The 119,870-nt window shown below is 42.6% G+C and overlaps 2 protein-coding genes across 6 annotated transcripts; one reads left to right on the forward strand and one right to left on the reverse strand.

The window, feature by feature from the left end:
* Nucleotides 1-779: 779 nt before the first annotated feature.
* VSIG10L2 (V-set and immunoglobulin domain containing 10 like 2) lies at nucleotides 780-10,898 on the forward strand. Its single transcript, XM_045482451.1, is given in 13 exon segments — nucleotides 780-861; nucleotides 2,525-2,620; nucleotides 2,623-2,874; nucleotides 3,143-3,418; nucleotides 4,151-4,426; nucleotides 5,000-5,248; nucleotides 5,941-6,201; nucleotides 7,590-7,880; nucleotides 8,805-9,101; nucleotides 9,750-9,872; nucleotides 10,176-10,200; nucleotides 10,341-10,393; nucleotides 10,539-10,898. Coding segments are annotated over 13 exon segments (2,379 nt in total). The 3' UTR covers nucleotides 10,637-10,898.
* A 796-nt stretch (nucleotides 10,899-11,694) lies between these two features.
* On the reverse strand, nucleotides 11,695-118,548 carry CDON (cell adhesion associated, oncogene regulated). Of its 5 annotated transcripts, none has more exons than XM_045483396.1 (20): nucleotides 118,525-118,548; nucleotides 82,291-82,418; nucleotides 79,662-79,934; nucleotides 78,288-78,434; nucleotides 77,296-77,439; nucleotides 76,040-76,327; nucleotides 74,503-74,772; nucleotides 68,721-69,071; nucleotides 62,816-63,105; nucleotides 61,064-61,238; nucleotides 58,499-58,627; nucleotides 54,021-54,224; nucleotides 52,273-52,454; nucleotides 51,495-51,600; nucleotides 46,221-46,343; nucleotides 41,275-41,496; nucleotides 38,284-38,564; nucleotides 35,027-35,106; nucleotides 17,308-17,582; nucleotides 11,695-15,531 (listed from the first exon to the last, which is right to left on the reverse strand). In XM_045483396.1, exons 2-20 carry the CDS (start codon nucleotides 82,367-82,369, stop codon nucleotides 15,368-15,370), a joined length of 3,783 nt encoding a protein of 1,260 aa, XP_045339352.1. In that variant the 5' UTR covers nucleotides 82,370-82,418; nucleotides 118,525-118,548; the 3' UTR covers nucleotides 11,695-15,367. The 5 variants fall into 5 exon arrangements, with proteins under 5 accessions (XP_045339352.1, XP_045339350.1, XP_045339348.1 ...); XM_045483394.1 differs by lacking the exon at nucleotides 118,525-118,548 and adding an exon at nucleotides 118,032-118,139; XM_045483392.1 differs by lacking the exon at nucleotides 118,525-118,548 and adding an exon at nucleotides 114,668-114,891.
* Between the last annotated feature and the right edge of the window lie 1,322 nt (nucleotides 118,549-119,870).

Genomic DNA, 119,870 nt, shown 5'->3' on the forward strand with positions numbered 1-119,870 from the left:
GGCGCCTGACCCAAGTATTTGCGTGCCTGTGTACGTGGATAGTTTGATGAACTGTAACCCCCACCCAAGTCAAGAAATAGGACTTTACTAGCACCCGAGAAGTCCCTCCGTATGTGAATATAAGGTTTTTATCTGATATTCACAATAGCCTTAGAAAAAATGTGTTATTATCCCACTTTATCTGTGAAGAAACTAAAGCTCAGAGAGGTTCAGAAATTTCCAGAAGTGTCATAGCTCGACAGTCAAACCCAAACTTTGGCGTTGTGTTGGACTCCTGAGCTCCTTCCAGCCCTCTACCAGCTTCTCCCAACAAAACAGGAGGAAAACACTAGGGGGGACGAAAGGCATTCAATGACGTGTTTTGATGTCCTTGTCCCTGAGGTCCGGAGGGCTGCATACGGGGGGCTTGTGCCGGGCAGGTGCTTGCACTTGATGTGGTTGGGCTGTTCTCAAATTTATGCTCAGCGACTCTCTAACGTTATACTCTCATTGAAATGGAAATGCCAGGGGAGCTCAGGGCTGTCCCCGAGGTGTGTGCCCCAGCTAGGTCTCGCCCTCCCATCTCTGCATTATGGATGGAGTGAATCATCTGGTAAATAATTCACTTGTCATTGGGACAGTGAGGGTAACAGGAGAGCGGGATGGTGGTGTCGGAAGGCTGAGGTTGGCCACCCGAGCCAGACCCCCAATCCTTCCAGGGCTGGGCTTTGCTCTGGAGAGAGAGCTCCCGAGAGTCAGGCAGGAGCCCCACATGGACAGCCACCCAGGGAGATGAGACCATGGTGCGTCAGAGGGCTCTGCACAAACCGCTCAGTCTCCTGCTGCTGACACCCCTCTGCCTTCTGCATCGAGGGGCCTCGGGTGAGTGATACTCGGACCTGATACTCCCATCCTGTTACTTCTTCCCTTTCTTCTTTGGGATCCCCCCTTTTACACTTTTGTGGCCATTCTGCCAAGTCCATCCACTTTGTTCATCTGCTAGGCCTTAACCAGCTCTCCCTGAGCGACCGCTATGTGCCAGGAGTGGGGGAGGCAGGGCCGGAACACCTTCAGAAGCCTGGGGTTATCCTGAGGGCCACTGGCGGGTTGTAAGCATGGAGTGACATGGTCCGATCTGGGCTTCCAAACGTTCCCCCCGCCCCCCGCTCTATTTTTTAATTTTTTAAATGTTTGTTTATTTTTGAGAGAGACAGACCATGAGCTGGGAGGGGCAGAGAGAGGGGGAGTCACAGAATCCAAAGCAGGCTCCAGGCTCTGAGCTGTCAGCAGAGAGCCGGATGCGAGTCTCGAACTCACAGACCACGAGACCGTGACCTGAGCCAGACGCTTAACTAACTGAGCCACCCAGGCACACCCCCCTCCCCAAACATTCCCTTCAAGACAGATGGTTTCCTGGGAGCTGAGAGCATCTGGAGATAGGCTAGGTGAGAGATGCTGGTGGCTGGGGCCACAGCAGTGTCCCCAGGGTTGGGAAGAACCAGTTTCTGGGTTGTTTTTGCTTCTTGCTCGAGGGAAGAGCAGAATTTGGCCCTTGATCCCTTCCCTCCAGCTCCGTGCCTGTCTTCTCTTCTGCCTGGAGAAGTTGGCAGCTGTGGAAAGAGTCTGAGATTGGGAGCCAGGCTCCAATCCCAGCTCCACCACCTGCCATGTGGTTTTAGACCGTGATTTCGTGCTTCAGAGTCTCAGCGGATGCTATTATCGTTACAGGCAAGGTCAGCAGATATTCTGTGCCTTGCTTGTCTTCTGAGGTGCTGTCATCATCCACACGTGCCAAAGCCCAGCACAGTATCATTATTTGGCCATAGGAGACAGGAGAACATGGTCCTCAGGCAGATGCTGGGGCTCCATACTAGGTCCTGATCAGAAAAAAAAACACCCGTTGACAGCCTTACTCTGTGATGGCTGTTTAATGTCAGACTCCCTGATAGACTGAAAAGATCCATGAGAACCGGGTTGGGGCAGCTCATCTGTCCTTGTAACCCTGGTGCCTGGTACAGAGCAGGTACTCTGTAGTTAGCAGTTGATGCATACGTGCTGGATGGGCTGATGGCAGGCTGGGGTCATCTTCCCTTTGCCGTAGTGGGTCTGGAATCTCCCTGGAATCTTTACACAGAGACCCCCACAGCCTCGATTACCAGTGGCCGTGTAGATCTCCCATCTCGGGCTGATCATCAGACTGACTTCTAGATGCTTGTTAAAAATACAGATTCCTGGGCCCTGATGCCTGGGGATTCTGAGTCGGTGTTCTGAGATGAGGCCCAGGAATATGTATTTTTATCAGTCTTCCACAGTGGTCTGCCGGCACCTGGGGATGGGAACCTCAGCTCCAGTCTGTTCCCTGATCTCAGGCAAGGACTCCCCCAGGCTGCCTGCTCTGGCACGGCCCGACAGGAAACTCCAAAGCTCCCTCAGACACTGTCGCTTCCCCACTAACTCCAAGGAGGAGAAGGAGGAAGGGCCAGAGGAGGGGAGGGAGGAGAGCCCAACACAGCCCAGATGTCCTGAATTCCCACTCTGTCTGTAGGGCAGCCCCACTTGACACGCAGAGCCCCTGACGAGGAGGCCACAGCCATTCAAGGAGTGCGGGGCGGCTCTGTGGAGCTGGCCTGTGGCTCTGGGCCCGCCCCCTGGTGGTCTTCTGGAGCTTCACTCCCCTGGGCTCGCTGATTCCCCGACCTGTGGCTGTCACCAATGGAGCAGAGTCCAAGGTGGAGGCCGGGGCCTCCACGCTGGGGGCCGTGAGTCTTTGGAACAGCAGCCTGGTGCTTCAGGAGCTGCGAGAGGGCGCCCGTGGCCACTTCCTGTGCCAGGCCCTGCACGCGGCCGGTGGCCAGCTCCACACCACCTACTCCTACCTCACTCTGGCCGTGCTGGGTGAGGAGTCTAGCTGGGACGGGTGACCTGGGTTGCTCTGCATGCCGTTTAGCCTCTATTTGCATCTGCTTCTCATTGCATTGGGGCGGGCCCCGGTTCCACCGGTCCTTGCCTCCCGGGGGGGCGAGAAAACCTGGGGTCCTAGGAAAGGGATGGTCAGGGCCCCATGGGCAGGCCAACCCCCAGCCAGCAAGGGCTGAGCCATGAGACACAGCCGGGCATGGCCTGGGTCTGCGATAAACACAAGGCCTCTCCTTCCCCTGGCCAGTGCCCGTATCAAAGCCTCAGGTGAGACTGAGTGACCCATCCCCAGTGGAGGGGACCTCCGTGGTGGCCACATGTGCGGTACGGGAGGGCACAGAGCCTGTGACTTTTGCCTGGAGACATCAGGCACCTCGAGGCCCTGAGGAGGACCTGGTAGAGGTCACAGGGCAACTGCTTCAGCTGGACCCAGTCAACAGGACGCACCTGGGCTGGTACGCGTGCAGCGCCCGCAACGCCGTCAACCGGCTGAGCAGTGATGGAAACTTCCTTGATGTCGTCTGTGAGTCAGATTGGTGGGGGGGGGGGGGGGGGGGGGGGCACGTGGTCTTAACTCTGCCTCCTGCCACACCTCAGGGCCCCCAGGAGGGCCACGGCCCTCTGAGAGGCTCCGGAAGGCAAGAACATCAGGGCACTGGGCCCGCTGGTACAAAATACAGGTCTAGGACAGGGGTTTTAACCTTTTCAAGCTCGTGGGCCCCTCTTCCCAGGAAAATGGGCATACGTTCAGAGTCACAATTTTACGCATATTTACGGTAAAGGGGATGGCCCACAGAGCCTGCCTTTGGGCTGAACCTGAAGGTCTCTCGGGACCAACTGAACCCTGAGGAAACAGGGAGGAGGGACACAATAGGGAGAGAGGGCAGCAAGTTGGTCCAAGTTGGTCCAAGTTGGACCAAGTCAAAGGCCAACAGTCCCAGTCCCAAGAAGCCCCTCCATCTTGGGCAAACTGGGAAGGTTGGCACCCCCTCCTGCCTAGCCAACTCTTGTCATACCCCAAACTCAGTCCCTCAGGGAAGCCTCCCACAGCCTAGGGTGATTGCCTCCATGGACCCTGAACACCTACACTGGACGGTGCCTATGGCCCGCAGACTCTGAGCTCCTCGGGGGCCTAGCCCAGTGGTTGACATAGAAGGTCCATAGTACAAGCTTTTTGGTGAGTTCGGTGACGATTACATGAGTGAGTCAGGGAATGAAGACTGGAGAGATGTGACGAGTCTTCCTTGCCCCCCAGATGGTCCAGACAATCCTGTGATCACGGTGGAGCCACTGGGCTTGACCGAGGAGGGTTTCTGGGCCGGTGAGGGGGAAGAGGTGACCCTGAGCTGCCGGGCTGCATCCAACCCCCCTTGTCACTACGTGTGGCTCCGCGACCACACTCAGGTCCAAGTGGGGCCCGCCTACACCATCGCCAGCGCCAGCCGTGCCCACACAGGCCTGTACACCTGCCTGGCCCACAACAGCCGCCTGGACACCCACAGCCAGACCACCGTCAGGCTCACCATCTACTGTGAGTGTGGGGGAAGGGGCCGCTCAAAGCCAGGACCACCACAGCCCTGTGTTCTGGCAGACTCCAGGCGCCCTGTGGAAAGCGGTGTAGACGTTGTAGGAGAGGGAGGTGTGGAGAGCAGGGGGACAGGCTGAGAAAGCTATGGGAAGGGACAGGGAGAGAGGAAGCCCCTGACCCTGTGTCGACCTCATCCTCAAGTGATTCTTCCCACGGCCTTGGGGACTGAACTGAGGCACAGAGAAGGGTAGAGAAATGACCGTGAGGCAAAGCACCCAGTGGCAAAGAAGAGGCAAGGGGGAAACTTGCCCCCTCTGGGGGCTTCCACGGGCCTCTGGGATTCCTCAGGGGCTCTGAACGCCCGCTCACCCCGTCAGCTCCTGCCCCTGACCTGAGAGCTCAGCTCTTTGCTCTCCAGCTCCTCAGAGAAATCGAGTCGTTTCCCTCCCACCCACTTCTCGCTCCTTCTCCTACCCTTGACCCTGTGGCCTCCGGGCCTCTAAGCTGGGCCCGGGGGCCACGGTGCCCTGGCAGCGGAGTCTGTCCAGCCCTATCCTCACCCACTTCTCTGCCCAGATCCCCCTGAGGGGCAGCCCTCCTGTTCTGCGCTCCCCACCCCTGGGGCTGTGACCTTGGTCTGCGCCTGGCAGGGGGGGCTTCCAGCTGCCCGGCTGCGGTGGGAAGGGCCCCGGGGAACTGGCCCTGCTGCTCTCAGCAATGTCACCTGGAGTCGTGGCACCACCCAGCTCCCTAACGGCGGCGTTTTCACCTGTGCCGGCGAGCACCCAGCCCTGGCGCTGCCCGCCCTCTGCAGGATCACACTGTGTGAGTGGACACAGGAAACAGCAGGGCTCGGATGTTCCAGGCAGAGGCGTGGGTGGGAGCCCGGGGAGAGCCTTAGAGGAGCCCTGGGACCTGAGATGCGGCTCCGGATCGCAAACACCAAGACTTGCCATGTAGCAAGGAGGTGGGCAGCACTCAGCTCTGACTCTTCCTTCCAACCTCCTCTCCACTCCAGCCGGGCGTCCAGCCACACTGCCCTGTCCTCCACAGTTTGGGCTTGGAGCCCTGTGACGCCTTCCTGTCTCCCAGCCTCTGGGGTCAGCAGGCTGTCATTGACCTTACACTATACTTCTACTGCCCTATTGCATGTTGGTCTTGAAATGTGCCTTCAGCTTTCTCTCTGCTTTGGAGATTTTTACCCACCCCCCAAGACCAAGTTCAGATGCCATCCTATCTTCAAAGTGCTTCTCCCTAAAGCCCCACATAGTTTGTCTTTCTACCTGTACTCTAGCATTCATCAAATTATATTGTCATTGTTTGCTTGGTGTCTGTTCTCACTATTTCTCTGGTACATGGCTAGCTCTCAATAATGATGAATGAATGAACGAGTTACTGAGTCAATGGAGGAATGAGTGAGTGAGCAATAAATGAAGGAAGGAGGGGTGGGGTGGGGTAAGCCTACCAAGCCCTTCCTCCTCCTGTAGGGCCAGGCTGAGCCATTATTCCCTATCCAGGGGAACCCCTCCGGAGCCCCACCTGCTGGACCACAGCCACAGTTGGAGACCAGTTCATCATGCTGAGCTGTGAGTGGCCTGGAGGCGAGCCCCGTGCCATGCTGAGCTGGCTGGATGGACAGCAGCAACCCCTGGGCACCACTAGCCCCTCACTGGCCATCCACCTCCTGCATACCCAGGACGATCTGGCTGGCCGGGAGTTCACCTGCAGGGGCAGTCACCCACTCAGGGTCCCTGACCCCCACTGCCGGCTCCTGCTGGGTGAGTAGGGGCTGGTGGCTTGGTTCTGGGGCTGAGGTGGGAGAGCAGCCCTTTGGAATCGTGATGAGGGCCTCTGCGGGGGGGGGGGGGGGGGGGGGGAGTGTCTGCGCTGGAATGCAAAGTGAGTCAGGAGACTGAGTCACCTCACCTCCCAGAACTCAAGTTGTTTCGATCCATAAAGTCAGGGGGTTTGGTCTGGGTCTGTGTTGCCCAATAAAAATAGGTGAGCCGTATATATAATTTAAAATTTTACATTTAAAAAAAGTACAAAGAAATAAGAGAAACATTTTATGGAACTCAATATATCCAACGTATTATTACTTCGATGTTTAATAATAAACAATTATGAATGAGGTATCTTATTCAACTGTCCTCAAAATCCAGTGTGTTTACTTATAACCCATCTCAGTGTGGTCTGGCCCCCTTTCAAGTGTGCAACAGTCCCGTGTGACCAGGGGCTACCGCTATTGGGCAGCACCCTGTCTAGCCGGTGAGGGAATTCTGTCTCCCTCATTTGCATCAATTTGCATGAGGGAGTCTGTCTCCTTCATTTGCCTGAGGGATTCTGCCTCCCTCATTTGCATCAATTTGCATGAGAGGTGCCTGATTATATTCCTGCCTTGCATTAGTGTTTCAGGTGTCAGAGGTCCCTCTCTTCCTCTCTCACTGCTTCTATTTGTTTTGGTCTGGTTTCCTTCTCTGTCCTCATCTGGCCCTGCCAGTCCTTTTTATTGCCAACTCCGCGAAAAAGAGTTAAATACTGAAGTGAAAAATGTGAGAAAACACACAGTCACATATAACAGTTCGCACAAAATGATTTACATCTTGGTCTCCAGGGGCTTGGTGACAGCCTCCCTGGGCTCTCAGAAGGCCCTCATCTGGGAATATTTCCCTCTCTTATTACTCAGTCTTGGGGGGTTGGAAATTCTATCCTAGGAGATTCACTGACACCTGAAACTCTGGGTCTTTAGGACTCAGTCCATAAAAAGCATCTGCTCTGGGCCCAGCCCAATGCCCTGGGGGTGGGAGCTGGTGGGCTATTAGGGAGGTATTAGGAGGCCCCATGCCAGGTACTAGGAGGGAGCCGGTTAACACAGGGGTGAATAAGGCAGGGGCCCCACCTATAGGAGCTGAGACTAGAGTTGGGGCCTGAAGGCACACTGTTATTATCAAGAAATCTGGAAGCAGATTGTGGCAGGACTCTGGCATAGAACGGGATCCTGGAAAAGGCAGCAGACTGGCCCAAGACAAGCTCCGCTGCCGACTCCACTGGCCCCATCTCTCCTGTTTCCCCTCCCTATCCCCTCCACTGCTGGGCTACCCCCAAGCCTTCCCACTAGCCCAGGCACGGGGGACACCTTCCAGCCTTACCCTCTCTGTCCCTGCAGAAGCCCCACAGGTGGCAGTGGCTAAGCCCCAGGTGTCCGTGCTGGAAGGGGGAGAGGCCTGGCTGGGGTGTGCCCTCCTGGGGGGCACGCCACCTGTCCAGCTCCTCTGGCTGGGACCCCAGCGACAGCAAGTGGAAGCTGGCCCTTCTGGATTCATGCTGCACCCTGAGGGGGCCCAGCTCCACCTTAGCATCCGGGACACTGACCCAGCACGCCACAGGGGCACCTACCAGTGCGTGGCTCACAATGCCTTAGGGAACAGCAGTCGGAACGTCCTGTTGGAGGTCCTGAGTGAGTGAGGGGTAGTGGGTGTTTGCGTGGCGAGGGGCATGGGGAAACCTCCAGCCGTAACCCTGCAGGTGGAAAGACGCAGGAATCCTCTGAACCAAAATTAAAAAAAAAAAAATTTTTAATGTTCATTTTTGAGAGAGAGAGAGAGAGAGCGGGGGAGGGGCAGAAAGAGAGGGAGACAGAATCTGAAGGAGGCTCTAGGCTCTGTTTTTTTGTTTTTTTGTTTTTTTTTTTTTTTTAATTTTTTTTTTTTCAACGTTTATTTATTTTTGGGACAGAGAGAGACAGAGCATGAACGGGGGAGGGGCAGAGAGAGAGGGAGACACAGAATCGGAAACAGGCTCCAGGCTCTGAGCCATCAGCCCAGAGCCCGACGTGGGGCTCGAACTCACGGGCTGCGAGATCGTGACCTGGCTGAAGTCGGACGCTTAACCGACTGCGCCACCCAGGCGCCCCGAGGCTCTAGGCTCTGAGCTGTCAGCACAGAGCCTGACGTGGGGCTTGAACTCATGAATCGCGAGATCCTGACCTGAGCCGATGTCGGACGCCCAAACGACTGAGCCACCCAGGGGCCCCCTCGGCTCCAAAATTTAGACCCGTTAACTCCTCAGGCACAGACAGGCCCTCAAAAGCACAAACCCAGACGGGCTTATGTGAACGTGAACCTGATGAACCTGATGCACTCTTGAATAAAGGCCAGCAGCACTCCATGCTGTCAGAATAACGTCCTCAGTTTGTAGGTGACGACACTAGGGCACCAGAGACTGAAACTACACAGGACTGATCAGGTCTACAGACCTCAGTGTGGTGCCGCACTCCTGGCTCTCTCTCAACAGCATTGGAATCAATTTGGGGGCGCAAGCACACCGACATATGTGGTTATAGGTGTGCAGGTGCCGTATGTGTCCCTGCCCTCACCCCCAGGATACCCAGCTCCTCCCAATGTCACCATCAGCCGCCTGACGTACGGGAGACACCGGAGGGAGGTCCAGCTGCAGTGGGCCGTCCGAGGCCCTGGGAACCTGACGGGCTTCCTGGTGCAGCGGAGGGCCAGTGTCCCGAGCCCAGGAGCTGGGGCTTGGGAGACAGCAGCCAGTGACATTGAGCCAGAGAGCAGGGGCCGGAGGCTGGGGGGCTTGGACCCAGGTGTCCGTTATGCCTTCCGCGTCCTGGCTCTGAATCACCACACGGCTGGACATCCCTCTGAGGTGAAGATACCAGGTGCCGGGGCTACAGCCATGGAGGGACTCACCTTTTCTCCACCAAACCCGCTTCATTTTCCTCCTCGCGGGACCTCCCCTCCTCCTTTCCTCCGCCTCCCTCCCACTTGAAGTCCTGTCTCCTGGTCTCTTTCCTCTTCTCCACCCTCCCCTGCGGTAGTCACGGCTGTCTTTCCCGTCCCTCCCTGGGAGGCTCCGGAGGCACCGGGCCTAGGGGTAGGAGCCACAGTTCAGCTTGAATCCAGAGAAATAGGGAAGGGGGAGGCACAGGATGCCGGTGATTTGAGAAGGGTAGGGGCCCAACTCTGTGCCTCAGTCTCACCTCCCGGGGCACAGGTGGGCTCTCAGCTTCCTGCTGCTCTGTCTCCATCCCGGGAACTCCCTTATTTCCTGGTGTCCTTCCTTTCGGCCCCAAGCTCCAAGATAACTGGCCTGTGGCCTTCAGTGCCACAAACGGGGGACTTGGCTGGGGACTTGAAAGCACGCAGAGCACCTCTTTCCTTGGGAAAGGCCTGACTCACAGATTCTCTGGGTCAAGTCTTGCTCTTGATTGCTCACCGCAGGGCATTGCCTGCATGCCGCCCCCTAAGCCACTGTCACGTTTCAGTAGTGGCACCAAAGCCATGTAACCGGCGCTCTCCCCTCCCAGCGGATCCACCCTTCAGCGCCTATCCAGCAGTGCTGGGTGCAGCGGGCACAGGAGTGGTGGTGGCAACGGTGGCCTCTCTACTGGTGTTCCAGTATGCTGCCCGGCACCCGGGGACCGTCCCCTGTGAGTGGAAAGCTGAAGGGCAGGGTTGCTTGAGTCCATAGGTGGCCAGGTCTAGACCTATCCAAGGAGAGACGCAGACTTCCCCTGGGCAAAGGGTCTAGGCTCTTCCTTAACTGTAACTTCTCCTCAATGCTAGCGGTTCATCCGGGCTCCAACCCCCAACCCCAGCCATCTGAGGCCATCCCCATCTATGCTCCCGAGTCTCTAATACAGGGCCTACGAAGGAAGGGAGGGCTACTCTCCAGGGACCTGTGGTGGATTGCTCAAGTTAACACCCCTTCTTCTTTTCTTTTCTTCCTACAGGCCTTGGTCGGTTGCTTGTTCCCATGTGAGTGCAGAACCCTCGTCCTTCTGGGCGGGGCAGGGGGGGGGGGGGCGGCGGTTGTGTGTCGGGATTTTCCTCTAATTGGAAAGGAAGGCTGGGGAACCGAGGCTGTCACTGACTTCACTCTCACACTTCACCCTCAGGGAGCAAAATCATCAATATAGGGAGTCAAGGGAAGGCCTTGAGGAACAGGCAGGTAAGCATGCTTCCGTCCCAAGGACCACTCATGTGTAAGGACAGCAGTCCTGAGTTTCATGCGTGAGGCTCAGTCTCTTGTCCTGCGAACAGGCGGGGATGCCCCCGAGGCATCGGTCTCCTCTGCTTGTGTCTGTCCTTGGTAGGCATTGAACCCCCACCCGCCACCCCAGGTGTGGAGCCTGTGCAAGAAGCCACGGATGCTCCAGTTAACGTCACCATCACTGTGACTGCAACCCCATGAGGCCCCAAGAGTTAGGTGCAAATACGCACAGGGACAGGTGGGAGTGGAAAGATCCCTCCGTGTGGTCGGCCCTAGAGCCAAGAAAGTGAAGACCCCAGCTGCCCCACCCCCTTCAACACCCAGCCTTCACAACCAGGACAAGGCTGCCGTGCCTCTGGAGGACGTGCTTCCAAGAGGAGTCCTGGCCCAGCTTGTGGAACCCGGAGGTGGAAGGATGAGGAAGACCCACAACTGGAGAAGAGACCAGGCGGGTGTCCGAGGGCCGGGGAGAAGGATGGTTCTGGGGACGGTGCCTGGCGCTCTGCCGAGCAAGCCAGCTGCTGGCGCACGAAGCCTGTGAACCGAGAAACTGCTAAATAAATCGTACGTGATGCTCTCACCGGTGGAGGCTTATTTCAGTTGCAACTCCCACAGGGAGAGGCCGGCCCCAGCTTCAGCCGGGTTCTCCTACTGGCGGGAAGCTAGGAGATGGGAAGCAAGACCTGTAGGCAGGCGTGTGCTGCCTTCATTCAACTGTAGCAAGGAAGGTGCCCTTCTGGGAGTTCCTTACTTTCCAGATCTCGAATTCCTCCCCCGGGAACGCAAACTTCGGTTATGGGACCAGCTTAATCAGAGGGGTAGTGGAGCCACGTGCCAATGCCAGGGTCTTTGTCCGTCTCCGACCTTTGGTGCAAGAGTGTCGCGGAGTCTGCAGTGGTCACAGGGACACACAGTCGCTAGACTCCGGGGGTCTGTGCCGACACGACAGAGCAGAGGTATTCCAGATGCGGCTTCTTGCCACCAGGCCCGGGGGATGCTGGCTGGCAGGGGACCTTCCAGAGTCGTACCCTGTCAGCTGCCAGCATGACTCACTGGCTCCAGCGTGCGTGTGCGTGTGTCTGAAATCTGGGGGAAACACAAACGAATGCTTGTTCAACTGGGCTACAAGAGTCAGGAGTCAGAGCTGCCTCCGCAGGGGACTCGGATGAGAAGAAACAGCAAGAGAGCCAAGGGACGATCTTGCCAGGAATAAGGAAAGTGGCGCCTGGAAGGAGACAGGAGACGGACAGAAACTTAAGTTGCTTCTCAGGTTCTCACAGACTTAGACTTTATTAGAAAAGGGATTTCAAGTTCTCTCAAGGCTCTCAGGACTGGAGCTAAGGTTTAAAGAAGGCTTATTTCAACATGGGGAATAAACCAGAACAAGGCCCCACCCCATGCCAAAGACCCTCTGGCTCTCCGGTCACCACAGCCCAGACACTTTGACTTGTTAGGGCTGCGCCTTGAGGAGGCGAGCTGTCTACCCAGGAGTTCACACCGATGTAGCTCCAAGTTAATGGTAAACACAGACCACTCTCCTCCCCGCGTTCCTCTCCCTCCCTCCTGTCTTCCTTCCAAAGAGATACTGAGTTTCCCCCCAACCCCCGCAGGCGGTCTGCCTCCTTCCACACAGCTCTTTGGCTCAGGCATTTTCCCAGCCTCCCCATAAAACTCTTGTTGTCCTAGATCCTGTTCCTTCAGGGCCTGGATCTCTTCGGTCAGAACAGGCGGGATTAACTCGCTTGACTCTGGGGCGCGCACAGGGATTTTCAGGGGAGGACAGGGATGGAGGTTCCAAAGAATTTCAGAGTAAGACATACACCCACCCACCCCCATCACAAGCTCTAAGCAGCTTTATACAAACAGGGAGTATCTCAGGATCCCCATTTTCACGTGCTACTCTACAGGAAAGCAGCATTCCCTTTTAATATAAAGTCGTATCAACCAGATAAAACCTGTCAAAGCTACATCACTTAAAATATGTACAGTTCCAAACAGAATATTACAACTTGAAGGAAAATAAAAACACACTTTTCAATATGATACAAAGACATGCATCTCAAAGTCATTGCTGTAAAAGGGCAACACAGGTGAAATTCAGTTCTGAAATTAAGCTCTTTGCAGTACTGTATCTGGAATGATCGTTGCGACACGGTCGGCCTGATACAGACGTATTGGTGTTCACAGACTCACTCAACATAAACACAACCCAGAAATGCTTTCCCAAAAGACCACTTCAAAAGGCTGAAAACATTGCAATTTCGCTTACATCCTGTACGGCACCCATCACCAGACTATCGGTACGTGATGGAAAAAAAGGAGATAGTGAACCGATAGGACAGGAGCGGGGGAAGTTTGATGCTAAAACAAAGAACCACAGAGAATTCTAAGACGAGAAGGCACATGAAGAGGCCTGACCAGTGACGTGCTCACTAAGCCGAGGGAAGATCACATTCCCTGGTAGGAAGAGGTGAGGGGTGTCCTGGGGGGAAACGGGGACTCTGGAAAGACCCAGAGCACGCAGCTCTGCCCCTGCAGGACCGAGCACAGCTTCTCAGGCTGTGGGGTCAGGGCATCGGAGGCACCATGCGGCAGGGGAGGAGAGCATACAGAACTGGACCGGTTCCATCGAAAGAGGGAACCACATGCTTTTGGAAAGCGGTATGGAAAAAAATGGAAGGAGCCCAGATTATGGCTCCAGATAAATTGGGCTAAAGTTCAGGCTCTGTGGTGGGTGACTGGCTATGTTGCAGATTTGCTGTGAGGGTTAACGAGATAGCAGAGGCCAGCACTGAGCACGGTGCCTGGTCCACCGCAGCTACTCCACAAATGCTAGGGCCATCTCCCACCCTGTGCTATGTCCTCGGACTTCCCGGGGAAGCGACAGCAGGCAGGACGGTTGCTGGTTGACTGTGCAGGTCATACAAGTTCAGAATAACTCAAGGTCAGGGAGAATGCAGAACTCCTGAACAGTAAGGCAACTGTATATATATATATATATATATATATTTATATATTTATATTTATGTCTCAATATATAAAGGCATTTTTTTTTATAAATAAAATACAATAAAAGGGATAACACTTAAAACAGCGTTACTAATAATATAAATAAAGCAAGTCCACAATGAGTTTGCCCTAAAGGTAAAAGTTGTCTCCTCTACCGGGTGGACAAATCCCATATTCAAACTCAATCTTTAAAAGCAGTTTATGACCTAAGGCTCATGCTAATATACCTCTGTTTCCTGAATCAAAATGACTGCCTGCGAACATTTACTCCCAGTCTTCTCAAACTCCCTTTGTGACCGCATGGCTGTGAGTTGGTTGGCAAACACAGGGCATGTTTTCATATTCTGTGCACTAGGACTCCGTCCTTTGCTAATCACAGAAGGGATGCAGATATCCCCCTCCAAAGCCAATTGTATCTACACCACACGAAGCATAAATCCAGCATACTATAGGTATGGACATCTGGAATGCAGAATTTGATTCTACAGCACCCCTAATACCGGACCCTGAAATTATATTCACTACATTCCACTCGAAGACATTCTCGCATAGTGACCCAGCTCAAACAGCGTTATTTCGCTAACAGCTCTATTTATAAAATATATAGACATCTGTAAGGGAATATTGACGCATTTACATAAACAGTTGATTAACATAGTATTCTAGTCTATTTCACTGCAATTTTTGGGAAAGAAGCTTTTTTCATTTATGCTGAAACTGTTTGACTCTACATAAAGAGAATCATTTGTTTTTTTCTCCCCCAAGGGATGCACAATCCAAAAATAAGCAGTGATCCATTAAAGCTTGACTCAAAAGCTATTAAAATAGCTATTAAATAGTAGTAGTGTTTTTTTGTGAGCTTTTGTTTCTTTTTTTTTAGATGTGGAGAAGAAAAGCCTTCCAAAGGCAGCTGCAAATGTCCTCGTCACTCAGAGGGAGCAGTAACTGTGATTTACGAGCTCTGCTAACCGAAGCTTCAGGTGCCTGTTTACAATGACGACATTCTGAAAAAAGTCAGGAAATTTCAGACCATACCCCTTTCCCTCCAAATTAAATCTTTTCTGACATTCACGTCTTCCAAGCATTGCCCATGTTGGAAGCTGGAAAATAATAATTTTCGGGTGGCATGACACCGGGAGCACAATGTGGGCCTTTCTTTTCAAGTCGCCACTTTAAACTTATGTTGTTCCTACTCTCAGAACCGTCAAAAAGAGCCCCACAGTGATGATTTTATAAACCAATCCGATTTTAAGGTAGTGGGACCTGAGGACATTCATTTTTCTCTCCGGCCCTGGTTCCCTCTCTGCAACATGCAATAACCCCACAGACCTTAACCTCAAACCATGTTCATGACACCGTGTGACTAGTGTCTAGAAAACGGAACATAATTTGTGCCCATGTGTAGACAGTCAACAGGTCCCCTATCACTTCTGTGGAAGGCACTCCTAAAATTAAAAAGAGACCTGCTATTATAAACACTAGGTGACGGCTGAGGGTGATTTCAAATGTTCTCAATACTAATAAACATAGTATCAAAAGCCAGCTTTCCATCTGAAAACTTCCGAACAGCCAGATCAGTTCCCTCTCAAGCCTTCTCGGCCAAGAGGCTGGATCCTTGCAGGAGGAGCTCTTCTGGTCACTGAGGTTCTCGGAAACATGGAATGATACCACCGCTCTCAGATGATTGAAAACTACGCAAAACTAGGTTTCCTACTGAGGGGGAGGGAGGAATAGGAATTGTTAAGGCATAAATAATAAAAAAGGGCACACAGTTTAAGATACATTCATATGACATTACTACTACAAAAAATAAATAACGATTTTCTCTGATTTGAATGAACGTCCTTCACACAGTCCATCCCCAGACCTGTTTTGTGCAGGTACTGGCTTGAAGTGGGAGCATGACCAGTCGTGTGCACATCCTCAGGTTTCTTGGGGTTGCTGAAGGACCCCTGAAGGGCTGTCTAGAGGAATGCCGGGAGGAGACCACGCTGTCTTTTCAGTACAGTCCTTTGACCCATGTGGCAAAATAAGAGGATTCCAACTTAAAATTTTGTTCTCTGTTTCTGAATGGACACAGCTGTCCCCTGAAAAACACAAAGGTTTGGGAGCATTAGGAAATCACAAAGCTGATTTTCACAACACAGTCTAAAAATATTACTTTGATCAGTAAAGAAAGAATCATGAGCAAGAGTAGAGCCAGTTGTGTTGAGTTTGACTTTGAGAGAAGAAGTAGGTTTCAAAGATCTAAAATAACGCTGAGCTCTCATGGACAGTTGTACAATTCATCTGAGGGCTAAAAGCAAAAACGCTTTAAAACCCTGCAAATAAAGAAAGGCTACAGGGGCGCCTGGGTGGCTCAGTAGGTTAAGCATCCGACTTCGGCTCAGGTGTGACCTGAGATCTCACGGTTCCTGAGTTCGAGCTCCACGTCGGGCTCTGTGCTGACAGCTCAGAGCCTGGAGCCTGCTTCAGATTCTGTGTCTCCCTCTCTCTCTGCCCCTCCCCTGCTTGCATGGGGTCTCTCTCAAAAATAAACAAACATTCAAAAAAAAAATTCTTTTTAAAGAAAGGCTACAGAAAAAAAATAATAAAGAAAGGCTACAGGGGTGCCTGGTGGCTCCATCAGTTAAGCGTCTGACTCTTGATTTCAGCTCAGATCATGATCTACAGTTTGTGGGTTTGAGCCCCACATAGGGCCCCACACTGATAGCGTGGAGCCTACTTGAGATATTTTCTCTCTCTCTCTCTCTCTCTCTCAATCCCCTCCACCTCAAAACTAAATAAATAAAATATATAAACATTAGAAAGAAAGAAAGAAAGAAAGAAAGAAAGAAAGAAAGAAAGAGACAGAGAGAGAGAAAGAAAGAAAGAAAGAAAGAAAGAAAGAAAGAAAGAAAAGAAAGGCTAGAACTCCAGAATTAATGCAAATGTAAAAGAGGCCCATGATCACAAAATGCATTGCCCCACAAGTCTCCTGTTCAGGTACAAACTGAATCAAAGCCTATTTGGATTTATTCTCCAAAATGTAATGGGATTAACAGCCTGAGCTGAAGGATGTGGATAACAGAATTTCACAGAATTCCCTGTATCGTCAACTTTTTTGAAGTACCCACTAACCCCACCTACTATTTAAGAAATATGTGAGTTGATCACAGAAAAAAGCAACTTCCTTCATATAGGTCTTAAGTAACTGAAGACTAGCTTGAAACTTAAGATTTCTTTTTTCTTTCTTTTTTTTAAAGCACGTAGTTTAATGGAACTTGGGAAACATTTTTCACATGTTTATCATTTTTATGTTTGTATCACAGATGGTTTGAAATGATTAAAAGCATCTTTACACACAGTGATTCCGTCCCTAAGCTATCAAATATGACTGGATCGATGGCATTACTAAGAACCTTTTATTTTTCTAGTAGGGATAGAATGGTTTCTGACTATACCCTGGGAAATGTATGGGGAAATGCATTAAATTAACATACACAATTCTGCTACCAGATAATATGTTGTCTAACTAGACAGAGAAATTGCTGTAACTATATTTTACACGTGTGAGAAAAGGAGTGAGCCCGTTATGTACTCTGAAATTATGATGGGATTTTCCCCCCAACACACACCAGTGGGATAGAGCACTCCAATTTTCACAAAAATGGAAAGACGCAGAAACGATCCCTTTCCCCCCATTTCCATTCTTCTTGCAAATGACTTATGTGAACTCTTGTATTTTTGTAAACTATAGAAGACAGATCTGGGAACAGCTTATTCTGTGCATTCTAAAAACAACCGTATGAGGGGAAAATTGTTTTAGATTATGTGAATGGTATTTGCACATGAAACTTGAGATTGCTAATGGCTCCCGGTACCTCTGCTGAACTCTGCTGTATCTTCTGTGCACTCAATGTCGATGTCATTTCTATTGTCCTGACAGCAAGTATGCTGAGCAGGTCTTGGTGCCGTGTCATCTTTGAAGCTCTCCTCAGGTGACTGGCTACAGTCGGGGGCTGTGGAAGCCAGACATACGGGCACCTTCATGTGACTGAGGGGCTTCATTTCCAAGCCATCGTGAGGATAAGGTGCTACCACTGGGACCACAGGAAGGGGGCTGCTGCTGAAAGTGCTGCTGGTTTTGGTGAAACACCTACAAAATACAACCAAAAGAAACAGAATTGTGCCTTCAGGGATCAATCGTTAAAATACACTTACTTCGAAATACCGTTTGGTGTTCTGTAATCACAGACTCTCATTAAGAAAGATCAGTGCTTACAAATAATGCAATGATTCACTCTGATTTGCAAGATCAAGAACTCAGAAATCGCAGTTAAAGTGGAATACAGCAGGAGACTGCACCACTTAAGAATAAAGCCATACAGGATGACCAATCTCACAGGCTTCCTTTGCCTTGGTCCTCTGTCAGAAGTTGTCTTCCATTTCATAATTAACTGGTTCCTGAATACAGCACACAGAAGAAAAAGGCCATTAGCCACTGGAAGGAATGGAAGAGAACAGAGAGGAAGAAGAGTACAGAAAGCTAAGAAACCTATGGCCACGTGAGAGGACGAATCTTATGAAAGCCAGCAAAAACACACGGCTTTGAAGTCAGGTAATATGTTCCCTCTTCCCCCTTGCAGGGCGGGGGACACTACAAGGATCAGATGTCCGAAATCCAGGTTTTGTGTATTTTTAAATTTTTTTCTTTGAAGAACTGATTGCTAGAATTTATTAGCACGGAGCATTCACTTCAATCCTGACTTACTTTTATTCCTGCCCTCACCTAAGATACGCGTTTTCTTTTTTTCTTTCGGTTCTTCAGATTAGATCATTTCTATTGATCTTCTAGTTCACGGATTCTGTCTTGTCATTTCCAGTCTGCTGTTAACGCCATTCAGTAAATTTTCCATTCCTGCTAATTGTACTTTTCGGCTTTGGAATTTCCTTGTGGTCTTTTCTATAGTTTCTATTTCTCTGCTGCAATTCCTCAAGTGTGAATTCAATGTTTTTATCCTCCTTTAGGTGCTTGAACCTATTTATAACAGCTGCCTCAAAAGTCACTGTCTGCTCATTGTGACATCTGTGTCACCTCAGGGTCTGTTTCTGTTGACTTTTTTCCTTTAAGTATCACATTTTCCTTTTTTTTTTTTTTTTTTTTTTTTTGCTGGTTTTCTATTGGTCTTGAACTCTATCCTCTGACACCTCTGTTTGGGTCCCTGACCCAAGACTGGAGAATGCCCTCCAGCAAAAATTCACAAATAAATGTCAGCCATTGTCTTTCAAGTTTAGATTTATTCAGTTCCTGCCTGCTTCAGGCTATTCTCCAATAATTTCAAACTGTCCAGATTTCATCACTATTATTACCTATAGATGATCAAGCTATTCCATCATAAACAGAAACTGGAATAACAGAAATATATTTTTTATTTCAATAATTGTAAGAAAAGTCTTAGGAAGACATTTCATTTGGCTTTGATTTGGGCATGTTAGGTAGGAAACACACAGAACTGACCAGCAGTGTGATGGAGCTAGGCGATGTTGGGGAATAAAAATAAGAATCTTTTGGATTTCCACTTTTTTACCATGGGATGGTACATTTCTGGGGCATATGCAAATGAGTAAAAGAAGTCCATGCAACTGTTACGAGCATCTCTGTTGGTTCAGGTTATTGGAAATACTAAATGCTAAGCAGGAAGAAAGATCTGAACCTGCAAGACAGGAAGATATCTGTCAGTTAACCAGATCCTTCATTTAAGTAAGTCCAGCATTAATTTCAAATAGAGAAGTATACTTACTATAAATTTAGTGGAATCTGGATACTAGTCACCTGGAATGGAAAGCCAAGTATGTGAGGTATTCATTTGTACAGAACAGTTTGAGTACAGGATTATCTAGTAGGACTCTATTTTAAGTTTTAATAATATATAGCAAGAAACACATACCTGATTCAAATAAAACCCAAGTGTTCCCATGCATGTCTTAAGCCAATAAAAAATGAAGGAAGCACTAGTAAGAAGAAAGTTTGCTGGAGGCAGAATCAGAGCACTGGACTAGACAGATCATGACTCCAGGAGAGTATGGCATTCCTTATTTGTCCCGTTCTACATTTTATTCAACTCTGAATTTTAAAAAATTTTCTGGGATGCTGGCAAAAGTGAGCACTAATCTCCTGACAGCCATTTAATAATGTCCATGTCATCGCCCTCTTTCCTTCTTGGATTTTGTCAGGTCTCTTCCTCTGTCCCAATACCCAGGGAACCTGAGAATTCCCTCTGAACATATTCAATTCGTCGAATCGAATACAGACTGTTAAGTAGGGTATTCACCCAAAATGTGGGGCATGGTCAGAGGCAAAACCAAAACACAGACAAAAATAGCCTTTCTGAATTCAAATACTACTAATGAAAATTTAACGGGTATTCTCCATTTATATAAATAACCTTACCTAGAAGAACCCTTTATTCTAAAAGCATTTGCTGAACACCTTCTAAATGTCAGACACTGTGGTAAGAGACTGAAAATATAAAGGTAAATAAGGCAGATTTCCAGCTTCCAGTCAAGCAGAGATGGACAAGTAAACAAACGGTTCCAGCGTGATGCAGTAAGTTACACAAGAAGATATAAAAGACACTGTCTGTGAGACGGTAATAGATGTGTGCTTGATGAGAACAGGGCACTTCCCATGTGACCAGCCAGAGACTAGTGTCTATTCTTTCCTACTGGTTCAGACCCAATTGTTTTATAATCGAAGAAATTACATTAGGTCACAATTACAGAATTAGAGAGTAAGAAGGATTCTGGTTTCCCCAAATTAGAAATAACTCTAGTTGGGGGAATCTACATGGTTTCCATGATTTGTTGGAAATAACTTTTAAAAAATTAAACTGCTGGTTGCTGGCTATGACTGATTAGTTTGTATCAGAACAATTCTCCTGCCAAGGACAACTACAAAGGATGGAGAAATTTTTATTTTAAAACTTTTTTAATGTTTATTTATTTTCGAGAGAAAGAGAGAGAGAGAGAGAGAGAGCACGCGCATGCACATGCAAAAGGGGCAGAGAGAGAGGGAGAAATAAATAAGGTAGATCTGAATCTGAAGCAGGCTCCAGGCTCTGGGCTGTCAGCACAGAGCCCAATGTGGGGCTCAAACTCATGGACCGCGAGATCATGACCTGAGTGGAAGTCGGATGCTTAACTGACTGAGCCACCCAGGCGCCCCAAGAAATTTTTATTTTAAATTTATTGAAGTCATCAGAGGGCTACTACCCAAGCAAGCACCTGAGTGGCTGAGATTTCAGAAAGAAGGTAAATGTGAACCCGAGTTTCAGCATCCCCTTTTCCTCTTGAGGCATTTCCCCAATTCAGTGCAAAAAGAAAAGGCTGAGGCATGAAGCAGAAAGTGCTGGCTACAAAGCTAAGAAGCTAAGCAGGACTCCTGGCACTTTCATGGGGCTGAGAAAACAGAAATTGGAGTTCAGAGTCTCCCAAAGAGAAAAGGCTTTTTAACTAGGACCCTTGAAGGCTTATGCTGTAAAAATAATGGTGAAGCAGAAACAGACAACACTTTTACAGACGTTGAAACTCAGCAGTAAATAATCAGCTCAGTCCCTGATCGGGTTAAAGCGATCTGCCCCTTGCCAAACTGCCTGCCAAAAGCAGTCCCTTCTGGAAGAAGAAAACTTCTTCCAGAGCCTCTGTGAGTTTTCATACGCAGTGCCCAGAATTCAATTAAAAATTATCAGGCATATCAAGAGAAAAGAACGAGAGAAAAATAAGTGATGCAGATACTGAATTAGGAGACAAAGACTTTAAAAGACTTGGATGCACGTATTTAAGAAAAAAGATGACAAGATGAAGAGTTTTTTTTTTTTTTTTTTATTTTCAGCGTTTATTTATTTTTGGGACAGAGAGAGACAGAGCATGAACGGGGGAGGGGCAGAGAGAGAGGGAGACACAGAATCGGAAACAGGCTCCAGGCTCTGAGCCATCAGCCCAGAGCCCGACGCGGGGCTCGAACTCGCGGACCGCGAGATCGTGACCTGACTGAAGTCGGACGCTTAACCGACTGCGCCACCCAGGCGCCCCAAGATGAAGAGTTTTAATAGACACGTAGAGTCTAGTAATAATTAGAAGCAGGCACTGCATACTATTCAGACTGAAGGGCAGAGACAAAAGGATGGGAAATATAGAGAGAAGTTTTAAAGACATATGAAGCATCGTGAAAAGAGAACAAGACAGAGCCATATCTGGAGACAGAGGGCTAAGAATTTGCTAAAACTGACGAAAGCCCAAGCCGCAGATTCAAGAAGTCCTATGAACCCCAAGCAGAATACAGATTCACACTTTCGAATGTGAATAATTAACCACAGAATTTAATGTGAATAATTAAACTGCCGAAGGCAAAATACAATGTGAAAATCATAAAAGCAGTCAAAAGAAACAGACATTAGTACTTTGGAAGGGAACAATGACAGCTGCACAGACGATTCTTCACCAGAAGCGATAGAAGCCATAATGCAACATCGTGCAAGTACAAAAAGAAAGTAACTGCCAGCCTAGAGTTCAATAAACAGTAGAAAGGATCCGTCAGAAAGGAAGATGAACTGAAGACATTTTCAGACCAAAACGCTGGGACAATTTGTCACCCTCAGACCTGTATTATAAGAAATCCCAAAGGGAGTTTTTCCAAGTTGAAGGAAATGACTACCAGCACAGAGAAGAAAGGAAATACTGAAAAGGACGAACAGTATCAAAAAAATGTAGTGTCAGGAATTCTGAATAAATACTGACTTCAAAAAACAGTAGCTGTAATGTCTTAGAGAATTTTACGTATCTGTAGAATGAAAACGTGACAAAAATAACACAAAACCCTGAAGAAGGAAATGAGTGAAAATGGTCTAAAGTGTTTTATTGCCTAAGAAGTGGTCAAAGTACTGATGTACACGGGACTCCGATTAAAGTCATAATGTCTAGCACCAGGCACATAGTTTGTGGCACATTAGTAGGACCTCAAAAATGTTGAACTAATAAATAATAAACATTAAAACATCAGCCATTTTTTATATCCTTTTTCTTAAGTAAGTAAATTCATCGTCAGAGGGGGCGGGCAATGATTAAACTAACTGGAAAACATCTTATAACAGACCATGCTCAACACTAAGATAAGACATGTCCACTTTAGCAAGAATGAATGGATATACTTACGCCTTAGGATTTTTGTCGGACAATAGTAGTTATGTCTGTCCATGTTCCATACTGGCTCTGTTGTCTGGGTTTTCTCTCATCTGCTGGTTCCAAAGATATCTGACTTAAACTTCAATCTCCTTGAGGACAGGAGATAACTGTCCCAGTGTTAGAGTAACCTCTTAAAACAGTGAGACGCACAGCACAGGCAGACCCTTAAAAACAACCCCCGATGGTGATGTTGTAAAACAAACTAACTAATAAGCTTCTGGCTTGAGGCCCCATGTGTCTGCAAGAATCTGGAAGTAACACAGAGGTCCTAGAAACCTAAAAGACCACAAAGTATCATCAGGGCAGAAAGAAAAGTTTTCACTTAAAAAAAGCAAAGTTAAACTGTAGTAAAAAAAAAAAAAAAAAAATACTTGCCAGAATTAGAAAAACCAGGGCACCTCCCTAAAAACAAAATAGTATAAATTAATAATTTGTTGAGGTAGCTCTAAGAGGAATTAATGTTAACATAAAATAATGTTAACACAAAATAATGAAGACTCACCAGATAGTCAGAGGCCTTAAATTCTTCTGTTGCTTTCCTTTTAGTTTCTTTTTTTCTGCTCGCTTCTTCAATTTAAAGCAAAGGATGACATATTTGTTTGTTTGTTTGTTTGGCTCCATGCCCAGCGAGGACGCTTTATCTCATGAGGGTTTATCTCATGAGAGGCTTGATCTCATGACCCTGAGATCAAGACCTGAGCTGAGATCAAGCGTCAGCTGCTCAACCGACTGAGTGACCCAGATGCCCCAAAGGATGAGCTTTTTCGATGAAGTGCAAGGGCGATTTGCTGGGAGGCAGTGGAGGTGAACTACATGGGTGGGGCAGGACTAAGGGGATGGCCAAGACAGAGGGGCCATGGCCAACTGTGACGGATGATAACCTGCTTTTCTGTGCCGGAGAAAACACATAGATGAAATATTCAGATGTTTTACAAGAAGTGACGCATATTTAGCAAGAAAAAAAAGAAGTACAATTTAACCGTTCCCTATTCTTTGGTATCTATTTTTCAGATAAGTGAAACAGAAGAGGACAGCAGTTTACTTTGTTCTGAATTGTGACTCTCAACAGAACAGTGTTGACGTTGATCATACTTTGCGTTAGATTACCCACTTTTCAACATGCTGAACCACACTGATAAAATTTTCTAGTACAACAAATCCTAACCCCTAATCATCAGGAATTAACCTTTTTTTTTTTTTTTTTAATGTTTATTTTTGACAGACTGTGAGTGTGGGAGGGGCAGAGAGAGAAGGGGACAGAAGATCTAAAGCAGGCTCCAGGCTCCGTGCTGACAGAGGAGAGCCTGATGCGGGGCTCGAACGCACAAACCATGAGATCATGACCCGAGCCTAAGTCGGACGCTTAACTGACTGAGCCACCCAAGCGCCCCAGGAATTTACCATTTGGATAACTACATGGAAATCATTTTTCTGTTCCAGGTATCTACATGTATCAACATAAAAATGGCTTTAACTTGGGGGTTATGTGCTAAGACACAAGCACAGATGACAAAGTATATGAAAAAAGAATATAATAGGGGCAAATGGGTGGCTCAGTCATTAATCCATCTAACTTTGGCTCAGGTCATCATCTCACGGTTTGTGAGTTCAAGTCCCACGTCAGGTGAGCACCAGCCCCACTTCAGGTGAACCCCGCTTCTCTCATTCTATGTCTTCCTCCCTCTCTCCCTTTTTCCCTCTGTCCCTCCTGGGATTCCCTCTCTGCTCTTCGCTTACTTGCACCCTCTCTCTCTCTCAGAAAATAAAAATAAATTAAATAAGTAAAAAATAAATGAATAAATGAAAAAGGACTATAATACCTGTTCTGAATAGAATTAAGAAGATAGCATGTGGAAACACTTTTGCTGATTAACACTTGAATTAAAATCGCTAAAGCAACCGGGTAATCACAAAAATAGTGATGTGTATCCATGTAAACTTCAAAGACCCAAATCTATAGGCAGTGAATGAGAGAACATGTCAAATGAGTATGTCTACAAATATAGGACATTTATCAAGCGGCTCTTACAATGCACACTTTACAGTTTATACAGGCACAAAGAGTTTGTAGTTTCACTACCTTAGGCTTCTCAAATAATCCTTCAATTGCAGTTATTATTGGCTTAAGGTAGAGTGAAAGTTTTCACTGAGCTGTCTCTGACTCAATGAAACTACTTTGCTTAATTTTAAATGTAAAATCACTGGGTAAATAGAGCCCTGGGCATCTTGCCACGTACAAAAATGTGTGCTAAAATTAATTCAGGTGGTCTGGGGCCTGTTAGTTTACTAAGATCTCTTTCGGTTAACAGGAAAGACCTGACAAATTGGTAAGATAGAAAAAGGACAGTTACGGTGTCATAAAAGTAACGAAATAGTCTTTAACCAACAATCTGGATAGCACACACTAGGAAATAGAAGATTGGAACAGTGGCACAGGACTGTGCTTCGACAAGTATGTTGTTTAAGTATTTGACTAAATATATTTTGGACATTCCAAAAAACTATATAGGACCTCTGAAATATTTTCTAGAGAAGTGGCCCATTTCTGTTTACACAGTTAAATATTTGTTAAGTGTGACTGATTATGTACAGAATGGCTCTGATCAGGTAATTGTATAAATTTTGCATTAAGTTTCCTCTTTTTTTTTTAATTTTTTTTTAACGTTTATTTATTTTTTTTTTTTGAGAGAGAGAGAGACAGAGACAGAGACCAAACAGGGAAGGGGCAGAGAGAGAGGCAGGCACAGAATTGGAAGCAGGCTCCAGGCTCCGAGCTGTTAGCACAGAGCCCGACGCGGGGCTCGAACCCACAGACTGCGAGATCATGACCTGAGCCGCAGTCGGCTGCCCAACCGACTGAGCCACCCAGGCGCCCCTTAAGTTTCCTCTTTTGATGATCCCTGAAGGGCAAAGACTGACTATCCATGGATCTCTTGGATGTGTGATACTCATTTTCATGAGTATGTTCTTGAAACTTCTGAAACACTCACATCTTGGTGGTGGTTTGTTTTAATACTCAGCTTACTGGGTGCCTGGGTGGCTCCGTGGGTTAAGCATCTGACTCTTGACTCCGGCTTTAGGTCATGATCTCCAGTTCATGAGTCTGCACCTTGAGTCAGACTCCATGGTAAAAGCACAGAGCCTGCTTGGGATTCTCGCTTTCCCCCTCCGTCTGCCCCTCCCCTGCACACAGGCTCTCTCCCTCTCAAAATAAATAAATAAACTTAAAGTAAATACTCAGCTTACTTCTGTTTCCTCTTGCCTCAGTGTCTCTGTCACATTGCTGACCCGGCCCTTATTTTTGGAGGCTCATCAGTTACTATGCAACAGAAGCCTGATGGCATTCCTCCAGGGCCACGGCTGTCCTCCACTCTCATTGTACATTCTTTGTAGGATGCAACGACCCCAGTCTCAGAGTGGGAGTTGCCCTTTGGGAATTACTTTACTGTGACTGTCACAAAATAGATGACAATAAACGACTGAGTAAATTACTGAACATGGCAAGCTCACACACACATTGTCTTACAAATAAAAGACCAAAAACACTATCCTAACCACCTGACTCCCAGACGACAGGCCACTGTTCTCCATATTATAAGTAGGAAATATAGAACTTCCTCAGAAGGATGGTACTGATCAATTTCAAAAACTGGACACAATGTGGGAATGCAAGCTGGTGCAGCCACTCTGGAAAACAGTATAGAGGTTCCTCAAAAAACTAAACATAGAACTACCCTACGACCCAGCAATTGCACTACTAGGTATTTATCCACGGGATACAGGTGTGCTGGTTTGAAGGGACATATGCACCCCCATGTTTATAGCAGCACTATCAACAATAGCCAAAGTATGGAAAGAGCCCAAATGTCCATCGATGGACGGATGGATAAAGAAGGTGTGGAATATATATACAATGGAGTATTACTCGGGAATCAGAAAGAATGAAATCTTGCCATTTGCAACTATGTGGATGGAACTGGAGGGTATGGTGCTAAGTGAAATGAGTCAGTCAGAGAAAGACAAAAATCATATGACCTCTCTCATATGAGGACTTTAAGAGACAAAACAGACGAGACTCTTAAGGGAAGGGAAACAAAAATAATATAAAAAAACAGGGAGGGGGACAAAACAGATGAGACTCATAAATATGGAGAACAAACTGAGGGTTACGGGAGGGGTTGTGGGAGGGGGGATGGGCTAAATGGATAAGGGGCACTAAGGAATCCACTCCTGAAATCATTGTTGCACTATATGCTAATTACTTTGGATGTAAATTTTAAAAAATAAAATTAAAATAAATAAATAAATAAATAAATAAAATAGGTCAAGGGGATGAAAAGTACAGCCAATAATAACACAATAATAATATATTAACGTAATATATAATAACAGCCAGTGACAGTCAATAATATAATAATAATAATAATAATATAATAACAGCCAGTGACAGATGGTGACACTGTTGTGAGCATTACATAATGTATTAATTATTGAATCACTATCTTGTACATGTTAAAACTAATGTATCGTGGGGCGCCTGGGTGGCGCAGTCGGTTAAGCGTCTGACTTCAGCCAGGTCACAATCTCGCGGTCCGTGAGTTCGAGCCCCATGTCAGGCTCTGGGCTGATGGCTCAGAGCCTGGAGCCTGCTTCCGATTCTGTGTCTCCCTCTCTCTCTGCCCCTCCCCCGTTCATGCTCTGTGTCTCTCTGTCCCAAAAATAAATAAACGTTGAAAAAAAAATTAAAAAAAAACAAAAAAAAAAAAACTAATGTATCGTTGTATGTCAACTATACTTCAACAACAAAAAATGTTAAGTAACAAAAAAAAAAAAACTAGACACAATGTTTTGAATTTTTTTTTCTTAGGGAATTGGGCAGATTACCACAGATGGAAGAGAAACCAAACCTTAGGTTTTATGTGTTTGCTGCCTTTGGTTTTTATGGCTATTTCTGAAGTAGCTACATGATGAGCAATAGATAGATGGAGTCATAACAAATTCACTTGCTGGAGCAAAGAATTTAGATGTACTCAACAAGCAGTCACTTTCATACTTCACAAACCAGCTGGGTAGCTCTAATCGTAGGCCAGAAAGAGCTAGTGCTATAACGCAATGTTTGCATACTCATCTTGACACATTATTTTTATCTGCGTCTATCCGATTATCAGTGAAAGGTTCCAAATTGGTTAAAAAGTGTCCCCAAGCTCAGCAACACACAGACTTTCAAGGTTGTCCTCGTGCAAGAGCTTGGAGATCATTCGTACGATCTGTGCTTCCTAAGGCACCAGTCCCAGTCAAGTGATTTCTCCTTTGACCATCAGCCACGTACAGCTTGTACTCTTTCTTCCCAGGTGGATTATACACATTTCTCCAAGCTGGTTTTTACTTGGCTACTTCCTGCCCACTTCTAATCTCTCTAGGACCCTTAATTTCTTGTTTTTTCCTGATGGGACCTCTCAATTCATTCATCTGTGAATGCCATCAGTGTCCTCTCTACTCTTTTTCTACGCATTATCAAGACTGATGATAAACAGGCAGGATTTAACCTCAATCCTTTCCCATTAAACTAGCCAAGCAACTGACAAGCCCCATTTGATTACATATCCAGAACTGCTCCACTGCCTTTTAAATTGAGAAGAGAAGGGGAAAGACAGAAAGCTTTTGATTTATTTGATTAAAATCTGTTACATTCTTGAAATGCACAAGGATTTCTCAATTAAGTCTTCAGTGCAGGGGACTGGCTCCCCACAAAGGTGCATTAAATACGCTTCTTTCTAGCTGTCCATCGTGAGCTATTACATATCACTCTTAAAACCCGAAAAGGGTTCAAATTAGCTGAACATGATGAAGCAGGCAGTCATTTACAACATGCCACAAAAGCACTAGCACATCAAATAAAACTCTACAGACTGCTGGAGTGCACATTCCCCTCTTACCTGTTCTCAAATTTTCACATCAGTACTCCAATTTAGACAATAAAGGCAACGTTTTCTCTCCAGATAGTTATGACCAAAACAGACGGATGGTAAAAGGGGTCTAAGGCTGGCACTGATTTGTTTCTTAAGTGCCCACTCTACAAACCATGTTTAAGTTTAAACCCAAGAAAGCACGGCAGGACACCGCACAGGTAAGATTCCACCGGGGACAGGTCCCACACAAGACTTCATCCATTAGGCATCTGTGGAATACGAGAGCCACCCTGGGTAAAGGAGAGTTTGAAAAGGAGTCTAAAAGGATGACTCCCAAGGGTGTGCTAAGGGGTAAACCGTTTCTCCTCATCTCCTGCGGTGATTCCTACTTAGTAGGTTGCATCACTTACCTAGATACCCCCCTGCCTGCCTCTTCCCTCAACTGATCACTGGTGTCTTAAAAAAATTTTTTTTTAGTGTTTATTTTTGAGAGAGAGAGAGAGAGAGCGAGAGAGAGAGCACAAGCAGGGGAGGGGCAGAGAGAGAGGGAGACACAGAATCCGAAGCAGGCTCCAGGCTCTGAGCTGTCAGCACAAAGGCCGACGCGGGGCTCCAACTCACGGAGTGTGGGATCATGACCTGGGCTGAAGTCGGACGCTCAACCGACTGAGCCACCCAGGCGCCCCAGGTGTCTATTTTTTTTAATTGGCACCTCCTAAATCTCTCAAACTCATCTACTTCTCTCCATATCTACTGCAACCATCCAAGGGCATGCTTCTCATCTGGGCTACTGCAATAGCCATTTAACTGGTCCCTTGTATCCTCTTTTGCCCCCTCCAATTTATTCTCCAAACTCCATCCAGAATGTTCTAGCACAAGGCTGTCCTACTTAAAATCTCTCACTGACTCTCCATGGCTCTTATGACCTGCTTTCACTTACCGTTGACCTCTAACCCCTTTGCTTGCCAGGTTCCTGCCACGTTAATCTTCCTGAAGCTTGGTAAGGATCCTAGCATTCTGCTTTATGGCCCTGCATAAATGGTACCTCTTGTTTGCCTGGGAAGTTTTAAACCTATCCCCTTCTCTTTTCCCTAGTTTTACGAATTCTTCAGAGCTTTAGAGCAAAATGTCACTTGCTTAGGGAGATCAGTCCTTTCAAAGCCATTCTTCACTTTTCCTTTAAAGCATGCAGTTTTGAGTGCATGGTCATTTTTATGTTTCATTTATATCATTTTGGGAAAGGTATGTCTCCCCATCAAACTGTAAGCTCAGTGAAGGCAAGGACAATGCCTGGTGTGCTCACGACATATCCCCCAGGACCTAGCTTGGTGTTTGGCCCACTACAGACCTTCAACAAATGTTTGCTGAATGAATGAATAACTGCTTTTTCCTTTCACTCTCCTTATTTTATCACATCCCTTTCATCAGCTCCTTGAAGACATTTCAAGGCTATAAGCAAAAATAATGAGAGAAGAAAGTCTTATAAAAAGGATGTCTAATCACTTTAAATGCCTAAGAAATAAGGCAAAAACAGTACCTTAAATAATTAAAAATATAAAAATAATCAATTAGCCAAAGCTACCATCTCCCTTGGTGATCCCATCCATACTTAAGTTTTATCACTTTTTAAAAAATTCTTTAATGTTTATTATGAGAGAGAGAGAGAGAGAGAGAGAGAGAGAGAGAGAGAGAATGAATGGGGAGGGGGGTGGGCAGAGAGAGAGGGAGGCACAGAATCCGAAGCAGGCTCCAGGCTCTGAGCTGTCAGCACAGAACCCAATGCAGGGCTCAAACTCACGAACCATGAGATCATGACCTGAGCCAAAGTTGGAAGCTTAACCGAGCCATCCAGGCGCCCTAAGTTCTATCACTTTGATGCAAATGACTCTTAGATATGTAGCACAGCCCTGATCTACCCCCGAGCCCAACGTCAGCCTTTTCATTTGTCATCTTGGCTTAGATATCCAACTGGAACTTGGAACTCTAAATGCCCAAAACCAAATCCATCACCTTTTCTCAATGTCACTTTATTTCAGTTCCTTATTTCTATGACTATTACTGTGGCAATTACCATGCCATCCATGCTGGGAACTTTCTCTTCATTATGCATCTTCCTTTTTTTCTAGATCCATATCAGTCAGTGGCCAAGTCCTAAAGATTCCCACTCTAGAACCTTCCTCATCTCTTCCTTTCTACCTTCACTCCTTACATGAAAGCCAAGTCTTCGTTATGGAAACAAACTGGTCTCCTCCCTGCAATCCCACCTGTGTACTGCAACCACTAATCAAAGCCTAAACGCATCTCTTGAATACACTGCTCCCCTTCTCAAAAACCTTCCAGAGAATTATGATGCGACTAGCCCATTGATTTTCAACATTTCACCAATATCCCCCACATCTTTGTGTGTGTCTTAATTAATTAATTTATTTCTTTTTGAGAGAGAGAGAGAGAGAGCGCTCAAGTGAGTGAGGGGCAGAGAGAAAGAGAGAGAGAGGGAGAAAGTGTGGAGCCCGAAGTGGGGCCCGAGCTTACCTGCTGTGGGGCTTGAACTCACAAACCATGAGATCATGACTTCAGCCAAAGTCGGATGCTTAACTGACTGAGCCACCCAGGCGGCCAATGTCCCCCACTTCCGATTAACATAAAAATCTCCTATCCCTCCTGCACTGTTATTCCTGAAACAACAGGGACTTTTTCCATTCCTTAAATGTAGAACTACAAGATTCAACATGCTTCTTCAAACTCTGCTCACTATATTTCGAGCTCTGTTGTAAATCACTATGATCAGACCGTGGGCTCTCCAGAGGTAGGACGTGGGCCAGTAGCCAGTACATGGTAGGCACTCAATAAATATGTCTTAAGTAAACTACTACACCGTGACATTCAGGGTCATTCAAGATATAAATTCAATCCACTTTTCCATTTTATACCCTGCTACCCTCTACTTGCACTTCACCAGCCAGATTCTCCAGTGGTCCTTAAAGCATGGTCCCAGGACCAGTAGCATCTGTCCCAGTAGGGATTCATGAGGAATGCAAATTCTCAGGCCCCACTCTATACCTACTGAATCACCAACTCTAAGGGTAGAGCCTCCTCATTTGTGTTTTCACAGTGCTCCAAGTGATTCTAACGTATGCTAAAGTGTGATAATCACTGAACTGCACTATTGGCATACCTTTGAGATAATGAGGTTTGGTTCCAGACGAGGGCAATAAAGCAAATGTCACAATGGAGCAAGTCAAATGAATCTGCTGGTTTCCCAGTGCATATTAAAAGTTCTGTTAACACTATACTATAAAGTGTGCAATAGCATTACGCCTAAAGAAACATATACACAGCTTAGTTAAAAAAATACTTTAGGGGCGCCTGGGTGGCTCAGTCGGTTGAGCGTCCGACTTCGGCTCAGGTCACGATCTCGCGGTCCGTGGGTTCGAGCCCCGCGTCGGGCTCTGGGCTGATGGCTCAGAGCCTGGAGCCTGCTTCTGATTCTGTGTCTCCCTCTCTCTCTGCCCCTCCCCCGTTCATACTCTGTCTCTCTCTGTCTCAAAAATAAATAAATGTTTAAAAAAAAATGCTTTATTGCTAAAAACTTTAACCATCATCTGAGCTTTCAGTGAGTCATAATCACTGATCAGATCACTATAACAATGAAACTATAATAATGAAAGAGAACTATGATATTATAAGACTTATAATAATGAAAAAGCGTGAAATATTTTGAGAATTACCAAAATGTGACAGAGTCGCGAAGTAAGCAAATGCCGTCGGAAAATGGGCACTGATGGATATGCCTGAGGTAGGGTTACCACAAACCTTTAACTTGGACAAAACACAGTATCTGAAGAGTGCAATGAAATAAAGCACAACAAAATGAGGTATGCCTGTATCCACCCTCAGATAAATGTTCATATAACTGAACTGAAATTTTGCCTCATTTTGCATACACACTAGTTCAACTGGTGGTAGGAAATGCAAATGTATTCTTAGTAATGTCAATATCCTAAAGGTGTAAATTAACTAAAATTGTGCATATTTGGGGGAGTAAATCATATATCATCTACGTCTCAGCATCAGAAGCTTATTACAAACTTTGCCATCTTGGGGGATCTTGAGAAAAGATGTCTCTTTTCAGTTTCAAAGTGAAAGGAGAAGCTTTACATTTAATGATTCCAATTTTCCAGAGTTGAAGGTAGGTACTTACTGATATTTATCTGGCCAATCATTAAGTATCAAAATCACATAATGGCTCCTGGGAGCCAGGTGAGACATTTGGCTAACCTTGAAGGCAATGCAGACAAGCCAAGATTTGCCCTGAACAGGTAGACTCTTCTGTAGGAAGAAGTAAATTTAAGCTGGGGTGAGACAGAAGCTGGTTTTCTCAGGCTAAAAAGAATGTACCCATATTCCCAGGTAAAAGGAAAACCCCCAAACATGAAATTCAAGAAGTTATCAACTTGAAAAGTTAATAGAACTATTAACTGTCCACGGTCTTAAAGGGAAAAAAACCCAAACGTGTATAACAAAACCCCCAATACTATACACATACTCTCACTCACACACACATAAAAATGGCTATGAGTGAGTGCATGACGGTAGATACTGGTCATATTCATATAAATGGGATGCATTTTGGTACCAGGATGATAACATCACCATAAAGACATGATCGGCAGCAAATTACCAAAATCTATAATCAGAGTATGTTGGGCTGATTTTACATTTCCTAGGACAATTTTTCATTTTTCAGATAAGGACATAGCTATAGAGAGATTATATAACTTTCCCAAGATCATAGATTTGGGCAGTGGGAAAGCCTCTGTCTGCTTATTCTTAGACCAGAGGTTCTCTTACAACATTACTCTGATGCCTACAGTTGAACTGAGACCTGCTAAAGAGAAACACAAAGGACAATACATTACATTTTCAGGCAATACCATTCGTTTTCATTAAATCTGTTAGATTACTTACCAGGTGTATGAAGCATCTTTAGCATGTTCCTAACAAATTGTGATAAAGCCTACAGCCAGTTCAGGACCAAAAATAGGGCTTCGGTGTTATAAAACATCTTAAAATTTAGCTGGGTCATATAGATTTTATTTAAAAATGTAACAAGCAGGGGCTCCTGGGTGGCTCAGTCGATTAAGTGTCTGACTCTGGATTTCGGCTCAGGACATGATCTCACAGTTCGTGAGTTTGAGCCCTCTGCTGGGCTCTGCACTGTCTAGGGATTCTCTTTCTCCCTCTCTCTCTCTGCCCCTCCCCCACTTGCACATGCGCTGTGTGAGCACACACGTGTGCTTGCTTACACTCTCTCTCCCCCTCTCTCAAAAATAAACATGAAAAAAATGTAACAAGAAACCTTAGTACACAAAATAGGCAGCTGACTCTTGCTCACATACACACCCTAAGATGGGCTAAGTAAACGATAAAGAAAAATCGCGAGGAAGTTTTCATTGCTTTTGCTCTGCAACTCAAAACACATGCTGAGAAATGGACTGTTAGTTCTATAGCTGACCGTTTTCTTCCAAGCTCTGGTTTTGGTAACTCCCAGACACAACTCTTAACCTTGTCGTTGATTTGAAAAATATACGTCCCATCCCATTTCAATAATGAAATATCCAAAATCCAGTCCATACTCCAGTTATCTTATGTAGTAACTATAACACAACTTTTACACTGTAGAATTTTAGACCTGGGATGGGCTTCTGAGACCACGTCATCCAATACCATCGTTACGGAAAAAAAAAAAGAACTAAGATTTTTGACAGACAGAACTTTAATACAACGAAACGTCTGACAATCCTTTGGAGTTACTATATACAGAGGTAGCCCGAAAGCTTCCTGAATCTTGTCAAAATTTAAATGAACATGTTACCCTACATATTTCTATCTTGTTTGAAATATTGTGAGTGTATATACCTCTTAAGAGGTTTCTGAAACTCAGAAAATTAAAAGAAAGTGAGATTTTGCTACTTAATTATCTTGAGGTTTTAAGAATAATAATTTTAAGAAGCGCTGAATAATCTGGTAAGAAAATTTCAGTAAAATTACTATGAAAACACATTACTACATACACAGGGTTTTTCGTCTAACATTCAAACATGCTCTCATTCATGACACAGACGGAAAAAAACAGATGAGAAAAGACAAAGTCTATATGCAGAGAATGCCTCTACTTTAAAGATTTCAAAAACACCAAACCTTTTAATAACATCTCAGTGAGAAATAATGTCTTGAACATTGTCCATATAGCTAAATAACCAAAGCCCAGAAAAGTAAAAACTGTAAAGCAGGGCCAAAAAATTAGTAATGGCCTTAAACTTAAGTCTCCATATTCTGAGATTTATATCTTACATAAAATTTCAAGAACTTCCTTTGCCAAAGGGGAGAAAAAGAAGAGTCCTTCCTATACCATAGTCACAACAACCTGTGCAAATACAGAGCCACTTACCTATTGTTGTTCCGACAATTTCGACAGCTAACGCGCTCCAGCGGGTCCGACTGAGGTACTGCTGTGTACCTCCCACCACCCTGGTCAGGAAGGAAGTGCAGGGAAAAAGAAAAAGAGAAAAGCATGAAGGTGTCACAGACCAATAATCAAACGGCCTTAAATGTAAAAGCCGGGCCAATAAGAAACAGTTATACGCTATATTTTAACCAACCTCTGAGCAAAACGTTATGCTGATCGTTAGTTACCAATACTCACCAATGAATTCTGTACAATATTTTTTTTTCAACGTTTTTTTTTTTTTTTTTTATTTTTTTATTTTTGGGACGGAGAGAGACAGAGCATGAACGGGGGAGGGGCAGAGAGAGAGGGAGACACAGAATCGGAAACAGGCTCCAGGCTCTGAGCCATCAGCCCAGAGCCCGACGCGGGGCTCGAACTCACGGACCGCGAGATCGTGACCTGGCTGAAGTCGGACGCTTAACCGACTGCGCCACCCAGGCGCCCCGAATTCTGTACAATATTAAGACTATACCCTACAAGCTAATCGCCATGTTTTTCCCAAGTCTTTTTGTACTGGAAGGAGCCAAAGAAATGGAGACATTTAGTCACTTCCCCTTCAGGGTTTCAAATCTACTGGGCCCAAAATACACTGTACATTACAACCTCCTATTCATTTTTACTTCTCTAGCAGTCATGGAAGAATTTTACGTGATGCCAGTTGGAGAAACAGGGTGGGAATCTGTTTGAATGATGTCACAAGATAAACCCATCTTCATTTTCCTGTAATTATTTCGATTAGGTCTGTTCACTTGACTACACTAAGTTTTCAAACATGTTATATTTTTCCAGATGGAGTAGATTCTCAGCCAGCAATGACTTGGAGGGGAGGATTAATATTTTGATGTTGCTTTTGGCGGAAACTGCCTGGCAATTAAGAAAAATGCCCAGATTAACACATACCTCATTGTAAAACACTCGCTTGACATATACAATGGCAAGAGTTCTTCCAAACTGGGTGTTGGGAACTGAAGCAGGCTTACGGTCAGAGTAAAAATTCTGCTTTCAGACGAAAAACAGCAGAACCGAATTTGATAAGGGTGGGAGAGGCTGTCACACTGCACCCAAACCCAGGGCAGTTCTGCAAGGTTAAGGAAAGTTCAGGCCATTGTTTTTCCCAGAATACTTTCCATTTCCATTCATCTCATAACAACGGCCAGAATCTAAGCAAACCAAAAGTACTGAAAATGTCTCTCCACATTCCTGATCCAACTAGCAACAGGAATTTTTGGGAAAACAGTGAGAGAAAGAATATCCTCTGCCACATTCAGATCATGAGCATAAGCTCCAAAGCTTCACAAGATCAAGTTCACCTACAGGGTAATGTGCTTATTTGAGTCACTAAACACATCAAAGTTAATTCAATGATTTTTATGATCACCAGCATTTTTAAAAATTTCCCTATTTCCTCCCACCCAGAAAAGAGGTGTAAGAAAACTAATACGTGAAAACCACAGATGTTAGCCTCTAAAGGATTAGTACACCTAAAGGAGCAACTATTATTTAAACAGAATTTCGCCGTTCAGAAAAACCCAAACTCCTGTGTTCGAATCCTAAACCAAACATCAGACTTATTCTTTTCTGCTTATGGAAACAGCATATGCTATTCAAACTTTAATGCCCTCTCCTTTAGTTTCCTGGACAATGTTACTAGCTTGGACTAGGAGTGGAGACCAAAAAAAGTTTAGAAAGTCTGAATATAAGCCATGTCTTTCCCCACAAAATAATGAAATCACTATTCTCTTTTGATAATGAAATGCACTCAGACAACGAGGTATTTTTCTACAACACATTAAAACTAGATCACACGAAAACCCAGCAGATGTCCAGCTTTAAGATATGAATATATATTAGTTTTATTCTCCAAATGTAATATTTTAATAAGTCTTTGTTGAGTTGAGGGTGAAAAAATACCTCTAAACTCCCTTCAAATTTTAGCACATTGTGGGTTATGGCAAGTTTATCTGTAATCAGAACAAACACAAAAATGTCAGTGAGTGCTTAATTTGATCAGCTAAACATATTATCTATTTGAAAAATAATGTGGATGCACATACATCCTAACGACATCATAAATCAAACTTCCTAATGCAGAGAACCTCTTTAACCAGCATAAATGCAAAATAAGCTAGTTACTCTAGTCCCGTTTCAAAAATTGAACTAGATCACTAAGTTATCCCTGAAATAAAGTATTTTTAAAGGCCCATCACTCCTTGTGGCTAAAGGATGGTAATATTATAAAAGGCAAAAATCTTACAGGTAACAGCCCTACCACACATCAGGCACAAGAGACAAAAGAAACTCAGTATAGGTCAGAAGTCACAATCTGGTGGCCTGCAGACATGTTCCACGTGGCCTATGCACTGCTTTCAAAAATTGGAATTAGTTGCCAACGTGTAAAAAATCTCGCCATTTCACCTGGATTTACAAGATGTTTTGGAAAAATCAGAAAACCGGTAACCCCAGGCCCTCTGTCCGTGCCAACAACAGGAGTGAACTGCAGCTGGTGTTCTCCAGATTGTTCCCGCCTCCAACTGCTCTCTTTCCCAGCTTGCTTCACGCAGTTTCACGATCTGCCTGACTCCCCTGGGCCTGCGAGTTTTCAGATTTTGCTCTAAATGAAGCAAATTTAAAGTCTCAGGTCCAATCTATGCCCTGTGGTATTTCCAGCTCTCAAGAATAACTTCCGGCAAGTTCGTTACTGGTATTCCACTTTCACCATGAAAGAATTTTAAAATATAAACCAAACTGATGAACATAACTATCACCTGACAACAGAAAGTTTACACAGATTACTCTGGATTAAGGGGTTGCCACTGATACATACTATTTCCAGTCCAGTGAGCCTGTAAGGTTTCTATGGTCACAAAGGCCAAGTAGGCCAACCATGTTATTGCACCCTGGTACCGTGGGGCCCAGGGAGGATTTATTTATTTGTCTGTTTGTTTGTTTATTTATTTAAAAAATTTTAAATGTTTATTTTTGAGAGAGAGAGAGACTGAGCGAGCAGGGGAGGGGCAGAGAGAGAAAGGGAGAAACAGAATCTGAAGCAGGCTCTAGGCTCTGAGCTGTCAGCACAGAGTCTGACGTGGGGCTCGAAAAACGAACTGTGAGATCATGACCTGAGCCAAACTCAGATGCTTAACCGACTGAGCCATCCAGATGCCCAGGGAGGCTTTATTTATAATTAGGTCTCTTACATTTACTAGGTGATGACGATGTTCAAAATTCACATGCGTCCTGGTTAGTGAGCTTGTGTGTCCCGCGTAAAGCCCTCCATTTAAGTTCCCATTCATGACTCCATTGACTCCATTAGAGATCTTATGGTGAACATGGGAGCAGCCATTGCTGAGACCTCCATTACTTATGAAGCTTCCATGAACATTCCCATTTATCCGATTTGTGCCAGGCAGAGTAGTGTATTCCACCATCTGCCCATTAATATCTGACCCTTGGTAGAGATATCCTGGAGGGTCATATTCTGTTAAAAGAGAAGAAGCAAAACAAAACAAAATGAAACAAACAAAAAAACCAAAAAGACACAACAGTAAGACACTAAAAAAGACAATCTTCTTGGGTAGGCAGTTTGATTAATGAAACAAACCCCTAAGAAACTATAAATACAAGAAAATAAAATGCCCTAAATATGTTCACTGTGTTCACTTAACGCCTAATTATGAGATATGCTTTAAGAAAGTTATTGTTATTTCCTTGTAAGGAGATAGCTAGGAACTTTGAGTTAATTAAGACTCTGTTAATGGGAAAAGAAATTAACCAGAGAGAAATTACTCAAAAGAATTAATAAATTATGTAAGTTGAAACTATCAAAGTCCTGGCAACACTAAGAAAAAGTGTTTAGGGGCACCTGGGTGGCGCAGTCGGTTAAGCGTCCGACTTCAGCCAGGTCACAATCTCGCGGTCCGTGAGTTCGAGCCCCGCGTCAGGCTCTGGGCTGATGGCTCAGAGCCTGGAGCCTGTTTCCAATTCTGTGTCTCCCTCTCTCTCTGCCCCTCCCCTGTTCATGCTCTGTCTCTCTCTGTCCCAAAAATAAATAAACGTTGGAAAAAAAATAATAATAATAAAAAAAAAAAATAAAAAAAAAAGAAAAAGTGTTTAAACTCCCGCACGCTTCAAAGTGCCGAGAGAAACCGTATAAAAAAACAACAAAAGACAGGGCGCCTGGGTGGCTCAGTCAGTTAAGCGTCCAACTTCGGCTCAGGTCATGATCTCACGGTTCGTGAGTTCGAGCCCCACGTCGGGCTCTGTGCTGAGAGCCTAGAGCCTGCTTTGGATTCTGTGTCCCCCCCTCTCTCTGCCCCTCCCCTGCTTATTCTCTCTCTCTCTCTCAAGAATAAATAAAACACTAAAAAAAGTGTTTTTTTAAACAGCAAAAGGCAACCTTTAGGTAGGATGTTTTATTATTGTTTTGAATTTGTTAAATGTTTATTTATTTTTGAGAGGGAGAGAGAAAGAAAGAGCATGAATGGGGGAGGGACACAGAGAGAGGGAGACACAGAATCTGAAGCAGGCTCCAGGCTCTGAGCTGTTAGCACAGAGCCCGACGCGGGACTTGAACTCACAAACCACGAGATCATGACCTGAGCTGAAGTTGGATGCCCAACGAACTAAGCCACCCAGGCGCCCCTAGGTAGGATATTTTAAATAGTAATAACACTTTTAAATGAAAGGATGGAGTTATGTATACATTCACTGACTATCCATACAGTTCCTTGGTTAATACAGTCCATGTGGAAGTTGTGGTTTACTAAAGGCTAATTATTCCATTTCCTTGTACTAAAAGCATTAAATAGTTGCCTCAATTCTGATTTCCAGGGGTACACTTACTAGACATATCTAGAAAAAGTAAAATAGTCCTTAGAGAATATGGTACCTAAACTCTACAGTACTTATTGGCAGAGTTGGGATAAATTCTTTGAAGGTATTAGAACATGCCAAGATTGGATTAGGTGTTCTTCCTATTACTGAACTTTTTGCACAGGTGAGTTTTTATCAGTATATCTGATTATCTTTTCCACTACAACTGTAAGTTGACAGGGCAGGGGCCATGTTTACTTTTTTACCAGCGTTCATTGCTTAAAACAGTGCCAGGCGCCTCAAAGATGGTTAATGAGTATCTTCTGAATAAATGACTGAATGAACATCACTATCATAAGCTTCTATCTTTGAACATATTACCAAGTCATAAAGGGAAATGACCTTAACCAGATTAATCTTGCCCAGACAACCAAAGCAGTACTTTTCCTTTAATGATTCAGCTCACACAATTAAAGTCAATGATACTGAAACCATTTAGAAAAAGAGCCAATCAAATGATCTCCAACCCTTTCAGCCTGGTACCACCACCACTACCAATTCTCTCCCTACTGTCTCCTGGGGGGCACCAATTCGATAAAAACAAATCATCTTTTCTCCCCCTGAGCTATTAGCTTTAATTCTCTTATTCTGGGGCCAGTGAGAAAACCAAAAAAAACTCCTCCCACCAAAGACTAAAGTCTCTGCTGGATCTGATTCCCCTGATTATAACGGTTGGGAGAACAAGAAAGGGGCAAAGGAGAGGGGAAGGGAGAGAGGTCGGGAAAGAGAAAGGAAGAGGGGTTCCGGGCTAGCTGTTTTCATATAGCATCATCACTGACCGTGTAAACACTCTCATTACAAGATACACTTAGGGGGAAGAGATACCAGTCTCGAGCTGTTTGGGTACACCAGATACTGAAACTGAACCATGTTACCTTAATTTGTGTCATTCAGTAAAAGCAACTTAGAAAAGTATTCCTTTCCAGACTTTCCAGCCTCTTCCATTCCTGCTGACAGGTCTTGTACCAGTAAGAAGGCGTTCCTGCAGCAATCCCAGAGCTCACGCTTCAAAAACTCTTTGCTCTTTGGTGGTCCGACAAAGCCAGGGTTTCCCAGCACTAAGTCAGCTATTTACTTAGAGACCTGCCTGGTTTTGGCTTTGCTGTTTATTTCTACTGGGCAATTTAATGTGATGCTCCACTTATCCTGGCTGACAGCTAGAACAGTTTTAAAGTCCCCTCCCTGAATGAAGAGTATCTAACATGTTTTATGCCATGACACTCATGCACAAAAGTATTAGGGATCAGTATGTATTCTGACAATATTTTCCCACCCATCTTTATAAAAGGACAAGGAAATATTTCTGAATGGCTTACTCTGTATGGTGCTTTGCTGGCGGTTCTTCCACAGGCACATTGCGATGAAAGCCATGAGAATGAGGACCATGACACCCAGCACGCAGCCAACTATCAGATACAACATATCGCTGCTTCTGGTGGGGCTGGTTGCAGGCCCAACGTTTCGTCCACCTCCTGGGGAATTTGGAGGGGTACTCAAGTCTTTGACAGGATACTCAGAAGCTCCAGGAAGACGTTTCACTAGTTGAAATATAAAGGAAAACATGATGTCAGAGCGAACACAGACTCCATGAAATGGTTTACTCTCTGAAGGAGGTCTGGTTAGGAATGCAAACCAATGTGTTTATACTTGTTACTGAGATGATGTGACCACCAATGAGTCACAAAGAGGGCTCAAAAGTTGAAAAATCGGATGTGCCAAAGTCTTAGTCCACAAATTCTAGAGAAATCATAAAATCAGGGAAACAAATGTACCTACTTGAACCCAAGCTCCTATATGATTATCTGCCCAATTATCCTTGTAGAAGACTATCAAAGAGTTGAAATAAAAATATTCCAACTTACGGATGGAACAAATATTTCTCTGTGATATACTCTGAGCTGAAGAAGACTCAAAAGTACATATTTTATGTCTCTTTCATGTGATTACTATTACAAGATACGGCTTTGGACTATTCGAACAATCATCTGCAATTCCGAAGACAAGCATTTCAAAACCAATACCCTTTGGAGTCCACGTACACGCAGTCCTTTTACCTAATGCATTGATATTCTGAGTAAGAGTGACAACAGAAGCTAGTAACAGGTGGCCTCAAACCCCATCGTCTCTGTCCTCAAAAAACATGTTCTTAATGTTTTAAATGTCATAGAGTAGCAACAGAGCATAGTGGCTGACAGCCCGGCCTCTGGAACCACACTGCCCAGCTTTATATTCTCAGTTCTACCATTTATCCTTAGCTGTAGGACTTTAACCTCCACGGACCAGGGTCTGTAGGTGGAAACTGGAGATAACAGCTGCTCTATCAGAAGGTTGTAATGAAGGGTAAATGAGTTAATCATGTAAAGCACTTAGAACAGAGACTGGCACAGAGCGGTGTTCGATCACTTTTGTTATTATTAGTTATTATACTTCCTGTTACGGCTTGTACTGGGGCAGAGTGGTCTTTAAAAGCAATCTCAGTCAATAAGTAGTACAGTGGGGTTCAATTTTCTAGCAACTTTACACAGCACAGAGCTGGGAATCCATAAAAAAGAGGCCACCTTTCAAAGGAAAGAGGTCTCCAACAGTGAAAACTAGATGAATACTCGGCAGAGACTCTGAAAGAAACTCCTACTTCAGGTAGAATGTTGGCTTAGACAATTTGAAGGTCCCTGCCAATTCTAAAGGAAACAAATGAGTTTCTGAGGCAAAACAGACGTTACAGATCATACATTAAAGATCATGATTACCCATGGGGAAGTCCATCAGATTTATCTACTCTTCATTTAGTTTTTATTTATTCACAATTCTACCAAGCTTGATGATTTTGCCAACTGCTGCTAAAGTTAATAAATTCTGTGGTGGAGGTGACACAGACTCATCAACATCAGTAAGAAGAAATAGGAGGACGGGGAGGAGGAAGGGAGGAGGAAGGGAGGAGGAAGGGAGGAGAAGAAAGAAGGGAAGAGAAGAAGGAAGGAAGAAAAAGAAGGGATGAGGAGGAGGAAGGGGGAGGAGGAGGAGGAAGGGGGGAGGAGGAGGAGGAAGGGGGGAGGAAGGGGGAAGCAGAAAAAGAAAAAAAGAGGAGGAGTGCCTGGGTGGCTCAATTGGTTAAGCCTCGGCTCTGGCTCTTGATTTTGGCTCAGGTCATTATCTCATTGTTCATGGGTTCCAGCCCTGCATCAGGCTCTGTGCTGGCAGTGTGGAGCCTGCTTGGGATTCTCTTTCTCTTTCTCTCTCTCTCTGCTGGCTCCTCCCCCCCAAAATAAACAAATAAACTTTAAACCAAAAAAAAAAAAGAAGAGGAAGAAGAAGGAGAATGAGGATGAGGAAGAAGAAGAGGCTAAGAGCATAGAACAAGAAAAGTGAGATGGAAAACATAAAGAGAAAACAAAGAACTAAGAAAAATTATGACAGTCTCTGATATTTAAGAGTAGGGGGAAATGGGCTGGCTTCAACACCATTCCTGAAAAACCTTACTAAATCACTAAAGATAAGACAATCACCGTTCACAACAAGAACCCTGAGGGGTGCCTGGTTAAGCATCCGACTTCAGCTCAGGTCATGATCTCATAGTTTGTGAGTTCAAGCCCCGCGTCGGGCTCTGTGCTGACAGCTCAGGGCCTGGAGCCTGCTTCAGATTCTGTGTCTCCCTCTCCTCAGCTCCTCCCCTGCTCACACTCTGTCTCTCAAAATAAATAAAGATTTAAAAAAAAAAAATTAAAACAAAAAAACAAGAACCTTGAGTCATTTATTTTTTTTTTTATTTTAACGTTTTTATAATTTTTGACAGAGAGAGGAGTACGAGTGGGGGAGGGGTGGGAGGCAGGACAGAGGATCTGTAGAAGGATCCACCAAAGCAGGCTCTGTGCCGACAGCAGAGAGCCCAGTGTGGGGCTTGGACTCACAAATCCTGAGATCATGACCTGAGCCAAAGTTGGACGTTTAACTGACTGAGCCATCCAGGCACCCCTTGAGTCATTTCTTTAAAAACTGAGATTGTGTATTATACATTCTATTTAAACAGGCTGGGAATTGTGTAACATATTTCAGAAAGTTATTCAATATGAACAGTTAATGTTTTAAAGAGCTTTTTTCATTTTTTAGTGACCTGGAAGTCTGTAGGTAGAACCTTTTATTCCCCAACAAAGTCAATTAATGAGGCATATACTATTATAGACACATCTATGCTTAAATAATACAGTTATTACACTGTTGTCTATCTTTTATGTTTTGCCTGGCTAGATTCTTAAATGTCTTGGGGACAGAGATGATAAATTCCATTTTTATTTAATTTTGCCCTACGTATTACAACACTCTAGAGGCAAGTAAGAAATGTCCGTTAACGTATCACAGTGACTAATACAAAAAGCCCCTCAAATATATACTACCCAAATTAAATCCAAGGTAAATTTAAATGTCCGTATATTTATATACACATGTTTAATGTGGATTTAATATGTGGGTTTTGCAGCAGAAAGTCATATGACTAACTTAGCATTAAAAGATGGAACAATGTCTTGTCTTTATAATTCAGTTTATCTGGGGCATCTGGGTGGCTCAGTCGGTCAAGCGTCCGACTTTGGCTCAGGTCATGATCTCACGGTTTGTGAGTTTGAGCCCCGTGTTGGGCTCTGTGCTGACAGCTCAGAGCCTGGAGCCTGCTTCGGATTCTGTGTCTCCCTCTCTCTCTGCCCCTCCCCTGCTCACACTCTGTCTCTCTCTGTCTCAAAAATAAATAAAACATTAAAAAAAAATTATAATTGAATTTATCTGAGCCTCAGTTTCTTCATTAAAAAAAAAATTTTTTTAATTTTATTTGAGACAGCAAGCAGGGGAGAGGGACAGGGGGAGAGAGAGAGACAATCTTAAGCAGGCTCCACACTCAGCGTGGACCCCAACATGGGTTCGATCCCAAGAGCCTGGGATCATGACCTGAGCCGAAATCAAGAGTTGGACGCTCAACTGACTGAGCCACCCAGGCACCCCAGTTTCATTTTTGAATTGGTATCATAAAATCACCTGTAGCAGACACACTGAAGGCTGCCCAGCCCAGTCAGCTGCCTTTTCCTCCCATACTTGCAAAGCCCCAATTTTGTTGAGCTGTCCACTCAAACCCCAACAACTAAAGTCCTGATCAATCATTTCACTCCCGGGAATGGTTTGGGGAGCATGTGACTGAGTCCTGATCACTGAGACCAGTGGGGGTGGGGGACGGGGGAGGAATATGGGAAATTTTCTCTTGTTCTTAAAAACAGACACAAGTTAAAAACAGTCTCTTTTTCTATTAGGTTAACTGAGACTGGACAGGAGTTTGTAAATAGCCACATTAGCTGTTTCTATTACGTGTTGTATTATCACCTTTAAAAACAGATAATAGGGGCGCCTGGGTGGCGCAGTCGGTTAAGCGTCCGACTTCAGCCAGGTCACGATCTCGCGGTCTGTGAGTTCGAGCCCCGCGTCGGGCTCTGGGCTGATGGCTCAGAGCCTGGAGCCTGTTTCCGATTCTGTGTCTCCCTCTCTCTCTGCCCCTCCCCCGTTCATGCTCTGTCTCTCTCTGTCCCAAAAATAAATAAACGTTGAAAAAAAAAAAAATTTATAAAAACAGATAATAGGAGTACCTGGGTGGCTCAGTGGGTTAAGCGTTCAACTCTTGATTTCGGCTCAGGTCATGATCTCACAGTTCCTGAGTTCGAGCCCTGCATCAGGCTCTGCACTGACAGTGAGGTGCCTGTGTGGGATTCTCTCTCTCTCCCTCCCTCTGCCCCTCTCCAGCTCTCTCTCTGTCTCTGTCTCTCTCTCTCTCAAAATAAATAAATAAACATGAAAAAAAACAACTAGAAGATATTTTATAGTCAATGTACATATGGAGGCAGAGTTGGGAATTTCAATTTAGCATAGCGCACTGCTAATTCTGAATTTAACCACCACACTTAAGTAGATAGAGTTACACATAACTGTCATTCAAGAAACCACTTGAAGGGGATAAAGCACTTTTCCCTAAAATTATGCTTTTTTTAAAAAAAGTATTCTAATTTTCACAGCAATCTCAGCAATTACTCGGCAAATATTTCTACTCTCTTTGTGGAGAAAAAGAAAAAAAGAAGAGGAGTGAGTTGCTTGGAGCCACACAGAAATTAATGAATATGATCAATGTTTCCGTAAACTAGGTTTTAGACAAGTGCTCTAGTCAACGTATTATGTTTTCCGTTGGGACAGTCTTCATGCCAGGAAAAAAAAGCATGAGTTCTCATTCCTCTCTTACCTTTAGTTTCACAGATCATCACGTTACTAAACTCGCTTTCTCCCCCTTCGTTGAAGCACTGCATTTTAATATCGTAGGAGGTTTCTGGCTGCAGATGGCCAATCATGTGCCACTGCTTTGAACCTAGAAAGGAAAAGGAAAAGACAAGCTTCATGTATCGCACGACCCAAAGGTAATTTCGAAACGCGGTTGGAACAGCATCCTATCGCCATAGCGTCTGTTTGTGTGATGAAAATGTCCTTCAGCGAAGCACTTCAGTAATGCAGCAAGATAAACAGCATTTCTGTGACATGCCATGAAACAAATGACAAGAGGTACATGGAATTAAAGCTATACCCGTGCACTGGCAGTAATGTTTTGTTTCGTTACCAAGAATTAGTAGTAGGCCTTTCGTAAAATCCATGTTAATTTTATGCATAAGTTAAGGGAGAAAAACCCCTCAAGTCCTCTGATGGTCTATTTTAACCTAGCAAGTCAATCCAGTCCGTCCACCCTCCAGAAAGCAGTACTATAAATGAGATCAGCAAATGGTGCCCGACCCAGAATAAGTGACCATTTATTTACAAGACAGGCCTCAGAGAAACTCTCAGTTCTGCTGGACTGGATGTGACGTGAACAGACGTCTAAGTGAATGTCTGAACAAATGGTTGAGAATAATCAAAAAGCAAAATCTACTAGCGGAAACTCTTGGTTCCTGCTCCACTGTTTCTTTTCTTTTGAGTCAGGGTCTCCAAACCACACAAGTATCTCTAATAGAATGACTTCTGTTATCCATGGCACCCAGCCAACGTTTCATTTAGAAACACTCCCCAAACTGAACCAACTCTCATGCGAACCACTCTCCATTTTTACTTCCACGGACATGTGATGAACTTTAATAAACAGGGACACTTCTGGCAGATTTAATGAACTCTTCCTGCACCTTTAATCCCTCTTAGAACATACCTCTTCAAACTGTTTCCACAGTTCCTTAGAAGCTCAACTATACCACCTACTGATTTAAGAATTAATTGAAGGGGGAGGAAAAACAAAACCAAACCACACAAGCAAGTCAAATCTACTCGGCTGACAGGTCCGACAGCACCGGGTTCCTTTCTAATTCAACACAGACAAAAATATTTCAGACCGGAAACACAGCCCCTTTTCCAGGTCACCACTACAAAACCCCTCATTCATAAAGACCCATAGTTTACACAGAAGAGAATCTGCTTGTTTTAGGATCAAGGGACTCTGAAAGGCTCAAGAAGTAAGGAATTCTATGCCCCCTTTGTAAGTATAAAGAGGACCCTAAAATAAACTTGACTCACAATCTTGATTCAAAGACTGGAATAGATCTATTTCTAAGTTCCAAACACTTTCTCAAAGACTTCTATTTTTTCTCTGTCCTTGGGTCTTTCCTAGCTCAGCCCTACACTCACCTAACTATAAACGTTCTCCTGAATAATGACCACACTAGATTGGAAGTTTTCCTTTCAGAGTCCTAGTCAAAACGTAATTACACTGCGCTTCCCATATGTTAACTAATAAGAGAAAAACAGGTAAAAGAACACATATCTGGTTAGAATAATACTCCACTGTTATGGTAATTATTCAAATGGCTAAAATGACAGGAAGCACTAGCAGAGAGAGTTTTCCTGATCACTGATGAGTAAGACAACAAAGTACATTATTAGGTTGAAAGTCAACCAACCAGCATACCCTTTTCTTAAACGGGTCATTTTTTTTTTCTTTTTTTCTCAAAGAATATTTTAGAAAAGGTGAAAAGCCAAAGCACAGGCTTAACGATTAGGATGCCTGATACTTTAATTTTTTGGAAACTCAACTTTATAAGACAAAAATATTCACCACAAAAGCACTGGTATGCTGGGAACATTTACGGTTTACTCCAATGTGGAACTTAATTCAGAAGATAGGATAACTTGATGTAATTGCTCTTGGTGTATTCTTTAACACTGTAATTGAGTTTCAGATTTTTTCCAAAAGCTTAAACAATTCTGAGTCCATATACATAAGTAATCTAAAACTTTGCCTTAAAGAAAACTTTATGGGCAAAGGGTAAATACTTTTGTTCCTTGGTTTGGGAGAACAGGCCAATAGTTTCCAACTGCCACAAAAAGAATTTCAAATGCATAAACTTGAAAATAAGGAATAAGCAAATTACACAGCACAGTGAAGCCCACTTAAACATCTAACTGCTCCGTCTACGAAGTTTATAAACAAGTTCTCTGTGAACCGTAAGGCAAAACTCACATCTGCAGACATGACTACTGGATACAAAAGTTAATTTCCCAGTTCCACACACCATATTCACATCACAAAAGCTTGCAAAAATTTCAAAGATTGAACTAGGGAATATATTTTAAAAACTGTTCACCGGTGGATATTTCTAGAGAGTAGAACCAGGGGAGGTTGGGAAAAGAATGGCACAGAGCGAGACAAAGAGAGATGTTCACTTTGTTTACATTTACCTTGTTTAGAACTATTTCATAGCAAATGTTAATCTCTGTCAAAAGATTTTAGAAATAAAAGTGACAGCGTCACTCTCCTAACCCAGCTAAACTAAAATGACGACCTAGCTAGAACTCAAATATAGAACAGTTACTAATAACTCTTATCATTTCTTTTTTTTTGCATAGCTTTTTCAGAAAGTGAAATGTGCACAGGGAAAAGTACCCATAACGGAACAGCTCGCTGAATGTTCATGAATTGAACATACCCATGATACCAATACCTAGGTCAAGAAAGAAAACATTACCGGAACCCCAAAAGTACCCCCCATACTTCTTCCGGTCATATCTCCCTCAAGACAGCTACCGTCTTAACTTCACAGAATAGTCTGGCCGCTAACAAGTATCTTACCTCATTCCCCCAGTGCTTCATGTTTAAAGTGGATTTTAGAAACTAGTTTGTTTCCTACTTTTCCACATTAAGAGAAATAATAAGGGGCGCCTGGGTGGCGCAGTCAGTTAAGCGTCCGACTTCAGCCAGGTCACGATCTCGCGGTCCGTGAGTTCGAGCCCCGCGTCAGGCTCTGGGCTGATGGCTCAGAGCCTGGAGCCTGTTTCCAATTCTGTGTCTCCCTCTCTCTCTCTGCCCCTCCCCCGTTCATGCTCTGTCTCTCTCTGTCCCAAAAATAAATAAACGTTGAAAAAAAAAATTTTTTTTTAAGAGAAATAATCACTCTTTCATTCAAAAAATATTTACTGGGGCGCCTGGGTGGTAGAGTCGGTTAAGCGTTCGACTTCAGCCAGGTCATGATCTCGTGGTCCGTGAGTTCGAGCCCCGTGTCATGCTCTGGGCTGATGGCTCAGAGCCTGGAGCCTGTTTCCGATTCTGTGTCTCCCTCTCTCTCTGCCCCTCCCCCGTTCATGCTCTGTCTCTCTCTGTCCCAAAAATAAATAAACGTTGAAAAAAAAAATTTTTTTTTAAGAGAAATAATCACTCTTTCATTCAAAAAATATTTACTGGGGCGCCTGGGTGGTAGAGTCGGTTAAGCGTTCGACTTCAGCCAGGTCATGATCTCGTGGTCCGTGAGTTCGAGCCCCGCGTCAGGCTCTGGGCTGATGGCTCAGAGCCTGGAGCCTGTTTCCGATTCTGTGTCTCCCTCTCTCTCTGCCCCTCCCCCGTTCATGCTCTGTCTCTCTCTGTCCCAAAAATAAATAAACGTTGAAAAAAAAAATGTTTTTCAAAAAATATTTACTGAGCACCTGCTACGCACCAGGTATTAAAACTCAGATGATAATTTTTTACTATATTACAAAAGTAATCTGCTGGAAAAACATTATTTAAATTACACTATTTAAAGAAACTTAATTTAGCGTATTTAAATGAATTTATTATAAGACTACTTACAACAAAATTTATATGCAGCGTTTGACATCAAGAAGTCGTATGAAAACAACCTTGGCCCAGGGCCATTTTTTGACATGATCCATCGTGATGTTAATAGTTCAAAGGATCAGAATCTTGGGAGGGGAAAATAGCCCTTGGAGGAAGGCTTCCTCCCAAAGCAAGAATCCCTTCTAAGAGATCACTGAGAAAGCATCCAGCTTCTACTGAACACCTCCAAAATTAAGGAGTTTCTGAGTTTGTTAAAAAAGCCGTGTTGGAGGTTTCTTCTTTATGCTACTTCCTTTTAGCTGCCCCTCCCCACTGGCTGAGTTCTTCCTCCACATAATAGTCTTTCAGTATTTGAAGGCAGCTGTCACATTGCTTGTTAGTCGTCCTTTTTCCAGCCTGATCATCCTCAGATATTCCACTGTTCTTTTCGACTCCATTCATTCATTAAATACTCAATACCTCACCACTGGAGGGGCTGGGGATACGACACTAGAGAAAAGACTCCTTGCCTACAAAGAGGCTAACGTTTAGCGGTGGGGACAAACTAAGTAAATAATTTCATACACACACGCACACATGCACACATACTCCTTACATACCAACTGTGGTGAATTCTATGACATAACCATAAAGGGCACAGTTAGAAATTACACCAAGGGTAACTCACATGAACCGGCAGAAGTTACCTGAGGAAGTAACATTTCGGCCCACAACAGAAAAAACTAAATAAAACACCAGAAGAGGAACACAGTAGGGAGTAGGAACTGCCACGTGTCATAGTACTGAGGCAAGAGAGATCCTGGTGCACACAAGGAAACTCACAGAGGGCCGGCGTGTCACGGAAGACACAGTGAGAGGGGAGACGTGTGTGAGACTGGAGGAAGGTGCAGGCAGGGGCCAGCCAGGTCACGTGGGGCCTTCAGACCACATGCAAAGTTCTAGATTGTATTTTAAATGCAAGGGAAAGGTAGTTTCAACACCCTTCCCTATCTTGGCTGGTTTTTTGTCTCTATATATTCCAATTCCTCAGCATCTCTCAAAGCGGGGGACATGCTTAAGATGCAATCATTCCAGTAGAGACGTTAATGGAACTGAGACGGAGACATTTTTTTACATATAGCTAGAAGTTGCAAGTGATTTTTATACTCACGTTACTATTCACTTAAATAAAACAGAAAACAAGAATTTTTTTCAGATGAACTACTGACAAGTCAGATCTCCCCCAGGGTTTTTTAACTGTTTCTATAACCAAAATGGAAGATACTATATATATTACCTTGGAAAGATGGTCTCTCTTTGGGAAAAAAAAATCAAAGTAATAGTGTCTATGACATTTCATATTTTATCTATCTTAACCTGGGATGATGTTTTTCATAATATTTATAAACTTTCTCCGCCTAAAGCTCTTTACACCAGCTTGCCAGTGGGACTTACCTTCTACAACATCCCTCTTGTAATCACTGTCATTGTCACTATCTGTTGGCCGGTAGTAGATATAAAATCCTTGAATGGGAGTATTATTGTTACTTGATGGAATGTACTAAAAAATAGAAGCAAAGACTTGTCAAAGACAAAAATGAGTGTAACTTTCAACATCCATGATGTGAAATATCTGTGTGGCAATACTTTTTCAGCTTCATTTTGTAAACATCCTTGATGGCCATTTTAAATTTAATTCAAAGGTATTGCGAGCATTTAATTTACTGGAGGGCTGGGCAAAAATAATGTAATATATTTCACCAGGTTCTAAGGCATAAAAGTACGTTTGTTTCAAAATAAATAAATCTTGGGGGTGCCTGAGTGGCTCAGTTGGTTGAACGTCCAACTCTTGATTTCGGCTCAGGTCATGATCTCGTGGTTTGTGAGATCAAGCCCTATGTCGGGCTCTGCACTGACAGCATGGAGCCTGCTTGGGATTCTCCCTCTCTCTCCCTCTCCCCCTCCCTCCCCCTCAAAATAAATAAATAAACATGATAAAAAATCTATCACTCAATCTTGAAATGGCAATTAAGTTAACACTTGGCTGAGAGCTGAGAAGACTGTCCCACTCATCACAGGTGCTTTTAGATAAATATTCTATGCCCTTCAACTTTCCCTCACTTAGAAGTTAAAAACATTTGCTATTCGTAATATCGTGTCATGAGGATATCAAATCAATCATTACCATGGCCAAACTAGACAACCATCTCATTAGAAAAGCTGTCCCACTTACCGTCCACTTCAGCATGATCTGCGTATCACTGACAGCTTCAGTGTATGCAATGTGGGGTCCAGTTATTGGACGGTTAGAGAAACGATTGGGGAACCCAGCCACCTGATAAGGACGAGATGCCGAACTCCGAAAACTCTCACCATAATGGTTGATGGCAATAACCCTAAATTTGTATGTTGAACCTTTTGAGGGAGGGGAAAAAAAAAAAAAAGGAAAAAACAGAGTTTTTAAAAATCTGCAAACAGACAACCGAAGGTCATATCATTATACAAGATATGACAACTGTGCCTAAATATCTATCTACAGTCACGAAAACACACTCTGAAGTCTCCACGGTAAACAGATTTCAATCCACTTGCCAGCTTCTGTCAACTGGCAGCGGATGTTCAAGATGTTGTGTACCCGGGTCCAAGAGCTTATTAGGAGCTACTGGGAGACAAGGCCATGAAAGATTAACGATGTCTGTCATGGTAGGGGCAGGTAGAGAACAGGAAAGAGCGCATTTACTTGTTTTTACCATCACGTTCTAAAATCATAACCATCAAATGCAGTATTGGTTGAAGTATCTGTGTTCAAAACGAGGTTCTTTCCCCTTTGAAAGAAACAACTGAAGCGAAGTTTAACACAGTGAATACACTTAGGAAGGGGCGCTGTGTGGGTGACAGCAGATGTCACTTGATTTCACCAATAATGGGATAAGAGTGGACAGATTTAAGCCGCAACAGAAGGTATTTATTTGTATTACATATTAAGAACTTAAAAAAAAAAAACAACCAAAAACCTCTAAGGATTGTGAGTTTCTGACGATCTAGATCTAAAGAATAAATTAGACTCCCCCAGCACGTTTCCTGATGGCTCATAAATAACCACGGGGCTTCTGAAGACGGTGTTTTCTGTCTGTAAAATGCTACCCAGCTTCGCCCACATTTAAAACTGTCACCTTCTCCCAACTCTACCTGCAGGTTCTGAGGCTCATGTTACCTGTCTAGACAAACACCGACATCTGTCACTAAAGTACATTTAAAAAGGCCATAAACAAAAATGGTCATGGAACACAGATAAAAGCAACCAAAGTGTATTTGTGATTACTGCTTTTTCCTTGTGTGGTTTAACGTCTCACATACAGCCTTCAAGATGCTGGGGTGGCAGCAGGGAAGTCGGGTGTTCTGCTGAGCAAAGCATGAGTGTTCTCCCATTTCCGTTGAGAGATTCATCATCAGAGCCAACAATTTTTGCAAACAACCAGCAATTTTCCTCTTAAAATATGTAATTATAGCAAAACACCTTACACACACACACACACAAAGATGTCACACAGCACTGTTTCTACTGATTAGCAGTTAGAAAGAATCCAAGACCCAGAAGAAAAGAACGTGTTAAGTAAATCACACTACACTTATACAGCAGATACATAGTTATTAAAAACTTGAGTTTTTGAAGAATTTCTAATGATATTGGAAAAGGCATGTGATAGAGGGAAAATGGGATCACAAAACAGTATTTATGGCACGATCCTGGTTTGTATTAAAAAAAAAAAAAAAGGCTACAAAAATACACCAAACTGTAAAGAATGCTTATCTCTGGCTGGATTGGTTTCAGGTGACTTTTTCTTTTCTTCATAGTTTCTCTTCCGTTTTCACACAACAGGCTTGTATTACTTTAACAATCAGAAGAGTACGAGACCACTATAAATACGCATCTCAACTCAGCAATGGATGGCAAAAAAGGAAATGTTTGAATATTACTACCTGGCTCTAAGCTACGAACTTCCACAGAAAGTTTGGAAGGAGGGATATCTTCAGCTGCCACCAGCCAATCACTAGTCCTCATCCGTTTGTACTCGACCTTGAAGGCAGTGATTGGAGAACCCCCATTGGCCCGAGGAATCCAAGTGACATAGACGGACGTCTCTGATGCCGTAGAGATGGTAGGCCGATCAGGTGCCTCTGGAACTAAACACGGAAACATTTATTCCAATAACCCTTGGTGTCAGAAACAAGAATAACTCAAACTAAAAGGGTCATTTTATTAAAGATTCGTCACCAAACTAACTGCCAGAGTTAATAATATTGACTATCTTCCTGTTATCTTCTAAAAGCTAAGGGGCAATGAAATGACCAGATACAGGAAATAAAGGAAAAACAAAGTCATCTATAAACTTGATAATTAGCTCTAGAAAATGGAAAGTTAATGGGCATGATAATAGTGACCATGCTACTTTAGATTCATGGCTAAATAGTGTATAAGTAATTATCACCTGGTGCTTATAATTTATAGTAAGTTTTCAAAATTAGGTGTTATTTAAATATTTTTCTTTACCCATCCAAGCTACATAACACACATACAGATTATTAGCTATTACTATCATATCCTATCTTAACACACCTCAAGGCTATAGGAACGCTACTCCAAAAACACAGACTGCAGGCAGTAAAGACATATAAAATTTGATTAATAAATCAACAGTGATATTAATGGGCAAAGAGAATGCTATGTGGGATGGAAGCAGGAAGACAGGATATGTAGTTAAATAAAGAAAAGGGGGTGGGGCGCCTGGGTGGCTCAGTCGGTTGAGCATCCGACTTCGGCTCAGGTCATGATCTTGTGGTCCGTGAGTTCCAGCCCCGCGTCGGGCTCTGTGCTGACAGCTCAGAGCCTGGAGCTGGCTTCACTTTCTGTGTCTCCCTCTCTCTCTGCCCCTCCCCCACTCATGTTCTGTCTCTGCTCTCTCTCTCAAAAACGAATAAACATTAAAAATACTTTTTAAAAAAATCAAGAAAACGGCCCTCAGTAACAAGATGAGCCACCTAGTCATCCACACAAACTTTAGAAAAAGGAGTCAGAGAACGAATGTCTAGCAGTTACAGGTGACACGGCCAAGGGGAGGGGAGGTCCTGGCCCACAACCTGGACAGTCTAGACTCCCGTGGCAGGTAGAAACGTCAGGATAAAGTCCACCAGCCATTTAAACCACGTACCTAACTCTTCTTGCTGACCAAGAAGACCACACACTTGTGGTTGTAACTGTCTTCCCACTTGGTTCCTACCAGGGAAGAATGCCGACAGAGACAATCTGGTCTGTGGGACGGTTTCAGTGCAAATTAGTAAGTCGCCATTCTGGTTTACGCTGATCACCTATGAATTCTGCAAAGGCGAGCTGGGTCTCAAGAGACTGACTGTCGTTTGGCATGCTAACAATCAGGTGTCCAGAGCTGAAGGAGGAGGTCCAGCTCCGGGCCATGGTGATGTTACCTGGGTGAAGTCACTAAGCGAACCCTGTCTGTCTGGCCCGTGCCACATTCCTTAAGCAACACCACTCTGTCTCAACTCGACACCCCTTTAGCCCGAACAAACACATAAGAAAGAACATAATAATGTTGCAGATGGTACTTGTATGGAGAAAATGGTGGCATTTTAAAAGCAAAGCGCTTGATGGATTAAAAAGAGGAAAATACTCAAAGCAGGCAACTTTTGAGTGATACTTACTGTATTCCTTTCAAGTTAGAAAGCAATGGAAACAGAATGAACAGTACTGTTAGTGAATCTCTCTTTTGGTACTAGATAACCAACCACTTCCTTATACTGATGCATAGGAGGTTAAAACTCATCTAAGAACACCAAAGATCAAACAGAAAGAGAAGGTTATTAGGGAAAAGAATCGTTACAGAAAAGAATCTTCAGTATGTAAAAGAGAGAGCATGTGGCAGTTATGGTATAAAAGAAAGACTGTAGTTGGGAGTTCAAAAATCTGAATTTTGAATAGCAGTTCTGGAGAGCTCAGGCAAAGCTGCATGGCCTTCTTGAGTCTCAGTTAACTGATTTGTAAAATATGCTAATCCTTCCCCCAGGGTTATTGCGAAGATTCAGAGATCACTTCCTATGGCTATCTCTGCCTGGGTGATTCCAAACTCATGACTTCCAGAACTGAACCCTTAAGCTACACCTAACTATCCTTATTACCTGTCTCGGTAAATGGGCCCTGGTTGCCCAAGCCCAAGGCCCCACACCTTTGCCTCTCCTTCAACGTGGACTCAATCTCCTTTGTCTGCCAGCTGTGTCCCTCTCCATCCACACTCTCACTATTTTCGTTATTTCTCTAGCCTCATCTTTGGCCATTTCTCCTTTCCCCCTCTTTAAAGTCTTCTATGGTTCTTCACAGCTTTCTAGGAAAAATTATTATTATTATTATTTTTTTTTTAGGAAAGATTAAAATTTTAAGTACATCATACAAGGTGCCCACCTGACCCCCCCTACTCTGGTGTCACTCCCAACAGTAACCAATCACACCAAATTAAAACCCTAACCTCTAAACCTCAACACGAAATCCAACATGTCAATTTTGCATCTCTTTGCACAGGAGCTGTCTTGCATTTCTTGTTCCTTCCTCCATTCTTGTCTTTATAGCATTCTTGTCTTTGAAGCTCAGCAGAGGGAGCCTCTCTTACCACCACCTGCCTCCTCTGCATATTTCTCTCGCGATCCCAGAACGCCAAGGGTAGACTCTCAGCACAATGAATCCAAATCATTGTTATGGGTTAATGTGTATATATTACCCACTATATTGGTGCGGACTTATTGTCTAGATCATTCACGATGCTGTAAACTCCTTGAAGGCAAGATTTATTTTGCCTCTGCTGCAACAGCATTTGGTCCAGTATCTACCACAGGATGTTAAATAAGTCATAAAGTTTTTGTTTTTCAGATGTCAACTTTATTCATATATAGTTGATACTCGGGGCGCCTGGGGGGCTCAGTCATCTGAGCGGCTGACTTCAGCTCAGGTCATGATCTCGCGGTTTGTGAATTCAAGCCCCCCGTTGGGCTCTGTGCTGATAGCTCAGAGCCTGGAGCCTGCTTTGGATTCTGTGTCTCCCTCTCTCTCTTCCCCTCCCCCACTCATGCTCTATCTGTCTCTCTCTCAAATACAATAAACATAAAAAAAAATTATATAAAGTTGATACTCGTGTAAGTACTCTATTAAGGGAGCTGAACTGCTCCTCAGAGGCTAAAGTACTCAAGCAGAAGAGGCTCATGATATTGAAGAAGCAGAGGGGTTCCAGAAGGGTGTTCAAATGTTATGACCTGCTTTTGTCTGAGGCCAATTCGTGAAAGACTATACAAATAGGGAAGAGAGGCTTGAACACTGTTAGAGCTCAGCAATGAAATTTTAAGCCCTCCCTAGACATCCTGCTAACACACATTAACACAGCCACAAAGAGCACGTTATGTTGTAATTGTAGAATTAGTACGTGTGAAATTTAAATACTAAAAAGAATCTTTTGAAAACTGTATGGCTATGACATCTAAAAACCATACAAGTGGCAAGATATAGCAATAAAATGGAATATGGCATGTAATCATTCAAAACACTAAACCATACCGTAGGCACCACCACACGTTTTGATAAATCACCGAAAAAAAAAAAAAAGTCAGACTTTCAGAGTTCAAAACATAAATTTAGTTTCTTTGCCAGAGAGGAGAGAGAAAAATCCTTTTTATGAGCTATAAAATCTTAGTACCAGAACATTTTGGGTCTGAGTTTATTACCTCAAAAAGCAATCATGACACTGAGTTACCAAGATCGGAGCACAGGGCATTAAAAAAATGGTAATAGCGGGTGCCTGGGTGGCTCAGTCGGTTAAGCATCTGCCTTCGGCTCAGGTCGTGATCTCATGGTTCGTGGGTTCGAGCCCCGTGTCGGGCTCTGTGCTGACAGCTCGGAGCCTGGAGCCTGCTTCGGATTCTGTGTCTCCCTCTCTCTCTCTGACCCTCCCCCACTCGTGCTCTCTCTCACTCTCAAAAATAAACATTAAAAAAAAATTTTTTTTTTTTTTTTTTTTTTTTAATTTTTTTTTTCAGCGTTTATTTATTTTTGGGACAGAGAGAGAGACAGAGCATGAACGGGGGAGGGGCAGAGAGAGAGGGAGACACAGAATCGGAAACAGGCTCCAGGCTCTGAGCTGTCAGCACAGAGCCCGATGCGGGGCTCGAACTCCCGAACCGCGAGATCGTGACCTGGCTGAAGTCGGACGCTTAACCGACTGCGCCACCCAGGCGCCCCAAAAATTTTGTTTTTTAAAACATGGTTGAAATAGGACCTGAAAGAGCTTTATGGTCTGAACAATAAACAAACACTCTCTCCCACTCCACCCCCGAAATAATTTGAAACATGCCAGTTACATGTGCAAACAAACAAAATCAATAAAAATGAAGGTTCTCTACTTTACCTCCACTATGCCTAGAGGAATCTGTAAGTACCACCCCAAAGTTGTCCGCAGCCTCCGAAACAACAGGACGCCTAGGGATGCCCATGGGTGGAGAGGACGCCTGGGTGTTTTTTGATGAGGTTGTTTTCTCTAGAAAAGTTAGAAAACACATACTCACATGCGGTAATATAAGCTTCTGTGTAGATGTAGAGTTAAGGAAAGATACTAAACTCAACTGGTGTATCAATATAAATACATGAACTTGTCTGTTACAGGGTCTGAGTTTTTTTTTAAATTTTTTTTTTTTTTCAACGTTTATTTATTTTTGGGACAGAGAGAGACAGAGCATGAACGGGGGAGGGGCAGAGAGAGAGGGAGACACAGAATCAGAAACAGGCTCCAGGCTCTGAGCCATCAGCCCAGAGCCTGACGCGGGGCTCGAACTCACGGACCGCGAGATCGTGACCTGGCTGAAGTCGGACGCTCAACCGACTGCGCCACCCAGGCGCCCCTACAGCGTCTGAGTTTAAGACCTACATTGTCAATACTTAGCTAATCTGAGGAATTGACTTAAAAAAATTACTTTGTCAGGGCACCTGGGTGGCTCAGTCAGTTAAGCAGCTGACTCCTGATTTTGGCTCAGGTCATGATCTCAATTTGTGAGATCAAGCCCTGCGTCAGGCGTGGAGCCTGCTTGGGATTCTTCCTCCCTTTCCCTCTCTGCCCCTCCCTCCACTTCTCTCTCTCTCTTTCTCTATCAAAATAAATAAATAAATATTGTTTTTAAAAATTACTTCGTCTTTTTCTAGTAGCTTTAAGGGAAAACTAAAATGTGTCTTTCTTCATCAGGCTAATTTAAATTTACACACAGAATAAACACCACAAGTAAAAAAGCCAAATGCCGAAAAGCTTTCAAACTATTCATCCCTTTTTCTTCTTACTGTACCTATTTCTTCATTCTAAAACATAAAACTCATTCTTAAAGAGCTTCTGTTTCTTCGTGGGAAAATTATCATGTTAAGCTTAAAAATTCCAAGAGGCAAAAAGTGAAAATGGGTGACTATCTTAAAACTGAAATATGTTCTTCTTATTCAGTATTTATAGGTCAGATTCTATAAACAACTGTGGACTGATGATGAACATTAACTCAAAGTGCAGTTCAAACAAGAAATACTCATTTTTCTAGCTACACTCAGTAGTTCGTATGAAAGGGTCTTTTCCAAAAGCCAATAAATAATTTCTTCTCAATCATACCTCCTTTTTATTTTTGTACTGTACTAAAATACTCTGCTACCCAGTTCCCCTCTCTCCTCACTGAAATCTTTTTGGTCATTGATGGCCAAGCTACAATGGCATCTTTTCAATCAAGCCTACCCTCAACGAGCTACCCCACTGGAAAGAACATCCTTTCTTTGTACTCTCTCAGTCCTTCCCAGCTCACACCCTTGCCCTTCTGCGGTCTATCCTTACCCTACCCACGTTGAAACACACAACAGATTACGTCACACAACTCAGCTCAAACCCTCCAACGTTTCCACTTTCTCAGAGTCAGTCAATGTCCTTGTAGGATGGACAAGGCACTGTGTGGGGTGGCCGCTCTGTCATCTTCCTGAGCGCCCTCCCCCACGGTCACAGTCCCTTGGCTGCCGTCACAGTGGTGCCCTCAGTGTTCCTGGGGTACACCCCGCACACCCCACCCCAGAGTCTCTGCACTTGCTATCCTCTCAGCCGGGGTGTTCTTTTCCCAGACATCCACGTGGCTTTGCACTTTAAACCTCGACGTTCTGCTCTGCTGTCGACTGCTCACTGAGGACTTCCCTGGCCACCTGCTTACATTGTGACAAGTGCTACCCCACGCCCTTCCTATAGCCACCCCCTAATTTAGTTCTCTTATTAGCATTCACCACTTCCTAATGTACTTATAACTCAGGTGGAAACATCTCCCACCTAGACTGTAGGCTCCATGAGGGCAAGGAGTTTGTCTCTTTTGTTTATTGCCTGACACACAGAAGGCATTCAGTAAATATTAACTGAACTGAAATCCTGCCTTGCAGTTGGTATTTATTTATGTGTCTTAGCCTACTTAGCAAAGTAGAGGCACCGTTAGGATGAATCTTATCTTGATCATCTTTGCTTTCCCTGTATCACCTACACCAACGCCTTACATATCATAAACTCTCAGAAATACTCGTAGAACATTGGATGGGATGGAATAATACAACCATCCAAGCATGGCCAACAAAGGTACTATACTAAAATTATTTAATGGATTTATATATAAGAATCTCTAGGGGCACCTAGAGTCAGTTAAGCGTCCAACTTTGGCTCAGGTCATGATCTCATGGTTTGTGGGTTCAAGCCCCTTGTCAAGCACTGTTACTGACAGCTCAGAGCCTGGAGCCTGCAGCCTGCTTTGGATTTGCTTGCACTCTGTCTCTCTCTCTCTCTCTCTCTCTCTCTCTCTCTCTCAAAAATAAAAAAAAAATAAAAAAAATAAAAAAGAATGTCTATGACCCCAAAGGACACTCAGTAATAAAGAGACATCAACACGGCCAGCTCGCTCCTCCTGAGGAAGATTATACTCACCTTTGCTGGTTCGGAAGGTAAGCATGGCGGGCTGCCCTTCACCTGCTGCGCTCCTTGCCACCATCAAAACTTCATAGAGACTAGATGGCTCCAGTTCTGTCAGATGGAGCTCATTCTCACTTCCCGGGACTCGAACTGTGTGCCAGCTTCCCACCAGGCCAACGCCGTCATCTAGCTGCTCAAGAGAAAATAAGTCATAAAAGAAAAGGACATAAAGGGCAGAAAAACCTTCCATTCCAATTTGAGAAAATCTTCCATTCCAGATGAATGTTGGTAAGGAATATACTGTTGGAAGAAAGAGACATGATATTTCCTCACATTAAGAAATATAAGGAGACCCGTAACATGAACTTAGGAATTCTCAGGAATAAAAAGACGACTTCCTGGCTCTCCTACTTACCGCTCATTTGTGGCCTCAAGCAAGTTACTTATCTCCCAGAGTTTGCTTCCTTTACTTGTAAAGGAAACAATACTCCTTTCTTACTGGGCTAATGGGAGCATAAAATAAGTACATAATAATCTGGACTAATGATAATATATAATATACATAATAAATATATGTTAAGTTAGAATACATATGCATATATGAGTTACATAATTATGCATTTTATATTTCCAGCATTCTTCATGTCTCACCACTTCCACATGTACTGGAGGAAATAAATGTTAAAAAGATCTGGGGCGCCTGGGTGGCTCAGTCAGTTAAGCGTCCAACTCTTGATTTCAGCTCAGGTCATGATCTCACGGTTTGTGGGTTGGAGTCCCGTGTCAGGCTTCATACACAGCTCAGAGTGTGCTTGGGATTCTCTCTCCCTCTCTCTCTGCCCCTCCCCTACTTGTGCGTATTCTCCCTTGCTCTCTCAAAAATAAATAAATAAACTTAAAAAAAAAAAAAAAGAAAAAAAAAAGATCCAATCTGTTGTGTCTTAGTTAATAGAACTAGGAAACGACATCACACAGAAGTTTTTGTGTGGGTAAGAATCCCAGTGAAAGTTTCTTCATCTTGAATCATTCAAAGTTTCTACATCTTGAATCATCAGGTTAGAAACAGTGAATAAACTTTCAAATATCACCATGTTAATTGTTCCAGGTATTAAAAATATATACTATTAAACGACGGGCACCAAAATGTCTTGGACAAAGAAAGGTATTTTAAATATGAGGGCGTCTTTTGTTCATTTATTAGCCTCATAAACAAAGAAACACTTTTTTTCATTTTGCTTTAATACAAGCCTCTGGAAGAAACACTGGAAAATCAACTGAGAGGATCAAGGTTCACTCAAAGAAATCACCAAACAACATAAGATTCCGATACAATTAAGAAGACAACTTGAAATAAAAATAATTGTCAGAGATTATACCAGAGGACTTTGATGTTTCTAATAAGAAACTGCTTTATTTGTTAAATAAACTGTGTTTTACTATCTCATAAAGGGAAGGGGTGACTTTTTAAAAAGTGGTTTCTAGAGGTTTACACTCAAGGGGTTAAAGTGTTTGATAAAAAATGTCAAAAAAAATGTCAAGAAGTCACTGGGTTCTTGGAATTCCTATTCTGGGGGATACTGTGTATCTTTCATTCTTACTGCTTACTGGTAAAACCAGCATGGCTGTTGGGATAGCTCTCCCAAACTCATAATCCTAGAACGCTCCTGTTTCCTGCTGCTCTATAAATGTCGAAGATAATAAGCATGTGTTACATACACACAACGTTAAGGTGAGAGAAGAGAAAGCTGATAAATGAGAAGACATTACCTTTCGATACTTCACAAAATAGGCATTGATGGGCAGCCCGCCATCCTTCCCCGCCCTCCAGACCAGGTTGTACGTATCAGATGTGTAGGTCTGCGGAGGGCTCAGAATGATGGGGGCATCAGGGACAGAGGCACCACTAGTGTTTTTCTCTGGCGATGATTCCACTGCGCTGGAGTGTTTCTTCCCTGGAAATGAGCTCAATAATCCAGCTTCTGAACCATCTCTTTTATCATTCTGAGTGGGATTGGAAGGTGTAACTGTTTCTGCTTTTGTATTTGTTTCAAAAGGAACTGCAGGGAATGGAAGAAAGAGAGAGAGAGAGAGAGAAGAGACAGCTTGAGGAAATTCATTATTTCAGTGCCTTCTTCACAGTGATCCAACTGCCCACAAGGATACAGACAAGCTGAGCCCCAGAAGTGAAAGCAGGTTAACAGCTCAGTTTGTAATTCATGGAAACCTCCAACCTCCAATGTAATCTCTTATTGAAAGAGCTGCGGTAGTGAAGTGATTTTGAGGGTGTTATTTTTCCTTGCTCTACGCTAGTATTCCCTCTTTTACAACAACAATTTGCTAGTTTAACCTTGAAAGATTTGAAGTTGGAGAACACCGAGTGGTAATTCCAGTTGGTAAATGAAACACATGAAGCGATGCATTCCCTTAGCGGCAAGGTGAACTCAATAGTAAGGAAACAACCAAGAGCTAGGCTGTTACCTGCTGGGGAGCCAGTCTCCAATGATACCCCTCAGTATCCACACCCTTGGACAGTCCCCTCCCTGCTGAATCAGGCTGGCCCTATGAATGGCTTCAACCAAAGTGAGACTGTACTCTTCAAGGCCTGGCACTTCTACTTTTGTGTCGCCCCATACAGACATCCAAGCTAGCCGTGTGGAGTGGCGGGGGGAGAGGGGGAGAGAAAGGGAAGGAAGGGGAGGTGGCCGGTTATTCCAGCCTTCACAAAAGTGTCACACATGTGGGTAAAGCCACTTTGGCTGTTCCAGCCCCAGGTACATCTGACTGCAATGGCGGAAGAGACCCCAAGCAAGGCCGGCAGAATTGCCCAGCTGCGTCCAGTTAACCCTAGGAACTGTAAGAGATAATAAAGGGGCTACCGTTTCAGTAATCTTTGGGGGTAGTTACGCAGCAACAGATAATGGAAATACCCTACACAAGCAAAACAATTTACATTCGACAAGAGGAAACAAGGTAAAAGAAGGGTTTACGTATTTCCAAGCAAGCCCTCTTTCTGGATAGAACTGAAGACTGGCTTAAGAAATCGCCAATCTAGGGGCACCTGGGTGTCTCAGCCCGTTGAACGCCCGACTTCGCCTCAGGTCATGATCCCACAGTTCATGAGTTCAAGCCCCACATCGGGCTTGCTGCTCTCAATGCAGAGCCCGCTTTGGATCCTTTGTCCCCCTCTCTGTGCCCCTCCCTTGCTCGCGCTCTCTCAAAAATAAAGAAACGTCAAAAAAATTGCCAATCTAAAGAAAAATGAAACAAGCAAATAGTCTTAATGACTAAAAGCATACAGAACACGAGAGAAGAGAAAAATATTTGCGCTGAAAAAAGAAATAGGTTGCACATCCCATCCCCCAAATTTACTGAGCACATATTATGGGCCACGCATTGTGCTAGACATTTAATAAATATAATCTCCTCAAGCTCTCAAAACAACATTCTTAGGTGGACAGTAATATTCCTACTTCACAGCTGAGGAAATTAGGGTTCTGGGAGATTAAGTGACAACAGGCAGCAGAAGAACTCCAGTGATGCTGCTGGAAAAAAATGAGAAAGCAGCTGATGAAAACAAATACACTCTGAGCACCATGAAACCCAAGTGCTGACAGCTTGGTTTCTCTCAAGTGCTATTCACGCTGGCAACAAAAAGGTCTCCTCTTTTTGACCACTTTTGTGGAGGAAGGGAGCAGAGGAAACGACGTGAAAGAGTTTCTTTTGCACAGTGAAGTCGGATTCCTGGTAAAAGGTGGGTGTGTTTTGAGAAGCCCTGCAGTTCAGGAGGGAACCGACACAAACCACGGCTAACGGCGTAAGGTCGGTTTTCTGTTTAGAGGAGAAAAGGTGTCTCCGACGCGTCCTCCATTAGAGAAGCTAGTGAGAAAATAATCCAGGAGAAAACTAATTAAGTTCACTGAGACAACTTCACAATATTGCTTCTGGAGCAGCCGTGTTTATCTAGTGAGTCAGGACGTGGGCTGGCTGGTAAGGGCGTGCGGCTGGTGCCCACTGGGGCGAGAGATGGGCTCTAGCAAGTGGAGGTAATTAGCTGTGGCTTAGGGTAGCGGAGAATGACCTTTTCATCATTAGGAGTTTCACGGAGCCTTTGGAAAGCTGCTTACCACTGGGAAGTGGTATCTGGCCGTACAAGAGTTTAAAGACCACAGGCCTCAATTTATGCAGAGGCAGGAGACAAACTTATGCCGCAGCCTGTGTCTAACGGTATCAGTGTCACAATTCTGCTCCTGCTATTCTGGATGTGATGAGACTTTTCTGCCACGTTTATTAAAAAGGGGATTCGAGGGGCGCCTGGGTGGCTCAGTCGGTTAAGCATCCGACTTCAGCTCAGGTCACGATCTCGCGGTCCGTGAGTTCGAGCCCCGCGTCAGGCTCTGGGCTGATGGCTCAGAGCCTGGAACCTGCTTCCGATTCTGTGTCTCCCTCTCTCTCTGCCCCTCCCCCGTTCAGGCTCTGTCTCTCTCTGTCCCCAAAATAAATAAACATTAAAAAAAAATTTTTTTTTAAAAAGGGGATTCGAGAAGAGGGGAGGAGGAGGAAGATTCAATTCTTTTCTCTCTGTTATTTCCAGTAATATAATTTGAGTACTCACACGATATAATTTATAAGGCCTGAACACCACTTTCAAAAGTTTTTTCACATATATTATCTCAACTTGTCTTCAAAACAACTCTGTGAAATGGTCGGACGAGATCACTTCTTGGCCTTTTGGCTAAGATCAAGTGTGAAATGATCAGTTTAGACATCAAGTATTGGGGCACCTGGGTGGCTCAGTCGGTTGAGCGTCCGACTTCGGCTCAGGTCATGATCTCACAGTCTGTGAGTTCGAGCCCCGCGTCGGGCTCTGTGCCGACAGCTCAGAGCCTGGAGCCTGTTTCGGATTCTGTGTCTCCTTCTCTCTCTGACCCTCCCCTGTTCATGCTCTGTCTCTCTCTGTCTCAAAAAAATAAATAAAAATTAAAAAAAAAAAAAAAAAGAAAAAAAAACAGACCAAGTATTTTTAAACGTAGAACGCTTTTTGAATTAGAAGAGGCTGATAAAATTCTGCTTTTCTAAGTACTATAACTATGGCAGTGAATTTAATGACTCAGAGCTGAAACTAAACAAGGAATACAACCAAACTTGTCAAAGCCGTTCCCACTGTGACCACTCACACCAGCATCCCCTACCCCAACTATCCCAAACCAACTCCCATTATAGTTTTCAAGAGTTACAACCCACTCTACAAATATTTGTACATCTAAGACCTCAAAACCCAAGGTCTCTGGAAAGAGAAAGGAGGAGGGGGCAGTCATCTCTCTCTTTGCCCTTGCTTACCCCCCCAAAAACAAGTAAATGGCTCTCAGTATGCTAGAATTTAATAAGGCTCAGATTCCTGTAGAAAGAGGTGGGTTGTTATGTATCGTGAGCTTTAGTAAACCTGGCTGGATCTTAATAATTATAGGGCACGCAAAAGAGAAAATATAAGAACATTACGGAAGGAGGTTGGTGATGGGGTTACTATACATGAAAATGGTATTTATCAAGACATAAAATCCTGGAAGGGGTGGGGAAGACCTTAAAGATCTAAAAAATTCTAACCTAAACAAGTTAGCCTATGTATTTTCTAAAGGCTTCAGATCTTTGAGATTTAAAGTGAGGCAGTGAGACAAAAGATCCAGTTCCATCAACTGTGACTATCACATCTATGCCTCTTGCTATCCTATATTTATATAAAACAATCACTTTAGCCAAAAGCTAACCAAGCATCACCTGTGTCACACCTGTCCTACAGCTAACAATTTGAGCAGAGCCGCTCTGATTTTCGCTTGGCAGAGCAGATATATAAACACACACACGTATACATATTCATATTTACACGTGTATAAATTTATACAACACCCAACTACCCTCTTCATCGGAGGATTCTTAACATGTCTAAAGTGAGTAGCTATTTCTTCCTTCCCTAACTGCTACATGGAATAATCCTAATTTACCAATAATCAGACAGTAATAATTATAATCTAATACAAATGGATGTCCTTGGCCTTCCCCACTTCTCTTTCTACCTCCAGCTTCCTCTGGAGCTCCAGGGGCCTTGTGTGCCTGTGAATGGAAATACCTGTGTGCACACCCAATTTCTGTCTACTTTATCTTCCTTCCTCTGCAAAAGACCACCCCTTGGCCGCTCCTCTGGCTTAAGGGTGCCTGCACACTGGTGGTGTGGTCTACACTCTGGAAGATGGGTCAGGGAACGGGACCTGTGTGGGACCAGACTGTGAACTAATTAAAGCAAGGACTTCCAGAGCCCCAGACCTGCTATACACAAGGAGGAACATGGGCTCCAGGCTCCAGGGACTATAACTTAACCCCTTAACCACATGGACTATTTGACCAGTGGGAGCTGAGGACCCAGGCAGAAGAAAGCTGCAAGGAGCCCTCTAACGCACTGGCCCAAGGCAGGGAACTCAGTTGCCAAGACTAAGGGCAGTACTGTTTTTGACACTCTGCTTCTTGCATGACAAATAAGGTGACAGTCTCCACTCAACTGACTACCTGCTGGCGCATTGCTGCTCTAAATACTGATGTAAGGCTTGAATTTGAATTAAGTCAAATTTGAATTAATTTTAACAATATCGATATTCTATACACTGAGTACTTCAAAAACTGTATAAAGCTTTTAAGTCATCCTCACCAAAAATCAATAAAATATCAAGAATTAATGTTATACATCCCATTAGAAAAATAACTTTGAATAGGAGGTACTGTTTGGTAGTACCATGATTCTACTTTCTCAATGAAAGCCAACCCTTTAGGGGCGCCTGGGTGGCTCAGTCGGTTAAGCGTCCGACTTCGGCCCAGGTCACGATCTCACGGTCCGGGAGTTCGAGCCCCACGTCCGGCTCTGGGCTGATGGCTCAGAGGCTGGAGCTTGCTTCCGATTCTGTGTCTCCCTCTCTCACTGCCCCTCCCCCGTTCATGCTCTGTCTCTCTCTGTCTCAAAAATAAATAAAAGTTAAAAAAAAAAAAAAAAAAAAAAGAAAGCCAACCCTTTAGACTCTGGATACTGTACTTATCAAAGGCTCACCTAAAAAATGTCAGCAATGATCACTTTCAGTAGCTTAGACAACCAAAAGCATTAATCATGAAAACAGGTCACAACTCGGGCTTGCTCCCATATGAGAGCTTTCTATAGGACAACTACAACCTTAACCAAAACATCAGAAATGGGGAGCGCCTGGGTGGCGCAGTCGGTTAAGCGTCCGACTTCAGCCAGGTCACGATCTCGCGGTCCGTGAGTTCGAGCCCCACGTTGGGCTCTGGGCTGATGGCTCAGAGCCTGGAGCCTGTTTCCAATTCTGTGTCTCCCTCTCTCTCTGCCCCTCCCCCGTTCATGCTCTGTCTCTCTCTGTCCCAAAAATAAATAAACGTTGAAAAAAAAAAATTAAAAAAAAAAAAAAAAACCATCAGAAATGGAAACCAAGGTTCATCCGGTACATGGTAAGGCCAAATACCTAAAACCACAGTTCTGTGTTTCACTATTGCCGGGGAAAATATATATATATATTCAGAGATTGCTGGACTCATTAAAAAAAAACATACTTCAAAGCACTTTATCCCCTACAATCAGAGGAAGCTAATCACCCGAGAAAAAGTACTAATGGCAACTCACCAACTGTGAGGACTGCCTCCGACTGTGTGGCACCATGTTCATTTGCGGCTTCGCAGATGTATTTCCCAGCATGCTCCTGAGTGATGGCCTGAATATACAGAGAGCTTGAGCCAGCTCGGGACATGATGAAGTAGACAGGCTCCAGGTCATAGCCCCCAGGTCGTAAGTGTGATTTCCGGGATTTTGATCTGAGCACTTGAGACGGATGGCTGGTTATCAACCCGTGCCTGTCATACCAACGCATGACTGGGACTGGCACGCCAGTGGCATTGCAGGACAGAGTAACAAAGTCTCCATCTACCACCTTTGTACTTGCTGGTGCTGTAATTATAACTGGCTTGAGTCCACTGCCTATTAAAACAGTAATTCACACACAAATACACACACATAATTAAGATTATAGTACCTACAGTGCAAAATAAATTCATCTTCTTGCATAAATCTTATCCATGTCGTGCCCAAGTAACAGCCTTAAAAGCATCTTTCGTACATGTATTTCTTAACAGTGTTTTTTTTTAATTGAAGTATAATCGACATACAACATTAGTTTCAGGTGCACAACATCATGATTTAACATATGGATACACACTGGCAAATGATCACCACAATAAATCTGGTTACCATCCCCTAAACCATGTTTTACATGCAGAACAGTATGGAGAACACATTCATTCACTGAAATAAGTGTTTGCAAAGACATGGGCAAACAGGGATATATGACAGTAATAACTAAAACAAAGATAACCCCCCTCCTTGTTAATTCTCTTCTCAACTTTCACCACGTAAAACTGTCCCTAAAAAGTAGAATTCTTAATTGTGGGCTCCTGGACATTTCCTACACAGACTTCCTGTCCTTTAGGGAAAAAAAAGGGTTTCCTATACACATTTGACCGCTGTTAAGTATAAAACAGGTGAAGCCATGAAAAAGGTGTCAAGGAGCATAAAACAAAATAATATTCCTTCACAAAAATAGTTCATTCCAGGGGGAACCTCTGATTACAAAAAGCCTGGGAGAGAAATCTGTTCTGAGTGAAAGTCGACGAGTGTATTTCTTATCATGTTACACAAACAACATTTTTTGTCTCTAAACTAACTCTCTTTCCTTTTGGTCCCAGGTATTCTCTGGAGCCATTTTTAAGTGTGCCTACTATGGAATATCGATTACAAATGGAATTTTCTCCAGTGCATCCTTCTCTTTCTCCAGCCCTACTTCCTACCTTTGACAAAACCAACACTTGGTATGGTTAGATTCCCGAATCTCTGCCAATCTAGAAAGTGTAAGATGCTGTCTCACTGGTCATAAACTGCACTCTCCTGAGTACTAATGAGCTTGAACATCTTTTCACGTGTTTATGTGTCACTGGTATTTTTCCTCCTCTTTGAAATGCTTTTTGTCCATTTTTCTGTTGGGTCATTTATCTTTTTTGTAATGGTTTCAGAGTTCTTTGTATATTCCAGCTAGTGTTCTGTTATTCGTTATATATGCTGCTAATATCTTCTCACAGTTTATTGCTTTTTAAAAAAATTTTTTTTAACATTATTCATTTTTGAGAGTGAGAGAGACAGAGCATGAGTGGGGGAGGGGCAGAAAGAGTGGGAGACACAGAATCAGAAGCAGGCTCCAGGCTCTGAACTGTCAACATAGGGCCCGACTTGGGCCTCGAACTCACAGACCGCGAGAGCATGACCTGAGCTTAAGTCGGACGCTTAACCAACTGAGCCACCCAGGGGCCCCTGCTTTTCTTTTCATTTAAAAAAAAATTTTTTTTTTTGAACGTTCATTTATTTTTGAGACAGAGAGAAAGCATGAACAGGGGAGGGGCAGAGAGAGAGGGAGACACAGAATCTGAAACAGGCTCCAGGCTCTGAGTGGTCAGCACAGAGCCCAACGCGGGGCTCGAACTCCTCGCGAGACCGCGGGACCGCGAGATCATGACCTGAGCCGAAGTCAGACGCTTAACCGACCGAGCCACCCAGGCGCCTCTTTTCTTTTCATTTTTAATGGTATCCTTTATTAACAAGGATGTTCTAATTTCAATGTAGTCATATCAATCTTTAAAAAAAAAATTAGCCTAAATGTTAAGTTATATCCAATCAGATAGATGTCTCCTGTATTTTCTTCAAAAACTCTGCCATCTTGCCTTGCACAGATAGGTCTTTAATCCACTGGTAATTTGTCTTTATATACATTACGAGTTAGAGATTTCATTTCTTTTTCTCCATTTTGATGAGCAATTATCCCACATCCACACTTGAAATGGATGTCCTCCTCTTGGTAATCTGCAATGCCACCTAAGTCAAATCCTTAGGTGCAAATGTCTTCTTGGTGGGTCTTTGTCTTGTTTCAATAGCCTATCTGTTCCTGCACCAATACAATATATGTTAGTTACCACAGATTTTTATATATGTTCTAATACCTGTAAAAATAAGTCCCTGTGTTTTTCTTCTTCTTTCAGCATGCCTTAACTATTCTTGGGCCTTTGGTCATGCATATAAATCCCAGAATCAGTTTGTCAACGTCCTCAAAATATCCAAATAAGATTTTAATTGGAATTGCATGAAGTTACAGAAAGTTTCTGGAAAGACCCGACAACTGTGTAATACTAAATTTCGGTATGTACCAACTGGTATATCTTTCTAGGATACCTTGGTCTTTTTAAATGTTGCTAATATTAAAAGGTGACTTTTAAATTATATTTTCTGCCTGTTGTTGGCTATAGTGGTTAATTTTATGTATCAACTTGATTGGACGAAGGGATGTCCACATAACTGGGTGGGTCTGCGAGAGTGCTTCCAGAAGAGATTATCATTTGAATTGGTGAACAGAGTATAGCAGATGGCGCTGCCCAACGCAGGTGAGCAACATCCAATCTGCTGAACACTACGTAGATCAAAAATGCAGAGTCAAGGTGAATTCTTTCTATCTGCTGAAGCTGATCCACCTTCTCCTGTCCTCGAACACTGGACATCAGCGCTTCTGGTTCTCCAGCCTTTGGACTTGGGTCAAGACTTAAACCAACAGGCTCTCCACCACCCCACAAATGAATTACACTATTGGCTTTCCTCCTTCTCCAGTGTATAGAGGATAGACTATGGGACTTCTCAACCCCCATAATCATGTGAGCCAATTCCTATTATAAACCACCTCTTATTTATATCTTAAATATCCTACTGGGTTTGTTTCTCTGGAGAAGCGTGACTAATGCACTGGTATATAGAAAGACAGTGATTCTTCTTTGTTGGTCTTCATCCAGATACCTTGCTAAGTGCCTTTATTATTTCTAATAATTTGCCAGCAAATTGAGAATTCTCTGTATTGGCAATCACAGCAGTTATGGGTTTGATTTCTTCTTTCCTATCCTTATATATTTTATTTTATTTACATATTTTGTGTCATTCTGTGCTGATCAGAGTCTCCAGTATGATGGCAAATAAAAGATTTTAATTTTTTTTTTTTTTACTGTTTATTTATTCTTGAGAGAGACAGACAGAGTGTGAGCAGGAAGGGGCAGAGAGAGAGGGTGACACAGAATCCAAAGCAGGCTCCAGGCTCTATCTAAGCTGTCAGCACAGAGCCTGAGGTGGGGCCTGAATCCACGAATGGTGAGATCATGACCTGAGCCAAAGTTGGACACTTAACCAACTGAGCCACCCAGGTGCCCCAATAAAAGAGATTTTAAAGAGAATGCTTCCAACATTTCACCATAAAAGTGATGTTTCCTGTAAGTTTTTGTTAGATACTCTTTATCAGATTAAGAAAATTCCCTTTTATTTCTATTTTTCTAAGTGTGTCTAACATGGATACTGAATTGTGTCAAATGTTTTCCTGCCTCTATTCAATCCAGATGAATGATACTTTAAATTTTCTGACTGATTCCTGGGCTGACTCCTTAGTTAAGATGTATTTCCTTTTTTAAATATTGATGTCTTGCTAATATTTTCATAAGACTTTTGTATCTATGTTCATAAATGAGATTGGCCTTTGGTTTTCCTTTCTTATGCCATTCCTTTGTGATTTTAGAATCAAAATCATAAGGACTGGAGAGTTCCCAGTTTTTACTTTTCTCTGGAAGAGTTTGTGTAATATTTGGAATGGTCTGTTACTTGTAAGTTTCGTAGACCTCTCCATAAAACCTATATGGCCTGGTGTTTTCTCTGTGGGAAGATTTTAAACCCCTAATCAGTTTCCTTCATGAGTACAGGACTACATAGGCTTTTTAATTTCTTTTAAGTCATCCTTACTAAGTCATATTTTTCCTAAGAATTTGTCTATTTCCTAGGACATTGTAAACTGTTGACATAAAGTTTATCACAATATATCTTTATCTTTTATTTTATCTTTACCTTTATTTATTATTTTTAATCTCTACAAGACTTGTACTTTTTATTCCTAAAACTGTTTATTTGTATTTTGCCACAAAGGTAGGTCCATTTTATTAGATTTGCAAAGAACCAACTTTTTTCTTTACTGAACCTCTCCATTTTATCTTCATTTTCTATTCAATTGATTTCTGCCCTTTAGTATCTCTTTTCCTCTGCTTCCTTACTTCCAGTCTTACTAGTTTTCTTTTATAAGCATTTAAGGCTATACATTCCCATGTAAATTCCATTTTTTACTACATCCCACACAATTCAATCTGTGGCATTTTCACATTGCACTGTAGTTTTTTCTCTGTTATTGAGATGCATAATTTTACATTTCCAAATACATGCCAGTTAAAAATGACTTTTACTATTAACTTCTAAAATAATTGCACCAAGGTCAGAGAATTGGTCTGTATCACACTGATTCTTTGACACTTGAAATATTTATAACTCATAGGCAAAAGATTAATATCCCTAATGTAGAATTCCTACCAATCCACAAGAAAAATGACCAATAATCTAATTTTTAAACTGGACAAAAGACAATGAGCAGTCAAAAAATAGGAAAACAAATTCAAATGACTCATAAATATATGATAGGAAGCCCAACTTCATTCATAGTAATATAAATACAGAACAAAAGGTATTTTTTTTTTAAAACTATCAGATGGGCAAAGATTTAACACCTTGCCCTGGTGAGGATATGAGGAGACAGGCAGATACACATTGCTGGTCAATAAGAATAAAAACCAGTAACAATTTTGCAGAGCAACTCGGTGATATCTACCAAAATTACCAAACAAAGATGCTTTCATACAGCAAATTCATTTCCAGAAATCTATTCTATAGATATTTACACCTGTGCAAAATAATCTATGCAGAGGGACGTTCATTATAGAACTCCTTAATAAGCAGTCATTTGAAAAAGAATGAAAACACTGTTTAATGAACCATCTGGGAAGATATCAAAGATATGGTAAATAAAAAACTCAAACTGAGGAATACTACCTCCATTTACGGGGGGAAAAAAGATGTTATTAAGTGCACACAGACACATTGTGTGTGATTGTATATATACACACAAGGATATTAAAGACACTGATAAAACTGGTTAGTTCTAAAGGCAATATGGCTGGCCAGGGAATAGAAATGAGAGACTTTTACCATACGCCTTTTAAACTATAGTATCTTTTGAAAAAAATAATTAAAAAAAATTTTTTTTTAATGAAGTTAATCAAATAATATTGCCTCTTCATGGAAATGCCCATCTGTAACTAGAAAGGAACATGGAAAATAGGCATAGTTCCTTTATGGTAATGGAATTATGTTCTCTAGTGAAAATGATTTAATTTTTAACCAAAACAAAAGCCTATCTGTAAAGTAAAACTTCCTATGATTTCTGGACCCAAAAGCCTACCTTTTTCAATTTCAAGTCTCCCAGTAGACTGTATGAATCCAATCCCATTATCTGCTACACACTGATACAGCCCAGAATCTTCCATGGTAACACCACTGATTTTCAGTCTGTGTCCTACAGTTAGATGTCGTGGGGAAGGATGAACAGGTTGTGCGTTATGAAACCAGGTACGGTTTGGAGTTGGGTTCCCATGAATCTCACAAGTAAATTGTACTGTGGCACCCAGAGAGACTGTCTGATCCTGTAGTCCTTTAGAAATTGAAGCATTTTCTAAAAATAAAACATATAAATTAAACTCTAGCCCTTAAGAGGTACTTTTCAAATTATCACACAAGACACATAAAATCTCTCTACCAATAACTAGTTGAAATCAAATTGCATTGTTTACTCACATTCTCCTACCTGCTATGGTCATCAAGACAAAATTAGAAATGTATTTGAACTTCCTTCTAATCAAATAAACCATATGTTACTAATATTTCATAGTCTCTTTTTCTAGATCTTCCCACCCACTTATCTCTCTCTCTCTCTCTCTCTCTGTCTCTCTCTCACACACACACACACACCCACACACATATACATCTTGGGCTTCCCTGAGCATTTGTTTCAGGTGATTTGTTTGAAATAAGTAGTTTCCCGTGACTTCACACTAAACAAGAGCCAAAAGAAGAATGTTTATTCACAGGTTAAATTCTTTTTATGGTCAATTCTGCCGTTAGGCTAGATGTTATACTGGGCAGAAAACTTCCTTTACTATCCATCAAGCCACTTTTTCCTAGACGAAGTAAATCATTTAGCAACATTGGTAACATATGCCCAAATTACATGATTATGCATATTAACTTAGACCTGATTATCACGGCACTTTAAATCTCATTTGCCATATACTTAGTTAATTCTAGGGTTACCTATGTTGCAAATAAACACATGCAGAAGGTTTACAGCAACAATATTTACTATGAAACCACTTACAACCTATTTTTTTCTGGCTTTCATGAAAATCTGTTTTGATAAAGGAAAACATTTTCTGGTGCTAGACATGACAGTGAGACAGGGAACTGGAAAAAAAAGGAAGGAAAAGCTTTGAGATGAAGAGTGTATACACAGCAATGTGGGTGGAAATAATGCAAATAATACAGTGAAAGCATTCCTTAAGGGAAAATAAAATGAAATAGATTTCTTTTTGAGGTGACCTTTTCTAGTCAGTACTGTTAGGTACTCCTACTAGGTCCAACGCACTGACACAGCCCAGAATCTTCCACACCATTAGGAAGGAAGAACAAGCTTTGCGTTGCATAACCAGGTTGGGGGGGAGGTTCCCATAAACATCCCAAGTGAAATGTTCTGTGCCACCAAGATATACTGCTGAAATCAGCAGTCCTTTAAAAAGAAAAAAAAATGAAGCTTCTTGTGACATCATATGTGAAGACGTTATTTACATGCCATTTATAGTTCCCAAATAGATCTTCCATTCAAACATCAGTGAGACCAGAAAAATAGCCTGACCCGAAAAGCAATTTAAGAAGTAACGTCTTACCAAGCACATTAACCATGTAAGTCACATGTTTTACGTCTCCAGACTTGTTTCCCACTATACAAGAATAGTTTCCAGAGTCCACCGGGTCAATGCTGTCTGTGGCAAGATGGGAATGCAACCTTCGCCAGTTGCTTCCCGGCACAGCGTCCTGACCATCCTTCAGCCAGTGCACTTGAGAAAGTGGGACCCCACTCACCACACACTCCAGGGTGACGGGGCTATGAGAAAGCACAGCTAGTGCCTGTGAAAAGGTGGGGTGAAGAATGTGGAAATCGTCGGAAGAAGGGCCTGGAAAAAGAAGGGAACAAAAAAATTTCATTATTAAACATCCACTTCCAATCTCTTCCTTATCTGCAAATCTGCCTTACCTTCCAAATCTGCAAGCTTTCTCATCTTCCCATTTATTCTTCTTTATGCCACAAGGTCCTACATGGTAGCTTAATCCATTTTTAGTTGAGAATTAAAATTAAAACACTTTGTGGCCCCTTAGGGCTATCTCTGCATTAGCAGTTTCGATATGTAGAATTTTTGACCAGTCCAGAAACCACCACTTTGTTGTGCTTTGACCACTGGTTCTATCTGAGTTCAGCTACCGTAATCTCAAAATCAGCTATGACCACTGTCAGCTGAAAGAGAACAGCTATTAATTTTTCATAATTCAGTTAGCCACCAATTTGATTACCACTGTTATAAAGTTATATTGTCTCTATTATTTCTTTTCATTTGAGCAAAGGGTCAAGTTCTCCGTCTGGTTTCCACTCTGTCATCCTGACCAAAATTCTCTTCTAAAAACTCATTATCGCGGCGGGGGTGGGGGGCAGGGGCCGGGGAGGCGCCTGGGTGGCTCAGTCGGTTCAGCATCCAACTTTGGCTCAGGTCATGATCTCACGGTTCATGAGTTCAAGCCCCACATTGGGCTCTGCTATTAGCACAGAGCTCACTTTGGATCCTCTGCCCCCTGCCCCATGACTCTCCCCTGGTCACACTCTCTCCCTCTCTCTCAAAATAAATAAATACATAAATATTTTTTAAAAATTAATCAATGAATTAAAAATTCATTATCTTTTAAACACATGTACAGTACTATACTATAATGCATTCGTGTATTTAATTTTTTTAGAAGACTCTCTTATGATAAGCAAATAGGATCTGAAAGAAAAATTCACTCTGATTTTCCAGTGCTTTCTAAAGAATGCTTCTGAGGAAGCTTTTCCTGAGGAATGCTTCTGGTTACCGTTATTCTCCCAAATACTTACGACTGACAAGAAGCTTTCGGCCAATGGATTCAACTTTTAATTCATGAGTGACAGGATTAAAAGCTGCACACTTATATGATCCCTTGTCCTCTGAAGATACATTCAGAATCTGAAGATTCCCTGATGGAAGGATTAAGTACTTCTCTGAGGAAAGAAGGGAATGCAGTTAGGCCTCTATATGAAAGACCCCAATGAAAACAAAGGCTAGCAGTCATGCTTTCAATTTAGACATCAGAACAGCAGCAACAATCAGAGAAAATTTATTAAATGAAAGAAAGGGGAAGTCAAGGCGGTGGGGGGAAGAGTCAATAGTTCTAGAGTAACAAAATCGAACCCATCAGAAACATCTGACCTCAGACCATTTGTTGAGCACACTGAAAGCACAAGCATATGTAGAAAGAAATACAATGCCCACAGCCCCCACCTTGAGCAAACCTCTCCGGACAGCACTCACTGATCCGCCAGTGTCCACTCATGTCTACCCATTCATTTTTTTCTCAACAAATACACACTGGGTGCCTGTATTGATCCAGGCACAAGTGATACGATAAAGAAAGCAGACTGCAAGCCCTGCACTCATGCAGCCAACATTCCAGTGCAAGAAATGGGGGCCGCAAAGAAAGGGATAAATAACAAACAAACAACCAGAAATCTGTCTATTACAGTGCTGTGGAAACTTTAAAAAGCAGCTAAGTAAAGGGGACACGGACCAATGGGGCATGGCATAGTATTTTACATAGAGCCATGATGAGGGAGGTCTTCTCAGAGGAAGAAATATCCGAGTGGAACCCTGAATGAATGGAGGGAATCTGGGATTGTAATCATTTCTACAGTGTAACCATTCATGCCGGTCTTCTTCTGACTTCTGAGAGTAGAGGCAATATATCTTATGCATTTTTGTAGCCACAGTCCTTAGGACACGGAGTTCAACAGTAGGTTGCTTCATGACATTTGTTCTGTGGGTACCACTGGCTTTTTGTTGAAGGTCTCACCTGTGGAATGTTTCAGCCACTTTCCCCGGATTTTATAGCGCACCTCAGCCTTGGGGTTACTATCTGGTACTTTGCAGCCAATGAAACCGGTACTCTTTTCTTCCGCTGTAATAACCTGCTTTGTTGGTGAACCAAAATCACCAAGAACTAAAATACATAAGTAAATAAGTAGAAAATTAATTGATTAATCAATACAAATGTGAACGCTCCCCAAGGAAACTTAAAAACTAGAAGCCACATCTTGCAACGCGGCCGTTTGCGGCAGCTAACCCCAGTTCACAGAGGAGCGTGATTTTTTTTATCTCAGGAAGGGGCTGGAGTAGAGGTGCCCGGTTGAGGCCTAGAGCTAAGTCATGGCACCCTTTTCCAGAACGCTTCCAGGAGACTACAAGACAAACAAGCAAGCGGCCCTTAAAACATGGAGGAGAACCATAAAGCATAGTCATTCCCATTCCGTCAAGAGACATCCTTTTCCAATCCAGTCCCTCATGAACACCCACTTTCCCTACGCATCTTTATGCTGTTTGTCGCTACTCACACTGCAATAAAATGGCTTTCAGGAACAAACCCAATTCCTCTCACTACTAAGAGTTCGCTACAGATGGAGCCTGCATGGAAGGGTTCTTTATGATCTGCAGTGCTGAAAGCATCCAGCCGCCTGCCACTAGGAGTTCAGCCTTCCCGTGTGAGTCCTGGAGCTGTCCATGGGTCAAAGCTCTACGAAAACATTTACTCTTCTCAGTTACGACAAACTCACTACTCCTGGGGGATCCAGATTTCTTCTGTAAATAGGGGTGCCCTGACAAAGACATCTTCCATTACTGAAAGCCATCACCATTTGAAAGGCAGATGGCTCAAACCTACTAAGAAAACCACCACATTCCAGATTTGCCATAAGTTCAATACCCCACATTCCTTTCTCTACAGTCAGTGATTTCATTCCTCCTTCTTTAGCCTGGTTTCAATTAAATAAACTAAAATCACTCGTTGATCAAGACAAATAACACAATTAGATGTGAGCAAGATACGGGACTGCATGAAACAACTGAGTGTCAAAGTTGACAACAGCTTTTTAGTTGCTGCTGCTATTAAAGGACTTCTAAATATTCGCAAAGAAATTCAGAATTTGCATTAGAAAACCCTCCTAACCATGTAAGAGTTACTTCCATGCCCCTGTTACACAGGAAGACAGGAGGCCAAGCTCACGGAGATTCAAGTGCATTTCCCCCAGCTCAACAGTGAGAGTCAAGGCTGAGATGAGGACGCTATGTGCTTACTCCAAAGCCCACGCTCTTCCCTCTATTCACACATGCAAGTACCAGCATTCTAGTTTCTAGGAAAAAGCATAAATCTGAGGGATAAAATTAAACTCACCAGCAGTAGATACTGTTGCAGGGCCGCTCACAATTGCCCCGATGCTATTGTTGGCAACGCACTGGTAGGAACCCGAAAGGGAGGGATTAAGGGACGGAATAGTCAAAGTCCCCTGATGCATCTTAATCTGTTCCATGCTTCTATCCAGTCTTTTTCCATTATGCAACCATGAGATATGAGCGGTCACAGGCTTAGCAGAACAATGGAGTACTACGGGTCCACCAAGTCTCTGGACAGCGGACAGTGGCTCAGAAATAAAAGACGGTGCCAAGTCTACCAGGAAACGTTCCCCACGTGCAAAGGGGTGGGGAGAATAGGAGAGAAAGGAGGTAAGGGGAGACAGAAGAGTACATTGAATACATTTCATCTGAATCTATGGAACCAGAGGCAATTCCGTATTTTATCCATACCATAAGAACATACAGTTCTTAATGCTTGTACAAGTTCTAGGAACATTTTGATATGACTATTTTTGGAAGTAAAAAAGGGCAATGCGTGAAGCTAGGACTTAAGGACCAGGGTAGAATAGATGAAAAACCTTATGATGTAAATCCGACAAAATACCAATTCTTTAAGGGAGAAAAAGCAAACTGCTCTGTGTATGAAGTAGCTTCTGAGAAATGGAAGTCAAGAATCTGAGGGGCTCCTGGGCGGCTCAGTCAGTTAAGTGTCCAACTCTGGCTCAGGTCATGATCTCGCGGTTCACGAGTTCAAGCCCCGCATCGGGCTCTGTGCCGACAGCTCAGAGCCTGGAGCCCGCTTCGGATTCTGTGTCTCCCTCTTTCTCTGCCCCTCCCCTGCTCACACTCTCTCTCTCTCTCTCAAAAATAATTTTAAAAAATATATATGAAAAACTGAAGATAACTTGCAAAGTAAAAAGAATTCTCTCCTACATTACTAAGGACTTGATTTTAAAGAGTAAATTATTGTATAAATAGTGGCCACGGTCTTCTTTCCTAGAAAGAAAGAATAGAAAATAGAAAATAACATTCAACTTTAATAGAAAATAACATTCAGCTTCTAGGAAAGCAGAAGTAGAACATTAGGAAGCCAGGCTGAAATACAGTCTACCCTTTTTTGGAGCATCGATCTTAATATTTTTATTTGGTGTTTAGAATAGTTTCATTTGTTAGACCTTTTCCTCAGCAACTTGGGGGAGAGGGTGAGTTCTTACACTAACATATCAAAACAAATCCCCCTCCACCCCCCAAAAGAGTGAGGGGGACAAGAATACTGCCTGACTCTACTTTCGCAGGATATTTAATTAGATATGAAGATTAAGGGAAGTGCCTCTCTTGACTAAATCTGAGGTGGTTGTTTAGCAAAACAAAAACAGAAATAAAACCAGTGAGCCAATATTTTTGCTTACAAATCCAATACAGTTATACAGTATTCTTAACAGAGACAACAAGTATTACTTAATGAATAAACATCACTCGCATTTCTATATACTTACAAAGAAATCTCTCCACAGACCTAAAATTACTAGAGATGCATGTGGGCTTGGGCTTATAAACACATTTAACATTAAACACTTTTAAGCTTTTCAGTGACCCAGAAGCAGAGAGAATCTCAGACAAGCTCAGGCGAGAAAGTGGCAGATCTGGGATTTGAACCAAGTTCTCTTGCTCCAAGACGAGCACTGATATGTGCTGATTCTAAAATTTCTTCGGTCGTATGTAGTCAGCATTTTATTCCTGTTATAATCTCCAAAATCAGACATTTGTAACATATCCTCTTACGGAAAAGAGCAGGCTAGGACAATATTTGTTTTTAAGGCAACAAGAGGAATGAATTTATAAGGACAATGATGGGAAGGCCTGCCAGTGCCCAGAAGCACTACTAAGAGATCCTTAAATTGCTGAATTAATCAGTTTTTAAGTCATTTGGCTGGGTCAAACAAATCTTAGAAACGTCTTTGGAAATCATTGTTATCAGCAAAGATTTGAAGCTGAAGTCTGTTTTGTATAGGATTAGGATTAAGATGAGGAAAAGCTTCAGTTAAGACATGACCATTCTTGGGGTGCCTGGGTGGCTCAGTCAGTTGGATGTCTGACTTTTTTTTTTTTTTACTGTTTATTTATTTTGGGGAGAGACAGACACAGAGCGCAAGCAGGGAAGGGGCAGAGAGAGAGGGAGACACAGAATCCAAAGCAGGCTTTAGGCTCTGAGCTGTCAGCACAGAGCCCGATGCGGGGCTCAAACTCACGGACTGTGAGATCGTGACCTGAGCCAAAGTCGACGTTCAACTGACTGAGCCACCCAGGCACCCTGGGTGTCCGACTCTTGATCTCAGCTCGGGGCATGATTTTGCAGTGCAGTGAGTTCAGGCCCCACACTGACAACACGAAGCCTGATTGGGGCTCTGTCTCTCCTCTCTGCCCTTTCCCCACTTGTTCGTTCTCTCTCTGTCCCTCTCAAAATAAATAAGTAAAAACTTAAACAACAACAACAACAACAAGACATGAGCATTCCTGGGGACTGATGACAAGCATTGAGCCATATAGAGAACTGATGAATCGCTCTATTATATTCTGAAAACTAATAGAACACTGCATGGTATAACTATACTGGGATTAAAATTTAAAACCTGACAAAAACAAAAACACAACCATTCTTCAGCTCTTACCTGAATTCACGGAAGGACACAGAATCGCAAGAGTAACAACATACAGCAGTGTCTGTAAGGGCCGAGGATCTGGATGCATAGCGCCAGATTACAGAAGCAGGCAGGACAGACTTCCAGGCTTTGGCTCACTAAAAGACATCCAGGAAAAAAAAAAAAAGAAGAAGAAGAAGAAAGAGAGAAAGAAAAGATCATCTAAACACCCCGAAACAGCTGAAATCTTGCATCTGAGTAGTCAGGGTTGTGAGCATGATGGCTGCCGTCGATTTTGAAAGCTCTGTATAGAGTGCGGCAAATACAAGGCACTTAATGGTCTGTATCTCCCCGATTCACAAACCAATCTCCAGACACTAAATAAACATGGAAGCTCTGCTCATCCTTCCAAGGTACTAGGATGCCTCTTATCGTACAGAATCAATCATCTCAAATGAACACGTTCAACTGCCTTTAGTGCATTTGTTTGCGCATTTCACAAGGATTGAAAACCCAACCCCACCAAAATGCCCCACCACCCCCTTGACAGTCCTAAAATAGACACAGTAATAACAAAATAACAGCAAACGTTTACATGGTGCTGAGTATGTGCCAGACAGCATTTCAATGTTTTGTGTATACTAATGAAATCTTCAGACAACAACCCCAGGAGATAGGTACTACTGGGTTTCTTCCCTTTTTTTTCAGATGGGGGACTCAGACTCATGGATTGTTCAAACAGATTTAAGGGCAGACTCGTGTGGGGATCAAGCTTGGCATGTGTGCAGATCATCCAAAGACCACTGTGGTGAGACTAGATGGGACTAAGCCAGGAAGGGAAGAGGGAAACCAAGTAGGAGGTAATGTAATCACTTAGGAGGGAGGTGAGCGCATGGTGGGGCAGACCAGTGAGTCAACTGTGGAGGTGGTGAAGAGTAACGAGATTCAGAATATATTCTAAAGGTAAAACCAACAGAATTTGCTGAAGATCTGGATATAGAGTATGATCAAAAGATGTGTCAAGGCTAACTTACTATTTGGTGTAACAGAATCAGTAACAGTTCCGTTTACTGAAGAGGGGAAGGCAGGAAAGGGGGAGACAGACTGAAGAGGAGGTTAGTCAGCCGTTCCGTTTTGGGAAGGTGAGTCTGAGATATCCATGAGGCATCCAAGTACTACTGTCAAGTTCACAGCTGCAGACAGGAGTCTGGAGCTGTGTAGAGAAGTCAGAGCTGGAAATACAGATGCCAGAACTATTAGAGCCTTAGTGCTAGATGAGCTCTAAGGAAAGTATGACAGAGGAGAGGAGAGGCCAGGCAGAAGCCTTGGAATACTTCAACCTTTAGAAACCAAATAGACAAGGAAGCAGCAAGGCAGACTAACAGCCAATGAAATAGGAAGAAATCCAGGAGAATGTTGTGTCCATGGAGAAAAATGGAAAATATTTCTAGAAGAAGGGCATGTTGCAAACGCTGCTGAAAAGTGAGACACCATCTTGAAGACACGTTGGGGCACAGGTGATACAGACAAGAGTGATTTCAATGGTGGGGAGACTAACATCTGATGGTGGGTTCAGGACAGAACGGGAAGGGAGGAAACGAAAAAAGCACAGAAAACTCCTTCAAGGACCTTGCTATAAAAGGCCAGCAGAGGGGTGCTGGGTGGCTCAGTTAGTTAAACATCTGACTTGATTTCCACTCAGGTCATGATCTCACAGTTCATGAGATTGAGCCCCAAGTGTCGGGCTCTGTGCTGACAGTGCAGAGCCTGCTTGCGATTCTCTCTCTCTCCCTCTCTGCCCCTTCCCTGCTCATGCATGCATGCACTCTCTTAACATACATACATACATACATACATACATACATACATACATACCAAAAAAAAAAACGGGCAGCAGAAAAATAAGGAGAATTGCTGTAGACACATGACAGTCAAGGGAAGGTTTGGTTTTGTGTTTTTGTAACATAAAGACAGTATAGCATATTTAGGTAAAGCTAAAAAAAAAACAAAAAACAAAAACAAAACAGCACAGGCAAGGATGTGGGTAAAAGTCACTACCATGCATTGTTGGTGGAAATATAATCAGTAAATTCTTTCTGGAGGGAATTTAGCGATATCTATCAAAAATCATTCATCTGTGCAACAAATACTTAAGGAATGCTTATTAATTACATGCCACGCAGTATTCTACAAGCTAGAGAGAGAACAATGTAAAAATACATGAGTAGGAACAAGTAACACAGACAAGAATGTGCACCTCATCTTCTAGTGGGAATGATGGACAACAAACACGATAAATAAAATTACTAAAATTAACAATGTCTATGCCATCCTCCAGATATGATCCATTCTCCCTCCTCCGTGCTGCCTCTACACCTTGGACATATGTCTACCATCGCACTCATCATTGTGTTCTATAATTTATCTGGTTACATAACTTTGTCGTCCTTGAAGGCAAGAATGGCCTCACATTTAACTCTGTAAATTCTAAAACCTAGCAGAAAATAGGCACAGAACATTTTTTTTAATGTAAGTAATACCTTAATATAATGCAATTCCCAGAAATACCTTAAAGAGTATTTAGTGAGAACTTTCATGTCATGTGAATTCCGCATATTCTAGCTATATTTTTTTCCTTTATTTATTCACGCATATATATGATTTCTTAAATCAAAAATAAAGTGCCTACTATAGATAGGCCAGGCACTTTGTTAGATGAGGGATCCAAAGAGTGGTTACTCTGTCTGCAAATTCTCCCAGACATTCCTACTTGGCCAGGGTTGGACACAGCTTCTGTGACTATGGAACACAACAATGTAGCCAAAGAGCTACAGTAATGACATTTTAGAACTGTGAATTTTATGTGCATATTCACTCTTGCAAAGGTTAATTCTAACCATTGGCAACACTGGGTAGAAATACAAAGGCACCTTGAGTATGACTTTAAACAAATCAAAGTGTCACAAAAAATTGAAAATTAAAAAAAAATAAAAAAGAAATCAAATAATGTCTCCCGGGATCTGCTCACTTCTCTATGGCATGCAATCCCAAATCTACAGGTTGCAAACTTAAGTGTATCTACATCACAGACTATCAGTTCATGGATTGCCTTGTACGTTTTTTCTTGCTGACCTCTTTTAAAAAGTGGGAGAGGATATTTTGGTACCACTCATTGGCGGAAGGGGCCAGCTGTGTGAAAGCTTTTTTCGGTTTATTTGAATTCTCACTTGGTTCAAGGGCGAGGACTGACACACCACTGGTGAGCAGTCAAGGCAAAGTAAACATTCAAACAACTTGTTCACAGGAGACGCTGTCCTGAAAGAATGAGGACAAGGAGGGGTGTTCTTCCTTTTGCCAAATCTTTCCTCAACTATTTATTTATTAAAAAGCGGTGAAACAAATTCCAGAGTCAACTTTAACCCTAGCACACGATCTGCTGAGTTATTTTACAGCTGTCCTTTAAATCTTCACAGTTCATTACTCCCTAAATAGTTATCCCACAGGACCATCCTTTTTTAATTCTATCTTTCTGTTAGGTTACTCGCAACATGCTGCCAGTTGACTTTGGAGGTTGGAAAGAACTTAGGACCATAACGTAAGAATTTGTTGACTTGGTTTACATTTATCCAAGGAGAAAGCTTGCTCCATCTGTTAGAGAACCATGGGAATGAGCATCCGGACCTGGATTCCATTGCTATAGGAGTCAGGTACCTTAAAATTACATGTAACAGCCACCAAGAGTAAGGTAGGTCCAATCTCACCCACAAAGAGGGTGAGATGATGTATAAAACAGAATATATCCATTAGCACTACTGGAAAACTGCTCAATGCTATGTCACTTTCAAAAGTTCTATCTTTGTTTAAAAAAAAAGAAAACGTTTAATATTGGTCTTATAGTTTTTGAACTAAGAAGGTACTGGAAAACAACTGTGGCCTTTAACACAGATGTCACTCTTCCTACCTACAGAAATTTACCTGGGCAAGAGACAACAGCTTTAATTTCCTCTGCACAGAAATACTTATCCTATCCTCCTCTTCCCCTCTCTTCTGATCTGGAAACAGTGGGCAACAGAGAAAAGGTCCATGGTAGGATCACAACAGCCCAGTCCTCCACACATCATTTTTGCCACGTCACTTGCCAAAGGCTGTCTGACCTCTTGTTCTAGCATGTATAACATTCAAATATTCTCATGCAAACATTAAAAACAGGGGCGCCTGGATGGCTCAGTCGGTTAAGCGTCCAACTCTTGGTTTCAGCTCATGTCATGATCTCAAGGTTCATGAGTTTGAGCTCCATGTCAGGCTCTGTGATGACAGCACGGAGCCTGCTTGGGATTCTCTCTCTCCGACTCTCTCTGCCCTTCCCCCGCTCATGCTCTCTAAATAATAAATAAATAAATAAATAAATAAATAAATAAATAAATAAACTTAAAAAAATTAAAAACAGAATTCTGATTTAAATCATACTGTCATGTTTTCAGCTTCAGTGTTTTTCTCATTTAAAAATTTTTTCAAGTACCCAATGTGGTTAACATAATGCCAGACGATATTTTTAAACAAAATATTCAAGTTTTCTTCACATATTCTCCATTGAATATGCTACTTTCACAAAGTAGAAAATTGTTAACAGAAAGTTTCTACAAATGCTCATTGACCAAAACAAAAAACAAAAAAACCCAAAAAACCCTACACATTCATAACGGAAAATCTGGGAAATGCATAAATGATAAACCAAAACAAGTCAACACAATTCTACCACCTTAAGATAACACATCAATATTTTGATGCATTTCCTTCTAATCCTTTTCGTATATGTGTTTATGTACATAATTGCGGTCATAACATGTGTGCAATACAGTTTTAAACCTGCTTTATCCATTTTTTAACTAATGATCATTTTTACTTATTAAAAAATCCATAAGCACAATTTATAACAGTGATTGATAACTTTATTGAATAGACATACTTTAGTCACTCTCTTCTGGATAATTAGGTACGTTTTCTACTTTTTATTTATTTTTTTAATGTTTGTTTATTTTTGAGAGAGAGAGACAGAGCATGAGTAGGGGAGAGGCAGAGAGAGAGGGAGACACAGAATCCAAAGCAGGCTCCAGGCTCCGAGCTGTCAGCACAGAGCCCAGTGCCAGACTCGAACCCATGTAAGATCATGACCTGAGCCGAAGTCAGATGCTTAACCGACTGAGCCACCCAGGTACCCCAGGTACGTTTTTGATATGTGTGCGTACACATGTGTATTTCCTTGCTATTACAGATAATGCTGTCATGAATCTTTGTCCGTAAATCATTAATCACTCTTCTACTTATGTCCTTAGGATAGATTTTTTAAAGTGGAATTACTGAGTCAAGGAGTATAAACATTTTTAATACTCCTAACTTACATACTGGCAAGTAGTTTTCCCCCAAATGGCAATAATGCATAACTCTATCCCCCAGTAAGCACCATCAACACAGTAGGGGGGTAGACTCCCAGTCACCAGAGTATGATTTACATCCCTACTCTGCAGTGAACAAAGCTTGGATGTAACATATGAATTTGAGCAATTCATTAAAATATCTGTGAAGGCATAGAGCAACATTTACTGCCTAATCTTATGAGAGACTTTAAAAAATAATATTCTAAATACACATAAAACTACAAAAAAAATAAAATAAAAGGAATGGATGCTGCAGGCCACATTCATCAACCTTGTTAATCTCTGAACTTTTAATTACAAAAAACACCACGGACACAAAAATCTCTGCTTTTTACCCAAAATTTATTGTAAAATAGGATACAGGTCACTGTTGTTATACTGGGTGATTTTAATTTGTAACATGCATTTCTCTAAAAATAAATTTGTGTGTGAAAACTGCTGACAGACGTTTTTTGGCAATATTTGCTGGCATTAAAAATAGTAAATTACCATTCATTTCAAAGCTTTGTTCTCCCTTCCCTACTGCTTTTCTTTTCCAAAAAGCATTTAAACACCTCTACTTCCCTAAACTACTAGAGGCAGTAAAATAATTCAAGGCATTGGATTTCTTTTTAAGAGAGAGAGAGAGAGAGAGAGAGAGAGAAAGAGAATGCAAGCAGGGAAAAGGGACAGAAGGGAAGAGAGACAGAGAATCCCAAGCAAGGTCCATGCTAAGCACTGAGCCCAACACAGGGCTCAATCCCACGATCCTGGGATCATGACCTGAGCCCAGATCAGATGCTCAAAACACTTGAGGCACCCAGGTGCCCCAAGGCACTGGATTTTAAACTGGATTTGTTCTTGCCTTACCATAGGGCTTTAACAAAGACATGATCAATTCCCTATGTGAAAATCTGAACTCTTGAGACTTATCCAACTCACTGGTCCCAGAAGAAATTAACATGACCATGAGGAAGTTCTTCTACCCTGATCATAACTTCAGTTACGGCCAACGTAATTCTATTATTTTCACGGCAGTTCTGAGTGGCTGATTAAGTGTCTGAGAAGATCCTCCCAAGAAAGCACCTGGTAGGACAATCTCTCCAAGGAAAAGACTATAAGCTACAAAAAAAAAAAAAAAAAAAAAAAAAAAAGAACAGCTAGGCGGAGTGCCACCATTAAACCTACAAATCGGGACAACCCTTTCGTTCATGCTATAAAAATCATTGGAGGACCCTCCACTTTTGCATGGGATGAGTGCTGTTCCTGGAGTCTTAGCTTGATGTTCCCAAAGAATGACTGGTATCTCCTAACTTATAAAGCTTTCTTTAAGCCTCTCCTTCACACCTACACAGAAGGCAATCTGTCTTGTAGAGCAAACTACTTTTAGGCCAGGCCCAGGATTACCAGCATTTCTGCTGGCAAAAGCAAGCTAAAGGTATGCCTGGTCTTAGAATAAGAAAGGAAATACTTCCCTAACATTTACTTAACTTATTGTTCAGGTTGTGAACTTAATGCTTTTATAACCTCTTTTCAACATGCTGCCAGAATAATCCTTTGGGAAAAGTCTTTCCTGAATTTCTCGATTTGATTCTTTTGTTTTTGAAGCAATGCCTTTGCTTTCCTAACGATGATCAAAGCTGTCTCCCTGAATCATCCCCCTCCCCAGAGTCCTATATCAAATTTTCTTATAGTTCTCTTTCAGGTTCAGGGAATAACTGTGATTAATCTGTGAACAAAACCTCCACTTGGGACCCGGATAGGTTTTCAAAACAGAAAAGTCTTTAAGTTGGTTTCCTTTTTTAAAAACAATTTCCTTCTTGAAAAATAAAAGATTGGTCTTTATTTGCAAATAATCTCTTCCATAACATGCTATTTCTCAACTGTTGATTTTAAAAAGTGGATCTTCTGCCGTAACTAAGCAAAAGAAAAAACAAAACAGGCTTACCGAAAAATTTTTGAATGCTATCAAGATTAATTCAGCACAATTTCAATTACGGAAGTCAAACATACACTTCTTCTTTTTCCCAGCCCACTGAGCTACCCTGACCTTAATCACATCAAATTGTAAATCTCCCATAAAAGTTTTCTTCATTCTGAATATTTGAATAATTTACCTAAGCAGCTAATACCATTTTCTACACAGACTTCTCAAAGAACCCTACCTTTTCTACGAGACATTCATCCAATCAAAGAATTTCATACATAGGGAATCTACTTTGGGCAAGAACCTACAAGGGGTACAAAGATAAGGAAGATGAGGCAGGCATCAGGCATCATTCCTGAACTAAAGGATTCTGCAGCCTAATTGAGAAAAAAGGGCACAATCATAATTGGCTTTGGAACAAAGTATCATTAAGTGCAATGAGCGTGTGAAATATATTCAGAGTTCAAAGCAGAGGAACCCATCTTTTATTCAACAAATATTACATCAGGCTGTGCTGGGAACTCAGCCACAGACAGATAGGACGTCTGTCTCCCTGAGGTTCGTGGTCGCGTGAGGGAAAGGACAACTAAGAAGCCACCCAAACCCAGACTCACCTAACAGAACGACTAACATTTTTGCCACAAGGGCTCCTGTGGTTATTTCACTTTTTGGATGGCTTTTTATTCAGCGTCAGGACTTTTTCAATTAGAAGCAAAAAAGGAGTACTTCGATATTACAGCTTCGGGCAAAGACACACCCACCAGTTTACATGACCCCACAGTGTTTAGTCGGAAAGTATCATACAGGAGAATTGGAATGGCCCGCTGTGTTTGGATGAACCCAAAACACTGTGCTCTGTGTACAGATGCCATGTGAGTGGGAGATCGGTGAGCATTTTCTGCTAATCTCTCTGCGCTGTGAGCACCATTTCTGCGAGATGGGGAGCACTCCCATGTTTAGCCTTTATTTTGCCATGAAGTGTTCTTCTGTACCGTAAGCTTTTAAGTGCAATGTAAGTGAAGACCACTGTGAGCCTCAAAAAGACTCATTGTCTGAAAGTCAACTTCCTGTCTCTCCACTGTCTCGAGAGGAGGACTTCCTCATGGTCCTCCTCCTCCAGCCACCAGCCTCAAGTCTTCTCTTCCTTGGTTGAGCACAGTAAACTCACTGCACTGTATTTAAGAACATCCTGTACTTAATTTACTTTCAAAATACTGTTTATCACCTGTACAATTTTTTTTTAAACAAATTTGTTTTTATCGCTCAGTTGACTTTTTTTTCCACCCATGAAAACCGTGGCTATCTTGGATTGGGATGGAATACGTCATGATTATTTTTTCCCATCAAAATCAAGGAAATGGTTTTTGCTAAGAGGTAAAGCTTTTAGGGAATAGAGGTTTTCAAGAATTAAAGTAGTTAAGTGAGGGGGGGGAGGTGGCTGAGCCACAGACCAAAGCAGAGATGCTGCAGGAAACACAGAAGGGTCACTTCACCTGGACTTAGAGAAGGTTTAAGAAGACACCTCAGAAGAAACAATGATCAGGAGAATTGATAGAGGGCTCTGGGGGGCGGGAGAGAGGAAAAGCAAGGGGAGGTGGTACTCTGAAACATAAAGAGCGATGTGTGTGCAGAATTAGAAAGAGCAAGGAGGTAGGGCGCCTGGGTGGCTCCATCGGTTAAGCATCCAACTCTTGATTTCAGCTCAGGTCATGATCTTGCGGTTTATGAGATAGAGCCTGGTGTCGGGCTCTGCACTTACAGTGTGGAGCCTGCTTGGGATTCTCTCTCTCTGTCACTCCCCCATTCTCACACTCTCTCTCCCTCTCTCTCAAAATAAATTAATAAACATTTAACAAAAGAGTAAGGAGGGGCACCTGGGTGGCTCAATCAGTTGGGCGTTGGACTTTGGCTCAGGTCATGATCTCACAGCTTGTGAGTTTGAGCCCCACATAGGGCTCTGTGCTGACAGCTCAGAGCCTGGAGCCTGCTTCGGATTCTGTGTCTCCCTCTCTCTCTGCCCCTCCCCTGCTCATGCTCTGTCTCTTTCTCTCTCAAAAATAAATAATAATAAAAAAAGAGTAAGGAAGTATGGCTGCAGATAAGAGGAGGAAATATGCGGTAGCAGGTAAGGTGGCGTAGTTAAGCAGAAGCTGCAGCATACAGAAGAAAAGAAATCAGGTCAAGGTATCAGCTTTTATCATGAGAGGGGAGTACTAATGGCTCCTAAGCAGGCAAGGGACAAGATCTGACTTGTGCCTTTGAAAAAGCATTTACACTGCAATGTGGAGCATGGCCGAGGGACAGAAGAGAAGTTAGAAGGCCCTGGCGAATGAGGGTGGAGATGTGTACTAGAGAAATACCAGGGGATAGATTTAAAAGATTTTTAAAAATTTTTTCAACATGGACATATTTACCAGATGTTATTAAGAGGTGGCATTGATAGAACTTAATAGTGAAGGATTTGGACTGGGAAAGAACCGGTCTCTTAGACATCTTTGGAATTCACTACCGTCCAGTCATCTGTTTCCCCTCCCCAGTACTTTGACCTTAAGTAAAAGAACAAGGCTGCTGTCCAGATTTCTACTTGGACAAGTGAGTGAGTGCTTGACATGCGTTCACTTAAGCACAGGAAATACACGAGAAGCAGCAGGGTTTTCCATGGCTTGTTGTCGCTGTTTTGACGGCAGCGTGAATGCAGAGTGCATCCCGTAAGGCGTAGAGAAAATGAGTTGGGTTGGGCATAAGTGGAACTCTAAGAAAGAGACCAAGTAGGCACAGAAAGAAGCCTGAAGTGCTTCAGAGATTGGAGGGGGACAATAACAGAGAGACGAGATTGTGCTCCCTTTTGAGGAGGTGCTCCCTTTTAATCCTTATTTAAAAAAAAAATCCACTACATTGGAAGGAGTAGCAATTCCTCATTCAAAATAATCCACCTTATCAATACCATGAATACAAACTTTTAAAACGAAAAAGAAAATGGGGATGAAATAGGGATGGACACTCGGGTTTCTTAAAAATGAGTTTCAAAATGTCACCGAATTTCACACACATATACCCTTCAAAGGTACTACGGTTTAGGGTGATCAGACACATTCCTCAACTGCTGACTCCTTCATGATCGCTCCAGCCTTTGATCCGCGACAGTCCTCACGCTGTACACGCGGGGCCTCAAAAAATGAGAGTAACAGCTGTCACCCATCTTTCAGTGATTTCACTGGAGGAGCCGGTGGGGGCAGGAGGAAGGTGAGGAAAAGCAGCAAAGTGCTCTCCTCAGTCCAGCTGCAGCAAATACGCCATCTAATAGCATGTTAATCTATGGGGGTTACTCTCCTTCTCTTAGAAATGAAAGCATCCCTTAGAGCAGTCATGTGCAATTGACGATGATGCATGCTCTGACCTGCCAAGTAGCTCGGAGGCAGTAGGAAGAACATATAAATCTTACAAACGTAGAGCTGCAGGACATCAAACACCCAGGTCCACATCAGTAACTTGCGGCCATCTCTTCTTACCAGAACTCAGACCCCTCCGAACGAAACGCAGCTCTTCACGGTGCCCATTTTACGCGCACGGTGATGATCGCACCATCATTCAGATCAAACTTCTCGAAAACTGTTGACACCTACAGGCTTCACAACCCTTCCCCCCACGTCCCCGGGGCCTCCATCGAGTCAGCCAAGCGTACAAACTGATCCTGCTGTCTGCAAAAGCATTTCCTTTCACTGTGGACCATCAAGAGTAGAGGGATAAAATGGAAGTGACTTGGAGTTATGGCACCAAAAAGGCCAAATGAGCAAAGAAATAATCAACTCCACATGAGCCACTTCAGCTCCAACACAATGAAAAGGGCCTAGGACTAACCCCAGGAAAGGTCACGGAGATCAGAGGTCACCAGCAGAAAAAGGCAACAGTGAGCAGCTGCCAGCAATGGGAGTCAGCGTGGTCCTAATTACGCTCCAAAAGAGAAGGGGTCTGAGTGTGGATTTCAGGTCTCTTCACAGTATTTGTGTGTTTAAAAAAGTCAAGTGTTCCTGTTCCACTGTCTTTCAAAGAGCCTATTTCTTCCTGCTTCTAGAACACAGGAAACCAAAAATCACGGAAACAGGCTAATTCTGACACCCACCGTGAACTGGACAGGAGCATTATGAATATTCTAAAACACAGCTGCAAACAGCGAAATTCTCCAAGGAGACTTGGGAGAGATTATTAAAAAGACAAAATACAGCAAGTTTCAAAAGGATTGCTTTGCAGGCACCAAAGAGTCAACACTTGCCACAAATCAGTAGACTTTCAAGCTTGTCACTGGCATTGGCTTCACGGGGAAAAAAATAATAGGGTTATGGTAACCACAAAACAAATGCTAGCTAAGAGCAAAAATGTTTAAGTTTGCTAAGAACTAGTTAAACTTGAACAGACTGATCTTACAAAGGTCCAGACAGACATTCGGCTAACTTGTTTTGATGAAGGATGAGGAGGAGGAATATGAATGCATTTGAAAGGGGGATTTAGAGGAGTGTTGGGTAATAAATTTAATATAGTTGTTATTATGTCCAGGGCATTGCTCAGAGCTTACCAAATGAAACAAATTTTTCCCTGGCTGTTACAAAAGACTCACCCTCAGGGGGTTTGATTTAGATTTCATTTTAATAACAAGGAAATAAAACCTCAAGGAGAAATTCATTTCCATGAAATATATTCTACTGTATACAATTAAACCTTTAGGACAAAGCAAAATAAGGAAAAAATTAGAAATCTAAGAAAAATATCTGTGCTGTAAATAAACTTGAATCAACGCTGGCTGGGCACGGGATCTCCATCACAATGACTTTTATATTATGTTACCTGCTGAGCTGGAAGCTTCCTAGCGACCTGGAACATAGTGACACTGGTTTCCAAGGACTTCATTCCATCTTTAACCATGGCTGCATAAAAACAACCGAAGGAGTTTGGATTTCTTAGGTGCCCCTGCTTTGTTCAACTAGTGACAGAATTAGATCAGACACAGCTTCATCAAAGCTGTCATAGTACCATGGAAGACTGACCATGCATTGATAATAGGACTCTTCAAGCACATTCATAAATGGACATACAAGCCAATCATAGATTACTATGTAGTCAGTACCTAATTACCTCAAGTGGACTGTTAAGTCTATAGAAACGTGAAAATACGCATTGGCCTGTATGAAGAAAACTTGCAGCCCCAGAAAACTTTGATAGGCAGTTAAAGTCAAAGAAATGCTCAAGATACAATGCCCCGATGAACTAGAAAATAGAAAAATCAATTAACATCATGGTATCTTTGTAAACACAGCACAGTATGGCGAGTCCTTTTAGTCCAAAGCAGCAGCCAAAGAAGTAGCTGTATGTAGCCTTAGGCACAGCCTGTCTACCAGAAATGAAGCAAAGCTGGCCACCAGCGTTATGTAGAAAATAACAGTGGCGGGGCGCCTGGGTGGCGCAGTCGGTTAAGCGTCCGACTTCAGCCAGGTCACGATCTCGTGGTCCGTGAGTTCGAGCCCCGCATCGGGCTCTGGGCTGATGGCTCAGAGCCTGGAGCCTGTTTCTGATTCTGTGTCTCCCTCTCTCTCTGCCCCTCCCCCGTTCATGCTCTGTCTCTCTCTGTCCCAAAAATAAATAAACGTTGAAAAAAAATTAAAAAAAAAAAAAAGAAAGAAAATAACAGTGGCTACATTTCGACATGAAGTTAAGCAACAGTAAATAGGATGGTCAAAAGAAATGATCCAATGACACACTGAAACAGAAATCTCTCTCTCTCTCTCTCTCTCTCTCTCTCTCTCTCTCTCTCTCTCTCACACACACACACACACACACACGCACAATAAAATACTGGGAAAACCATAGTAGCAGACTGACCCAACTTGGAAGACACATCAACTTATTCCAGTGACACTCCTCTGTGTAAAACTGTTCTGAAAATCCTTTGTTAAATATTTTCAGTGACAATGTGTAAACCAGGTGTAAAAACCATTCTCATTGTTATGATAACATCTGATGTTTAAAACTATAGTGTCCTAACTCCAACATTATCGACAAATTTATTCATTAGTGGCTATTTCCCAATAAATCAAGAACACCAATTTTTTTTTTTTTACAGTGCTATAACCAGTAAAGATAATTCCAAAGGAACTCCAAATTTCGTGGCATAACAGCAATGTGAGATTGAACACACAGCTTACAGATTCTGACTTAGACATACAAGTTCTGGTATTATTTCTTAAAATTTTTTATATTACACTGTATTCAACGTTTCCTATATACACAACATAGCAACACCTTACATGTGTAGAATACAATTTATATGTTGATACGTCTATAGACCCTATACTTTTTTTTTTTTTTTTTTTTTTTCAACGTTTATTTATTTTTGGGACAGAGAGAGACAGAGCATGAACGGGGGAGGGGCAGAGAGAGAGGGAGACACAGAATCGGAAACAGGCTCCAGGCTCTGAGCCATCAGCCCAGAGCCCGACGCGGGGCTCGAACTCACGGACCGCGAGATCGTGACCTGGCTGAAGTCGGACGCTCAACCGACTGCGCCACCCAGGCGCCCCTATAGACCCTATACTTTTAAGGACTTGTCATCATTGGCTTCTATGAACAACATGAGGGGGGTTTTGTCTCATTTTGTTTTGTTTTGTTTTGTTTTGTTTTGGTGAGATTTACAGGAGAGTTACAGCTTCACTGTTTATACAATGACATGATTAATGTGGGTCTTGGAATTATAAGAGTGTTGTGGGTTGGATCCTTAGCTTAATAGTCTAAAATCTCTTCACTTGACCCATTTTCTAAGCCAGACTGTGAGTACAGTTGGAATCTGCAGCCTAAAAACACAAAAAAAGCAGTTTCCCATTCATTTACACAACAAAAATGTACTGCATGCTTATATTCAAGGTAGCTGGGGAAAAAAAGATGGGCGGGGGCAAAGAGTAAGACAATAGGGACTACCATGATCTCATTTCCTAAGTTTCTGACATCTTTAACTCTTGGATTACATATAAACAATAGCATTTAAAACTATTTTTGAGGTATAAAAAAGTTTCAAGAAGTGACAGGAGCCCTCATTTTTAAAATATTATGTTTAAAAACTACTATAAGGCATTTAAATATATTTTAATAAATATATTTTAAATATATTTTTTTAAAATTAAGTTAGTGCTCCAAATGGATATATTTCTTTTTCCTAGAGAATGTCAGCCAGGTAGAACATTTGCTAATTTAGTGTGGCTTAGGTTCTGTCTGTAAAGGGGAAAAGAACCGCGTAAGTTTTTCCAGCTTTAGGATTCTATGACAAACCTTTTACAAGTGCCGTGTTTAAGTGAGGGGAAAAAAAAAAAAACACTTAAAAGCTCAGGTGCAACTCTTATACAAGTTTTGCCTCATCTCTGGCAAACTCCAAAAAAGACTGCACTTAATGAAAGAGGGAAAGGGGTGGGGGTGGGGGGGAATGCAGCCAAGGTATCCAAAATCAACACATTTTCAGCTCTAAAAATTAAGTCAAAAGCATATATAGCTCACTTCGGTTTGCAAACAGAAAAAGAGTATTTGTGTTAACTCAGAAAAAAAAAAAGCTAAGTTGAAAAGAAAATTTTTTTACACGTTATTTTAGTCGGAGACTATTTTACGATTTCATTGTAAAAACCTATAGAGGTGGCCCCTTTATTTCATATCCAACTAAAAAAACTGGAGAAATTTCCGTGGCAAATGCTCTTGCATTGTGAAAGTGTCCTTCACCGTTTTACAGTCAAATTATCTCTAAGGTACTCGCAGAACTCTGGAAACACTGTTAGAGAGACATGTAAAAGTTGTTAGGAACATGTAAAACAATGGAAAAGATCGGTCTTCTTGTGAACACTCAGTATTTATTTTCAACCACTGCTTATGAAGAAAATGGCCTTCCCAATTTTAACACTTGGGTTATCAAGCTTTCCAAGAATTTACATTTAAAACATTTCATAACTCTACATAATCATCTCCTTTTTCTCTTCCTAGCTTCCCTGCCAACCTAAGTAAGTCTACCTTAAGAGGAAAGGCCCAGATGGCAGGTGTGGGTGTTCCAAAACATCAGATATTATTTTGTTTATTTGAATTACATTCTTTGCTTGAACAGCCTCGGGGCGCACATAAAACATACTACTAATTAAAATAACCAACAGCAGTACCAATAAAACATCTAAAAAGCAGCCTTCATATAGAGAGACTTTTAGGTGCTTGCCTCCTGACCTCAGTACAGGGAACAATGAAGGTGCACTGAAAACCAAGTGAGGCATTTCTGTTTCTTTTAGAGAAAGATAAAAAGCCAACTTAAGGTTGTGGCAAGAAGGGAACCCTCCTTGATGCTGATGCATCGTCAACCCTTGGGCACATGTATCTCACAGACAAACATCTGGCACGAGAAATGGCAAAGAAGCCACATCCCAGGACAGAATACTGCATGCTGACAACTTACTAGGTTTAATCTACAGCACTGGTTCCCAGAAATTCAGATTTCAATAACCAGTGATACTGAAAACTAAGACAATACTCCTGGATGATCCCATGCAAGCCTGCCAACCATTCGCCAAGAATACTTTTTTAGACAAATTAAAAACTGCCATCCACTATCATCTCAGTGGAACAGAACAAAAAGGCAGGCAAAACATAGTTTCAGAATAAATTTAGCTGTAGAAAGCAATCACTACATGTCTTTTGGTCTACTGTTCCTCATTTTACTCCAAATATAAAATCTTCATTATAAACTATGCTGCTTTGAAGACTGATGTTGAGAAACAACTAATCAATAGACCTAAGTTTTCATTGTCATAACTCGGTATATTTAATATTATTATATATATTATCATCTGTCATGTATTACAAGCATAGTATACACAATTGTTACATAGTATATTATAATATACGTATAGTATAATAGCTCAATACCAACCTTTGGTTACAATATAGGCTAAATCACGCGCCCCCTAATGGAGCATTGAACACAGACATCCCCATAGCTTTTCATCCTGAATCTCAACCAACAAATGTCCCTAAAACAGCATTTTTAATCTTCTTGGTATTGACAGGTTTCTACCACTCAAAGATACCCCTCTGGTACCAGAGTGTCATCCCTTCTCTTCATTAGGAACATTCCCCTCCAAAATAGGTCAAACTTTTAGACCCTGCCAGGAAAACGGTGTTTCAGACGCAGGAAATTTACATGTATACATCCCTACATTCAACTAAAAAAAAATCCATTACTCTCTCTCCACACACCGCTCTAAAACTTCATGCTTTAAAACTTCTTTCCTTCTTCAGTAATGGCTTTGATTTTCATTTTAACCTGATTTCCCCCGGGTCAAAATTATGGCCAAGGAGGATTCCTTGAAGAGAACGTGCACAATTTGACTTCATCTGACTCTTTATACTGTGAAAAAAAAAAAGAACTAGGCTAGATACTTACAGGTCACATAAATATGAAAAATTCCTACCTGACCTGGATTAACCACCAGTTTGTCAGTTCCATGAGGGGAAGGAGCCAGGTCTATTTTGCTCACCACTATGTACCATACCTGGGAAGTTTCTTGCACAAAATGAGTGCTTAACAAATGTCGATGAATGAATGAATGTACATTGAGAGAAACCCAGCAATGTTTCCTGTGAATTATGAAGTTATTTCACAGACTACTAATTTAATATGCTTAAAAACATTCTAGTAAGCCAAAAGAGAAGATACAAGAATAGTGTCCCACTCCTAAATAGCAGTTTAAGACAATCAACACTAATGCTTTGTGACCTGTTCACTGAGTTTATTTGGTCTTTGATGGAAGTGAACACCCATATTTTCCTATTTTTTATTATGTCAATTTTTTTTAAATCAATAGCTAATAGTTATGTGCTGTATAATGTGATAGGTACTTAAGCCAAATGACTAACACAGTGCAGGACACAGCATTACAGAAAAGCCACGGGCAAAAGTGAGAAGACCGTAAATAAAAGATGTTATCAAAAGTTCTTTTCAACCTGAAGAGAAAAGGATACTATCAACAATATCAGAGGCACTATTATCACTTTGCTCACCCACAGAAATAACCCAGTAGAGTCCGCAGAAACATTCACCATGAACTTGAAAGTCATACAGGCATAGGGCCAACAATAGGTAAATGCAATTCTCTGCTTTTACTACAGTTGAAGGGTTTGTAGCTAAAACAAAAGACTTCATATACGTATGACAGAGATTGGCATCACAGACGAAAACATCAGGGCTTCTTACTGTACGTACTCATGTTTCCTGCAATGTGGCATGAATTTCTGTAAGGTCAAAACCATGTAAATAAAATCCTGCCACATAAAGTTGTTATTAAATTTAGGAAGATAACTCTCAAGGAGATGTTTCAAACATACTTAGATAGTACTGGCCAAATTCATTGGGTGAAACCACAGAGAGTTATATAAACTCCCTTAAAACTATCGAGCCAATCTGTCCCACCTCTTGCCAACACTTTTTAAAGTACTGAATTTGGCAAAAAAATACCTAAGGAAAACAAGCACATTTTTTAAGCAAAATGCCACAGTGCTAATTTATACACACACATGAGGTGGATTAGTCACTCCCTGTCGATACTGGACAAGATCAACTCGCTGATTCATCTGCATAAACAAATGTTTGTCTTTATACGTATTCATAAAATTAAGATTTTAAAAGGTCGTACAAGCACTTACTACGTCCGAGTTACCAGAGAAAGACTCAAATGCTTCAGTCAGTAGATTTGTCATCTTTCTGCCCCAGCACCAAAGAGCGATGGTCCAGTCCCAGTGGTGATGGTAGGTCACTTGGAAATGATTTAAGGAGGCGGGGCTCTACGTGCAGCATGAAAAACCTTGCCAAATAATTCTGATACTCTACCCCACCCTTGCCTCTTGCTTCCACTAGGCAGGGAGTTAACTGGCTTTACTGTGTGTGAAAGTAAATCTACTTGTACATCTTACCAAACAGCTGTCTTATGAAATTAATTATTCCAAAGGATAACAACTACCAATTATTAAGTTTATTGGTGAAAGATTTTACATGCATTATTGTTGATCCCCACAACGTTCCTAACGATGGGTATTGTTTCCATTTTACAAGAGGGGTAACAGTAAAGAAGAAAACTCTAGTAACCTCCCCAAGATTCTAGAGCTTGTAAAGGGCAGGGGTAACATCTGAACCCAGGGCAATCCCAGGCCTACGCTTACCTCTTACCCCTTTCTACCTACAGCTTCCTAATTAAAAGAAAGGCCTTGAGTAGAAATCCGGTTTTATGTCCATTGATGTCCGTGAGAATCCACGGTCACTTCCCATTCTGGAGGGATTCTCAAAACTATCAGGTTTTAGTTTTCTTTCTCCTTTTTTTTTTTTAATTTTTTCAAGCTCCAGCAACTTTTATTCTCTCTTTCTCGATTTTAATCTGCGAAATGACTGTCGGAGGGACGAACATTATTTTTTATAAATTTCACTGTGTTTCTGCGCTTCTGGAACTCAATTACTGTAAACTTACTGTGAATCATTAGCCAGACAATGAAGGCAGGACACAAGATTTCAGTGCCTAATTTGCATTCGTGTTTTTGGGTCATGTCTGTGACATGTGAAAGTCACATGAAGTTACAGAATACAGAGTACAAAGGAAGTTCTGAAACAGGTAAGAGGAAAAGCAGATGTGAATTATCTTCCAGCTCATGGCGGCATAAGTGTGACAAACTCGAAAAGCATGTGTCATGGCACACAGCCTTATATGAGATCATGAACACACAAATTACAAAGATCCCCTATCACTCTGGCTCACCGGCAATAAGCAAATATTAATACATACAAACACTTCATTGAATGGGTTGTTTAATTGCTCAGTACTATATATATAGCAGTGCACTTTTAAAGTGATTGCCCACAAAATATTGGACCAGTAGTTAAAAATAAGGTCATTATTAAAAAAAGAAAAACCGTACTAATCACGCTTAAAATTTTAAAACAATCACATGAAATAAGCAAGTGAAATATAAAAGAAGCAAAAGTTTCTTTCTACAATACTGACAATCTAAAAAATGTTTTAAAGATTTTACATTTTTGAATTATATTGGTTTTGTGGTAATGTATTTATTTTGTAAATTTTAGTTTTACAAGAAGTTTTGCATCTAGTTTCTTTTGTATATAATTAAGAGATGCGTAATAAAAATCATTTAATCAGTAATAGTTTATAAGAATTTTGCCCTTTGACAAAGTTTAGGTGCTGACCCCTTTTTAGCAAAATACATTATCATCTCAGTTAAGACACTATGTTCACTAATCAAACACACAGCTATTTCCTTGATCACACACATCCCTGCAAACCTGAGTTGAGAGTGGGGTTGGTGGACAGAACAAGAATTACAGTTTCAAACACAAGATTCACAGTCCCCCAAATCAAAACAGTTAAAAGAATCCTATAAATGCCACCTACCTCCAAAGCCACCAAGACCACCACCCTAAGAAAACTCTATAAATGCAATACAACCAAGCTTTATCCTCTATGTTATAGGACCCAGAAGGAATATCTTTTTTTATTTTTTTTTACCGTTTATTTATTTTTGAAAGACAGAGCATGAGCGGAAGAGGGGCAGAGAGAGAGGGAGACAAAGAATCTGAAGCAGGCTCCAGGCTCTGAGCTGTCAACACAGAGTCTGACACAGGGCTCAAACCCACGAACCATGAGATCATGACCTGAGCCAAAGTCGGATGCTTAACTGACTGAGCCACCCAGGCACCCCTGGGAATACCTTAAAGTCTGTGCATTTGCAGAGTTGTGGCACAACGTTTTCTCCTGCAAATGCATTCAGTATCACTACAAAAATTACCGTGTTTCCCTGAAAACCCTGATTCCAGTGATAGAAATACAATAATGAGGCCAACCAGCGGACTAGAAGAAAACAGATGGAGTTTTCAGCGCTTAACTGAAAGAATACAACAACAACAACAAAATGCATAAGTGCCTCCTTCCTGAAGCATTATTACTGTCACTGTGGACAACAACCAAAAAAAAAAAAAAAAAAACCCTACGGATAAAGAGGGAATGGCCAGCCAAAAAGGGAAGACTGCCCACCACCTGTCATGTTCTGGTTCCACAATCCCCTCTTCAATTTTTTGGATGCACCTCCACCGCTAAACTTCGATCTTCAACAGTCACTTGAGGGCAACATACTTAAGCCGGCCAGCTAGAAACAAAATAGGGGAGTGGCCGGGGTGGGGCTGACAGTGTGCATAACTGGCCTATCTCCATGTCAAATATTTGCATCTGATGATTCCACATCTATTCTATTTCTCTCTTGGAAACAACTTGGGGATGGCACTTTATTGGTGGTCTTTAATGCTACCAATCCCAGTTAAGTGTTTATCTGTTCTGACCATATGTAAGTCCAAAAGAAAAGTAACAAATTTAAAAGGACGTAAGAGTCAAGCTCATTATTTAAGTATACATATAAGAATTCCAGGAAACACCGGGATTTCCCATAGATAAGAAGATTAGCTGGGGATGGGGCGCCTGGGTGGCTCAGTCGGCTAAGCGTCCAACTTCAGCTCAGGTCATGATCTCACAGCTTGTGAGTTTGAGCCCCACATCGGGATCTGTGCTGACAGCTCAGAGCCTGGAGCCTGCTTCGGTTCTGTGTCTCCCTCTCTCTCTGCCCCTCCCCTGCTCACGCTCTGTCTCTCTCCCCTTCAAAAATAAATAAACATTAAAAAAATTAAAAAAGAAAAAACATTTGTTGGGGAAATTATCAACAGAAAATTAGCAAAGGGTACCAACAATAGTCCTTGCTTCTAAGAACATGTCAGTGAAGGTAGGTATGAAGTACATCTCTCACAAAATAAATTTTATTTTCTTGGTATTAAACTGAAGTATGTTTACACTGAGTTTGGGGAGATAAGAAGGGAGAAGGGGAGATCACAAAGTTACAAAATTGAACATGTGGAAGAAGAGAGTCAAATGGTGTTCACTTGTTTGGAAAGTCAAAGGAATGTTCCCAAAAGTTCCCCATTAGCTCTTACTAATTGAGCTAATTGAGTATTAGCTCAATACTCACCCAACTGCGCTCTTTGCTATGCACTGGGTTCTAACCAGTCCAAAAACATAAAATCAATTCCAGCGTATTCCCCCATTTGTGGCTCCCCAGAGTTTAATCCCCACTCATTTGGTTCTGATTCCACAGTTTCTAATTCACTGTGTCACCATAATACCCCCTTTTGTGGATATGAGCCCATCTCACGGATAGCAATTATAACAATCAGAGCAGCAACACCGCCCTCGAGAACCATCTACCTGATCACACGAACACTAAAATGAGATGGCCAAGAGCCTGATGAGCTATCATTCATTCCCATTATACAGGTGAAGAAACCAAAGCACAGGGAGGTCATGCCACTAGACTGTAGTGCAAGCTGGCTTTGACCCCAGGTACTCACTCTCTAGAGCTTACCCTCATCCAAACCCCTATGATACGATGCCTAAAAATTCCCAGAATTTTACAGAAAACTAATTCATTCTCAATTCAACTGTTCCATTAATGGAAATTCCACATGCTAAGTTTACCTGAAACAAGTTGTGGGGTTGGGGGAGCTGTCCGCCAGTCCTTAGTAGCCCACCATCTACTAAGCAGCATATGAATGATAAAAAAAAAAAAAAAACAATTCTCTTCATTAGTTGAGCTAAGCACCCTACATAGAATAATGATGTAAAGCGCTGCAAGAACATTCAGCACATTCCAGTCACACCTAGTATCAGTCTGTTGGGAAAGAAACAAATAATGCAGCAAAGAAATGAGTCACAACACCCCACAGCCCAAATATGCTCTAACAATTGTCCAAATCATTTTCATACCCTTAGAGAGCAAGGGGTTGAAAAATTAAAATTAAAGCTGAAGACTTTCCAAATAATTCAATTTCACAAGAGAACAAAGAAGAAAATTATAGGTTAAAACTTCCACTATACTAAAGAATATCAAAGAAACATCAAAAACCATTATTTAAAATATGTTAAAAATATCGGGCAGGAACCCTAATATTTTAAGAATTTAATCATGTAAAAGCCAAATTAACCTGCTGACATAAAAGTATTATTTTAAAGCCATTTAACCATTACCTAAAACAACATACAAATTAATACATATTAATCACTGTACACAAAACTACATTATAGACTTGGCTTATACTGGGCAATTAGAGATCTGAACAAGTATTCATTCTTGTTCAGTTTTTCTTCTTTCAAAAAAAAAAAAAAAAAAAAAGACTTACAGACAAGCCTCATCAATCATTAAGAGGGCCTGGTTCTGGTATTATATGAGCTCTGTCAACTTTAATCAAATTGCTTGCCAGATCGTAGATAAGTAATGACTTGCTTAGGTTAAGCAAGGCCAGAGTTTTCCTTCTGTAGTATATACATCTCCAGAGTGAAAATAAACAGCCTCACACCTCTTACTGGAAGCTGGTCTCTGTTGCTATCACAACTCACTCTTCACTCCAATGGAGGAGGAGCAAAATTTGCCTTTAAGAATGTCTATTTTTCTTTCTTCTCGATCTTGTCATCAAAACCATTTTTAAACTATTTCATTAAACAGTTAACGACTGGCTTGATTTTCACCAAAATAATACAAATTAGCTGTCATTAAATGCTTTAGCGTTAGCATTTGTTTTAGCCAACCTTATACAGTGACACAAAACGAAAGAGAAGTTAACAACTGGTCAAAGCAACATTAAAAGCATCATGTAAAACTGCAAAGTTTGAGGGGTGCCTCGGTGGTTCAGTTGGTTGAGTGTCCCGGCTTCAGCTCAGGTCATGATCTTGAAGTTTGTGAGTTCGAGCCCACGTCAGGCTCTGTGCTGACAGCTCAGAGCCTGGAGCCTGCTTCCGATTCTGTGTCTGCCCTTCCCCTGCTTATGCTCGGTCTCTCAATAATAAATAAATGTTAAAAAAAATTTTTTTTAAATAAAATTAAAAAAAACTGCAAAGCTTGAATTCATTTTCTAACAAATCTAAGAAATGAAAAAACCAAATTATGTCTTGATAATCATCCGTCATGTTTTGGATACAGGGGTATCATGGAACAACCATTAAGAGAAAAGAACATCTCAATGTAGATTTGATGTTCATTCCACAAAGACATAAATGTAAAATGAGATTTACTTCTAAAAAGCTCCTTTGCGGGGCGCCTGGGTGGCTCAGTCGGTTAAGCAGCCGACTTCAGCTCAGGTCATGATCTCGCGGTCCGTGAGTTCGAGTCCCACGTCGGGCTCTGTGCTGACAGCTCAGAGCCTGGAGCCGGTTTCAGATTCTGTGTCTCCCTCTCTCTGACCCTCCCCTGTTCATGCTCTGTCTCTCCCTGTCTCAAAAATAAATAAAACGTTAAAAAAAAATTTCTTTTTAAAAAAAAAGCTCCTTTGCTATTTTCCTGATTTTACATAGAATTGGAAAGGGCTTCCAAACTTCATTTCAGCTGGGACATTGTTAGAGAAATTTCCAAGCGCCTGCTTTAAAGAAATGTGCTAGAAAGCAAGGATCCCTGTGGCTAGAAATAAAAATAAAGTAACCTCTGTAGAGGAAAGAGTTCAAAACTATAAGACACCAGGGAATCAATTTTATCTTAGGCAAAATTCACTTCCATATCTTCCGTGAGGTCAACAGAATCCAGAATGCAGAGTCTGTGGTTTAGAAATGTCAAAGAAATGTCAAAGAGAAAACAAAACAAAACAAAACGTAGAAGTATTTTATTCTCTTCCTAAGCACAGACAAATGTGCAATTATAATCTAATTTAAGCTTTAGAAGAATGACTACAGTTTCAAAGAACCTCCTTTCCCAGCATTAGAGAGATGTTAAAGATCTAACTTTCAACTACATGAAAACTCTCATAAACACGATCCTAATGCTCAATCACGTATTGTCCTCATGGTTTCCACTCTCATGACAATTTTACTGTTTCGTACATTTAAGCAGAAAAACAAACACACACCACCATCAGAAAGAGGAGATCATTCTGCGTCTGGAATAAAAAGAACCACAAGGCAGGAGTCGTCATCGCTGGAACACTTCACAAGGCACTAAGTGAGCAAGGCGGGTGATGTGGTTCTCCACTGCAACCCCACACAGGACAGCACTTCCCTTTCCCAGGCTGCAGCACACCAGACAGACAAGAGTCCTGGTCTGCAAAAGCAATACAGTCACTCCTTCGTCACCACGTCACCTGTTGTTAAACTGCCAGAGTTTACATCCGCTCCAGGTAAATCAGATACAGAAGAGGTTAGCGTTTCTCAGTGAATTAGAAAGAACTTCCACAAAGCAAACGGGGACTTCCTTTGTGTACCAAATATCAAGCGAAAGGATTTTTTTTTTTATCCAGAAAACTCGCATTTCACATGAAGGGGGTGGGAGGCGGGGGTGGTAGGAAGCCTGCATTGCAGAAAGATAAAACCGAAAACTCAGTTTCTCTTTCTTGGTTGTTGAAGGGCCATGGGAGTTCGATAGGGGGTGCCTGCTGATTTGATTCCACGACGAGCTGACATCTGTGACCACAACTAATTAAGTATTCTGTATGTATGCGCAGCCAGCTAAGAAAACACTGAATCTGATCTTTGTCCTGCAGGGTTAATCATTTCCTCATCTTTTTTCCCTGATAATCTCCTATCTCAAAGAGAAATCCCAAAATAAGTAAAACACTGACAATGTCTCTTTAAAACGATTTGTTATTTTCCCGTGGAATGGGATACAGCCAGGGCTTGGAAGGTTCACATTTAGAAACCCACTTTGGGAGCTGGCTACAAGACCTCTACTGACAACAGTAAGATGTATGTAGTCAAATCCCTGGGCTAAAATTTATTTGATGCCACAAAATGCTGATATCAATCTCTGCACGAGCTGCATTGTATGATTAAAAACCCCACTGTGGCTGCTGTCATAGTAACAAATGTGAAATTACTTTAAGACCTAACCACTACGACAATAGCTCTTTTAAAATGCATCCTCAAACACAAAAGAAATAACAAATAATGACAACTGTGTTTGCTAGCCTAATAGGAGACCACAGTTAACAACCCATCTTATAATGACTCAAATTGGTTTTCGTTAGCCACGGGATTTAAAAAACTTAGCTCCAAAATGTAAGAAGTGTAAGAAGAAAATTATGTGAAAGACCTATATAGGTCTACAAAGCCCAATTCAAACACAAAATAATCTAAAACATGATCAATAGAGATTGAAATTAGAAAGTCAAGGTAGAGTTCTGATGTGTTTTAATCTCAATATGGATTTGACCATAAAGAAAGAAAATATGCCTAATCATCAATAAATAGAAATCAAACAAACGGATAAAGAGATCAGAACCAACCTAATCAGATTATAATAGGACTTGAAAACACATCTTAAGCAGAAATATCTATTTAGAATACAGTTTGAAATATACTTTACCCCATCAGAACTATACAGTCCTTACTATAAAACTAAACTTGTAATTCCACTTTGGATGAACATCCAAGATTTGATGAAAGAAATAAAATGAGCTTGTTTAAAAAGGTGATCACAGTAAGACGAACCCACAAAGTAAATCATGGACAGAATGTAATAGTTAGACTTTAGTATGGTTCTATTCAGGAGTTTAACAATCTGTCAAGAACAATAAAAGTATCTTCTCAGTATTGAGTGGTCCCAGGATCTACTGACCTGCTATTCAGATGCCTGGACACAAAACTGAAATCCTGGTATATGAGGGGTCGCTAAGTCATGGTAACAATCTAAAAATCTAATTTCACGATGAGAGTGAACAGGGGAAAACGGGCGGGAGGAAACACTATATTCAATCAAATTGAATTGACTGGCAACACGATGTTATTTTACCAGTGTTTATAAAAAGAATTAAATGGCACCTTTTCTACAAAACTGTACGGTCGCATCTGTAATCACACCCAGACATTTACCCTCACGTGAGTATTTTTATAAGCCAATTGTCAGATTTTGTCACTACATCGTGAGCTATATAATATCAAGCCAAATAATGAAGTTTAACTCCACTTTATGGATGAGGGTTCCTCATACCCACCCCTCCTACTCTCCTAGTCACCAAACTGAGAGGAACAGTTTAAATTACTGAAACAGAGGTGAATGATAAACAGCATGGCCGCTTCAACTGAAACTATGTTCACTCCCTAATTCTTCTTGCCTGTTAGTCACTGTGTTGTTATTTTGCTATACACACACCCTGAGGCCAAAACCATGAAAATAAGCCAAAATAAATGGACAAGAAAAATGTCTTCTCCCTAGCTTACGATGCTATTTTTGTTTTTATTGGAATAAAAGAGGCTGCCAAGTTCTGATGTCACTACAGTAATTTCATGGCCTGATAAAAGTAGTATTTTATCCATTAAACATCTGTCCCCCTTGCCAAATTTACCTCCAAGCAGGCCGTGTGTACAATTACTCATTAAGCCAATAACTGCCAGGCATTTCCCTGGCAAGAGACAGAAGCCAGAATTGCACTTTTTAGTGCCTACATATCCGAGAGAACACCTGCGATAGTGAGTATTTTAAAACCAGACAAAACTTGGTATCACCTCTCCAGACACCAAATGTTGCACAGAAGAAAAATACACATTTTAAATATATATAATCGTTTTAAAAATTCATCCATTTAAATTTTTTAACACTAAAAAATTCAAAAACTGAAAAAAAAACTGTTAAAATATCATGCAAACATTCCAATAATGAGACATTTAACTTTTTTTTTTCTTTGTCTAAAGCGTTCTTTAATCTTCATTATTTGAAGCTGTGGTCTACCTGAATTTGACATGAAGAATCAGACTTTAACTGGATTTTTAAAAACTTTTTTAATGTTTATTTATTCTTGAGAAAGAGAGAGAGAGAGGCAGAAGAGACAGAGCGCAAGTGGGGGGAGAGGGGCAGAGAGAGAGGGAGACACAGAATCCGAAGCAGGCTCCAGGCTCTGAGCTGGCAGCAAAGAGTTCGACGCGGGGCTCAAACCCATGAACCGCGAGATCGTGACCTGAGCTGAACCGACTGAGCCGCCCAGGCACCACTTTCACTGGATTTTTAAGAGCAGACTGTATGTTGAAATCACGCATGGGTCTAGAGAGGACAGTTTAGCATCTTGCTACTCAGTAGGGTCCAGGCAACATCATCAACACCATTTGGAAACTCGCTACAAAGGGAGAATCTTGGGATTCACCCCGGACTCATTAAATCATTTTAAACAGCCCCCAAGAGGGCCACCTGGGTGGCTGTCAGTTAAGCAACTGAGTTTGGCTCAGGTCATCATCTCGGAGTCCGTGAGTTCAAGCCCCAAGTTGGGCTCTGTGCTGACAGCTCAGAGCCTGGAGCCTGCTTCAGATTCTGTGTCTCCCTCGCTCTCTGCCCCTCCCCAATTCTTACTCTGTCTCTCCCTCAAAAATAATAAATAAGCATTTAAAAAAAATGAAAAGAAAAAAAAAACAGCTCCCAAGAAATCCAAAAGCACAGTGAGACTTCAGAAGCACTGTGGTTAACGCTCGGATACATTCAGCCATTTGGGTATTTAGTACTCGTTAGGCATAGTGCGAGTAAGGGGGTGAGAGGGATGATCACACATAGAGGGGACAGCACATCATCTGTCCTTAAGGAGAAAGACGAGGATGAGCAGACATGTAAACAATGATGATACAGTATAAGGCAAAGGGGAGAGAGAGTTCCCAGCCTGCAAGACAGAAAGCAAAGTACATTCAAGTGATTCAAAGTAGCTAAAGACGGCAGTAGCATCCAGTAGGTAGAGCACCTGTACACCCCACTGAAGACCTGGGCCTTAATAAGTGAGCGATTCAGGGTCTCCGGAGAAATCGACTTTAAGGAGAGCAGTCACATGATCGGATTTATGTTTTAGGAAGATTGCTACTCTGGTAACACGGAGAAAAATGGATGATTTGGAGTGGGGGCAAAACCCCCACTGGAGATAGGGAGGCGACCCAGAAGCAGTTTCAGCAGAAGACCAAAAGTTGGGTTTTTTGGTCACACATTCGAAATCTCCGCTCACCCCTCTCCCATTTTGGAAAGGCGGCTGGAGGGGTAAAAGGTAATGGTGACATAGCAGACCTGCTTATAGGTTACAGGGAGGCAACGGAGGGTTTATTTATATGTGTACATGAACACAAAACAGTAAAAGCTCAGTAAACTCAGTATACTATACTTTTCTGCTTACAAAATAAAGATTATTTCAGTGATTCAGGATTCTACATTACCTTCAGCCATTGTTAAGTATCAATTATTAACACGAGTTAACATATATTTACAGATACAAGATATGTACATGGTTAGATTAAGTAACTATGGGCCTCAGAAAATATCCCAGATATAGTTTTTTTGCTTGGATAAGTCACTTTATCCCCCCAGGATGAGTGATTTCTCTCTCTCGAAATTCAAGTACAGAAAAGTAGGGTGGAGGAGAGAAGGCAGAGAGAGAAGATGTATATTTATTCATTTTTACAGTACACCTGTTGTAAGAGTGAAGAAATACACCTGGGCCAGCAGATGGCCTCAAGAAACTTCTCAGATGTATACCTACATCAAGAGGGAGCAAATACTATACTTGGAAAGTATTATCACTGCTGATGCTGGCACACGTAGAATACTGGGAAGTTTCTATTTTCTCTTTATGTAAGAAAGACAGAAAAGAGTAGCTGACATTTAGTTGTTAGTGATATAAACGAAGAATTACATTTAAAGTGAACAAAGCCAGCAAGCTGAGGCAGTCCTCAACTTTAAACTCGGGTTGGTTTGAGAAAATGTATGGACTCAGTGGCTGTTTGGACATTTTTGACACATTTTTCTCCCTCCAAAATCATGCCTGTATTGGTTATGTAGAATCACTACGTAGTAAAAGCCCATTTCATGGAGTCTCACTACTGCAAGGCTCTCAGAGGTCGTGTAGGTCAATCTCTCACTCAAGGAAGAGATCCCTTCCCCAGTGTCTTTCGCAAATGTCCAGTAATCAGGGGCTCGTGTCCCTTCAAAAGAGCATTCTCTATCATGAGGCAGCTCTATTTGACAGACAGTTCTCCTTTCTTTTGAAACAAAATCTGCATCTTTTGAGCGCCCCATACAGGGCAGAAGATGAATCATTTATCACTATTTCAACCCCCATCCCCTTGAAATCTGGGCCACCGGGGGTCTGATTTAAGAAGGAAAGGGGGTCAGCTTGCCCCTCTGGGATCCAGGGGAAGCCATCCATGCACGTGGCTGTATGCCAAGAACGACCTTGCGTCAAGGAGTATGAAGCAATAAGACTTAATGAAATTACAAAAGCTGAAGAATACAATGTCTCCTAAGGAGAAAAGTGGCTTGTGTTCCAGCAGGACACCCAGAAAATCCTTCATCAACATTTCCAAGGACAGAAATATAATAAACTATTTACCTCAACCACAACCCCCTCAAAATGAACAAACAAACAAACAAAGAACCTTCTAATTCATCAACATCATCTTGCATTCTTGTTTCACTGTTTGGTGAAATAAACTTTATTTAGCACATCAGGCTAGTAGCCAAAAGTCTTCTTCTTGAAGCAAGCAGCCCTGTTCTTCAAAATTTTTCTGTAGCATCACATCCTACTCCACTTTCTTCCATTTTTGGTGTATTTTTGTTTTCAAAAGAATATTACGTTATTTGTTTTCTTCTAAGACTCTCATGCTAGTGCTAGCTGGTGTTTTCTTCTGTACGTTTCTAAGTATTGATTATGGCATTAAATCCTAAGCACGAAAAGATCTAAGCTACCTTAGATGATCCTTCTTCTCTGTTTTGGGGCTCTCTTCCTTCCCTTCTAAACACACACACACACAGAAGGACAGTTAACAACAGGTTTGGTTTATGTAATTATGACTGAGAGCAACTATTCAACCCCATTTTAATATTTATGTACAAAAATAAGGTCATGGTAAATTTTCAAGCTAGCCACTAGGATCCGATTTTCAAATAATGTGAGAAGAAGTGTCCTTTTCTTTTTTCCCAGTGACCACATATCCAATGTGCCGATAAAATGAACTACTACCAATTTCAAAACACACAAAAACTTTAAATAACAATTTAAAAAGCACAAATTACTACCATACACAATAACATGGATGAATCTCACAGACCTTATGAGCAGTGCAAGAAACCACATATAAAAGAGTACATGCCATAGGAATCCACTTTTATGAGTATAGCTGGAGAACAGGCAAAACTAATCTCTGGTCAGATGAGGCGCAACAGTGGCTGCCTGATGGGGGTGGCAGGGTTGTCTGGGAAGGGGCACCAGGAGAACTTCGAGGTGAAAGAAATATTCTAGATCTTGATCTGGGTAATAGTTGCCACCCATATGTGCATATGTAAAACTTCATCCAGCTGTGCACTTAGTGTACATTAACTGCACGCTCATGTACATTTTTATATCACACAATCAACTAGGAAAAATGCAACATTGTTTCCAAGCACCTTTCAGTTCAACTGCAAAATTAAGAGCACATTACATCTATAGCTCTTGCATGTACCCATACGATTACTAACTTCTGAGAATTCCTTACTATGTTAGTCCTTAAAAGAAACCAACTCTGGATCAGAGTAATATGTACAGAAGGAGTTAAGTAAAAGTAATAGGAGCCAACACTCACATGTTACAGTTTTAGCATATCCCAAGCGACTTACTTTCATTATCCCATGTAATCCCCACAACTGTGGTAAGAGATACTATTGTTATCCCCATTTTACAGATGAGGAAACCAAGACTTCGGTCAAGCTCGCTTCCCCAAATAAAAAAAGGTGAGCGAGTATCTAACAAGAATAGGTAGCTGAAAAGCAAGCTTTGTAGATCAACTTTTGAATGCTGTTTGTAGTAGGGTAATATAAAAATAAAATCAACCACATGGTTCCAAGCAACAAAACGGTAAGCAGAATATTTCTACGCTCAGTCATATGACCTGTATATTTCTTTACCCTCTGACGTAAGATACAAGGAACTTCACTGTCCCTTAATCCTATGATTGAAAGGCACATCATTCTAGCTCTCAAGAACTGAAGTCCCTATTCACATTCTGACCAATATTCGGCAGAACAAAATGTGCTTTAGGGGTAGTTTTTTATGATCTCTGGCCATCAAAATATATCACACAGCAAAAGCCACTAAAAACCTGTGAACCAAGACTGGCACAATGCTAACTTGCAGTGTTGACCCCAATGCATGCAAGGGTCCTTTCAATTTGGTCGTGCTAGGATTAAGGTGAGAAAAAATTAAACACAGTCTCTAAAAGGCTTCTTTATTTTCCCAACACTCAGTATTGTGAGAATTTGGGAGAGGACTACATGGTAATAGGATGGAGAGAACTGTGACACACAACAGGATTATAATCAGGAACAAAATATATCAAATTGCCCAGCAAATACACTACTGAGTTCTGCATCAGTGGAAAACTAGCACCAGAATGCAAATTCATTTTTAACTCTTCTTGGAATATGGAAATTGATTAATGATACTATCCAAGATTCAGAACTGCCCTTCCTGGAAAAGTACACAAGAAACAAACTGGGCAAATATCCTGAAAAATGTTTGTATCCAAAAATTATTTGGGGCAGCTGCGAGGGCGGGTGGCTGGGGAGGAGGACACACTCATGTTTCTCAAAAATTTTGCTCCAAAGACTTTATAGAATGTTTTTGGTAGATATATTTTCATTTACTTGTGGCTGCAAGCGAAGTCTGCAAAGCAATGCCTTAAAAAATACTAAAGATCAGACCTCTCAATAAGACACCAGGAAAGAGACATATACCCTAAATGAATTTGAATCCTTCAATAATGCAACAAGAATGCAATGAAATCGTATAAAAACAAAAGAGAAAAGTGAAATATGCCTATTCAAACAAGCATTTCATCTCTGCAAAGCAACGTGCTTCACATAAAAGTCTGATTTTGCCCTCAGTTTAAAAAGTTATTAGAACAATACATCAGCCCTTACCGGCAAGACCAAACTGTAACACAATTTTATATATTTATCAAAAGATCATTCAGAGAAAACTTACCAAGTCTTCAACGTGTAGATGCTTGTGCTTCAGAGGGAGAGCAGAGAAGTGACTTTTTGTACTTAACAGTGGCGTTCAGTTCAGTGCTAAAAACACATCACCACAGTCCTGCTCGTAAGAGAGTCCTGACTAGCAATCTGCCTTCGGGTTGGGCTGTTTTCTCTTATAAGATAAGCTGTTAAGTCATGCCTTGATTTTAGATCTGCTAACATATGGAGTCTTCTAATGTAGCCTCTCTCCGCCCCCTCCCTCCACCGCCCCATCACCACTCAGCTCCAATCCCTCTACACACACACACACACACACACACACACACACACACACACACACACACACAAAAGGCACTGCAGGGCAGAAATTCCTCAGGTGCTCGCTAATGTTATTCCCAGGGTCTTGGAGCCGCTTCGGGGATCAAGAGATCTCATAGCCCCTGCTGGGGTAAGGAGCAGCGAGTCTGTTCCATTTAATCAAATACAGAATGAATTTTCAGCTCTATTCACTAGCTTGTCTCCAGGGCTCTCAAAAGGCACCAGGCAGCTAGAATCACACACATGTGGCTCTTTTAGGCAAGTATAATTAGTTTGATTTTAAAAAGCCACATTAATAATATCACCTCAGGACCATTATTCAGGGGACAGATGACAATGATACTGTATGTTTTAAGCCTGACAATGGGGGAAAGAGCACAAACAATGACGGAAAACTTGAAGGATTAAAAAAAAAAAAAAAAAAACCAACAAACCAGTTTTTCACTTAATTGTAATCCAATATTTTTAAAGTGACATTAAGTATATTCCATATACCATCTTTGAAGTTTAATTGAGAAGAATCAAAGCCCTCCTTGTCAGCCTCTTAAAAGTGAATTAATACCATATACACGACAAAAATGTATAAGTGGAATGTTTATAAATAAATAGGATATTTACATACAATATAAAATCCTGAATAAAAACAATAAAACATTATCTAATCCAATTAACAAAACTTCTTGGGGAAAAAAAAAAAAGCACTAACTGAAAATCACCATAAAATCAAGTCCTTCAAAGCAATCTATTTAGCAACCAGACTCCAAATTCTCTTTCTAATCTAATTAGTTCCTATTAAGTAGTAAGACCATATATCTTAAAGAAAGACTACCTTGGAGACAACTCCTCTGCTCTTGTGATGTGTTGCCTTATTTTTCCTTCTGCAAAGTACAAATGCTAATTACAAGGCCATAGCTAATGTAATTACATGTTATAAACAACCAATTTTTCAATTAGTTATTTTTAAGTTCCTATCCCAGTCTAATTTCCCTAAGATAATGTTTAATTCCTGAAATCATTTTCCCAGGATATACCTGGACACAATCACCAGTTTTTAGTCTAAGTTTTACAAAAGAAACCTTCCTAGAGAAGAAAACTTTTACTTCAACTTATATTTTGACAAACCCATAAATGAAATCGTCTAGAAAGTTAGGAGAGCATAAGGGCAAAGCGGAAAAGAGAAAAGCAGAAGACCTGGTCAACAAATTTTACCTGACCGCTTTAGAGCAAAGCCCTATGACAAGTTTCCACACAAAGCCTCCATCTATATATACCTTGCTGACAGGGGGCGGGGGAATCCTATCTTGAAGTGAACTTAATTCCTTACTTGCAAAGAAGGCAAAGGATAAGACTGATTTTAGAAGCCAACCTACACAAGCTAGATCAGTATGTTCCAAGTCCTAAGGGTTCTTTGTACTTCCCGGCTTGAGAGTCAGAGCTGTTTAAGTACTTTCCACAGAAGAGGAGGTTGATGAGAACCATAGCAATCAATCAAAGCATCCCAAGTGAGTTACTACACAAACAATAGCACAGTACTTCTAGTAACTGATTTTCCTGGTTGACTAAACTATTCAAACAAAGACAGATTTCCAAATACTATATCCGAGTTTTTGCATGAAAGTTAAACAATATACACTTGTGTGTTTTTTATGGAAATATAAATGTTTCTGCTCTACCCACTGCCAAGCACACACCCAGGGCACGTCTTTACAAAATGAAACAGGTTTTCTCCATCCTTCTCATATAACTTAAAGTATGAGGCAGTTTATTTCAACATGTGTATAACAGAAACTACAGTATTTGGTGCCTCTCTGGGTTCCTAAGAATGCTTTCTAGTTAAGCACTAATTTAAAATTTCCAGAATTTTTTTCTTTCATCTTGTCCTAAAAGTTGAACTACATTCCCCCTCCCATTTTCAGCTAAAATAGACTCCTTTTCAAAAAATGAGCTATAAAATGCAATAAAATGCTTAGACTTACACTGAGAATAAACCCATTTATTTCCCAGGTCCCCTCCCACCTTGTCCCTCTGTGACACTGCCCTTTAGGGACACCAGGTGTTAGCTGGGAGTCTGAGGGCAATGGTACCAGTGAGGCATGGAAACAGAATTGGCCTCTTTCATTTTTGCTGGCCACTGGCCTGAGAATAATCTCATGTTAGCTTTTAGTTCAACTTTCTGTTTCTCAAGGTGTTTGATTTAGGACACAGAGGCTGACTTTCTGTTATGATGTTCTCTAAATTCTAGATCTAAAGTGGAAAGCAGCCGGCCCTTAAGGCACCTGCCACCCTCTGTAGTCCTCACCAGGAAAAGCAGGCATTCTGGAGAAGAACTCCTTTTGGAGAGCCTTCCACCTGATTTGGTGGGGTTAGGGAGAACAATGAAGGCAAGGGCAAGGGAGTCTATCTATCCCCCTCAGTGATTTATTACTGAAATCCCTAGATGTGGAGAGAAAGCAACAAAGGTCTGGAAGCTGCAGACCGAGATAAATAGCGAGCTGTAATGTATTTAGCAAATGATAATGCAATCCACAGAAAGCTTTACAGAGAAGAAGGAAAAATACACTCCCTGGGGCTGGGAAGTCACTGAGCCTGGGAAGGCAAGAGAAAGATACATTGTGCAGGAAATTTCTCTTGCTTCTCCCTACACATAAATCACTGTCTCTCGCGGGGGCTCTGCGGGATGGAGGTTGAGAGAGGCGAGGGACCCCGCTCCGCTCCCTTGGGAAAACGTGCTGGCGCCCCTGACTCCCGGCTACGCTGGAGCTCACCTGCCCCCGCGGATCATTGTCAAAGAGATTTAATCGTGTTACTGACACCTCACCCCGCCTCCTCCCACGAGGTGGCTCAGCGTCCCCGAAGACGCGGAACGTCGCAGCTCCCCGGTGGGCATCCGTCAGCTGCCCTCCCCGGAACCCGCACGCAGTCCGGGATCCCTACGCCTTGCGGGGCGCACCGACCTGCCCTCCCGCGGACCTCCCGCTCCCAAGCCGCGTGGCCCCCAAGCCCGGGGTCCCCGGACCACCCCTCCCTCCGATCCTGCGGCGGGCCCACCCCCGCACCTCTCAGCGGGGCAGACTCAGTCCCCGGACCTCCTGCGCGGCAGCCGGCTCCGAAAACCACCCCCAGGTCATCCCCCGCGCGCTGGCGGCGGCTACGGCGGCGGCGGCTGCGATCCGAACGGGCCCCTCCATGCACAGAGCAGGGCAGCAGGAGGGCGCGGCGCCTCGCACGCCGGGGCGGGGACGCAGGGGCGGGCGGGCTGGCTAGCGCGGGGTCCCCGCTCTCCTCGCACCGAGCCGCGCGAGCCGGGCACCCGGGACTCAGGGGAGGGGAGCTGGGGGGGGCGGAGCCACCGGGGCGCGTCCCCGCGGCCGCGCTCCTCTCCGCTCAGGCGCGCGGGCGCGTAACCGGCGGGCTCGGGGCCAGCGAGCAGCACGCGAGGAGCGGGAGGAGGGAACCGGGCCGCAGAGGCCGCAGCGCCCCGCCGGCCCGCGCCCTGCCGGAGGGTGCGCGCGCAGCCTGCCAGATCAGCGACGGGGGGATGGGCCGTACCAATCTGCGGTGAGGGGGGGGGGGCGCTCCGTCCAGGAGCTTCTCCTCGTCCCCTTCCTGCTTGCTCTACGGGAAAGCGTCCCCAGGAAAGTTGAGTACGGTCTCTGCTTTGGTTTAGGACAGTGAGGCTGAGCGGCCTCAGCAACTCACGGAGACTCCAAGATGCCTGCACTCACTTTCCCCTCACCTTGCTTCCCCGGGAGAGGCGGCATTTCTGGCCCGTCCACAAATGGTCTCCACGCTCCCCAGTTTGCCCGCCCAGGTCCCGCCCCTCGCTCCTCTACCTAAGTTGTGTGTGGAGGCAATGAGTCCAACCCTTCTTTTGGCTCCTACCTGGGCTCTGCCTTCCGATTCCAGCTTCCCGCCGCTTAAGGCTCCTGAGCCTTTTCAGCACTTTCTGTGCGTCCTTTCTTAAGAAGCAGCTGCATCCCGCCGTGCATTCGTATACACGCAAGCAGGTAGCAAAACTCAAGAGACTAGGAGAGGCTCAGTGTCACCTGGTGAAACTAACCTGGTCTTTGGTCCCAGAGTCTTCCCACCTCGTCCTTTGGACCTGCCTCGAGTTATTTGATCTCACTGAACTTAAGTTGTTAAACGTGAAAAAGGGAAAAATAAATTCTATTTAAAGGTTGTTGTGAAGCCTAAGTATGATACTTGGTGAAAAGCACCTGACATTCACTGGGTATTTGAGAGCTGTGACTTCTATTACTAGCAGTTCTTTTTTCTTTCTTTCTTTCTTTTTTTTTTAACCACTGTCATTACTTGTTAATAGTTTAACTACAAAGGAGTCTAGTGAAAGTTCAAAACATTCAGTACTGGGATGACTGGCTGGCTCAGTTGGTAGAGTGAGTGACTCTTGATCTCCAGGTTGTGGGTTTGAGCACATGTTGCGTGGGTGTAGAGATTACTTAAAATCTTTAGGGGTGCCTAGGTGGCTCAGTCTGTCAAGCGTCCAGCTTTGGCTCAGGTCAGGATGTCATGATCGCGGTTAATGGGTTCAAGCCCTGCGCCTGGCTCTGTGCTGACAGCCCAGAGCCTGGAGCCTGCTTCTGATTCTGTGTCTCCTTCTCTCTCTGCCCCTCCCCTACTCACACTCTGTCACTCATGCTCTCTCTCAAAAATAAACATAAAAATAAATAAATAAAACAAAATCTCTGAACACACAAACACACACACACACACACACACACAACATTCAATAGTGAATTTCAGGAGAAATATGCCAGTCTCCCTTACCTTCTTACTTGAATTTCACAAAGAAATGCTTTGAAAGTGGTAGGGTTCAAACAGTTTAACTTTCTGCTTTTGCTATGTCCAAGATCTTTGTGAAAGCATTAGATCCTATG

Source organism: Leopardus geoffroyi, chromosome D1, assembly GCF_018350155.1.
Source record: "Leopardus geoffroyi isolate Oge1 chromosome D1, O.geoffroyi_Oge1_pat1.0, whole genome shotgun sequence".
NCBI classification, from domain to species: Eukaryota; Metazoa; Chordata; class Mammalia; order Carnivora; family Felidae; genus Leopardus; species Leopardus geoffroyi.

Bases quoted from the DNA above. Each gene is read 5' to 3' on its own strand.
- CDON (XM_045483396.1), bottom strand. From the start codon at position 82,369: ATGCATCCAGATCCTCGGCCCTTACAGACACTGCTGTATGTTGTTACT. The intron at 69,072-74,502 runs GTAGGCTTTTGG...CTGTTTTAATAG, and splicing joins GAGACTTGAAATTGAAAAAG to GCAGTGGACTCAAGCCAGTT. The intron at 15,532-17,307 runs GTACCGGGAGCC...TGTGTTTTTCAG, and splicing joins TACAGCAGAGTTCAGCAGAG to GGGACAGCTGTGTCCATTCA.